This window comes from Hemiscyllium ocellatum, chromosome 45, assembly GCF_020745735.1.
Source record: "Hemiscyllium ocellatum isolate sHemOce1 chromosome 45, sHemOce1.pat.X.cur, whole genome shotgun sequence".
NCBI classification, from domain to species: domain Eukaryota; kingdom Metazoa; phylum Chordata; class Chondrichthyes; order Orectolobiformes; family Hemiscylliidae; genus Hemiscyllium; species Hemiscyllium ocellatum.
In genome coordinates, this window is record NC_083445.1 from 13,427,847 (window position 1) to 13,557,215 (window position 129,369).

The 129,369-nt window shown below is 43.0% G+C and overlaps 2 protein-coding genes across 4 annotated transcripts; both read right to left on the reverse strand.

Moving 5' to 3' along the window:
• Positions 1-13,125: 13,125 nt before the first annotated feature.
• On the reverse strand, positions 13,126-17,342 carry timm29 (translocase of inner mitochondrial membrane 29). Its single transcript, XM_060854923.1, has 2 exons — positions 17,111-17,342; positions 13,126-13,907 (listed from the first exon to the last, which is right to left on the reverse strand). The coding sequence occupies exons 1-2, from the start codon at positions 17,193-17,195 to the stop codon at positions 13,300-13,302; spliced, it is 693 nt and encodes a 230-aa protein (XP_060710906.1). The 5' UTR covers positions 17,196-17,342; the 3' UTR covers positions 13,126-13,299.
• A 5,428-nt stretch (positions 17,343-22,770) lies between these two features.
• Positions 22,771-101,512, reverse strand: carm1 (coactivator-associated arginine methyltransferase 1). Of its 3 annotated transcripts, XM_060854891.1 has the most exons (16): positions 101,301-101,512; positions 78,593-78,718; positions 76,419-76,525; positions 75,035-75,139; positions 74,075-74,185; positions 66,802-66,979; positions 54,798-54,888; positions 52,024-52,105; positions 50,993-51,078; positions 49,100-49,189; positions 47,407-47,544; positions 44,528-44,617; positions 39,331-39,443; positions 37,257-37,334; positions 32,341-32,409; positions 22,771-27,883 (listed from the first exon to the last, which is right to left on the reverse strand). In XM_060854891.1, exons 1-16 carry the CDS (start codon positions 101,440-101,442, stop codon positions 27,741-27,743), a joined length of 1,749 nt encoding a protein of 582 aa, XP_060710874.1. In that variant the 5' UTR covers positions 101,443-101,512; the 3' UTR covers positions 22,771-27,740. The 3 variants fall into 3 exon arrangements, with proteins under 3 accessions (XP_060710874.1, XP_060710875.1, XP_060710876.1); XM_060854892.1 differs by lacking the exon at positions 32,341-32,409; XM_060854893.1 differs by lacking the exons at positions 32,341-32,409; positions 37,257-37,334.
• Positions 101,513-129,369: the final 27,857 nt, after the last annotated feature.

Consider the following 129,369-nt stretch of genomic DNA (forward strand, 5'->3'; position numbering starts at 1 on the left):
GGGGGAATGAGGGGAGCGATCGGGGGGTGGGGGATACTGAGGGGAGCGATCGGGGGTGGCAGAGAATGAGGGGAGAGATCGGGAATGAGGGGAGAGATCGGGGGGTGGGGAAGAACGAGGGGAGCTATCGGGGAGTGGGGGAGAATGAGGGGGGCGATCAGGGGGTGGGAGAGAATGAGGGGAGAGAACGGGTGTGGGGGGAATGAGGGGAGAGATTGGGGGTGGGGGGAATGAGGGGAGCGTTCGGGGGTGGGAGAGAATGAGGGAAGCGATCAGGGGGTGGGAGAGAATGAGGGGAGAGATCGGGGGTGGGGGAGACTGAGGGGAGCGATCGGGTGGGAGAGAAGGAGGGGAGCGATCGGGTGAGGGAATGAGGGGAGCGATCAGGGGCGGGGCGGAATGAAGGGAGCGATCGGGGGTGGGAGAGAATGAGGGGAGAGATTGTGGGTGGGGGGAATGAGGGGAGCGTTCGGGGGTGGGAGAGAATGGGGGGAGAGATCGGGGGTTGGGGAGAATGAGTGGAGAGATCAGGGGTGGGGGAGAATGAGGGGGGCGATCAGGGGGTGGGGGAGAATGAGGGGGGCGATCAGGGGGTGGGGGAGAATGAGGGGGGCGATCAGGGGGTGGGAGAGAATGAGGGGGGCGATCAGGGGGTGGGAGAGAATGAGGGGAGAGAACGGGTGTGGGGGGAATGAGGGGAGAGATTGGGGGTGGGGGGAATGAGGGGAGCGTTCGGGGGTGGGAGAGAATGAGGGGAGAGATCGGGGGTGGGAGAGGAGGGGAGCAATCGGGGCGTGGGGGAATGAGGGGAGCGATCGGGGGTGGGGGGAATGAGGGGAGCGATCGGGGGTGGGGGGAATGAGGGGAGCGATTGGGGGTGGGGGAGAATGAGGGGAGCGATTGGGGGTGGCAGAGAATGAGGGGAGAGATCGGGAATGGGGGAATGAGGGGAGAGATCGGTGGTGGGGGAGAATGAGGGAAGCGATCAAGGGGTGGGAGAGAATGAGGGGAGAGATTGGGGGTGGGGGAGACTGAGGGGAGCGATCGGGTGGGAGAGAAGGAGGGGAGCAATCGGGGGTGGGGGAATGAGGGGAGCGATCGGGGGTGGGGGAGATTGAGTAGAGAGATCAGGTTGGGGGAGAATGAGTGGAGAGATCGGGGGTGGGGGAGAATGAGCGGAGCGATCTGGGTGGGGGGGAATAAGGTGAGCGATTGGGGCTGTGGGAATGAGTGGAAGATCGGGGGTGGGGGAGAATGAGGGTAGCGATCGGGGGCGGGGGGAATGAGGGGAGCGATCGGGGGTGGGGGGGAATGAGGGGAGCGATTGGGGGTGGCAGAGAATGAGGGGAGAGATCGGGAATGGGGGAATGAGGGGAGAGATCGGGGGTGGGGGAAAATGAGGGAAGCGATCAGGGGCTGGGAGAGAATGAGGGGAGAGATCGGGGGTGGGGGAGACTGAGGGGAGTGATCGGGTGGGAGAGAAGGAGGGGAGCGATCGGGGGGTGGGGGGAATGAGGGGAGCGATCGGGGGGTGGGGGGAATGAGGGGAGCGATCGGGGGTGGGGGAGAATGAGGGGAGAGATCGGGGGTGGGGGAGAATGAGGGGAGAGATCGGGAATGGGGGAATGAGGGGAGAGATCGGGGGTGGGGGAGAATGAGGGAAGCGATCAGGGGGTGGGAGAGAATGAGGGGAGAGATCGGGGGTGGGGGAGACTGAGGGGAGCGATCGGGGGGTGGGGGAATGAGGGGAGCGATCGGGGGGTGGGGGGAATGAGGGGAGCGATCGGGGGGGTGGGGGGAATGAGGGGAGCGATCGGGGGTGGGGGAGTATGAGGGGAGAGATCGGAGGTGGGGGAGAATGAGGGGAGCGATCAGGGGGTGGGAGAGAATGAGGGGAGAGATCGGGGGTGGGGGAGACTGAGGGGAGCGATCGGGGGGTGGGGGGAATGAGGGGAGCGATCGGGGGGTGGGGGGAATGAGGGGAGCGATCGGGGGGGTGGGGGGAATGAGGGGAGCGATCGGGGGTGGGGGAGTATGAGGGGAGAGATCGGGGGTGGGGGAGAATGAAGGGAGCGATTGGGGGGTGGGAGAGAATGAGGGGAGCGTTCGGGGGTGGGGGAATGAGGGGAGAGATCGGGGTGGGGGAATGAGGGTAGTGATCGGGGTGGTGAGGAATGAGGGGAGCGATTGGGGGTGCGGGAGAATGAGGGGAGCGATCGGGGGGTGTGGGAGAAGGAGGGGAGCGATCTGGGTGGGGGAATGAGTGGAGAGATTGGGGGTGGGGGAGAATGAGGGGAGCGATCGGGGAGGGTGGGGGAATGAGGGGAGCGATCGGGGAGGGTGGGGGAAAGGGGGGCACTCAGCAGTTGGGAATGAGGGAGGCAATGAGAGAGCAATCTGTGGTAAATGGGGCAAGCAACCATGGAGGTGGACGGGGGCAGTCGTGAGTTGGGAATGAGGGAGCAATCGGGTTGGGGAGGGGGAATGAAGAGAGCAGTCATGAGGTGGGGGAGAATGAGGGGAGTGATCAGGATGGGGGGTGATGGGAGTAATCTGGGGTTGTGAGCGGGAATGACGGATCAATCGGGAGTGGTGAGCTGGAATGATGGGTCAATTGGAGGTGGGGAGGGGGAATGATGTGTCAATCGGGATGGGTAAGGGGAATGATGGGTCAATCAGGGGGTGGGGAGGGTGAATGACAGGTCAATTGTGTGGATTGGGGAAATGAGGAGGGGAATTAGGGGGTTGGGGTGAATGAGGAAAGCAGTCATGAGATGGGGGAGAAGAGGGGAGCGATCAGGGGTGGGAAGGGGGAATGAGGGGAGTAATCTGGGGTGGGGAGAGGGAATGAGGGGGTAGGGAGGGGTAGGGAGGGGTGGGGAGGGATCGGGGTGGGGAGGGAGGAGGGGGGAATGAGGGGAGCACTCGGGCAATGGGATGGAATGAGGGGAGCAATCTGGGTGGGGTGGGGAATAGATGGAGCAATCATGGTTGGGGGAGGGAGATGGATGGAGGTGAAGTGAGGAGAATGATGGAGGAAGGGAAATGAGGAGAATGATGGAGGAAGGGAAGTGTGGAAGGGCAGGATGGTGGGGGGAAGGGTGGAGGATGAAAAGGGGTGGAGGGAGGAGGTTGGAGGGGATAGGATAGAGAGAGTGGAGGGGGAAGGTCGGGGGGGGAGGATAGAGGGAGTGGGGCAAAGGTGGGGCAAGTCTGGAAAGGTTAGGGTGAAGATTGATGGAGGGGAGGATGGGATGAGAGGGAAAGGGGATGGAGGTGGGGGAAGAGGGAAAGGATGGAGGGTGAGGAGGGGGAAGGATGGGAGGCAAGGATGGGGAAGGATGAAAGCAGGGTGCAGGTGGGGGAAGGATGGAAGGTGAAGAAGGAGGGGGAAGGGTGCAGGATGGGAAACGATGGAGGGGCGAGGAAGAATGGAAGGGGGCAAGAGGACAGAGAAATATGGAGGGTGGAGGAAGATGGAGGGAAGGGGGCACAGGGAGAAGGAGGGGGAGAGAGGGCGCGGAATGGGGAAGGGAGGAGGATGGAGAAGGGTGGAGGGGGGAATCAGAAGCATGGAGGAAAGGGAGAAGGATGGAGAAGGGAGTGATGCGGATGGAGAAAGAGGGAGGGAGGGAAATGAATAGTGAAGAATGAACAGGGAAGGGAAGAGGTTGGAGGGAGAGAGGATGCAGGGAGAATGGAAGGGGAGGGAGGAGAATGCAGTGAAGGAGGGAAAAGGATGTAGGACAAATGGAGGGGGGAGTTTGGCGGGGTGGGGGGAGGATGTGGCGAGAAGGATACTGGAGGGAGGAGGATGGATGGGAGGGAGAGAGAGAGGAGAAGTAGGGGGAGGTGGGAAGTAGGAGGATGGAGGGGAGGGGGAGAGAGGAGGGATGGAGGGGGCTGAAAGTGGGAGGATGTAGGGAAGGGTGCTGGAAGTGGGAGGATGGATGGAGGGGCTGGAAGTGGGAGGATGGAGGGGAGGGGGCTGGAAATGGGAGGATGGAGGGTAGGGGGCGAGAGGAGGATGGGTGGAGGTAGGATGGATGGTGGGAGAAGGATGTACACTGAACAAAAGGGAGGATGGTTGGAGGAGGAGGAATGGAGGGAAGACGACTGGGGATAGAGAATGATGGAAGGGGAGGGGAGAAGGACGGATGGGAAGGAGAGAGGATGGAGGGAGAATGGGAGGGAGGAAGAAGGAGAAGGATGGAATGGGAGGGAGGAAGGATGGACAGGAGGATGGAGAGAGAATGGGAGGGTGGAAGAAAGAGAGGGAGGAAGGATGGACGGGAGGATGGAGGGAGGAAGAAGAAGGATAGAAGAGGAGGGAGGAAGGATGGATGGGAGGATGGAGAGAGAATGGGAGGGTGGAAGAAGGAGAAGGATGGAAGGGGAGGGAGGGAGGATGGAGGGGGAATGGGAGGGAGGAAGAAGGAGAAGGATGGAAGGGGAGGAAGGAAGGATGGACAGGAGGGAGGAAGATGGATGGGAGGGAGGGAGGATGGAGGGAGAATGGGAGGAAGGAAGAAGGAGAAGGATGGAAGGGGAGAGGGAAGATGGAGGGAGAATGGGAGGAAGGAAGAAGGAGAAGGATGGAAGGGGAGAGGGAAGATGGAGGGAGAATGGGAGGAAGAAAGAAGGAGAAGGAAGGAAGGATTGACGGGAGGATGGAGGGAGGGTCTGGAAGTGGGAGGATTGATGGAGGGGCTGGAAGTGGGGGGATGGAGGGGAGGGGGAGAGGAGGATGGATGGAGGGAGCTGGAGGTGGGAGGATGAAGGAAAGGGGGAGAGAGGAGGATGGATGGAGGAGGCTGGAAGTGGGAGATGGAGGAAAGAGGGCAAAAGGTGGATGGATGGAGGTAGGATGGATGGTGGGAGAAGGATGGACAGGGAACAAAAGGGAGGAGGGAGGTGGATGGTTGGAGAAGGTGAGAGGAGGAGGAATGGAGGGAAGACGATTAGGGGATAGCGGAGGATGGAAGGGGAGGGGGAAGAAGGGGAAGGATAGAAGGGGAGGGAAGGAGGATGGAGGGAGAATGGGAGGGAGGAAGAAGGAGAAGGATGGAAGTGGAGGGAGAAAGGATGGAGGGAGAATGGGAGGGAGTAAGGATGGAGGGAGAATGGGAGGGAGGAAAAAGGAGAAGGATGGAAGGGGATGGAGGAAGGATGGACAGAGGGTGCTGGAAGTGGGAGGATGGAGGGGAGGGGGCGAGAGGAGGGAGGGAGGAAGAAGGAATAGGCTGGAAGGGGAGGGAGGAAGGATGGAGGGGAGGATGGAGGGAGAATGGGAGGGACGAAGAAGGAGAAGATGGAAGAGGTGGAAGAAGGATGGACGGGAGGATGGAGGGAGGTGGCTGGAATTGGGAGGATGGAGGGGAGGGGGCTGGAAGTGGGAGGGTGGAGGGGAGGGGGAGAGATGAAGATGGAATAAGGGGGCTGGAAGTGGGAGGATCGAGGGCAGGGGGAGAGATGAAGATGAATGTAGGAGGCTGGAAATGGGAGGATGGAGGGGTGGGGGAGAGAGGAGGATGTATGGAGGAGGCTGGAAGTGGGAGGATGGATGGAAGGGGGCAAGAGGAGGATGGATGATGGGAGAAGGATGGACAAGGAACAAAAGGTGGGAGGGAAGAGGATGGTTGGAGAAGGTAGGAGGAGGATGAATGGAGGGGGAGGATTAGGGGATAGAGAAAGATGGAAGGGGAGGGGGGTAGGAGGGAGGATGAAGGAGAATGATGGAAGGGGAGGGAATGGGAGGGAGGAAGGATGGACGGGAGGGAAGGAGGATGGAGGGAGAAAGAAGGATGGAATGGGATGGAGGATGGAGGGAGACTGGGAAGGAGGAAGAAGGAGAAGGATGGAAAGGGAGGGAGGAAGGATGTACGGGAGGATGGAGGGAGAATGGGAGGGAAGAAGAAACGGAAGGATGGAAGGGAAGGGAGGGAGGATGGAGGGAGAATAGGAGGGAGGAAGAAGGAGAAGGATGGAAGGGAGGGGAAGGAGGAAGGATCGACGGGAGGGAGGGAGGATGGATGGGAGGGAGGGAGGAGGGAGAATGGGAGGGAGGAAGGAGAAGGATGGAAGGGGAGGGAGGAAGGATGTACGGGAGGATGTAGGCAGAATGGGAGGGAGGAAGGAGAAGGATGGAAGGGGAGGGAGGAAGGATGTACGGGAGGATGTAGGCAGAATGGGAGGGAGGAAGGAGAAGGATGGAAGGGGAGGGAGGAAGGATGTACGGGAGGATGTAGGCAGAATGGGAGGGAGGAAGAAGGAGAAGGATAGAAGGGGATGGAGGAAGGATGGAAGGAAGATGGAGGGAGAATGGGAGGGAGGAAGAAGGAGAAGGATGGAAGGGGAGGGAGGAAAAAGGAAAAGGATGGAAGGGGAGGGAGGAAGGATGGATGGGAGAAGGAAGGATGGACGGGAGGATGGAGGGAGAATGGGAGGAAGGAAGAAGGAGAAGGATGGAAGGGGAGGGATGAAGGATGGATGGGGAATGGGAAGGAGGAAGAAGGAAATGATGGAAGGGGAGAAAGGAAGAATGGACGAGAGAGGGAAGAGTGGAGGGAGGAAGAAGGAGAAGGATGGAAGGGGAGGGAGGAAGGATGGATGAGATGGAGGGAGGATGGATGGAAAATGGGACAGAGGGAGGATGGAGGAAAAATGGGAGGGAGGAAGGAGGAGAAGGATGGAAGGGGAGGGAGGAAGGATGGAGGGGACAGAAGGATGGAGGGGGGAGAATAAAGGGGGATGGAAGAAGGGTGGAAGATGGAGGGAGGGGAAGAGATCACAGGGGGATAGAGGGGGGAGGGAGGAGGATGTAGAAGGATGGAGGTAGGGAAGGAGGTTGATGGAGGGTGAGGGAGGTGAATGGAGGAGGGGAAGATGGAGGAAGGTGGAATCGAGGGGGATGGAGAAGGATAGATGGTGAGGGAAGAAGTTGATGGTGGAGGATGGTGAAAGATGGAGTGAGAAGAGGAGAGAATGGTGAAGGATGGAGGGGAGGGCAGAGGATAGAGAAGGATGGGAGAGGGCAGAGGATGGAAAAGGATGGGGTAGAGAGGGGGATGGGGAAGGATGGAGGGAGGAAGAGGGGGAACGATGGGGAAGGATGGAGGGGGACGATGGAGGGAAGAGGGAGGAAGATGGTGAAGGATGGAGGGGAGGGCAGAAGATGGGGAAGGGAGGAGGATGGGGAAGGATGGAGGGAGGATGGATGGAGGGGGAGGATAGAGAAGAATGGAGGAAGGATGGGTGGGGAGGATGGAAGGGAGAGGGAGGAGGATGGTGAAGGATGGAGGGGAGCGCAGAGGATGTGGAAGGGAGGAGGATGTGGAAGGATGGGGGAGGGAGGAGGATGTGGAAGGATGGGGGAGGGAGGAGGATGTGGAAGGATGGGGGAGGGAGGAGGATGTGGAAGGATGGGGGAGGGAGGAGGATGTGGAAGGATGGGGGAGGGAGGAGGATGGGGAAGAATGGGGGAGGGAGGAGGATTGGGAAGAATGGGAGAGGGAGGAGGATGGGGAAGAATGGGAGAGGGAGGAGGATGAGGAAGAATGGAGGGTGAGGGAGGAGGATGGGGAAGAATGGAGGGTGAGGGAGAAGGATGGGGAGGGAGGAGGATGGGGAAGGATGGGGGAGGGAGGAGGATTGGGAAGAATGGGGAGGGAGGAGGATGAGGAAGAATGGGGGAGGGAGGAGGATTGGGAAGAATGGAGGGTGAGGGAGGAGGATGGGGAAGAATGGAGGGTGAGGGAGGAGGATGGGGAGGGAGGAGGATGGGGAAGGATGGGGGGGGGAGGAGGATGGGGAAGGATGGGAGGGAGTAGAATTGGGAAGGATGGAGGGTGAGGGAGGAGGGTGGGGAAGGATGGGGGAGGGAGGAGGATGAGGAAGAATGGGGGAGGGAGGAGGATGGGGAAGGATGGGAGGGAGTAGAATTGGGAAGGATGGGGGAGGGAGGAGGATGGGGATGGATGGGGGAGGGAGGAGGATGGGGAAGGATGGAGGGTGAGGGAGGAGGATGGGGAAGGATGGAGGGTGAGGGAGGAGGATGGGGGAGGGAGGAGGATGGGGGAGGGAGGAGGATGGGGAAGGATGGGGGAGGGAGGAGGATGGGGAAGGATGGGAGGGAGTAGGATGGGGAAGGATGGAGGGTGAGGGAGGAGGATGGGGGAGGGAGGAGGATGGGGAAGGATGGGAGAGGGAGGAGGATGGGGAAGGATGGGAGAGGGAGGAGGATGAGAAAGAATGGGGGAGGGAGGAGGATGAGAAAGAATGGGGGAGGGAGGAGGATGAGAAAGAATGGGGGAGGGAGGAGGATGAGAAAGAATGGGGGAGGGAGGAGGATGGGGAAGGATGGGGGAGGGAGGAGGATGGGGGAGGGAGGAGGATGTGGAAGGATGGGAGGGAGTAGGATGGGGAAGGATGGAGGGTGAGGGAGGAGGATGGGGGAGGGAGGAGGATGGGGAAGGATGGGAGAGGGAGGAGGATGAGGAAGAATGGGGGAGGGAGGAGGATGAGAAAGAATGGGGGAGGGAGGAGGATGAGAAAGAATGGGGGAGGGAGGAGGATGAGAAAGAATGGGGGAGGGAGGAGGATGAGGAAGAATGGGGGAGGGAGAAGGATGGGGAAGGATGTAGGAGGGAGGAGGATGAGGAAGAATGGGGGAGGACGGACGGACGGGGAGGGAGGAGGATGGGGTGGAGGGAGGAGGTTGGAGGGGTGAGGGAGGAGGAGGGGGAGGGAGGAGGATGGGGAAGGATGGAGGGGGCGGGAGGAGGCTGGGAAAGGATGGAGGGGGTGGGAGCAGGCTGGGGAAGGATGGAGAGGGAGGGAGGAGGATGGGGAAGGATGGGGGGAGGGAGGAGAATGGGGAAGTATGGGGGGGGAGGAAAGAGGATGTGAAGGATCGAGAGGGAGGTAGGAGGATGGAGTAGAATGGGTGGGTGAAAGATGGAGAGGTAGGATGGAGAAAGATGGAGGGAGGAGGAGGAGGGAGGAAAGGGAGGAAGAGAGAATGGAGAGGGTTGAGGGTGTGATGCTGGAAAAGCAGACCAGGTCAGGCAGTATCCGAGGATCAGGAGAATTTATGTTTCAGGCATGAACTCTTCATCAGGAATGAGGTTTGTGAGCCAAGGGGTAGGGATAAATGGGAGGAATAGTGCTGGGGGAAGGTAGCTGAGAGTGCGATAGATAGTGAAGGTGGGGTAATGGTGATAGGTCAGAGAGGAGGGTGGAGCAGAGAGGTGGGAAAGAAGATGGACAAGTAGAACAGGTCATGAGGATGGTGCTGAGCTGGAGGGTTGGATCTGAGATAGGGCGGGGAAGGGAAATGAGGAACTCGGTGGCGGGGAAGGTGCTGGGAGGAGAGGTTAGGTTGGTGGGGCGCATGAACCCTGACAAGAGAGTCACAGGGGGAATGGTCTTTACAGAATGCAGATAGGGGTGGGGAGGGAAATATATCTCTGGTGTTGGGGTCCATTTGTAAGTGGCAGAAATGGCAAACGATGATGCGATGTATCCTTGGTTGCTGGGGTGGAAGGTGTTAGGGGAAGGTAGTAATGAACAGAGGGAGGGGGCAAAGTGTAGGGTTTGAATTTGAAATGGAGTGAAGAGTGAAGGAGAGAAACGAGTTGGGGGAAAGGGTGAGAGGGTAAGGGAGGGTGGGGGGAGGTGGGAAAGGAAAGTCTGGAGGAGCGGTAAATCGAGAAGGGAGGGAATGGAAAGGAAAGAGAATGATTAGGAGGAGAGGAGAATGAAAGAACGAAGTTGGGAAGTGGAAGACGACTAGGAGAAGGTAAAGCGTGAATGGGAAGCTGGCCTGAGGGGGAAGGAAAAGGGAGAAATGGGTTTGGTGAAGGGATAAGATTAGATTAGATTCCCAACAATGTGGAAACAGACCCTTTGGGCCCAAGTAGTCCATACCGACCCTCTGAAGAGTAACCCACCCAGATCCATTCCCCATATTTACCCCTGACTAATGCACCTAAGACTATGGGTAATTTAGCATGACCTAATCTGCACATCTTTGGACTGTGGGAGGAAACCGGAGCACCCAGAGGAAACCCATGCAGACACAGGGAGAGGAAAGCATGAGCAGCGATAGTAGCCATTTAAGGGGGATTGTTTAAAGGGTATGGGGAGAGGGGAAGTTTAATGTGAGGCACGGGTGGAAGATGAGATGGAGGTAAGAGTTTTTAAACAGCTGACATGGGTACAAGGCTGAGGATCTCAAAGTGGCAAAAGTGAGGACTGCAGATGCTGGAAACCAGAGTTTAGATCAGAGTCGTGCTGGAAAAGCCCAGCAGGTCAGGCAGCATCCGAGGAGCAGGAAAATCCACCCGAAACGCCGATTTTCCTGTCCTCGGATGCTACCTGGCCTGCTGTGCTTTTCCAGCATCACTCTGATCTAAAAACTGAGGATCTCAAAGTGTCGAGAGAAAGGAGGGTTAAAGAATGGAGGAATTGGAGGAGGGGAGATGGAATATAAAATGTGAGGTGCTAGATGTTTAACCATTTAGGAGATATGAAGGAGGGCATAAAAGAAGCATTGGTACAGAATAAGGGGGGAAATGCGTAGAGACAAGAAAGGAAATTGCCGGAAAATCACAGCAGGTCTAACAACACCTGTGGAGAGAAATCAGTTAACATTTCAGGTCCCGTGACCCTTCAGAAATGATGGTAGCTGGGAAAAAAAAACGGTTTTATGCAGGAGAGGGGAGTAAACAATAGGTGGAGGTAGAGCCCAAAGAGAGAGAAAAACAGTTGGACAGACAAAGAAGAGGATAAAGAGTAGCCTAGGAAAATGAATAGCTGCTAATGGAGACTATTAGTACCTGGTAATGGGTTGTGAGTGATTGTGGACCATGTGATGACAAGGCCTGGTGTTTGGGGGTAGGAGAAAGTTGCTCAAGTCCTAAAATTGTTGAACTCAGTATTAAGTCCTGAAGGCTGCAAGGTTCCCAAGTGGAAAAAGGTGCTGTCTTTCACTGGAACACTGCAGCAAGCCTGAGACAGAGATATTGGCTGGAGAACACTGGTCTGTACTAATCTCAGAAGGGGATCAAAGTGCTGCAACTGGGCACTGAATGCTATCCAGTAACCTGCTTGAGGCAGAGATTGATGGGGAAGTTTAATCTCTGCTAATCACAAGAATGACACCATTAAGATACAACAATCAGAAAGATGTCAAGGCTGACTGTGAATAAATTACACAGAAATTAACAAATTATTAATTCTGAAATCTTTTATTGTGAATATTCATTTGGTGGTACAGAACTTGAATATTGCTGAATATTAATTACCATTGTGTCATTCATTATCTAACTTGTGAATTTTCCAGGCATCCCTCCACCAATCAGAGTTCATTTGCCAACCAGCATTCTCCTTTCACATAGTATAAAACTTGTTTTCCTTTTACATTGTCTTTTCTTATGGATTATCTTGATTGAATACAAGATGTAAATCTTTGGCAAATGTGCTGTCTTTCAATTAATAATCTAATATATTCCTTATCAATTAAAAAAATGTAAATACCTAAAGAAATCCCAAAAATTATAATGAATAATCTCTATAGGTTACTTAAAATTGTATTCCGCTTTAAATATAATTCTGGCTCCCTCTCTCGGTGCCTCTCTTGGTTGTCTCTGTTGTCGGTGTAACTCAGTCAGTCATCCTATGACAGTTTGTAGCTGAAGTGAAGAATTTACTATTTGGTTGAAACATTCTATTCAACTTTGAGCTCATGAGATCACCTCCTATTGTTTTGAATTTAAGCTATCAGACTCTCTACCCAACAGATATAATTTCTTTCTATTGACAAAAATTCCCTTAAAATCTTATCAGTCCAATTTTAATCCGTTCAAAATCTACCCAAATTATAAACTGTTCCCTTCTTGTAATTCCTTAAATTTAACTGTTTACCCTAGCTTTTCCCTTTTAACTGTTCAAATTCATTCTCTTCAAGTCCATTACAAATTGGAATTTAAAAGTGTAATGGAATCTTATGCTATCAGCCTTTCAGGTAATGGGTTCCTGCTGCATGAAAGGAATTTTCTTAATTTCTCCTCTAGCTAAACTGATGACCACTGGTTACTGACACATTTGCTGGAGAGAACAATTTTTCCTGACTTGCTTTATTAAGACTGAGATGGGGTTTGTCAGATAAAGAGTAGATTATCATCAAGGTATTGATAATGAAGAGTTTAGACAGATGGAGAAACTGTCTCCAATAGTTAAAGGGTTGATGACAAGTGCAAATTTTCCAAGCTCAGCAGAAGAACCAGTTGTGATGTGTTTAAGAGGCATTTAGACAGACATGTGAACAGACAGGGAATGAAGGATTATGGACCATGTGCAGGCAGATTAGATTAATTGTATTGTTCTATGTTGCATAATTTCTTTGAAGGTTTGGGATTGGAATGTACTGCTGGTCAATGTGGGGATAGAGACCCAATTTCAAAATGAAATTCCTTAAATAATGGGAGGAGAACTCATGACAGAGGTATAGGGAAAGAGCAGACGAGTGGCCCAACTCTGAAAAGGCTCGTCCAGACTCGATGGTGGTCTTAGCTGTACTGGCCTGTGATTATATAAAAGGTAGAGTCTGTTTCTATATTTCTGCCATCACTATTTGAATTCACTACTTTGTGGCATGAGACCTCCCACTGCAAATAACAACCACACATTCACTCATGCCTGATGTGCATAGAGTAATACTGCATTTCAGGTCACTCTACAGTACAGATCATGAATATAGTAAAGTGCTGCATCACCACTTCTAGAAGACAAGGTTCCTTTATCCTCAAAAGCTATGCATTTGTTGCTGAGGCTGTAAGTGCATCACTTGATAGTCAATGGTAAAACAGGCATGGTACACCATTCAATGAGATTATGGCTGATCTGTGGCCTAACTCCATATACCAGTCTGTATAAAGGAGAAAGAAAGACAAAACGGTGAAGTGGTTACATAAACCATATGGATAGCCCATTGGATAAGTATATTGAGCATATCATCTAATGTCCTGCTTGTAATTCTGTATCAATATAACTTGCCACTGGGATACTTGTCATTGACTATAGCCAGTACTATAATCTGGTACATTGAAAATCAGGACAGCATAATTCTTGGGATTGTGTTTATTTAAGTTTATTTACATTTTTATAACAACACAAAAAAGTTTTATAAGTTGTGAACCAGTCAAGGAGAAGGATAAAGCTGTGAGGTGATGAGCTTAAGTTTTTATCCTTAATTTTAAAAATGTTTTGTAACTAGAGTGGCACAGTGCACAGTATTTGTTAGCCTCCACCCCCCTCCTGTGAGTCCTCTTCTCCAAGAATGACGGGCTGGAACTTTAATTCAAACAGTCTCTCATTCTCAGTTGAATGAAGATTCTGCCATGTAACTGTTTGCAGTTCAACAGGCAGATAAGCAAACTCTTCATCATTGATGTCCCAGTCTCTCATTTTGGAACTAAGGATCCACCATTTGCCAAAAAACCCAATGTCCAAAACTCTGCCTGGAAAATCTGACCACTGTGGTTTCAAATATTCACATTGTGCATTGTATAAACTGGTCTTTGCATCATAGGGTGCTGCATACACGAGAGAGAAGAGGAGCAGGTTCTGATGCCGGAGTCGGCCCTGGTTTTTGACTGTCACTAGATTCTGGATGTGCCGGTCTGACCGACTGTTCCGGACCCAAGGTGACAAGACTAAAAGCTGGTTTGATGCTTCCAACAGAGTTGCCTGAAAGGATTTGTCACATGGGTTTTTGTATCCACAAACACATGCCCCTGTGAGGAGTGTACAGTAAAAGGCAGCTTTTCCTGGGTGATCTCTGGCGCTCACAACAATCTCTTTACAGGCCTCTTTGTAATCATTAAGAAGACTCCGTGTCCAGACACCTGCAACAGAACAAATTAGCATGTGAAATGGAAGTGTCTATTCTTGTCTCAGTTCATCCACAACTTCCCCAACTCTTAAAATTCATGAAACAATGGGTTAGACACTGACTACCTTACAGAATTGGGATGACACAAACTTTGGAATGCTGGTAGTGAGGAAGAAAGTTACAGGAATATATAGATGGGCTGGTAAGATCAGGGGCAAATGGACTGATCGAAACATACAAGATTGTGAAGGGAATAGTTGATAGGATGGATGATGAGGAGATGTTTTGCTTTGCTAGGGATTCTAAAACTAAGGGACGCTGCTTGAGAATGGGTCTGTCAGTTAAGACTGAGATAGGAGGAATTTCTTCTCAGAGGAGTGTCAATTTTTACAATTCTTTATCCAAACTGAGTGTATTCAAGGTTGAGTTAGATTAATGTTTGATATTTAAGGGGTTTGGGAGTTATGTTGTTAGGAAAGTAGAGTTGAGGCCATGATTAGATGAGTAATGGTCCTGTTCTGCCATTCATTTTGACCAAAGTGCCAACTACCCTATTTCTGCTAAAAGGCAGAAGGTAGAAGTGGTGTCCCACAATGATCAGGTCCGGGACGACTATTGCTATGAACAGTTTATATCAACGGTCCAGACGTTGGAATTAGAATTCAATTTCTCAGTTTACAACAGATGCCACATTGGGAAGGCTAGTTAATATAGGGGATATCTACAACAAATTAAAAGTAAATTTTAATATATTTGAAAAGCAAGCTTATTGTTGGTAAATGGACTTCAATCAAAATGAAACAAGAAAGAAAAATAAGGAAGTCTCATATTATTTGGACAAGAAGACCCTACATCCGAAACAAAGGAGTCAAAATATCTGGAAGTATAAATACACAAATCACTAAAGGTATAATGCGGATCAATGAGGCCTTTAAGAAAAATAAAACGAACACTGGGTTTCATATCTTGAGGATCTGAATTAAAAGTTGGAGAGATTATGCTAAATTTGAATTGAACCTTGGTTAGGTTCATAATGAGTAAGTACTGTGGATGCTGAAAATCTAAAATAAAAACAAAATGCTGGAAAAATAACAAGTTTGGCAGCATCTGTGAAGAGAGAATTAGAACTAATAAATTTCTGAAGAACATCACTGGACTCTGAAGGGAAATCAGAATTAATATTGAGTCCAGTGATGCTCGTCAGAAATTTAATTAATTCTAATTTTCTCTTCACAGATGCTGTCAGACCTGCTCAGTTTTTCCAGCAATTTCTGTTTTATTTTAGATTGCTAAAAACATTCAGGTTCTGGCAGCATCTTTGGAGAGAAATCAGAGTTAATGTTTCAGGTCCAGTGACTTTCCTCAGAACAAGTCTCAATAACACACACAATCATCCTCCAGCCAATTCATTTATTTAGCAAATTCAGATCCCCAAATGAAGCGATAGACTCAGCAAGTATGGAGGCAAACTTAACATGATGGCATAGTGGCTCAGTGGTTAGCACTGCTGCCTCACAGCACCAGAGACCCGGGTTGGATTCCCGCCTCAGGCGACTATCTGTGTGGAGTTTGCACATTCTCCCTGTGTCTGCTTGGGTTTCCTCTGGGTGCTCCAGTTTCCTCCCACAGTCCAAAGATGTGCAGGTCGGGTGAATTGACCATGCTAAATTGCCCATTGTGTTACGTTCGTTAGTCAGAGGTAAATGTCAAGAAATGGGTCTGGTTGGATTACTCTTCAGAGGGTTGGTGTGGACTTGTTGCAAATGGCCTGTTTTCTCACTTTAGGGAATCTAATCTAACAAGTTACATTGAGTTAAGTAACAAATCTGGCAGCATCTGTGAAGAGAGAAATAGAATTAATCAACTTCTGAAGAACATCACTGGACTCAAACCATTAACGCTGGTTTCTCTCCAAAGATGCTGCCAGACCTGTTCAGTTTTTCCAGCAATTTCTGTTTTTGTTTCTGATCTCCAGGATATGCAGTCTTCCAGTTTTTTTGAAACAGCATCAATGTTTGGACAAGTCATTAGCTCATAAATGTTAAATCACTCTTTTCACATTTTAACTGAACTACTCCATACTTCCAGGGTTTCTGTTTTCTCTATTCTAGATTGGACTACTCTCAAAATTACAGTTCTGGCTGTGTATTATTAAAATAAAGACTTATAATTGATGAATGTTCATTTGTTTTTATAAGTTTTACCAGATCTGTGACGCTATAACTACTAAGAAAACATGAATGGGCTTTTGAAAGAAAAGGCTGAGGTTTGAGTTAAAGATGATGGAAGGTTTTGATGGAGTGGATGATGTTTCATCCTGTGAACAGCAGAATGAGACAGTGTAAACCCTGATATCCAATAGGAAATTCAGAAGAAATTTCTAAAGAGAGGTGAGAATGTGCAACTCTACTGAGCAGGAGGACAAACAGATGAGGGACAAAGGAACAAAGAGGATTAAGGTGGTAGATTTGACTTTAGAATGCAGATCCATAATTCCTTAAAAGTAGAGTAGTAAGTAGATAGGGTAGTGAAGATGATGTTTGGGATGCTTGCCTTTATTGGTCAGTGCATTGAGTAGAGGAGTTGAAAGGCCATGTTGCCTATATTGGACATTGGTTAGTCCACTTTTGGAACATTGTGCGCAATTCTGGTCTTCCTGCTATAGGAAGGTTGTTGTGAAACTTGAAAGGGTTCAGAAAACATTTACAAGATGTCTCTAGGGTTAAAGGGGTTGAGTTATAGGGAGAAGCTGAATAGGCTGGGGCTGTATTCTCTAGAGCATCGGAGGCTGAGGATTATAAACCTTATAGAGATTTATAAAATCATGAGGGGCATGGAGAGAGTGAATAGCCAAGCTCTATTCCTGAGGGAAGGGGAGTCCAGGATCAGATGGCATAGGTTTAATGTGAGAGGGGAAATATTTAAAAGGGACCTGTGGGCCAACATTTTCACTCAGAGGGTGGTACGGGTATGGAATGAGCTGCCAGAAGAAGTGGTGGGGTCTGGTACAATTACAACATTTAAAGCATTTAGATGGGTATATGAATAAGAAGGGTTTGGAGGGATATGGGCCGGTGCTGGCAGGTGGGACTAGATTGGGTTGGGATAATGTGGTCGGCATGGACGAGTTGGACCGAATATCCTGTTCCGTTTGACAAGGGTTTTGTGGTGAATAGCGGTTATTCTCTAACCGGTCTGGACCGAGGGAGGTTTTACCTATTTTATTATTTCGGACTCGACTCCAAAGTCCCGGTGCTGCCGCAGGAGCCGAAGAGCGGAACCATCGCCACAGCGCCGCCATCTTGACTGTGTTCCTGATTCAGGGCTCTCCCGGGAACCACGGCAGGAAAGGAAGGTTCCGCCACGCAGCATCGGACCCGATCCCAAAAAGCAGAAAAAGGAAGAGAAGTCAAAGGTCAACGGCACACTGAGGACATCTCTGCGTTTTTATAAACAGTGATCATGATCAGAGGCCGACCAGTATTCAATCAATTTATCGCCAGTAAACGAATGCAACTTTAAACGGTTTTCCCGTCGGACTGAGTTCTCAGCTGCACGAACCCGTCCACGATAGTGCGCATGTGCAGACTTAGTTAAAGGGGAAGTTGCTACCGAGAACTATCGGCAGAGAATAGTGAGGTTGAAAGCGGCTTCTTTGTTACATCCTTATTCTACCGTCTCGTGGCGCAGGGGTTGTACCCACACCCCTGGACCAGGAGTCCCAAATTAAAACCCCACCTCTTCCAGAGGGTGTGGGTAATGACGTCTTTGAGCAGGTCGATTAGAAAGTTTGAGGCCAGTTCATGTTTTGAAATTTCTCTGATGTGACTGAGCAGTCATCAGCCATCAACGTGGGAAAATATACCGAAAATTAGATGGAAGAGCTTGGTTCGGCCACCGTGGCTAGGGCAGAAGTATTTAATCAAACAAAAACAAATCGCTGGAAAAAACCTCAGCAGATCTGGCAGCATCTTTGGAGAGAAATCAGAGTTCAGGTTTCAGGTCCAGTGAGCTTTCCTCAGAACAAGTCCCAATAACAGAATCAACCTCCAGGCAATTCAATTATTTAGCAGATTCAGATCCCCACTCTGAAGCGATTACCTCCATACTCACTGAGTTTAAGGTGATGAGCAACGAACAGCAGTGCTTGTGTCTCACTAAGTAGATAAGGTGTTTGTACCAAAACCCCAGCTGCACTAGGACCTGTTTATCAAGAACCATTCTCACCGTTTTGCTTGAAAGTCTGCCATCCTCAAAATGCGTTAGAGACAAAACAAAATGCAGATATAGGAAGGAGAAAGAGAGGTCTGCAGATCAGAGTTGAATGTGTAGTGCTGGAAAAGCACAGCAGGCCAGGCAGCAGCTGAGAAACAGGAGAATCGATGTTTCAGGCATTGTTTTCTGAATAACCAAGGGTAAGGTAATGAAGGCTAGATCAGTGCTATCCACAGCCAGAAAATCAAACAACTTACTTTCTCCTCAACTCTCTTTTGAATTTGCAGAACCTATCTTACGTGAATCTGTGGAATTCTCTACCCCAAAAAAGTGTGTAAAACAGTGAGTTAATTTAAGGATGAGTTAGATTTTTAACTGGAGTAGAGAGTGTGGTCTGGAAAATCTCAGGGGATCGCCCATCCACAGCTTCCAACCTCTTGGCTCGGGAACACCGCAGTGCCCGGTTCTACCTCCTATCCAAGATCCAGAAGCCTGACTACCTCAACTGATCTATTGTCTCAGCCTGCTCCTGGCCCACAGAATTTGTCTCCATGTACCTCAATACTGTCCTATCCCCCCCAGTTCAGGAATTTCCCACATACATTCAGGACACCACCAATTACCTCCACCTCCTCCAAGACTTCCGCTTCCCTGGACTCCAACGCCTCATCTTCACTCTGGACATCCAGATCCTCTACACCTTCAGCCGCCATGACCAGGACTTCCGAGTCCTCCATTTCTTCCTCTCCAGATATCCCCATCCCTTCCACAGACATGCATTCATTTCGCTGAACTTGTCCTCGCACTCAACAATTTCTCCTTTGAATCCTCCCACTTCCTCCAGACAAAAGGGCTAGCACCCGCACTGGCCCCAACTATGCCTGTCTCTGGTCAGTTACGTGGAACAATCTAACTTCCACAGTTACACTGGTACCACTCCCCACCTTTTCCTCTGCGACATTGATGACTGCATCAGCGCCACCTCATGCTCCCACAAGGCGGTTGAACAGTTCATCAACTTCTCCAACATATTCCACCCTGACCTTAAATTCACTTGGACCATCTCTGACACCTCCCTCCCCTATCTCCATCAATGGTGACTGACTCAACACTGACATTTCCCACCGACTCCCACAGCTACCTGGATTACGCCTCCTCCCACTCTGCCTCCTGCAAAAGTGCTATCCTTTATTCTAAATTTCTCCACCTCTGCACCCAGAAACAAGGACAGAACACCCTGGTCCTCACCTTCCACCCCACCAACCTCTATATACATCGCCTCATCCTCCACCATTTCCACCACCTACAAAGGGATGCCACCAGAGATAAATATCCTGCTCCACCCCAATCTGCTTTCCGTAAAGACCATTCCCTCTGTGACTACCTCATCAGGTCCACACCCTTCCCTCCCAGCATCTTCCCCCGCCACCACAGAAATTGCAAAACCTGTGCCCACATCTCTGGGACACTCAAAGGAGCCTTCCACATTCAAAGTTTCACCTGCATTTCCACATATGCCATTTACGGTATCTGTTGCTCCCGCTGTGGTCACCTCTACACTGGGGAGGCAGGATGCCTACCCGCAGAGTGCATCAGAGAACATCTCTGGGACACTCACGCCAACCAACCCCACCACCCTATGGTCAAACACTTCAACTCCACTTACAACTTGCAGGTCCTGGGCCTCCTCCATGGCCACTCCCTTACCACCATACGTCTGGAGGAAGAACGCTTCATCTTCTGCCTCAGGACATTCCAACCCCATGGCATCAATGTGGATTTCACCAGTTTCATTTCCCCTCCCCCAACCCTATCCCAGTTCCAACCTTCCAGCTCAACACTGCCCTCATGACCTGTCCATCTTCCTTCCCTCCGACCTATCACTTTTACACTCACCTCCATCCACCTATTGAACTCAGCTACTTTCCCCCAGCCCTACCATTTATCGCTCCATCCACTATGGTCCCATCTTCATTCCTGTTGAAGGACTTTTGCCAGAAATGTTGATTTTCATGCTCCTCGGATGCTGCCTGACCTGCTGTGCTTTTCCAGCACCACACACTCGACTCCAGTATGTGCAGTCCTCAATTTCACCTGCTAGATTTTTAATTGGTAACAGATTGAGGGATATGGATAGAAGGCAAGAAAATAGGGTGAGGATTGTATGTGCAGCAGATGGGTGGAATGGCTCAATTCTGCCCCAATAACATTAACTTATAGAACATTACAGCACAGTACAGGCCCTTCAGCCCTCGATGTTGCACCGACCTGTGAAACCAATCTAAAGCCCATCTATCCTATACTATTCCATGATCATCCATATGTTTATCCAATGACAATTTAAATGCCTTTAAAATTGGCAAGTCCACTACTGTTGCAGGCAGGGCATTCCACACCACACCCTTACTACTGAGTAAGGTACATACCTCTGACATCTGTCCTATACCTATTACACCTCAATTTTCAGCTATGTCCCCTCATGCTAGCCATCACCAGAGGAAAAATGCTCTCACTGTCCATCCCATCATGTATGCCTCTATTAAGTCATCTCTTAACCACCTTCTTTCTAATGAAAAGAGCCTCAAGACTCTCAAATCTTTCCTCATAAGACCTTCCCTCCATACCAGGCAACATCCTGGTAAATCTCCTTTGCACCCTTTCCAATGCTTCCACATCCTTCCTATAATATGGCAACCAGAACTGTACGTAGCACTCCAAGTGCGGCTGCACTAGAGTTTTGTACAGCTGCAACATGACCTCATGGCTCTGAAACTCAATCCGTCTACCAATAAAAGCTCACACACCATATGCCTTCTTAACAACCCTATCAACCTGGGTGGAACTTTCAGGAATCTATGCACATAGATACATATCTCTCTGCTCATCCACACTACCAAGAATCTTAACATTAGCCCAGTACTCTGTATTCCTGTTACTCCTTCCAAAGTGAATCACCTCACACTTTTCCACATGAAATTCCATTTGCCACCCCTCAGCCCAGCTCTGCAGGTTTTCAAAGTCTCTCTGTAACCTGCAGCATCCTTCCACACTGTCCACAATTCCACTAACTTTAGTGTTGTCCACAAATTTACTAACCCATCCTTCTACACCTACAGCCAGGTTATTTATAACCATGATAAATAGCACTGGCCCCAAAACAGATTCTTGTGGTACACCACCAGTAACTGAACTCCAGGATAAAACTCCATTCTAAAAGATGAGAGTTAAGCAATCCAGGTCTTTTTTCAATATATAATTACATCACACAGTAAACTTTTGCTATGATCTTATGTTCCACAACCACCTGAAGAGCACTGCTGATAGCTAGTGCTTCCAAATAAACTTGTTGGAACATAACCTGGTGTTGTGAGATTTTTAACTCCAGGATGAACATTTCCCATCAACCAACAACCTGTCTTCTTACATCTGAGACGACAATTCTCAAGCCCCAATAAACGGAATCACAACAGGAAAACATTCGTGAAATGCTGCTATACAACATCTTAGAGGTAATTTCCTGATTCCATCCTGCATACCAGTTGATGATGACTAAATATGGATACTTAGAAATTTGAAAATAAAAATCTTAAGTTTTCAAATTAATATCACAAGTTTTATTCCCACAAGTAACAAATATGGATTTCTAGAATAATGGCTACAGAATGTAACATTTTTGCTACCTTCATTGAAATGGTAATGGGTTGCTGCCTTTGCTATTTCAGGACAAATCAAGACAACACCAGAGAGCACTGAAGATCTTATACTAAATAATTCATGGGCTGTAACATTGTTAAGTGAGTTTTCACAACATGGGATTTGAACTCAAATCTCTGGGGTTGAGTTTACAATAATGTAGTGCAGTATCTGGGAACAGGGACAGCTGGTGCACTAGTTTCTCTAGCGTGGCCATGAGAAAGGGGTTGTAGAGTTGTTGAACCTGACTCGCTGAAATGAGAGTCAAACTTCAAATCAGACACAGTCAGAATAGACCAATAAAGTTCACCAAGTTGACTAAAAGGCTTCTGAAAAATCTCCGCACTTGCTGATTGACTTTTTAAATTGGACCAACTGAACTGGATTTTTACAGAGTTAATACAATTGAAGAAAGTACACAATTGCTAAGTTTACCAGGCACTAATTCATTATGTATATTTCCAAGTGGTAACAAAATGGGTGGGGCTATGTAGTGAATGTTTATGATAAGCGAGGGTTATCACAGCAAGGCATGGGTGATCTTCACCCAAGTTGCACCTTACAGCAGAAGAAAATTGGAGCAAAACATCTTTTTCTTCTGGGGCTATGGCTGAGCACTAATCTGAGCCTACAACAGTTCTCACTGTTAAGCCAAGCATTACATGGCTTACTGCATAAGTGGGCTCTCCATCAGTTGTAGATCTAAGTTTTGGGATAGTCAGTTCACAAGTTTTAAATGGCAAGTTAATGTTACATTACTAATCTCAATGGGATGATACTGTAGTACGATGCTGCACTAGAGGTTGCAAATTAGTCAACTCTTGGAAAATGCAGAGTACAAGCAATCCTGGTTTGTAGCCCATTGATCAACAACAATAGCTAGAGAAGCACATCACACAAGGAAACTGCATTCTCCCATCTGGACTTTGCAAGGAAGAAGAAAATAAATTAAAGATCACTCAAAACCATCTAATATTAGTGTTTTATTTGATAATTCATGTATTACAGGATGATTTTCTAATATGGTCTAACAATCTCATGTCGCTGTAATAAAATCTACACACAACACAGATGAATAAAGGTCTAGCCAGACTACAGAAACATTTCTAGATTATACTAAAACACTAAACTACATGTTGGTAAAACCCTCTAGCAAGGTTTGGATCAGGATAGCTGTAAATGGATTAACAAGAATAGTTCAGGGTCAATAACAAGCCTCATTTGTAAAGTAGGAGATGATTTTAAAAAGCCCAAAAGCAGAATAAAAATTCAGCCCAATGCTTTGTACAAATTGTACAGGGAAAACATTTACAAGGGCAGACCCACCAGAGTTTAATTCATCAGATGAGTGACATCTCTCCAAAATTCTTTGTTCACAACTCACTTCAACACAACTCGAGCTGCAGGGATTACAAAAATAGGTCCAATTAAAAGGGGAATCCCAAACTTTCAAATGGGATCCACATTAGTAACTCTGAACTGTTCCATTCAAGTTTTACCAGTTACTGTGCCCCCTGCCCAGCTAATCGCAGATCAATTATCCTTGCTGTCAGCCATCGCTGTGATAATTTATCACATTAAACCCTTACCCATTCTAAATTTTTTTAAAATCCTTTTTACTGTAGAAATATTCTACAAAAACAGCCTAATTGAGATGGTTGAGGCTAATGTTGAAATCATGCCTGCTTTGTAATACTCAATTAGGGATCACACTGACACAGGATTATGGCGCAAAGTTCACACACCTTGTAGAATTATAGGTGGTGCACACTGCACCAAGATTCAGCGATCATTCACTCTAATAAACCTGACAATACACTGCAAGTGTTCCTTCAGCTGTGCACAGTCAATGACTCATTCATGCCTATATAACTTAAGAGTTCCACAGTGTAAAACTCCAATACCTAACCAGCACTTAAGAAGCATTCTCTATATATTGAGCAGAGCTTTGTGGATCCTAATGGGTGCCAATGTCTTATTTATATTCTGAAAAGCCCGAAATGTTATATATCCATATTTTCTGTTCCCATTGGCATGGGTTAAAAGCTTAAAAAAGAAACAAACAATCTGATAGTGATTAATAGACTAATACTAGTTTGACCCATCACAAGAAAAAGGGGAACAATGATACTTTTTGATGTCCAGATCAAGAAAACATATAGGCAAAGCTGAGGTGTGTGGTTTCAACAGAAATATTAAGCAAGTAGCCCAAACCCTGGTTGTATGGAAGTCACTCCAGACAAGCCAAGCTAAGTTAAGCTAAATCACAGGACAAAGTCTCAACCCCAAAAATAATCCCTTGACTTTAGGACGTATCAACCAATTTCCAGAGCCACATAAACCTATTGATGTATTAAAATATTTACCAATCAATAGACTGATCTGAACATTGTGTACATGCGACTGGTCTATATATAAAAATATATATACACACACACACACACTCTATAGACCCATACAAGATCAGGTCACTGTTTACGACCGAAACAATGGGTATGGGTTTTGACAGGTTGGGCAGGGAGAAATCACGGGTGCCTTATCCACTAGTCATGGATGGATTATACTGGTGCATTAGCTGAGGCACCATTCACTTTTCTCAGACTCCTCTTGATGCCCAAATGGCTGTGCTCAGTCAGTAGTTGCCAAAAATCCCAATGCTCAGCTCTCAAAGCTATGTGGAAAGGTTCAGAGTGAAAGTGATCACTTATGAATCCAGATTTATTTCTGACTGGACAGGAAGGCAGAAGGTGTCATACAACTTGTACAAACGGGATACCTTTTGGGAGGTATGGTTCACAATTTAGTACTTTTTGGGGAATGGAGTAAAAAAAAAAGAGAGTCACTGGGACAATAGTGACTGGTGGGGAAGAGATCAGAGAACAAACAATCACTATGCTGGACTCTTTCATTTGTACTGTTTGTCAACCAATGTTAAAATCAAATTGAATTAACAGCTCTTCTGAAACAAGACACCCTTACCAGGAGATTGAGGAATAGCAGAAAACTTAAACCTTTTGCAGCTCGTGTGCCAACAGTTAAAACACATCAATAGCCAGTCTCAGGCAACCACCCCAAAGCCATTGTGAGCAAAATAGCCATGGATATGGTAGCAAGGACGGGGATTATTAAAGGGGTTCACTTCTGAGTCATAGGACCTTTCTTTAAAGTCTTTAAAATCATCGCCAGCAAAGCAGAGAGTTACTTAGGATCATGCCCATCAGCCATGTTTGAATGGCGGAGTGGACTTGATGGGCCGAATGGCTTACTTCCACTCCTATGTCTTATGGTCTTATGTCCAATGAGACAAAGATTTTTCCTCCAGGCTGGAAGCAACTAACAGTTTTCTACTCCAAAAATAAAACAAATCTAAAAAGAATATTCGCAATAAATTATGACTAGACTTTGTCCAAAACGCTTCCTTGATAGACAATTCTGCAGAATAATCACTGCCTTGGAGCTACTGCAACAGCATAAGTGACCTGTGACTAACAACACTGTAGATATTAATTTGTTAAAAGTTACCATCTAATAATTAGTTTGGGATCCAGGGTCATTGACATAATGCTGTGGGTATCCACCTCCTGATTCAATGAAAAGTTCAGTTTAAATGAGACCCATTGTCCCAGAAATTATTATGCAAATGAGAATGTAACCAGCCACCTGTGAACAATGGAACTCTCAATGCCACAACAAAGAACTGGAATTTCAATAGGCACCCACAAAGCTTTACTAAATGGGCCAAATGTGCCATCAGCTTTTGTGCACAAAGCAATAGATAATTCTATCTGGAGTACAAGTATACCCACTTGCACAACAGCACAACTAACACCTCTCCGCCACAACCCTCACCCATAGGTTTCCAAAGAGCTCGTACTAATTGCTATGCTAGACCTGTACCAGAGACGCAGGTAAAACTAACAAATGCACCATCAAACCTTATATTTAAAGCCTCAGCAATGACTCAAGACAACGATCAATTGCAGAAGGTGTCTTTCTTCTATAGGTATAGCTGACCCGTTCATTCCGAATCTACTAATCCTCAATACTTCAACTCACCATATGAAATAAAAATTTGCCTGAACCAGAAACTGTCCGCCAAATTTACAAATGCTTGAGTGCTTCAAGAAAATCAATACAACCTCTCCATCTCCTGAACAAAGCATTAGCATTAATCGACATCTGAAAAATGAAGGCAGTCAACAAACTCATCAGAGTTTGGGTCCAAGATATTGGAAAGCAAAGAATTTGGCTGATTTGAATCCTCTCTTCAAAGAAAAACATCTTGTATGACAAGACAGCTAGGTTCTACAGTCAATCCTCAGTTTAAAGAAATTCTTCCTTCTATCAGAGATTGCTGCCAGTAATAATATAACTATTTCAATAGAAATATACATTGTAACAATCAGAAAATACTGGAAAAACAGTCTGGTTCCCTCTAAGAGCTGATAGAAAAGTGGAAGTTTTCATTACCGTCAATCTATAGATTTGGAAGTTAATCATAGAAAGGTGTGGGCAAATATAACTTAGTTTATCTGGAGTGTGAAGTACAAAATCCCATACCCTAACCACAATGATCTGTTGCTAGTGAATACATCTACCACCAAATCTGCAGCACTCCTTTTTGGATATGGAGGTGATATCCAATATACACATATACTTGCACTAAGGTAGTCGGATCAGTTTTGAGAGTATGTGTACGGTGCCTGCCATTCCAAGAGCAGCAGCATGAACAGTGGTAAAGGTTGCTCAACTAACTAGCATTGCAGTTTCAACTCAAAGCTGAAATCACAACAAAAATGGCAGCATAAAGGTAGAACAGAGAAATCAAACAATTGGATACAGAAAGACAAATGATGTAGGACTGTTAATCATTCCCTCTTTAATCTAAACAGTCCTAAAGCTAAAAAGCATTAATACATTGGTTTGGATCAAGAGCTGGCTAGCGCTTGGTTGCTCTTGGCATTGTTGAGCTGTGCAACTTTCAGCTACTCCAAAAACAGCACTAGTTCAAACAGGTTCATGCTTCTGGCTTTGTGGAGATGCTGCAAAACGGTCAAAATGGAAGTAAGACACACAGAAGCAAATCAGACAGGTGCCAAGAAAGAACTCAACAATGTTCAGATACCTGCTCCTTTCCTACAGCTACTCAGTTCGTATCAGCCCTGAGAAACACTTCCTCCATGAGATGAGCCTGGAAACTTTCCAATCACTGTAGGTTTCAAAAGGAGTTGGGGAAAAACATTTTTCATGCAGTCTACCCACACTTAAAAGAAATTGCCTTATAGAAAGAAAACCTTAAATGATAAAATGTCTTAATTATCAAAAACATTTGTAATATTTATTACGTTTACAGCCGATATTTGTCACTTTTGAAACTTTCAACTAACAGTCTCCATTAACCCAAGATCTTCAAGTAACCAGATTATTTAAGTTGGGTTGGGAAGTTGGGTGAGGGGGGCTAGGGACATCAGAGAAGGAAAAGTCAGAGGTAAATCAGGTAATGGATAACTCCTATCAGCTATCTGTCCCAACATACTGGACATGTCTGTTTTAAAAGATATGTTAATTGCAGCGTTCCGACATCAAACTGATGAGAAAATTTATGAACTACGCAGTCTAATCGCAGGACCAAAACAGCATTTATTTTCCCACCCCCATTTTTGTTATATAAAACTTTACAAGTCTGGTATCAAATAATTTGTATGTTGTCATTCCCAATGGCAAAAACAAAGCTCGCACGCGCACACACACACACACACACGCACACGCACACACAAACGCACACACACCCCCACCCTCAGGCTGAACTAAATCCATGGACAATGAATTTGGACAATTCATAGAGATTGGGTTTTTTGGAGAGGGAACTGAATCTGGATTTGGTTTTTATCCTCTCGAAAGTGTCAGTTCAAAAAGTCGGAGGCGGTATCATGAATTCTTAGCTCCCATAGTGCATTGTGTTGGTGCTTATGGACATTGGAGAAGCCATGGAGATGGCAGCACCGCCAATGGTAAACTGACTGTTGATTGGATAGTGGCTGCTACTGGCAATCACTCCACCCTGTCCACCGCTTGAAGACCCTAACAAAACAGAACAGAACAAAAAGACAGTCATAAATACAATTACACATGTTAAAAAAACCTTACATTATAAATGATCACTCAAATCTTTCCTGTACTAATGCCCAAATCCAAATTTTAAATCAAATCCTCTCTCAGATGCTCCTGGGTTTCAGAAAGCTAGCTGGATGCTCAAGCAGTGGAGCTGCTGGATTTCCAAGCTAGTGTTTCTCCATGGGGCAGTCTGCTGTTTGCTACCCACTCACTTTGGTTGGGCTCTTAGATGGGTCAACAAATCACTCAACTAAATAGGTTATCCCATTCAAACCTATACACCCAGAACTGAAAGCAACCAAAGAAGCAAAGTTAGAAAATATGGCCACTCAGGGGAGTACATGGAGAAAAGGGGCCAGTGATACACATTTCTTTTCATTATCCCCTTCAGATAAATTTAAAATCTAAATCCCTGATAGGGCTGTGCTATTAGTTGATATCTGGCATATGATTTCGATCCTCCACACTGAGCACTCAAATCCCTAAGTAGCATAAAGCTAAATTTAGGAGCTAACAATATGAAGAACAGTTGGCATAAATCTAAACTTTTTTTTGAAAAATATCTTGTTGCCAATTCTCGCTTTTCTCCTGAAAATGGCCTTCTGCTTAGATTTAGTTCCACAGGAATTAGTGCCGTGCTACCTTGCTCAAGCATCATTATTGACAGACTGAGAGAGAGTGTTTACAGATTATTTAACCACAGTGCATAGAGAAAGAAGGCCTGATAGTGAGACTATTCTCATTGGCAATCATTTCCAAATAGTTTGGTGAGTGGGGAGGGGGTCCACTGAAGAGTAACTAGGAGCAGAAAACTTATTAGCCCCCTCTAACTCCAAGGTCTAGTATCTCCCTGTTGGTTTTGAACAAAAGGCTAACATTGGAGAGAAATTTATAAAATACATGCAATTTTTCTTTTAAAAAAGGTTTTTGAGCAAGTTAGTTGGTTATAGGAAATAGCAACATTTAGATCTAGGGCCAATGTAACTGGCCAATGAAAGAGCACAAGACAGACTGTGGGAATGTTCATTTAGTTTAAAAAACTGAAGTTCAAGATTTGAAATGTCGAAGGTGATTATTCAGTTTGTGATGATCTTGGCAAATTCAATCTAACTTTATGGCAGAGTTTGGCTTGTGAGACGACAGATGCAATTAGATACCAACAGATCAAACACAACACTTCCTATCCATTTGGGCATTCCTCAAATATTTACCCTCTGCAAAGTTTGAGCAAAGTTTCAGAAACCCAAAGAGACAAAAAAAAATTGCCATAAGTAAAATCTAAACTCTCAAATTTTTCACCCCAGGAGCCCTTGTAAGGAGTATTTCTGTTGCAAACAAAGGGACATGCTGTGTACTGCATTCATCAAATCAGCACGAGTATTTCACAGTAGGTTTTAGAAATCACAGATTTTCTTGATTGTGCTATACGCAAAAGTACTCGTGCAAATTTGAAACGCGATAGCATCGCTGACCAAATTCACACAATAAGGTTCTTCCATTTGGGTTAAATTAGATCCCTTTAATTCTAATTAGATGTACGAAACAGAAATTGCCCCAAAGTTTATCTTTGAGATGACTGAAGGTAAATGAAAAATGAGCTTTAGAGGACCAAAGGGCTGCTTAACTAGGTGCTTAATACAGTCAAAGAAGCTTCTTTGCTTGAAAAAGTCAAACCATGCTGGGGTCAGAGAGAGCGCGCGCTGGTGTATATTAATCACCAGGTTTCATTATCAAAATAATGCAGCCATTTATGTTAAATAAGCATCATAAGACCAATTTTAAAAAAAAAAATTCTGACAATGGCACAGGAATGCTCCTGAAATCCTTGAAAAACGCAAAAGGCTCTTATACATCAATTTATTTTGCTGGTGCATCCAGTTGCAGTGAAGTTGCACGAACACACACACACACAGATACAATGTGCCTGCATTAAATTTTGCTTGTGGTGATGGCGGAGGAGAAAATTTCAGTCCTCTGATTCATGTCATACACCCTCAGTTTCTACTTGTTCACTCCTATCAAAATGCAGATCTCAGCCGTCAAGCGGCCTACAGGATAACTGTGAGATACAGTTTAGTAGACTGTACTAACCAATTCCTATTCAGCAATGTTGTCTTGGAGAGAACTAAAAATACTGCCAAGTGCTCCCTACATTTCAACTAGGGGAGAGGAGAAGGGAAAGTACATGTCTCTTGCACACACAATCCAATGTTATTTGGCAGCTTTAAAAGACAATCTCTCAGTATTTGATTTGTATTTGGTTTCCTTTGAGGGGAGCAAACAGAAGATACCTTTGATAGTCGAGTTAGATTAGAACAGCGTGGAAACAGGCCTTCAGCCCAATCAGTCCACACCGACCTTCCGAAAGATAACCCACCCAGACCCATTTCCCTCTGACTAATGCACCTAACACGATGGGCAATTTAGCATGTCCAATTCACCTGACCCACACATCTTTGGACTGAGAGGAAACCGGAGCACCCAGAGAAAAGCACACAGACACGGGGAGAATGTGCAAACTCCACACAGACAGTTGCCCGAGGCTGGAATCGAACCTGGGACCCTGGTACTGTGAGGCAGCAGTGCTACCCACTGACCCACGGTGCTGCCCCAAAGGCTTTAGATTTTTAAAAGGAAGCTCCCAACCCAGTTTCCCATGCTTAGCAAAGAAGGTTTGGCCCCAATAATAACACAACAAGGCTAGACCTCATTTGACTTTCTGTACTGTGCTTTCTTTTCTCCACATTGAGATGAATTTTCTAAGCCAAAAACAAAAGAGTGCGCATTAAAGACCCTGTGTTATCATATTTTCAAATATTTTTTAAAAATACACCCAAAATAGACAGTTACTCAGAGGATCAGGTCTTTTGGACACATCCATTCACTATTATTTCCTGCCGCTGCTGGAAGTCCAAAGCCTTTCAATAGCGACGTACATACCTACCATAAGCTATGGGAAGACACAGGGGCTTTAATCAACACTTCATAGTTACCAGCATGCTATGAACCTTACTGACAGAAATCCGACTCCAGGCACCTGTAGCAGCCTGCTGCCAAGGGAATTCCTACAGGGAAGGGAGTCTGGAAGATGATGAACCATGCGGAGAACAAAATAATCCCATCAACATCATAAACAGCTATCCTTACAGCCTAGGTTCCAACTCAAGGACATTCTTCCCCCTCCAGGGGATCCAAAATGGAGAAAAGATTCGACGGTGTTCATTTTTATGACATGATTATTTGTTTAACAGAAATAAACAAACACACTAGGTTTACTGAATGGTAACAGAATTGGCACATCATTATTAAAGAAAGTATCAATCAATTCAGGTAAAATTCATTATAGCAGCCGCAATATTGAGGATCCCCTGGGAGAGTTGGAATGATAGCTGGAACACTGGACAACTGGTCTGATTCAAAGAAGAAAGAGATACACACTTGCACAGGGAGATCAATTCAAACTTCAGAGTCAGAAAGACAAAAGTAAAATTCTGAAACAGAGTGCCATCAACCTCAACAAAAAAAGGATGAGTTAACATTTTGGTCTGATGAATGATCTGCACCAGAAACAAAGCGTTTCATCGTTTTAGGGACCCACAAACCAGCTGTGCCTTTATGATGTATATATTTAATGATAAAATGAAATGAAACCTTCAAAGTCACCAAATGCTGAGTAAAGGGTACAATGCAACAACCCCCAAACAATTAGAACAAACTCCCATCCTTCAGTGTTGTTGCTCAAGCTCTAGGGATCTGACAGGAAAGAGGAACATTTAGGGTTCCATCAAATGGATGATCTTCCAGTGTCTGTTTCACTGTATGGTTGTACAAATTAACAGCAAGCACCAGCTTGTTACCAGACAAGCATTAATATACAACCATGCATCAGGGCATAACAAAAACAACATTGAGAACATGAAAAAATTATTTCAACATGGACACTGGCCTGGAGACCTCCCTCCCCAGCAGTGCTCAGCTGAACAAGCATTCCAGATTGCAACCTTCAATTTTCACAATTAGTATAGTTCAACCTTTGAACTATTAGAAATAGGCAGCACTGAAAAAGGAAAAAAAGAAATATAGTATAATATTTGTAACGTCCCAGTAATTCATGGGGACACCAAAACTTGAAGTTGATGGATTGCACAGTTTAACTTCATGTCATAGCTTGCACTGTGCTTGTTAATACATTTAACCATTCATTCAACAGAAAGTTCAGTTCTCCCTGTGCGAAGTGCATCTTATCAAGCAGGCCAGCCAACCCTTTATTACATTATCAGTTCCTGGGTGCAGTCTGCCAATCCTAGAAGGAACTGGATTGGCTACAGGTTGCTATGGGTGCCTGGAGCCAAGCAGTTGCGTTTCCATTGGCAAGTTTCATTCGACCGGTCAAGCCTCAGAGGGGTTCAGGGCCATGTCTTTACCCTGTATAAATCCTGTGCTCATAATGGATCCCAGTCTTGAGTGAGTGTGATTCACTATCCCAGAGTTGGCTGTGAAGAGAGGAGGAGAGAGAAACCTTCCAGTGAAATACAACAAAGGGAGGGAAAAGCACCATATAAAAGCATAAAGCTCATTCCTCATTAATGCATCACTAAAGTTCAACAATGCTTGGTGCCAGTGCTGTGCTTTCTAGAATGCCCACAGCAATCAAATAAGTATCACAGTTTGTTAACATGCCTAATTCATTAATAAGAGTTATGTTTTGACCAGGATTTCTATGTGTTGAGAGGACTGAAATCTGGAATTTGACTGGAGGTAATCTGAATATGGAATTTCAGGATTGAATTCTAGGTTGAATCTCAGATTCAGAGTGGAAGATACATCTGTATTACAATATACCCAGTCCATTTAAATCATTCCAGCATCATTGGGGAGATAAAACAAAAAAGGTGCTATGTGTTGAAAATTGAACACAATCCGAGCATGTAATAAACCACAACTTGACACTCACTCCCAAATTACAGTGCAAAACTTTCACTTCTTGTCTTGCTTAAAAAAAAAGGCAATTCTGTCTGGTTATAATTCAATAAGTCCCTGCGAGGAACAGAACTAAGTGGTCGTGATTCATCAAAGCCTAGGCAGTAAATTATTGGCCAGGGAATTGGGAGGGGTGGGTTTTTTTTTGAAAAAAAAACTTTTCTATGTCTTTTTAAGCCAAAGGATGCTCATGGTCAACTACGGTGTTGTGATTTCAACTGAACTCAACTCAAACCAGAAAAGAGTTATCCATAAAGGCAACCAATTAGTTTTTCCCTTTAGAAGGCAAATGGGACCAAAATTGTGCCTGGTCATATTTTGACTGAAGCAGTGTTCAATTTGGCTGACAACTCTGCACTTCACCACCAACAGTTATGAAGTAGACCAAGTGGTATCACAATTCTTCTCTTCATTGCACTTACAGATGAAATGCTCAGTCCACTGATCAAATGCAATCTAACTTTGCCAGACAATTCTTGGATGGAGTATGGGAGAAAAAGTGGGAGAAAGGAAACATAAACCTACACCAACTATTTATTTTTTTAAAGCAAATCAGCCTCTAGGTTAGTAGCTAGTCATCATAACAGGAAGAAACAAAAGTAAAAAAGAAGAAAAAAATAAGAAAAAAAATCAGGTTGGTTACAACACTGCATAATATTGTCACTGAAAACAGAATTTGTGAATATAGAAAATACCATGGTGGTAAATTTGCTCCTTCATTGACAACTAGAGACAGTGACATAATTATAATGTTCACAGAACATCATAGCAACTAAGCTAATAACTAAACACAACTACACGGAGGCAAGGTACTGAGAATAATGTTATTTTCAAAAAAAACAAAAAAGGGAGCCCTTTCAAAACAATAACTGCAAACTGAGGTTATAGCGAGCCAACACAGCAGACTTGCACTGACCCTATAACCAGTGGTGCTCAAAGTTGTCGCATATAGGTTCCCAGCTATTTAAGTTCAAACAAAATACAAGCTTGAGTCACGTCACATTCATTCCCAGAACAAAACTTACTCCCAAAAATGGCGTTATTATTTTTTAGTTTGATGATAAACCAGATGCCTATCAAAATGTCTGGGAGCTTTCAATAGCTTACTGGTTAAGTACTAATTTGCTGCTGATACAGAACAATGCTGTCAACTCAAAGCTATTATTGTTGTGTTCATCAGCTTGTTACAGAGTTAAGAATTTTGACCAGGTGATTTGGAAAGACTGTCCAGTCAGTGCTGGATGGAACAATAAAACAAAAAATCTTTCCCAAACTCTCATGTTGAAGGTATATGGATGGAGATCATGGCACGGAACCCAACCAAGACTACACAGTAGAAAAAGACAGACAGCAATAGCTTACATATCAAGCCAAACTATACAAAGGTTCACAGCACAAATTTGTGATCAACAACTGACTGTATGACCAAGACAGATCAGGGGAGTTCTGTCATGGGAAGTTAAGCGAATCGTTGACCAATAAACAATATGACAGGGAAAGATTTACCAAAATCTACTTACAAGATGATACCCATGCAAAGAGAATACAACTACTGAAAAAGGCTGTACATGCAGAGGCTCTTTCCTTAGAGGTCTTCAAAACTATGGAAGAGTTTGTCAGCTAGATATACAGGGAAGTTCAAACTACAAGATAGTCACTAATTAATCAAATAAGGTTTTAAAAAGGAGAAACTGCTTTGTGATGAGAATGTGGAACTTGCTACCACGTTGAATGGTCGATGACAACAAAGATGCATTTAAAGAGAAAGCTGTAAAAGAGAAAGATGTGGAAGGATATTTTGATAAGAGGAGATGAAATAAATTTACTGGGAAAAACTTGGTGTGGAGCAGAAACTGGTCAGGATGAGTGGCCTGATGAATTGTTAATTCTACATAATAAAACTGAACAACCATCCCACATCAGTGGCTGCAATTACACCATTAGAGTGGGTTATCCCTAACTGTACTCTGGTATGGAGCTAGGAGGCAATACACAAATCCAATAGACCATCTGACTGTTTCTTGTTTTGATCAGCATGGCACTCACCAAGATATTTAAACTGTGTTGCATTGGGGGTTAGTTTCCCGCTGGGTAAAACGCAAATAAAATTAAAGAACTGTACCCTGAAGGAGTGAACAGCACTTAAATTTTTGTAAATTTAAAACTATGCTGAACTAAACTAAAATACAGATCACTGTCTGGACCCAAGTCTGTGTTCTAGAAATAGCATTCGGACTGAATGTATGTTCCCTGGCTAAGAAAGCAGATTTTCAGTTTTGCTGGAAGATTGTGAAATCGCAGCTGCCAATACCACTATCACACGAAAAGTAACCAGGAAGTGGAAACAAAAAATTAAACTATTCTGCAAAGAAGGTACAGCTTACAAAATAGCCTAATCTCCTATTTTATAAACCTATATGTAGTATGCAAATGAATGAGAAACAATGCATTCAACCAAACAACAGGTGAATTGTAGACTCTAATATAATATGCAGAGTCTAAACTTTTTGTAAATGGAGCAAACCAGCATTTTGCAATGTATTGTATACTGAAAGACTTAAGTGGGTAATCCCTTTGTTTTATACTTTATTCTAATTTTAATATTAATAAACAGTTGTAAACTATGATTACTCGCTTTATTTGTATAGTCCTTAATTCGGCATGTGGGTGACTTTCCCATAAAGTAAATCACCTAAAGGATCAAGAATGCAAGAAATTATATGCATCAATGTGCTCACTGCACAAAAACAGATCATTCAAATATCAAAAATCAGTGCATGTTTATAGGCATTGATCTGAAGGATTCTATGTAGGAGGAAATCTTTATTTCCATTAAAGCCATATATTTATAAAGCCCATGCACAATAAAAAAGACTTTAACTTAGGAATATGTAAATTTGTAAATAGCATTTAAAATTAAAAGAATGTTGTTGTTATGTAGTATGTGCATGCTTTTTCAGTTTCTCACAGATACTGAAACAATGAAAATGGTGACAATAGAAAAAAGGTGTACTGTATATTATGGTTAGCAGTTTTGAAGTCCATCATAATTTTAACAGTAAAAAAGTTTTATGGAGTATATTTTAAATATGCCATTTAGTTTGCTGTCATATTATATAAATCCAAAAGTTATTAAAAACATGACTTATGGAACTTTAAAAAAAAAATCACACTGTAGATTATTCCTATCTTGTGTTCTCCCATTATGACCTGAGAGTCAAGAAGTCACTGGAGAGAGACTGGGAATTTTCCAGTAAGGAGGGAGCAACCAGGCTGGATCATGTCTGCTTAGAAAATGTAATCAGCAAACACTTGAAATGGATCTTTCAACAATCTCCTTAACATTGTTTAAATAGGATGTGGCAGAGGTGTTGTTGGGTGACTTCTTTTTAAAACAACAAAAAAAATCACAAAATAGAGTGACTTTGCCAAACTGGGTCTCCCATTTGAGGCCCAAAGCAACCTGGTCCCATGCTTGCTGAGAGTACATAAGCTCAGGAATGATGCTTTATTTGTATCACATCATTCCAAAGCTTGAGAGAAAGTACTTGAGTACTTTCAATATTTCCATACAAAAAAAATGTCAACATTCAATGGTGAGGGAACGTGGGAGCCTTAGCTGGACAACAGTCCTGAACACTCTGGACATGGGTAAATGGTGGAATTATTTCAGGTTTACAGCACAAGTAACAGAGTAATCCTTCAACAGGATATAATTCAAATTAATTATAAATATACACTGCAAAAGACTGGTGCAAATGTGAGTATGATCCACTGAAAAATCTAGAGTTTTTAATGTATTCAAATCAAAAAATATTCAAGTAATTAAAAGCCTTCTAGTAGATGATCACACAACTGAGAAAAGACAAACTCCAAACCAAAATATAACCCGCTTTACTCAGAGTAGCGAGATATTAAAATCTAGAAAGTGGAATTCTATCGTAGTGTCTGGCACAGTGGCTCTCTTCCCAGTGCAAACCAATTTAGAATTTGCACCATTGTCACACAGGACTGCGTTTGCATTTCTGTCAGTCAATCGTAAAAAGCACAGAGTTGAAAACTATGAAATGAGCTCTCACCCAGCAATGGAGATCCTGAAGACTGATTTTGTTACATTAATTTGTTAGCCATAAAAAAAATTGCCATGGACAATTACACGCTCTTAAGTCGTAACACAGATGAGTGCCATTTAAAAGCTGAAGTTCCTGTGGCTGAGAAGCCAAGATGGCAGAGGAGGGTTACATTAAAGTTAATCTGGTTTGGAGTTTGAACAACTAAAACTTGACTATTAATGTTCCCATGCAACTGTGAAAAATCCTATGACCCTCAACTGCTGAACAAGTAGTTATTCTCTACCTACCTAATGGAATCAGATTGTTGTGGCTGACTGCAGATCCACTGGCAATTACACTGCTCAGATCATAAGCCGTTGGGACTCCTTAGAAAAGTAAAAAAGCAGAGTACCATACATTATATTGTTGCCCACCAGTGTGGAATTTAGTACAAATTACAAAATTTCAGCATTATACCAGCTACAAACTCAGCATATGGAACTAGCAGCACCTTACTATTCCATGAGAATGTACTATTTCTTCAAAATGTGAGATCCAGGAGACTGAATGCTCTTTGCTAAAAGTAAAACACTAGCTAATTTTCCCTCTACTGGAATGCATCCTCCATAAAAAAAACCAATAGCTCTTTGAATGCTGACATCTAATCTAATGCAACCTCAATTGACAGTGGGCGAAATTTTGCTGTAATAAGGAATCCAATAACTGCTACTCATCCCTCAGCTCAAACAATTTACATTTTTGCAGACAATTTGGAAGTGAGTGCTGGTGTGGATGCAGTAAGATACGAATACATCTGGAATCCGAGTGAACAAGTATCTCTAAGTTTATTTCTTGATCCTTCAGTTTGATTAACTAAAAATTAAGAAAGAAGTAGACGAAAGAATTCAATATCAAATCAGGTACAAAAAGAGACAAAACTTGAAAATGTTACTGAAAAATTCACTTGTCATGCACTCCAGGACAATTTGCAAGAATACAAATGTAAAGAAGAACAACATTTTTATACTGTAAGATAAGCATGCTGCTTGGTTGACAAGTGGACTCTGATTGGTTGAGGTGTTGGTCATAGAAAATGGACCAATTAGATGTTTACTGACAGTAAACTGTGTTTAGGGCTATGAATATTAAGAAGGAATCAGAACTATTTTGCTTGGTTAATAATTCAACAAAGCTTAGCAGTTAACAGTCAGTCATCATCTAACTAATGCATGCTCAATAGCAAAATCTCCACTAGAATCAATTTGCCAACCAGCCATTTTTGTGAAACACAAGAGAAGTGTTGTTTTCCTTCACATTGATATACTTGTGAAGTATCAAAGTGCAAGATAAAGAGCTTTGACAAGAAAATGTCTTTTTCAGTAAAACTTAAAGTTCCAAACCACCAAATAACTATCCGAGAGACAGAAGGCAGATGAGAAATAGAGTGCCACTGACTCATGGTTATTTTGAGAGAAAGATCTGTTGGAAGACCAGGCAAAGATATAAGCCTAATGCCAAGGAACAAATAAAATTATTCCATTACCAGACCAGAGGAACGAAGCAAACTTTGTAATTTTTGAATTAAGGTCAAGCAATAACTTAGTGGGATTGAAAAGCAAATCCCAAAAGTCTGCCAAAAAACTACACGTACACATCGTGGACCAAAGAGACTCCTGAAGCATTATCATCAGGAAGGAGAATTAATGGAAAACTGCTAGAGTGTACAGAAGCAGACAGTCAACCTAGCACTAAGCAGAACAAGATCCCACCACATTAGACATCTATTCATAGCACTAAATGCCTTGAAAGACAAGGGTAGAAGATGCATTGGAGCAACACTATTTGGGAGTTGTCCTCCAAGTGACACACAGTCCTGAGTTCGAACCAGATCTCAGTTTCTTCATTGTCATTGGGCCAAAAGTCTTGGAGCTCCATTCCTAATAGCATGACTGGTGTATCTACACCACACAGTTCAGGAAAGTGCCTCACAGTTGCCTTCTCAAGGGTGATTAGGGATGAGCAACAAATGCTGGTCTCACTAGTGATGCCGACATTCTAAGAAACAATATGGAGGGAGGGAGGGAGGAAGGAACACAACTAAGATGCAACTGTCAGCCTGGAATTTAGGAGATTGCCAATTAGATAATACTCAGAAGATTAAAGAGATAGTTTAAGATGTAATATTTACAGCTGGACAGTATTTCAAGATACAGGCCATGTGCAACCGGTTATTCTCCAGATTTTGTGCATCCAAATGCCTTAATTTTATCATGGTGAATACAAGTTCAATTCATGAGTTACACAGAGCAAAAGTAAAATTTAGTGATCCCAATTAAAATTACCCATATTTTGTAGAACTGAGATAATAAGAGTGTACAATACCAGATACTGCTAGTCCTGAGCTGAGATTGTAAGAGCCAGATGTATTCCACATGGTCTCCGATGGCGATACATAATGCGAACCTGGAGGTGGTGAGGGAGTTGTTCCTGTGTACCTGACAGGAGAAGGGAGGGGAATAGAGACAAAATTATTCAATACTGATTTCAGATAAAGGGTATGTCTTCTAGTTTTCTTCCCCTATATGGGCATATACTTATATTTCAAGTGTTCATCTTAAAACAAAAAGATGCACAGTAGACAGACATTAAATTCTTTGATGGTGCCTGGCTTGGTGTGCAGGTTGAAGATCAGGCAGCTCCAAGGTCAGCATGGTCACAGCATTTGCTTTGTGATGAAAATGCTGCAGACACACATGAATAGTACCTGGAACTGACATTACTGAAGCTTACACACAGAGGTGATGGTGATCATAGAATTAAAAAGGAGCAAAATTTCACTGAAGTGACTGCACAGAAATAAAGACTCATGGTCTGTTTCGTCATCTTTCCTCCTGTTTCTTCACACACACAATCATCTACTGTTATTTAATTACTCTGTCTTCCACCCAATCTCAGGCCTAGCCTTGTGTTCCTTACTTGGTCTCTGTATGTTTAAAGCCGGTCAGAGCTCCATCTTTATCTAGTACTGACAACAGATAATTGACCTACATTTTAGCATACAAACTAGAAGCAGAGGCAAGCCACTCAGCCTCCAGACGACTCTGCTATTCAACTAGATCATCACTGATTAGATACCTCAATGCCATTATCCTGCAGTAACCCACATCCCATGATATGTTTAGATTTCTGGAGATTAAAATCAATCTCTTGTCTTCAACACAAAAAAGTGACCAAGCCTCCACAGCCATTGGGCTACAAAATTTCAGAGATTAATTCACACACAGAGACAAAATAACTCCTGATCTCAATATTAAGACGGCAGACTTTCTTGGCCAGGCCACACTTTCCAAACATGCTCAGCATCTCTCTCCCAGATACAGTCTAACCTGCTACTTTCAGCATTTTCTATTTTCATCTCTTTTGAACTATACAAACTTTGATTTCTGAGTTTGGAAGAGAGTGCATTAGGACTCAATACATCTATTGACCATGTAGAACTGAATGGCTCTAATGTAATAAGGGGTACATCGGCTTTCAAGAAATTGACTGTGATAGAGGATGTTCTAGACTGAGGCACAGACAGACATTTCTGCAGCCGGCAGCAACAAATCATAATGGTGCAAGGATCAAGAATATCTGATAGGGTGCAGAATGTTCTCAAAGCGGAGAGGACCAGCAGGAGCTCATTGTATACAATGGAACTAATGACATAAGAAGGGAAAAGGATGAGATTATGAAGGGAGAATATATAAAATTAGGCAGGAATTTAAAAAAAAAGGAGGTCCACAAGAGTAATAATATCTGGATTATTCCTGGTCCTAAGAGGTAGTGAGGGTAGGAATAGGAGGATAGAGCAGATAAATGTGTGGCTGAGGAGCTGGTGCAGGGGAGAAGGCTTCACATTGTTTGGATAATTGGAATCTCTTCTGAGGGTAGAAGTGACCTATACAAGAAGGATGGATTGTACCTAATATACTGGTAAGAAGGTTTGCTCGAGGATTTAAACTAGTATGGTGGGTCGTGGGACCCAGGGAAATAGGAGGAAAGAGATCAATCGGAGACTGGTATAGTGGGAAAAGGAGCAAGTTAAACAATCAGGGCAGGCAGAAACAAAGCAGAGAACAAGGTAGGACTGATAAATTAAACTGCATTTACTTAAATGCAACAGGCCTAACAGGGATGGCAGGTGAACTCAGGGCATGGTTAGGAATATTGGACTGGGACACCACAGCAATTACAGGAATGTGGCTCAGAGAGGCACAGGACTGGCAGCTTAATGTTGCACAATACCAATGCCAGAGGCAGGTTAGAAAGGGCAGGACGCGAGAAGGGAGGGAGTGTACCATTTTTGATAAGGGATAGCATTACAGCTGTACTGAGGGAGGATAGTCCTAGGAATACATCCACGGAAGTTATTTGGCTGGAAATGAGAAATAGGAAATGGATGATCACTTTGTTGAGATTGTACTTGGCAAATAAAGTTAAGGAGAAGCAAAAAGAACTTTATAAATATATTAAGGACAAAAGGGTAACTAGGGAATAGGATCCCTCAAAGATTATAAGGCAGCCTTTGTGTTGAATGACAAGAGGTGGGGGAAAAGAGACTAAACGAGTATTTTGCCTCAGTGTTTACTGCGGAGAAGGACATGGAAGATCTAGAATCTGGGGAAATAGATGCTGATATCTTGAGAAGTGTCTATATTACAAAGGTGGTGGCGTTGGATGTCGAAAAATGCATAAAAGTGGATAAATCCCCAGAATGTGATCAGGTGTACCCTAGAACTCTGTGGGAAGCATTTGCTGGGCCCCTTGATGAGATATTTATATCACCGATAGTCACATGAGAGGTGCTAGAAGACTGGAGGTTGGCTAACATGGTGCCACTATTTAAGAAAGTTGATAAGGACAAGCCAGCGAACTGCAGATCAGTGAGCCTGACACTGGTGGTGGGCAAGTTGTTGGAGGGGATCCTTAGGAGTTACATGCATTTGGAAAGGCAAGGATTGATTAGGGAGAGTCAACATGATTTTGTGAATGGGAAACCATGTTTCACAAACTTGATGGAGTTTTTCGAAGAAGTAATGAAGAGGATCGACGAGATGACCTATATGGACTGCAGCTAAGCATTCAACAAGGCTCCTTATGATAGATTGGTTAGCAAGGTTAGGTCTCATGGAATACAGGGAGAACTAACTATTTCGATACAGAACTGGCTACAAGGTAGAAGACAGAGGGTGGTGGTGGAGGGTTGCTTTTCAGACCAGAGGTCTGTGACCAGTGGCATGCCACAAGATCAGTGCTTGGTCCTTGATTTTGGCATTGACAAATAATTTGGATGTGAACATAGCAGGTATAATTAGTAAGTTTGCAGATGACACCAAGATTGGAGGTGTGGTGGACAGAGAAAAAAGTTACCTCAGATTACAACGGGATCTTGATCAGATGAGCCAATGGGCTGATGAGTGGCAGATGGAGTTTAATTTAGATAAATGTGAGGTGCAGCATTTTGGAAAGGCAAATCAGAGCAGGACTTAGACACTTAATGGTAAGGTCCTGGGAAGTGCTGCTGAACAAAGAGACCTCGGAGAGCAGGTTCTAGCTCCTTGAAAGTGGAGTCACAGGTAGATCGGATAGTGAAAGTGGTGTTTAGTATACTGTCCTTTATTGGTCAAGAGCATTGAGTACAGGAGTTGGGAGGTCATGTTGCAGCCATCCAAGACATTGATTAGGCCACTTTTGGAAAATTGTGTGCAATTCTGGTCTCCCTTCTATCGGAAGGATGTTGTGAAAGTTGTAAATCTTTTTTGAACCCTTTCAAGGATGATGCTAAAGTTGGTGGATTTAAGCTATGGAGAGAGGCTGCATAGGCTGGGGCTGTTTTCCCTGGAGTATCAGAGGCTGAAAGATGACATTATAGAGGTTTATAAAATCATGATGGGCATGGATAGGGTAAATAGACAAGGTCTTTTCCTTGGGGTGAGGGAGCCCAGAACTAGAAGGCATAGGTTGAAGGTGAGAGGGGTAAGATTTAAAAGGGACCTAAGGGGCAATGTTTTCACACAGAGAGCTGTGTGTGTGCGTGCATGGTGTGTATGGCATGAGCTGCCAGAGGAAGTGGTGGAGGCTGGTACAATTACAACATTTAAAAGGTATCTGGATGGGTATATGAATAGCAAGGTTTTAGAGGGATATGGGCCAAGAGCTGGTAAATGTGACTAGATTAATTTAGGATATCTGCTCAGCATAGATAAGTTGGGCCGAAGGGTCTGTTTCCGTGCTGTACAGCTCTCTGACTCTATGACTAGTGTTGCATTCAGAGAAAGTTCAGCTCCAGTCTCGCTCTTCTCCAGCAAAGCTATTAACTATTCAATATTTAGCATAACAAAAAACAGCATAAAAACAAAAATGGGAAGCTTTAAAATAACAACAAAACACAAATGCAAAGGTTAACCTCCATTATTTATAACCAAGACCCTAAAATCTTTGTAGCTCAAAAGAACAGCTTAACAGTTACACACAAAACATTTGTTGTAATCAAACATGGACCTAGTTTATTAATGCCATTTTCTCAATAACTGAAAATGCAGCACTAGACACTCAGAGCAGAGGAAGTGTTGACTGTTCCTTGGAACATAGATCTCCCCATCAGTACACGACTGGCAGGGTAGTCCACACCTCTGGGACTGACTGACTTTTTCTCCTACCAACTCATCATGCCAGTGTTTCTTTTCTTCCCCCCCCTCCTCCATGACGACTATTTATACCTCTTCTGGATCAAACCTTTGCTTTAATACTTCTGTTGCCTTGCAACATTACCTCTTACGTTTATTGAAGTGAATTTAATCACTTATTGTCACACCTTGTCCCAGACCCCGTCACAGAACTATCCTTTTCTTTGACTCTGTATTTGCTTACCTCAATCACTAGTTTCTAATCAGAAACTTTGACCTCTCTCGCTACAAATGCTGATAGGTTTGATACATTTCCAAATTTTATTTCCATTTTCCAAAATCTGCAGTATTTTATCTTTGTGCAGTAAAACTACATTGAGGCTTTCAGCTCATTACTGCTTCATTTCTGAGCTCATTAGCGGAGTCCAGTATCTTTTATTTTGTTTTCTCAAAGCTCCTGTCACTAACAACTTTGTAGTAAGGACTTTCCAGATAAGAGCAATTAGTTTTATGAAACAGTGCACTAGACATGTGGAAGGATTGCAAATAGCTGAGACGATTGCTCTACAAGGCAAAAATTATAATTCAGAGGAGAGATAGTCAAGAAAAAAAATTTACAGAAAGGGATTACTTGCACATATGAATAATACAAGGTGATGTTATTTCTACACTAACCTCCACTCCTCCCCCACTGAATCACACTATTTTGCTTGGTAATGGAGATTCTTAGATGCAGCCAACTGTACTACTTGGAAGAAAACATTTGGGAAATGAAGAAATTGCAATGAGGAGTCATTTGTGCTTTCTTTATTCAGAAAGGTAGGTGGGTAGAGAAAAAGGAGCTAAAACTGGGAATCTCTGCAATGTCTTGTATAATGATGAAAGGAACACCTGTCAGCTACACTTACCTGAAAAACGGGTTCTTCAGGTCCAATACATTACTAGATTTTGAACCAGTCTGATCCACCTGGGCTACAATACTAATATCATAACTTTGCCTATAGAAAGAAAAAATAGTAAGTTCTATTACACAGGCTAAAACCAGTTGACAATTCAAATGATAAAGCTGATGGACAGTGGTTTTCGATCCGTGGGAATTTAAGAGTCTACACTGGAATAAAATCAAGACTATCAAAAACCAAGGAAACTACAGATCAATAAAAATTAGTCACTTTGTGTCTCTTTTAAAAAAAAAAGGTTGCTCACTACATCTCACATTCCCATGACACTTTTTAATCTACCAGCAATATCCTTTGACTACCTTGTTAGTCAAGAATCTACCTTTGCCTTAAAAGGATATCCGAAGTCCCTGCCCCATTGTTCTATGGAAACAAGTTCCAGGGGCCCTGACAGAGACCACACAAAATCTCTTCAATCGCCATCTTCAATGGAAGACTCCTTAATTTGAAACTGTCCCCCTAGTTCTAAGCTGTCTTACAAAAGGAAATATTCTTTCAGCATTCATGCAGTCATGTTCCCTCAGAGTCTTGTACCGTTCAGTAAAACCACTTCTTTCTTCCAAACTTAAATGGATACAGGTTCAGCACATCCAGCCTTTACTCGAAATAGTGCTCTCAGCCCAGGAATTAGTTGAGTGAATTATCTTTGCATTGCTTCAACATGGTCTTACTAATGTTCTGTCCCGCTGGGCAAAACATCCCTACTTTTATATTCTATTCTTCTTGCAATAAATGACAACATTCTACTTGCCTTGAATTTGCTGTACCTGCATTCTAATTTTTGTGGTTCACATACCAGGACATGTAGATCCTCTTGTACTTATGGAATCTCCTTCCATTTAAATAAGCTGTTTTTCCTATTCTTCCTGCCAAAGTGAAGTAGTTCACACTTTCCCACATAATATTGCATCTTCCTTTTTTTAAAACTCCCTCTACCTGTCTACCATATAACAGGCAACCTTGTGTAAAAAAGTCGATTCCCTGATCAAAACAAATCATTTTCAGATATCTCATGTATATGTTAACACAAAAAATCCAAATTGCTTGCATCATCCCACTTGCCACTGAAATCAAACTTGTCCCAGTGTAAAATCACTCATTTGGCAGAATCACAGAACAGCACAAACTTGAAGACAACTGTTCAGCTCATGGCTGCACAGAATAAGTAATGTCAAGGCTTCTACCATACTATTGCCACCCTCTAATGTGGCAATGTGTTGTCAAGAAGTAATGGCAGGTACATAGCCAGTTCAAACCTGTTGTTTTTTAAAAATATATAAAAACTTCAATACTAAAGGATATTATTTGGCTCCCCTTGATATACATTTTGGGGGTGGAGTTGGCAGGAAGTGTGTCCAAAGTGGTAACTCAGTTGATGGGACAAGGCACCTTTCAATCTTTTCAAGATATTACTTGTGTACAAGTAGACCCTTACTTTTACTGCTAAAATTCTAATTTTACATAATAACATAGCATGTTCTTTGGCAGACTCATATTCCTACAATTTACTTTCCTACTTTTCGTTGCCTTCAGCAAGTTTCGCACCCATGCATTCTGTCCCTTCATCTAAACTGTTGGTACAGATTGTAAATCTAGTAGAAGCCTGAACACTGATCCTTGTGGTATGCCATTTGTTGTATCTTGCCAGCCTGAAAATGACCCATTAATGCCTATTCTTCGTTAACTAATCTTTTATTCATGCTAATATGCTACTGACCAAATCCTTAGTCGAATTTATCAATTCACTTTAGCCAATTCTGCCCTTATAAATTTTCCCTTTTAAGTTTAAAACCTTTGCTTGAAAACCACACTCTTTTCTCCTTCAAAGTGAATGCAAAATCCAATCATGTTGTAATCACTGTTTCAGAGGTGTGGCTTTTTTAATGAGGTAATCCACTTTGCACTGTAACTAGGTACAAGTGACAATATTAAATAAATCTAACTCTTCATTGATCTTGACTTGTTACACAGATTTAGAATAGTCTGCTCTGAGAGTGGCATGTTTTCAAGCCAACCACAGACTATTCCTAAGATAATTATGAACTCCAATTCCAGGCTATCTTTGTCGATCTGATTCATAAAATCTGTAAGAACATTAAAATCATTAATCATCAATGACCCTCACATGATTTCTTCCTATATAAAATCTGATTGGAGATTTGTAGCTCGGGTATCCGTTGTTGTGGTTCTGCTCGCCGAGCTGTAAGTTTTTGCTGCAAACGTTTCGTTCCCTGGCTAGGGAACATCATCAGTGCTGTTGGAGCCTCGTGTGAAGCGCTGCTTTGATGTTTCTTCCGGTATTTATTAAGAAACATCAAAGCAGCGCTTCACACGAGGCTCCAACAGCACTGATGATGTTCCCTAGCCAGGGAACGAAACGTTTGCAGCAAAAACTTCTTCCTATATACTTAGTCCGACAAATGTGGTTACTATTAGGCCTATAAACCACTCATGAGTGACTCATTACCCTCCCTATTTCTGAGCACTACCTAAACATCTCTATTTTAATTTTGTCTTCTTGCTTTCAAACTCAAACATTCTCCGCTGAAATTCCACCTCCCTACCACTTGCTTCTCAAAAACTACTTCCGCAGTAATCATTTCTTGAACAGCTCAATGTCAAAATTATGTTTTGTCATGCTCCTGCAGAGGATCTTTGCATACTTTACTAAGGTCACAGCACTAAATAAATACAAGTTGTTGTTTAATCACTTTATACCTTTCATTAAAAAACAACCAAGAAACAACGAAGTTCAAACTTTTATGATCACCATTTTCAGATTTAATGGAGTTGTTGGGACTTTTTGCAATTATAAATGCCCATCTTACCTTTTATTGGCATTCAGCATGACAGTCCCTGACAGTGTATCACCTGCCTTGGTGAAAAGTGGCGATTGAAGCAAACAGCGAACTTGGTACCAATGGGTCAAAGGTTCTGTCGGAGCAGTTGACAGCCACACCGTCATTCTGAGAGAGGGACATGAGGTTAGTACACACTACCAGAACAAAACTGAAATTAGTTCAGTACACAAAACCTTTAGAATTCGTAGAATCCCTACTCCATGGAAGCAGGCCAACTGGCCTACCTAGTCCACACCAATCGCCTGAACAGCAATCCACCCAGACCCAACTTCCTACCCTATCCCTGCATAATTCAACTGGCCTGCACATCTTTGGACACTATGGGCAATTTACCATGACTATTCCACCCTTAATTGCACATCTTTAGACCATGGGAAAACCCATGCAGAGAATGTGCAAACTCCACACAGATAGTTGCTTAAGGCTGGAATTGAACAGAGTCCTTGACGTTGTGAGGCAGCAGTGCTAACCATTTAGCCACCTCACTAACCTTTGTTCAGGTTTAGAACTCGCATTGACACATTCATCGATTCATTTTTTTCAAATTTAGTATCATTGCAGGCAAAAGAAAAAAAGCCTGTGTGAATTAGGCAAAAGCTACGCAAGCCCATTCCTTCCGCAGCCATGTACAAAGCAACTTCTACTCCAAGATTTTAAAAACAAATGTATCCATTTTCTGGGACTTGGGTATCGCTGGCTCACCAGCAGTGATGGCCCATCCCTAGTTGCCCTTTGAGAAGGTGGTGAGCTGCCTTCTTGAACTGCTGCAATCCACCTGCTGTGGGCTAACCCAATGCCATTTGGGAGGGAATTTCAGGATTTTGACCCAGCAACAGTGAACGAATGGCGATATATTTCAAGTCAGGATGGTGAGTCAGCTCTTGCCCTGGAAGTGGTCATGGGTTTGGGAGGTGCTGTCTGAGGATCTTTGGTGAATTTCTGCAGTGCATACACAACTGCCACTAAGTGTCAGTGGTGGAGGGTGTGGATGCAGTGTCAATCAAGCTGGCAGCTTTGTCCTGAATCGTGCCAAGTGTTCCGAGTGTTGTTGAAGCTGCACTCACTCAGGCAAGTGGGGAGTATTCCGTCACACTCATGACTTGTGCCTTATGGATGGTGGACAGGCTTTGGGGTGTCAGGAGGTGAGTTACCCCCTGCAGTATCCCTTGCCTCTGACCTTGCTCTTGTAGTCACTGCATTTATGCAGTGATAAGTTCCAGGATGTTGACAGTGGGGGATTCAATGATGGTAACACCATTGAATGTCAATGGGTGGCTTAGATTATGTCTTGTTGATGATGGTCATAGCCTGGCATATGTGGGATTGGTAATGTTACTTATCACTTGTCAGTCTTGCCTCTGGCCTCTAAACAGAGTTACAACTTCATCACAATTAACAGAATTTTCCTATACATGGAATTAAGGGTTATAGAATGGAGGTGGTCAGAGGCACATATCAGCCATGCCCTAAATGAATGGCAGAACAGGCTCAAGGATCCAAAATGGCCTAGCCCTGCTCCTAAGACTCAAGTTTGGTCGATTGCTTTCTACAAAGGCAAACCAAAATGGTTCCAGCAATACTTATATAACACATATTAATTTATTTGTTACGAGAAGTGGCTTTAACAGCAATTTATATAAGTTTGAACTTAAATACTCACTGGGAACCAATGAAGGCCACATCGAACCAGAATGCCAAACCATGGACTAACCCTGAATGTAACATATGGAACTTGAATGGAATTTCTATCCTGTAATAATAAATAAAGTAGTGAAGACATTTGGGAGAATAATGTCAAATTGATATTAATACTACTAAAAATAGTCACAGCTCTAGAAGTGTGCACAAGGGACATCCTGCTTCCTACATATATATCTCTCTCTCTCTCACACACACACACACACACACACACACACACACACAACCTCAGTGCTGTTACAAAACAGAAGTTAGGAACCACAAACTTTAACCACCTAAGTAACTCTAGAGAGCAGTTTCACTAACTTTGAATTAGTAAATCAACTCCAAGGTGTAAGAGTTAGCTGAAAAACCCTTCAAATCTCCTTCATTCAACACTCACTAAACCTTTCCTCCCCCTTTCCCTACTTACTGAAGCCTTGCTGCTCCTGGCAATGAAACTGCTGCAGGCGAGACTGCAGACAATACACTGCAATTGCCTAAAACTCCAGTAATTAGATATCGACATCCTGTAAAACAGGTTTTAATTAAGATGTGACATTTAGTTTTTTTTTTCAGTGCTGATTGCACAAATGGTTTTCAGAAGCATTGCAGCAGTCTGCATTCAATGTAAAAATGGTACATTAAGTGATCAGCACAAAAAGGTACCTCAGCAACAGCAGTAAGGTCCAGGCATTCTCTCATTTATGCAAGAGTGCATAGCTGGCTGTACTTCCACTAAGCGGAAGAATTACAGGTAGTAAGCAATTACAATATTCCTACATCTTGTAATGATTACAACAGAGCTGTTAGTGCAATCACTGTAATGCTAAAGAGCATGCAGGTCAGCTGTCAATGGCTACAGAGTGGCAAAAATATTTCAAAGCCATCTCATGAACGTGTAGTACAAATTAAAATTTAAAAAAAAAATCACCATAAACCAAGATTATGGGTTATCTGGGAGCAGTGAGGGAATAGTCCAGGCTCTTTGCTCACAAACTGTGCTGCAAGTATAGCCCTACTGATTATTGCCTGTGGTCACTCCCTGATATCCACCATTCTCCAATTGATACAAACAACCATCATCTCAGGTGACTGGAGAAGGAGTTCACAGCAAAACACAAAAAAAAACATGGAGTTGAGGATTCAGGGCTGCAGAGCATCTGGTTGACACTGGAAGTGAGTGTGGCCAGCATCACCATGTGCTACATTAACCAGGCATTGGATGTAGTGTGGATCTAGGCAGAAGTAGATCAGAGCAGACCTACTGTAATTTCACGAAAATCTCACCCCTCCACATGTTTTGTAAAAGAGGACAGAAAAAAGGTCACAGTATTCAATGTGCACTCCTTGACTCAACATTATTCACCCAAGCTTGCTATACAACTCATTGGTTTTGCAAAAATTATACAGCTAATAATTTGTACATTATCACAAATGCCCATTTACATACAACGATACAAGATTCAGCCATCTCCATTCTCACATCAACTTACCAGTGACTGCAGAGTAATCGAACTGGTCAGGCCTTCTGCAAACAAAAGTCGCCCAAATAACCCTCACTGCATCTATCATTTTGTTTTAAGATATACCTTCTGGGTTATTTTCGTGAAATTACAGTACTTCCGCCCTTGTAATAACCTTAATGGATTGGCTGTTGAAATAACCAGGAAATTTAGCGGTCCTGCAAGCAAATCCTGATCTTAGCCAATTGACTCCAGCCCCAATAAATACAGGAGATGTGTGGCGATTCTGTGTGACTGGTGCTCCATCAGCCCTGTTCATTGTGACTCCAGCCCCAGACACAGGAGTTGTGTGACGATTCTCTGGGACTTGTATTCCATCAGCACTGTGCACTCTGAGTTCGACATCTTACCGGTGCAAATCATTCTCTTCGGCTTCTAGAAAGTTCACTGTGTACTTCACCGACTTGGCCATTAGAATCCTGATATCAAATGTGTCCTTAAAAACACAGTAAAATAAATCACTAACCCTTGTAAAGAGAGGCAGCTTGCACCTTCACAACACCTAGGGACACAATGGAGATAAGTACAGAATTTGGAGTCAAGATACATTTAGTTGCCTCGCATTTGAGTTGTGGAAATTTCCTATACCATCGACTTTTGAAAAAAAGTATAGACGTACTTTTCAGTCAATTCCTTTCATGTTGTCTTGAATAAACCAAAACATATTGGCAAGGAGTCAAATGGCCAATCATATCGCAGCTCAGCTGCTTCTGTACATGTTTGACCATCATGAGTAACAGAGCCAAATACAATCCAATCCATACTCAAATATCCATATGCTTATTTTAGAACCCTGGTCACTGAATAAAAGCAATAAAGCCATTCTCTTCTCCAGTGCACAAGCCCAAAGTTGTTTGTCACAACCCAGGTTTTGGCCTGTTAAACATCAAATACAGATCAGGTATCCACTATCCTTAAGTCTGAAAATCAAAAATCCGAAGGTCATTTTGGAAGTTGATCCAAATGGACATGTTGATATGTTTAGATCTGGTGTTTTGGACATAAGATTTTTTTGGTTGGTTCAAATGGACCTAAAAGTGAAGTTTATTTTCCAAAGGCCCGAATTCAGTGTATCTACAGGTCCATTTGGGAACTTTGAAAAGAAAAATTTCACTTTTCGGCCTATTTGGTTTAGTGATTTTCTTTTCTCTCTCTACCAGCTATCCCTCCCTCAAAAAAGGGTGCAAACCAACTACAGTGGATCCAAAAACCAAAAGTATCCTTTTATCCAAAAACTAGGTGGTCAATTCCTGACCTGTATCTTCAGACTTAATATTCAATCCTTAAAATTCTCCCAGCAACACAGTGAACAAAAATTTATGGTGCACAATTAAATAGATTTTAAATTAGCATACATTAGTATTGCTCGCAACACACTCACCACAATAGGCTGCTTGAAGTATTCATCTACTGCTGCACCTCGGAGGGCTGATAAATCCACACCGTGGAAAGATGGCTGATACCTGGTATCAAGCACAAGATATGCTAGTTAGTCACAAGAATCAAAAGAGAAAGCAGAACTGGATTCACCTCAAAGCTAAAATAAAACAAAATCAGACAGAACGATGCCAGGTTCAAAATGGAGCTAGTAACAAGAAAAAATAGTAAATGTAATAATTGGCAAAGTTCACAAACAACAAAAAGCTTTATTACAGCCCAAACTGTAATGTCAGCAGTGCCAGAATTATTTATACAATGGAGATCAAGACAACCATAAAAATAGCATGTGGTCAGTTCAATGCTTGGACTAGTCCACGTTTATGACATTCCGTAAAGATTTGGATCTCAACAGTGCCAGAAAAGAGGATAACTTTCCCATAATCAGGGCAAACTGCAGAGAAGTGTCTCGATAAGTACTCGTGCAACTCTAAGTTCCAGTGCAGTTCTCATCGCATCTTGCTTGTGCAGACTATCCTCAGAAACATCCCATCGCAGTGCAATGGAATTAAGGGAAGTAGGTCTGTTCTTCAGTTCATTGTACTGACTGAATGGCAGCCAGCAACATTTCTAAAGAAACTGGAAAAGCACAACAGCACTAGCTGTTGACAAATTAGAACTTCAAATGGCATCACCTGCCAAAAGCATTTCATTTATTTTTAACCAAGTGACAGAATTCCAGCTCCAGCAGAATAGCGTAGACAAATATATTTCTAGAGACCCAAATATACATCTCAAATTACTGAGGGCAGTAGTGGTAGAAAGAGGGAGTTGGGAGAATAAACACTGTTGTAAAAATGGTCCCAGATTACATCAGGAATATTGTATAAAAGAAACCTGTGAACATCCCTTTGTGAACATCATTTGCTGACATGAATTTTACAAATATAAGTGGTTTCAGAATGCATCTTGTACATTTGGGTCAGGTAACAGACATTTATTTCAGCTGGTGCATGCTTAAACAGGTTTTACTATACAATGTGTTGCAACAGATGTTAAAGGGATCTGTTCCTGCACCAGGAAGACCTGGGCAGATTTGGATTGATAAACGGCAAGTAATATTGGTGTCACACAAGTGCCTGGCAATGACAACTGACAAAAGAAGGGGAGTCCAAAACTAGAGGGCGTAGGTTTTAGGTAAGAGGGGAAAGATTTAAAAGAGACCAGAAAGGTAACTTTTTCACGCAGAGGGTGGTGTGTATATGGAACAAGCTGCCAGAGGTGGTGGTGGAGGCTGCTACAATTACAACATTTAAAAGGCATCTGGATGGTACATCAATTGGAAAGTTTTAGAGTGATATGGGCCAAATGGGACTACTTCATTTTAGGGTATCTGGTTGGCACAGATGAGTTGGGCTGAAAGGTCCGTTTCCGTGCTGTATAACTCAATGACTATAACACTTTTCACCATGTACAAAAGCACAAACCAGGAGTACAATGGAATATTTTTCACTTGCCTGATTGAATGCAGCTCCAACAATACTCCAGAAGCTTGACACCATTCAGGGCAAAGAACCTGCTTGGCTGGCATCCTGTCCATCACATTAAACATTCACTCCCCCTACCACTGGTACACAGTGGCAGTAGGGTGTACCAACTATAAGTAGTGCAGCAACTCGCCAAACCTCCTTGACAGCCGTTTCTAAACTGCTGACTTTTACTGCTTAGAATGTAGAAGGGCAACAGATGCAAGAGAACACCAGCACCTACTTGCAAGTTTCATTTCAACTCTCACATCTTTCCTGATTTGGAACTGTAATCACCACTTCATTACTGTCGCTGAATTAAAAAAACTTGGAACTTCTTCCCTAGCATCATCAGGTGTACCTACACCACACGGAATACAGCAGTTCAAGGTGGTTCACTGCCACCTTAAGATTAGCAAAACTTCTATTGAAATCATGAAGAAAATATAGTGCAGACTGAAGCTTAGGAGAGAAAGAAGAAAAAAAGAAAGAAAACACTGATCCAGAGTGAAATTAAAAAGGAAGCTTTTAAAGACAAATCTAAAAAGACACATTTAAATAGATGTTATTGAAACTTGAAAGCACATGGCTGGACAGTTAGGGTATGGATGCTATACTCAGATGGAGAATTGCACGATTGATTGATGGACTGATCTAATATCATATGTACTGAGGTACAGTGAAAAGCTTAGCTTCAAGCAGATCACAGTAAGCAAGCATGTACAGATCAAAAAAGACTTACACAACCACCTGATGAAGGAGCAGTGCTCCGAAGGCTATTGCCTCTAAATAAACGTGTTGTATTATACCTGTGTTGTGAGATTTCTAACAGAGGTATACAGGTTACATTGCACAGGGAGTGCGTTAAATGAGATCAGCGTTAGCAAGATCAGAGTAATTTTTACAGATTTAGAACTGAAGTTTAAAAAACTGCAGCATAGTTATAAGAAATGCTAGATCTGCTGTAGGGAGCTTGCAAGGAGTCAGTGTTGGCTTAAATGCACAGGATTTGTTTGCTCCTAAAGAGGCTGAACATTGAATTCAGCCTGCATTGAAACAGCTCTGGTACAAAGCATTTTAAATATGTAAAGCCACTTGTTCTAACACATTTAACTCACAATATGAAACAAGTGCTTTCTGCAGAACTTTCAGTTAATAATTACTCAGATGGGGAACAGACTGTTCTGCCTCAAAAACTGTCCTCCCACACGTCTGAAGACCCCTCCCCAGCAAAGCAGAACAACCATCATACCAGAAGTTTGCTTTTGTGAACTGTTCCATGTAAAGCTGCTCATCTGTAAAGGGCGCTAGGTGAACGTCACCAAGGGTTGGAAACAGATTACCTAGAATGAAAGCAAACGCTCATTAATCATTGCAGGCATATAAAATACACCAAAGCAGGCCTGGCTATCCACCAGTACAACGTAATAGCAATACACTTTTGAAACTTGGATGCCATGATGTCAAAAGCCACATGGCTTAATTTAACCTGAAGGGTGGAGGTCAATTGACCTGGGTCTTCTCTATTGCTGAGCAACAGCAGCGAAGATCCGAGAGTTGGTCACCTATTCATCTGTCCAGCTGGACCTTAACAGGTGGTAGAACAGGGAGGGCAGACCAAATAAAAAGGGAAATTAATATGGACAGAATGAAGAAGGTAGGAAAAATTGATTGCAACACTGCAGAACTTGCACTATTCTTAATGCAGCAATAAAACAAGCCCTGGTTTTTCTTGCTAAAATCAAGTAGACAACTTTAGGGACAACTATTTTGATGAAAGCTGACATCAAGGCCATAGAACAAAGCCATGCAAGTTACCCCACTTGCTCGTAGGACATTTGAATGAGCCCAGGAAAGGACATGAAACAGATGAGGCTCCACATTACAGAGCACACACAAACTTGGCAAACATATACTTAAATTTTGAACACCAGACCATTGGGACAGTTAAGAGTTGCTGACTGCTGATCAGGAACAGTCTACAGACAAGGAGCACACTGAAATTGGTTCCAGGCCTGATCCTTTTTTTACCTGCCACACTGGTCAATACTGAAGAAGGAATATCAAAGAGGTATTTAATATATCTGTGCATTTGGAAAAAGTGGATTTGACAGTAGTAAAGATTGATTATATGATTCAACCCATGACACTCCAACTGGCTGAATGTCTCAGTAGGAGATAGTCTGTTAACTATAGTCTTGACAAACGAAGCTCATGTTTTAGTGAAACAAAATATGAACTTTAAAAACAATTCAAACTCATGCCTTTTAAGCAGCAGTCAACTAGGAGCAACAAACAAAAATAAAACTGAGCGAAGAACCAGCAGGCCAAGAGGATGTGGTGATATTATCACCAGACCAATGAGTAAAAAATGAGGTCTGCAGATGCTGGAGATCAGAGCTGAAAATGTGTTGCTGGTTAAAGCACAGCAGGTTAGGCAGCATCCAAGGAACAGGATATTTAACGTTTAGCGCCAGAGCCCTTCATCAGGAATGAAGGGCTCTGGCGCTAAACGTTGAATTTCCTGTTCCTTGGATGCTGCCTGACCTGCTGTGCTTTAACCAGCAACACATTTTCACCAGACCAATGTCCAGGCCAGATTGCTGGAAGAACATGGGTTTGCCATGGCAGATAGTAAAATCTAAACCAATGAAAATTTAGAATTAAAAGCTAGTGTTATGGACCAATTAGGGCTGGGTTATAAATGCTGGCCCAGCCATGAACAAATGAAAAGAAATACCTAAGAATGCTGGTTTGAACCCAAGTGTCAAAAAAAAAACAAAGAACAGAGAACAATACAGCTCAGGAACAGGCCCTTCAGCTCTCCAAGCCTGCACTGACACATTTTTCCCTTCCGTACTACTAAAACTATCTTTGCTTACAGGATCTGTATCCCCCCATTCCCGTCTTATTTATGTGCTCGTCCAGGTGCTTCTTGAATGCTGCTATTGTGTCTGTTTCCACCACCTCCTCTGACGATCTGTTAGAGCTTGATACCCTCTGTTTGATTAGCTAGTTTTGTATCCATCTTGCTGGTTCACCCTTTTTACCATGCGACTCCACTTTTAGTACCAGTCTGCCACAAGGGACCTTGTCAAAGGCTTCACTGAAGTCCATGTAGACAACATCACCACCTTCCCCTCAAATCATCTTCATCACCTCCTCAGAAAAGTCGATCAAGTTAGTGAGGCATGACCTCCCCACACAAAACCATGCTGTCTATTGCTAATAGGTCTGTTTACTTCTAAATGTGTATAGATTTTGTTCTTGAGAATCTTTTCCAATAATTTTCCTACCACCAACGTGAGGCTCACAGGTCTGTAATTTCCTGGATAATCCCTGCTACTCTTCTTAAACAATGGGACAATATTGGCTATTCTTCAGTCCTCTGGGACCTCACCTGCGGCCAAAGAAGATACAAAGATGTCTGTCAACACTCCAACAATTTGTTCTCTTACCTCCTTCATTATTCTGGGATGGATCTCATTAGGACCCGGAGACTTATTCCGCCAATTTCTTCTCTTTGGTGAATACTGACATGAAGTATTTGTTTGGGACTTCACCTACCTCTTCTGGTTCCACATGGAGATGGTCTCCTTTGCCTTTGTGTGGATCAACCCTTTCCCTGGCTACCCTCTCACTTTTTATATGTATAAAAAAAGACTTTGGATTCCCCATAATTATGTTTGCTCATGACTTTTCATGACTCGTTTCAGCCTTCTAATTTCTTGTACAAGTTCTTTCCTACTTTCCTTATATACTTCAAGGGTTCATCAGTTCTCACCCTTCTAGACTTTACTTTTGTTTCCTTTTTGACCAAAGTCATAACATCCCTGGTCATCCAAGGTTCATATAACTTGCCTTACCTACCCTGTGTTCCCACAGGAATGTGCCACTCTTGAACTCTTATCAACTGCCATTTGAAATATTCCCACCTGTCCCATGTAGATTTACCCTCAAACAGCTGCCTCCATCAAAATTCTCCAGTTCCTGCCTAATATTGTTGTAGTTCACCTTCCCACAATTTAACACCTTCACCAAGGACTGCTGTTTTCTCTATCCATAAGTATCTTAAAACTTATGATCTTATGGTCACTAGTCCCGAAGTGCACTCCCACTGAAGCTTCACTTCACCTGGCCGGGCTTATTTCCCAAAACAAGGCCCTGTATGACCCCTTCCCTGGTTGGACTGTTTATATTTTGTGTCAAGAATCCTTCCTGAATGGCCCTTACAAATTCTGCCCCATCCAAGCCCCTAGCTAGTGAGTCCCACTCAATATAGGGAAAGTTACAATCACCCACAACTACCCTGCTGTTTTTACATCATTCCAAGATCAGTCTACACATTCTCTCCTCTATCTCCTGCTGGCTGTTGGGAGGTTTGTAGTATACCCCCAGCATTATGATTTCACCTTCCCTATTCCAGAGTTCGACCAAAGGTCTGGTCCAGATCCAAATCCAAAAGTTGTATCAAATATGCACTAGCATGTATACAGTACACACTGCATGTACACCTAAAGGCACTGCTATAATACAATCCACGGCAGTTGATTAAAGAACTTATTAACTTATCATTGATTTCCCCAAAGACAGAAGCACCGTTAGTTCTCATCTCTGAAGATTGGATGTCAATGTTTAACATCATCCTAGACTGAAATGGGTTGGAATCATCTTCACATCTCTTTGTCAAAATAAATAACAAGCATCAAGATGAGGACACATTAAATCACATTCAGTATCCTAGAGTAAGGATCTTGAATCAAAGGAGGCAAGAATGCCACAAAAGGTCAAAACTCAAGACAGATAATTTACCAGGTGAGTTCTTAACCATATGGTTCACATGACACTCCAAGGTCACACATGATCTGTGGCTCTCAGAAGACACTATGCCTGAAATTGTCAGCATGCAAGAAAATACCTTGAGCAGCATAAACGAGCTGAGATAGCTAACTATGCTCAGAGATGACAGGAGTATTTGTACTCTTGGGTCATATAAAGCTAAAAATCACAACACCTGGTTATAGTCCAACAGGTTTAATTGGAAGCTCACTAGCTTTCAGAGCGTCGCTCCTTCATCAGGTGATAGTGGAGGGCTCAATCCTAACAGAATTTATAGCAAAAATTTACAGTGTGATGTAACTGAAATTATACATTGAAAAACTGATTGTCTGGGTCATATACAATGTGGCACGTTTAATTTTTTGGATTGTGTACAAGCAGGACAGTTCTATTTATAAATCAAAAGCCAGCAATCTAATACTATGCTGTTAAGATAAATCATTCCAAATAAAAGGATACATCCTCAAAATTTATATCTAGGGAGATACAGTTGATGAGAGTCTAGTGGGATCTAAACAGTGAGACAACTTTGACATAAAACTGCCCTTAGTCTTGCAGCCTGCAATTTAATCATGTTGTCTGGCCAGATTGAAGATTAGATTGTGCATTTTATTGCTTTGCACATCTGGAGAAGGGCGTGGGGAGCGGCGAAAAATAAATGAGTGTTAGCTCACAGCTACAATTACGTGACCTGTCAGCCAGTAAAGAGGTTAACAACACTTGGTAAAATCTGACTGAGATTACTCCAACACTCATCTGTCAGCCATCCAGAGACTGAGGTCCTCAAGAAAATTATGTGCAACTACTCTTTCTAATCCCTCACTCCCAGATGGCTAGCTCACGTTTCATATTTGAACAGACTGAACTTTTGTTTAGAAAGGAGTGGGCAAAATGAAAACATTTAAAAATGAAGACCACAAGCTGTACTTCAGCTTACTTGATACCTCTGAGAAGGTTCGACTGCTTTATAAATGTGTGAGGATACATAAATACCCAATAACAGGCAGAGCAGACCACCAAATGAGCCAGCTACATCAAATACTGAAATTATATTAAAGAACATCTCAAAGAAAACTTGAAGTGAAAGGAAGACCAGATTTTCAACGCATGACACTCAGGAAATCAGACATAAACTGGGCATTTCCACAAAAATGTCCAATATGTTTGGAACACAAAATATCAAACAAAAATATGAATTTTCTACTGATAGCTACAAGTTGTAACCCCCTCCCAAATCCTGATATTTCTCTCGAACACCAAATAAAATGTAAAGAGAGTGAGAGTTATCTGTTCAAATGGAATCTTACTTCTACAGGACTAAAAAGGAGAATAGTAACGTGATGGGTTTTGAGGCGGCTTGGGGAGAGGGGGAGAGGAGGAGAGGGGGAGAACAAAAAAGAGGAGCTGGGATAAGTTGAGGATAGGTCAAATAGGTTATCAACCTGAAATGCTTCTCGTTTCTCACCAAAGATGTTGCCAGACCTGCTGAGATTTTCCAACTTTTTGTTGCTGTTTCAGATTTCTAGCATCTGAAGTATTTCGCTTTTGTGTTGTTATGGAGGGCAGGCAAAATTAAATGACAAAGATAACTAGAGAATATGAGCAAGTGCAGGCCATTCAAACCTGCTTCACCATTCAATGTGATCACAGCTGATCATCCAACTGAGTACCCTGTTGTTGTTTTCTCCCCATACCCTTTGATCTCTTCAACCCCAAGAATTGTATCTAACTCCTTTTTCAAAGCATTCAACATTTTGGCCTCAACTGTTTTCTGTGGCAGAGAATTCCACAGGCTCATCACACTCTGGGTGAAGAAATTTCTCCTCATCTCAGCCCTCAATGGTCTACCTCATATTTTTCAATGACCCTGGTTCTGGACACCACAGTAACCAGTGACATCTTCCCTGTGTTTACCCTGTGCGGTACTACTAGAATATTCTTGGTTTCTATGAAATCCTTCCCAATTCTTCTAAACTCCAATAGATAATGTCCTTATTGATCCACTCTTTCTTCATGTGTCATTCCTGACATTCTAGGAATCAAGATAGTAAATCTTTATTATACTCTCTCTACAGCCTGAACACCCTCAGGTAATGAGATCAAAACTGCACACAATACTCCAGATGTGATTGCACCTAGGCCCTGTACAATTGCAGCATGATATCCCTGCTCCTGCATTCTAATCCTCTCGCTATGAAGGCCAACGTACCATGTGCCTTCTTCACCACTTGGTGTACCTGCACGCTTACTTTCAGTGACTGTTGTACAAAGACACCAGAGTCTCATTGGACTTCCCACTTCCCCAATTTATCACCATTCAGATAATAATATGTACTCCTGTCTTTACTACTAAAGTGAATAACTTCACATTTATCCATATTATACTTCAGCTACCATGCATTTACCACTCACTCAATTTGCCAAATCACACTGAACCACCTTTGCATCCTCATCACAGCTTTGTATTGTCTGCAAATGTAGAGATAACCCATTTAATTCTTTCACCTAAATCATTAAATACATATTGTAAATAATTGGGGTTCAAGTATTGCTCCTATGATACTTAACGAGACAGTGCCTGCTACTCAGGAAAAAGACCCCATACACTACCTCCAAACCCAAGAGCTATAACTGTAATCTTTTACATGGGATCTCACTGAAAGCTTTCTGAAAGTTCAAAAATCCTAGTCATTGCTTCCTGCTCATCAATTCTGCTAATTACATCCTTGAAAAATTTAATTGATCTGTCAAGTACAATTTCCCTTTTGTCAATGCATGCTGACTCTGTCCGATCTAGTTCACTATTTAATAGCAGAGCAGCTGGAAAAGAGTTGCTCATGGACTCCAACATTTTGCCCACTACCCATGTCAGGCTGACTGATGTATAATCCGGTTTTCCCGATACCATCTTTTTAAAATTGTGGGGTTACATTAGCTTACCTTCAATTCATAGGATCTGGTCCAGAGTCAGAGTCAGAGTCAATAGAATCTTGAAAGGTGACCAATGTTTCCACTGTTTCTAGCACCACTTCCAATTATTCTGGTAGGAAATCTAGCTCTGGGGATTTATCAGCCTTTAATACCATCAATTTCCACAACTCCATTCCATTCCACACTAATATGGAATTCCTGCAGTTCCTCCCTCTCACTAGGATATTATTTACATTCTTATTTGAGAAGACGGAACAAAACTGGTCTGCCATCTCTTTACGCCCCATTATAACTTTTTCTATTTGACATGTAACAAAGAGGCAAAAAAAAAGAAGTGGTAATGATTTTAATGAATAAACAAAGCATTTGCCCAGGTCTGAACAGTAGAATGAATGATGTCTCGGTCTGAAATTTGAAAAAAAAACAAGCTCAAGACATGGTAAAAACAAATTAAAACTAAAGGAAATTGCCGAATTCAATAGGCCCTAACTGTAAGAGGTGCTGCTTCTTGAGCTTACTTTTGACAAGATATTCTCACTTCACAAGGCTTTGACAAACCGGATGTGAATCACAAACCCCACAGGAGATCCTCTTACCAAGGAATTAACTTTCGTTTCCGGCACACAGTGAATTTCACAAATGAGCACACATCCTTAGTCCCAAAGTAAAAATCAATTTCCTTTTCTGAGCTAGAGTGTGCTTGTTTCTTCCTGTGTGTCAACCTTTGGCAGTAGGTCCTATTTTAAAAGCAGCATTCCATACGCCTTTCATGTACAATTTCCAAAAGGACAAACAGAACATATTTGATAAGAGGATGAACCAGACACAGCATTGAGAAAGGGAAATATCGACAAGATTTTAAATTGCTGCAAGTTATTTATATTACTAAATGCTTAGTGTGTGATTGCAGAGTTAGCCGCTGTGACCATGTCATGAAGGATCATGAAAGAAGTTTTGAAATCCTGTAATCAATTACATGAAAAAAAGTGTAATAGCATGTAACCTCCCAAACCTGCAGTAAAATTAGACACTGCTCTGGATTATGGTGATGACTGGAGGCAAAGTACAATGCATAGGATTGTGCTTACTGGGCTAGCCAATTAGACACAGGAGTAAGAATAGTCAATCTGCCTGTCCAAAGCAAGTTTGCTGTAAACTGGAGCAATCCTGAACTTGTGATGATCTGTCTGGCATTGCATTGCATCAGTGCCCCATGAAATCAAGAGTGCTAACAAAGCAGTTTGACACCACCAACTCAAGTTAGGAGGAGCAGATTCCCTCTCCTCAGAGATTGTTTTCCGTCTCATCATTGTGTTGCCTCATTTCTAACTATTCATCAGTGCCATTGTTATAAATTCTCTCTCCTGGTGATTGAAGTATCTTTTCCTTCCCTCCTTTTATTACCTACGAGTCCACAGGCACTAGAGTCACACAGCACAGATGAGGCTCTTCAGCTCAACAACTCTGCGCTGATCTGTTGACACTCAGCATTTCCCAGCACTTTTCCCTCGCCATCTTCTTCCGATCTCCCATATCAATCAAGTATTTGTTTAGTTGTCTTGTTAATTTCTTCATCCTATTATTAAATGTGACTTTTCCTGCTATGATTGCAGTTCTCAACACACTGGTCCATTTACCAACAGTGACATGCGTCCCAGATGTTGAAATTATTTCACTAAGTCCAACAGTTTTCTATTTATTAAAATGCTGACCCCATTTCCTGCAAAGACATGGTATGAAACTGGTCACACTTGCTAGCATATAGCAGTTCCTTTTTAGATGCACGGTTACTTCCCTGAATGATCTACCCATTGCTGAAAATGTGTTGCTGGAAAAGCGCAGCAGGTCAGACAGCATCCAAGGAACAGGAGATTCGACGTTTCAGGCATAAGCCCTTCTTCAGGAATCCTGAAGGGCGGTTTATGCCCGAAACATCGAATCTCCTGTTCCTTGGATGCTGCCTGACCTGCTGCACTTTTCCAGCAACACATTTTCAGCTCTGATCTCCAGCATCTGCAGTCCTCACTTTCTGATCTACCCATTGCCCTTCAAAGCACATAGCTATGCACAAAAAGTAAATTTGCTGCTTCCTTCCTTAGAATCTTAATACCAGTGACCATTCTGCAGCTTACTTATTGTAACAGTCAATTCACACACAAACATCAGGGTTCATACAAATCAATGATTTTCCTCCACCTTCTTTGTTTCAATAAAAACTCACTTATCATCTTTGGTAACATAGCTGTCGCATCTTTTTTTAGTTCCTCTAAGTCAGTTAATAGATACCCATCTCTATTTTTGATTGCTTGAATTCTCATCCTTTGACTAATTAAATAATTTGTTCATTCTAGACAAACACATGCAACCTTTGCAATGTGTTTCATGTGAAATGTTTCACACAAGTTTTACACAGACACCAGATACAGAACATAAACCTTGTCAATGAAAGTTCACAGATGAACAGCCAAATAATAAGTAACATTCATGATAGGCAATAATCATCGCTGACACCCCCTTGACCTTCTATAGCATTACCACCTCTGAACTACCATTGACAACAGTATTGATAAGGGTGACTAGCTCTCCTGGAGATGAAGGACCACCTCTACATTGAGAATGCCATCCATCTTTTTATTATGTCATAGCGATGTACAGGACGGATTCAGACCCTTCGGTCGAACTCCTCCATGCTGACCAGATACCCTAACCTAATCTAATCTCATTTGCCAGCACTTGGCCCATATCCCTCTAAATGCTCCCTATTCATATACCCATCCAGATGCCTTTTAAATGTTGTAATTGTACTAGTCTCCACCACTTCCTAACAGCTCATGCATGCACCACCCTCTGTGTGAAAAGATTGCCCCTTAGGTCTCTTTTAAATCTTTCCCCTCTCACTCTAAACCAACACCTTCTTGTTCTGGACCCCTCCACCCCAGGGAAGAGACCTTGTTTATTTACCCTATCCCTCATGAATTTATGAACTTCTCTAAGGTCACCCATCAGCCTTAGACATCATAAGGAAAACAGCCCCAGCCTGATATTCAGCCTCTCTCCATAGCTCAAATTTTCCACCCTATCAACATCCTTCTAAAACTTTTCTGAACCCTTTCAAGTTTCACAACATCCTTGCGATAGGAGGGAGACCACCAGAACTCCACACAATATTGCAAAAGTGGCCTAACCAATGTCCTGTACAGCTGCAACATGATCCAACTCCTACTCAATGCTTTGACCAATAAAGGAAAGCATACCAAATGCCTTCTTCACTATCCTGTCTACCTGCAATTCCACTTTCAAGGAACTATGAACCTGCACTCCAAGATCTCTTGCTTACCTCACAACCCCTGCCACCCCCATCAAAATTCTTCCAGTCCAGTTACAACATTGGTATCTACCCAATGTGGAAATTGCCCTGGTATGTCCTGCACATAAAAAGCAGGGCAAATCCAACTCGGCCAATTATTGCCCTATTAGTCTACTCTTGATCAACAGTAAAAGGTGATGGGAGGCGTCATCAACAGTGCTCTCAAGCAGCACCTGCTCAGCAGTAACCAGCTCAGTGATGTCAGTTTGGGTTCTGTCAGCACCCCAGCTTCTGACCTCATTACAACCTTGGCTTAAATATGGAAAACAAAAAACTGAAGTCCAGAGGTGAGAACAACATCAAGGCTGCATCAAGTGTGGCAAAGAGCCTGAACAAAACTGGAATTCATGAGAATCAGGAGGCAAACTCTCTGATGAGTCATAGCTGACACATAGAAAGATGGCGGTGGTTGTTGGAAGTCAGTCAGCTCAACTCCAGACATTCTGCAGGAGTTCCTCAGAGCATTGTCCTCAGCCCAACCATCACTTTCAGTTGCTTCATCAATGATCTTCCCTACATCAGGAGTTCAAAATTCACTGATGATTGCACCAGGTTCAACACCATTTGCAAGTCCTCAGATACTGAAGCAGTGCATATTCAAATGCAATAAGATCTAGACAATATCAAGGCTTGGGCTGATTAAGTGGCAGTAACAATCATGCGATACAGATGCCAGGCAACAACCATCTCCAATAAACAGACAATCTAATCACCACCTCTTAACATCCTTGGGGTTAACGCTGATCAGAAACTAGTCTTGACATATAAATACTGTGGCTACAAGAGCAGGTCAGAGGCTAGGAATACAGCAGTGAGCATTTCACCTCCTGACTCCCCAAAGTCTGTCCACCATCTACAAGGCACATGTTAAGAGTGTGATGGAATACTGCCCACTTGCCTGGATGGGTACAGCTCCAACAATACTCAAGAAGCTTGATACCAACCAGCACAAAGCAGCCCACTTGACAGGTACCACATCCACCCCTTCTACCTGACACTCAGCAGCAGCAGTACATACTACACTGCAGAACTTCACCACAGATCTTTGGCCATTACATTCCAAACCCACAACCACTTCCATCTCTAAGGATAAGGGCAGCAGATACATGGGAACACCAACAGCAAGTTTCCCTCCAAACGACTTAACATTCAGACTAAGTGAAGCAACAGTGATATATTTCGGTTGCTGGATCAGAATCCTGGAATTCCCCTCCCTAACAGCATTGTGCGGCAACCTACAACACGTTGACTCCAGTGGTTCAAGAAGGTCACTCACGCAATAAATGGATGGGCAATAAATGTAGCCCATATCACACGAATGAATTAAAACACATCCATGAAGCCCCCAAATCATATTAACACACCAGGAGATTTGGTGAAACATAGCCTTTCATAACTTCCACATATCTTGAATAAGTTTGTTTTCACCAAATTTTTAAAAAACCCTTAAGGGGATGATTGTCAGATTAAGAAGATGAAGCAGAACAAGAGATTTCTTGCTATGTTATTAGGGTAAAGTCAATCCTCAGACTGGCTTTCTAGAATGATTCAACACAAGAGGAGGACATTGTCTAGACAATCATTGAAACAGCTATCCAATTAGTCCCACTGCCCTGCAAATGCTTTCCCCTTCACCTGAACCACTATCAAAACCTGACGCCAGTCAGCTCGTATCTTGCTCAACTATTTCCATTCACCCCATAAATCAAGAATACATGAGCAAGTCTCCTCCAGGCAGATCAAGCACCAAGACAGCATCGGAAGCAAGTCACCACCTTGTACCCGTAAATAGGAGATAGAATTCTGCCATCATCACAAAAAAGAAGAATGAAGGTTCGAGAGTATACAGGTGAGGAACCAAATGTTAGTGAAATCTGCTCACTTGGAAAAGTTCAGACTTGAGTTAACTTAACACAACATACATTCATAAAATGGGCAAAGCAGCAGTGAAGAAAAATACATGCGCAAATTACATTTAAAAATTCATTACTGTATTTAGTGTGCAACCTCAGCAAGATTTGGCTTAAACAAAGCACCATTACACTGAATGCAGTCTTTGAAGGAACAAAGGCAAAATGAATCTACTTCAACCATTCTCCACACTCTGAAACAATCTTACCATTCGGTTTCAACCATTTCTTAGCATGAAGGTAACTCTCCAACATTCGTTCATTGAAGAGCATGTAGCCCATGGGTTCGGAAATAATTATATCAACCTGTTCCGGGATGTTAACCTCCTCCACCTTCCCAGGGATGATGAAGATGCGATCTGCTAGGTTGTTGCTCTTTACCAGAAGCTGCAAAGAGAATAACCATTTTCATTAGCACCTGAATGTCTCAGAAATGGCCAGATATCCTGACATGTAATTTTAAATGTTGTGTTTTACTGCCACCAGATTGTAAATAAGGAACTCAGCAGATTTTCCTTTCTGTACTTCTCAACTCTCACTACACCATGCAAGCCATACAGTGAACATAAAAAGGGACAGAAAAATGCTACCTGGTTTACTGTACCCCTTTCTCACATTGATATGTTTGAACAGGCATCCAAATGATACTTTGCTACCAATACAGCTGACACCATTTGCTATACACTACATGATTCTATTGATTTACTACCTCTATGATGATATCAGAAAATAAATCAAATTATTGATTATGTTGTCATAGACAAGAAGTGAAAAGGGAAACAAAAGAAAGTGTGTGTTAAGGGGGAAAGAGCAAAAGGTAACATAAGTAATTGTCATACAGCCCAGCTTTCAAGGATAGATGTTAGAACACCAAACTCAGCCAAGTGTAACAACTTCTTGATACTTTCATTACATTAAATTGCTCAGAACAAGTTAATGTAGGCTAATACCTGCTCCCAGGTCCTATGTTCCTAGAAGAGGGGCAGTGTGTCACATCTTGGAGAAAAAAAAATCAACATTTTTGATAGTAAATGGACAAAAATTGGTATGCCTGGTTTCTTGTAAAGGACAGAGTACAGGTTAACACAAATTCTTCCCACACATCTGAAGAATTTCCCTTGCTGAGGATAGTTCTTTTAAAAAAAGAAGTCAATTTGGGAAATACTGGAAGATTTAACTTTTTCCACATTTCGTGTAAGGTTTGAATGTTTCAAAAAAGGGAGTTAAGGAAATGGGGACAAAGTGAGGACAGGGTACTGGGTTGGATGGTCAGCCATGGCGATGGTGCAGCAGATCTGAAGGTTGAATCGTCTATCCCTGCTCCCATTTTTCATGTTTCTACATAAGGTACCACAAACCACCTACAGTTTTTACTGGAAATCAAATGACTTTGGAGACACTGCAAGCCAAAGTTCAAGGAGATTTAAAAAATAAGCATGATACTGCTTTAATTACAAAGAAAACCTTTCTTTGAGAGGATTAGAGACCCCATAGCCGAGCAACTCTCTCTAGCCTCAATTTGGTTTTGTAGAGCAAGCAGTCAGTCAGTGAGTAAAGAAGCTACCTAAGTAGCTGCAGCCTTGCAACTGAAATCCTGTTGTTTTTTTTAAAAAAAGACCCCAGGAATTTGATAGCTTATAAATGTCAGTATTTCTGGCTAACTGGTAAAACCTGAAGTAGCGTACTCTGATCAATTAGAATCATAGAGATGCACAGCATGGAAACAGACCCTTCGGTCCAACCGTCCATCCCAACCCAATCCAGTCCCACCTGCCAGCACCCGGCCCATATCCCTCCAAACCCTTCCTATTCACATACCCATCTGAATGCCTCGTAAGTGTTACAGCCTCCACCACATCCTCTGGCAGCTCATACACTAATTCAAACAGCAAAGGTGGTAACTGTGCAGGTTCTCTCTCTCTGTCTCCTGCACTATCCTCACCATGTGTTAACAACTCAAATGCAAGTCACTTGGATTAAGAGCTGGATATTAAACGATGTACAGCAGTCAGTCATTCAGTGGCAGGAAATTCAGGAGATATGAGAAGACACATTTTATCCTTTATATCCAGACCTTTGGTCCACAGGTGTGGACTGTCTAAAAAAAAATCCATCACTCTTTTGAGTGTGCCTATGTGATTAAGGGGACACAGTTATAATCCTGGACCGTAGCTTAGGTGCCAGAGTTTGCCATTTGTCCATGAAGACACTGTGCTTATAGAGAACATGAAAAATAGGTGGAGTAGGCCATTCAGCCTCTTCAACAATGCTATAAAGATCATGGCTGATCTGTCCAAGGCCACAACTGCTCAAAAGTTTTTAACAAAATCTACCTATCTCCAATGATCTAGCCGTCACAATTTTCTGGGGTAGAGAATTCCACACATTCACTATCCTCTGAGAAGACATTTCTTCCCATCTCAGTTTTTGAAGGATGCCCCTTATTCTATGCCTCCTAGTTAGAAATTTCTCCAGGAGTGGAAGCATCTTCTGTCAAGTCCCTTTGAAATCTTGTATGTTTTATGATCAATTCTCATTCTTCTAAATTCCAAAGAAGAAAGCCTGCTCAGCCATTCCTGAGAAGTCAACCCCTTCATCCTAGCAATCAAGATCAGCCGAGTGAATCTCTTTTGGACTGCCTCCAATGTCAGTATATCTGTTCTTCAACGGAGTGACCAAAACCGCACACAGATGCGACCTCAGCAAGAAAACACGACTTCCCTATTTATAGTCCATGCCCCTCGAGCCAGACTTCCACTTGCCTTCTTCATTACTTGCTGCACCTGCTAACTTTGTGTTTCATGCACAAAAATACCCAGAATCCTCTGAATTGCACATTTGTGGAGTCTCTTTCCACCCAAGTGGCCTGTCTTTTTATTTTCCCAACCAAAGTACATCACCTCTCACTTTCCTTTATTAAACTCCATCCACCAAGGGCAACCAAGCCAGCTATGCCCATCTCTAGCTACCTTTCAACTGAGTGGCTTGCTGGGCCATTTCAGTTGGCAGTTGACAGTCGACAGTCGACAGTCAACCACATTGCTGTGGGTCTGGAGTCAAACCACATGGCAGATTTCCTTCCCTGAAGTACATTAGTGAGCCAAATGGGTATTTCCAACAATCAACAACGGTTTCATGGTCATCAGTAGATACTTAATTACAGATTTTTAAAAAATGATGAATTCAAATCCCACCACCTACCATGGCAGGTTTCAAACTAGGAGTTCCCACATTCTTACCAGAGTTTCTAGATTAATAAGATAGCATTACTACCACTAAGACCATCACCTCCCCAATTTCCCAACATGTTATATCTACTTGCAGATTCCTCAGGTTCTCATCTCAACATACTCTCCCACTTGTTTTTGAATCATCACCAAATTTGGAAATAGTACACTTTGCCCCAAGTCATTTATATAGACAGTTAAAATATTGAGGCCCGAAGGTTGATCCTTGTAGCATTCCACTACTTAGGTCACTCCAATTGGAAATTTACAGAAAAAAGAGAGAGTAATACAACTCAAGTCTTTCGTATATTAGCCAATTATCAATCCATGCTAATAAATTACCCGTAATACTGGAATCTTCTGCAATGATGTGGCGCCTTATTGAGTTTCTTCTGAAAATCCAAACAGATTAAAACTGCGAGTCTTCCTTAATCAACTTTACCCTTTGTATCCTCAAAGAACTGTAGCAAGTTTATTAAACATGGTTTTTGTGAAATAGAAATCATGTTGACTTTGATTGCATAAGCTTCTCCAAATGCCCTATTTCTTCCTACTAAAAGATTATTTTGGAATTTACCATTTTTAAAAAAAAAACGGAGCCTGGTGTACATTCCCTATTGTTTTTATAGTAGCACGAAAGAGAAACAAATAGCCACTTTGGTAAAGGGGAAAGACTGGAACGGTAGTGTGGCTTGATTACCATCATATTCCTCCTGTCATTGTTGTAACACCCTTTTCACATCAAATACAACTGGTGATTCAATAGCAGAGTACTTCAACCAGTACTGGCAGGGGATGTTCTGCCTCACAAATACGCTGCTATTGAACATAGGTGCCTGTGGCTAGGTTCGAAATGCTAATGCAGGCTATGAATGGCAATCATACCTTCAATGCCTCAGGATAAGGGACTCAGCCCAGTCAACTCACGTGGCTGCTCATGATGACTGAGCATTTGCAATGCTTCGAATGCTGAAATATTGGGTAGACATAACCTCCTTAGTACTCAAACAGAACCAAATGAGCTATTGAATCCAGTTGGGAGTATTTCACATTTGCAAGAATCCAGGACAACATTAACTAAGTATTTATATCGACAAAAGAAACATCCAACACAAATGCAACAAAGCATTACAGATCTATTCAAAGGTTTAGATTTACGCTACTACAACATCTTCCTACTAAAAACCTAAAAGGTGACTGAAGTTCACATCATAAATTTCTGCAAAATACCTTTGTCTATCCCAATCTAATTTGTGCTAGTATTTCACATACAAGGTAAAGTGAAGTAGGCATTGCTGATAAATATTCCACACCGTATAGACTTCAAATTCTTTTGGACCCGACTTTAAACAGCTGTAAAATCAGTGCTACTACTTTAGAGAGATGCAGAGAACTAGTGCTAACTGTTCAATATGTCAACCTCCCCAAAAACAAAAAGTCACAATGCAGCTCTTTTCACAGCTCTAATGTTGTCCTTGATATTCCCCAGAGGGGGTGTAAATGCAGAGGCTCCGGGGTATCTAGTTTGGATGGATTTTAGGGCCAATTTGATTACAGCTAACAGATACTGCCTCAGGCAAAAAAGCTTTAAAGTTTAAACAAAACATTTCTACAATGAAAGGGAAGTACTCCCAGTTCAGCTTTTCTCTGGTTTGGTTTTTAGCAGTCTGGCGGTTCAGAGCTACTGGTCAGTTGTTAGTTGGGAATCCAAAGTAATCTAATCAAGCTACATGGAAGAAGGTGTTCCATGCTGAATCTCTTATCTCTCTGCTGCAAGATCCTGCATTTGATTTTACCAAAGGGTATTTATGGGAGTTATCGCAGGAATTTGGAATAACATCATTAGAAGTTGGGATAGTCTATTGGGTTTTCTGATCAGTTAAATTATTCTTTTCTCTTTTGTTTGTGTTTCATTAGGCACTCTGTACATAAATTCTGTTTTAGTCATAGCATCAGAGATATACAGCATGGAAACAGATCTTTCAGCCCAACTCATCCATGCCGACAAGATATACCAACCCATTGTCCCACCTGCCAGCACCTGGCCCATACCCCTCCAAACCCTTTCTATTCATATACCCATCCAGATGCCTTTTAAATGTTGCAATTGTACCAGCCTCCACCACTTCCTCTGGCAGCGCATTCCATACACGTACCGCCCTCTGTGAAAAAGCTGACCCGTTAGGTTTCTCTTATATCTTTCCCCTCTCACCCTAAACCTATACCCTTGAGTTCTGGACTCCCCTACTCCAGAGAAAATACTTTCTCTATTTATCCTATTCATGTCCCTCATGATTTTGTAAACTTCTGTACGATCAGTACAGAAATTTAGCATTCATCAGCAGAAATATTAGACAGGTAAGAAGGTGACTGAGCTTGGTGTTGGCGTTACAACACTTCAACGGTAATGTTACCAGTAATGTATCTGAGACAATCACATTCAATGATCATAACCCATTGAAGTTTGTGGAGAAATTCAAAGACAAGAAGTCCAGACTGTTTAGATACAGCTTGTTTTTACAGCCATTTAATTTTAAAATTGTGTATGTGGCAGGATGAGAAAATGTGACTGCCCATACATTGTCGAGACTTGGATGAGAAATTGAGGCATTCGATGGCAGGAATAAAACAGACTGTAATAGACTTTAGAGTGCTGTTTATAGTCAATGTAATGTATATGGGTGCTGTAGTGTACTAAGAATGTAAGATGGAGTTTTAAAATTAAGCCATCTTTGGATATTGATGGTTCTCTTATTTAAAAAAAAAAGAGAGTGTGGGGTTGGGGGTGATGGAGGTGTGACAATGCTGCTCCTTTAACAAGGTTATGTTGTCCTCTTTTTTTTCCTCCAGAATGATTGCAAATGCAGAGGTTCTGGGGTTTGGATGGATGGGTTTTAGGGCCAATCAGAATATCACCTAACAGATAATACCTCAGACAAAAAGCTTTTAAAAGTTTAAAAATTACTTATACAACGAAAGGAGAGTGGTCAGTTCTCCCAGCTCAGTTTTTCTCTGGTTTAGTCTGGTTTTTTTTTAAATAGTCTGGCTGCTGAGAGCTGCTGGCTAGTTGTTAGCTGGGAATTTAAAAGAAACAGCTACATGCAAGATGTCCCACGCTGAATCTCTCTGCCATCTATCTCTCCTTTAAGATCCGGTTTGATTTTACCTTTTTTTGCCAAGGAGCGTTTATGGAAGTTGTTGCAGGAATTTAGAACAGCATCAAGCTGGGATAGCCTGTTGGGTTTTTGGTTCAGTTAAATTATTCTGTATTCTGTTCTCTTTTGTTTGTGTTGCATTCAGTACTTTGTAAATAAATTCTGCTTTGTTTAAAACAGAGGGGTTTTGACCAGCTGCATCACTCCTGGAATATCCACTATACACCTGCTCAACACAACTAGGAAAGTTAGGGTCTGGGCTACCATGTTTTGAGGGGATTTAGTCTGGTCCATAACACAAACAAATTTGGGAACCACTTCAGCTCCAATCTTTGGGTATGGATGCTCATAGTCAACTGTCAACTTCTTCAGCTGTAGGTTTCACAATGTGGCCCCCTCCAAGTGTCTCTCCTTTCTCCATCACATCTCATTATATCCACCTTCAAGGATGACCAGAATTGTGCTATGGATTAGTGGAAGTGCATTTGGATCCATGAGTCTACTTAAGGGGTCTCAATATCTTTAGAGGAGAACAAGGAAAAAAAAGTGACAGACACAATGATTGGAGAAGGAACTTAGAGGGAGAGAAAAGGGTTAAATGATTTAAGCATTTATGGAATTGCCATTAGCTGTTACATGGTAAGAATTGTCATAAACAAATGATGTAAATGATCAATTAATCTGTTTTTATTTGGTGATATAATGGATAAATCTACACTTTTTTTTATTAAAAAAGAATGCAATGTAGTAAGGAATAATGAGTTTAACAACTCATCTGATGGACCTCTGAGACAGCATCACTCCTTCGGTACTGCATGCAAGTGGAAAAAAGATCAAGCACACCCCTTTTTACAAAAAAAAGGTATTCCTAAGGCATTTGTTGTACACAAGAAAACAGCAGAGTTTATCATGAGTCCAAGCAAATTTTAAAAGAAATACGGATGTTACTGCTCCGAGTTTTGGACAAATCATGAATACACGAACACAAACGAAGCACAGTTCAGAGAAGAATTCCAAACATTAATAGCTCTGCAGTTACACCTTACGATTTCACTTGGCTCGACACCACCAAAATGTTAGATTGGGAACAGTTGACTAACCTCAGCATGCTGAGCCATGGTGCTTGCTTCCACTGCAAACACCTTTCGTGCTCCTGCCTGCACAGCAAAAAATGATAAAATTCCAGAGCCACATCCCACATCTAGTACAACCTGTAAGAAATCAGAGTTTAATAAGGTTATCCAACAATCTCAGATCCCCAAAAGAAAAAGAAACAGCAATAGCATCTTCAAGACAAAGCAGTATTTCTTTCTCATAACTTAGCCTGCAGTTCCACCTAGCTAGCTTTATGAAAAGGAAATCACATCAAATTTATCTGAATTCCTTGAGGTGGGATCAAGCAGGTTGATAAAGGGGGAAGCAGTGGAAATAACAGATTTGCATTTTCAGAAGACATTTATTCATCTTTCACGTTATGCTATTTAAGTTACGAGCCCATGATGATGGAGGCACTCTTTGCTGTTTAGGAGAGGTGATCTCATTGAAACAAACACAATCCTGAAGGGACTAGACAGCGTAGATACTGAAAAGGTTGCTCCCTTAAATTGGGAACCTAGAACATTGAGGCACATCCAGAGAAAGTGGTCAACCATTTAGGACCAAGGTAGAGAAAGTTCTTAATTGAATATTTGGAATGATATGCCTTAGACGGTTATAGATATTTCATCATTGAATACATTCAAGGCTTTGATTGATTTATTTGACATCTCAGGGAATTCAGGGATGTGGGGAATGGGCAGGAAAACTGGACCCCAGGAGATCAGCTGCGATAGCACCAGACCATGGAGCAGCTAGAGGGCTGTACATTTCTAACGACAAAACTAATGTGGCTATTACTTCAACAAACCACATGTCAATTTGCAATGTGCCAGAACTCACCTCCGATTAGGCTCAAGAGTTGCAATGTCAATTTCAAAAGTAGAATGAAGAAGAAACAGACTCATGGTAAAAATTGTATAAAGGACGAGTTGCATATTTTAGCTCAAACTCGTTCTAGTTACCTTGTCTTTAAAGTCTGCATGGTTTTGGAGTATTGCCCTTTGGTAAGTGCCTGTCCGTATATAGTCTTGCATCATATTCTGTTGTTGCGATAAGTATCCATAGAACTGCAAAGAGAACAAGAACTTAAAAAACAGTCTGAAATAAAGACAGCTTTTTTTGAAAACAGAAAACCCTAAACAACAGTTAATAGAAGTTAGTTGTTTTGTTGAAACATTTCAGGCAAAGTGCTTCTGCTAAGAAGCATGTTCCATTACATTCTGCAGCTGTAGTTTTGGCATAACCTTGTGATAAAAGGAAAAATATGGGAAGGTCAAACAAGTATGAGGACATTGGTTAGGCCACTGTTGGAATATTGTATGCAACTCTGGCCTCCTTCCTATCAGAAAGATGTTGTGAAACTTGAAAGGGCTCAAAAAAGATTTACAAGTATGTTGCCAGGGTTGGAGGATTTGAGCTATAGAGAGAGGCTGGGGCTGTTTTCCCTGAGCCTGAGGCAGAGAGGTGACCTTATAGAAGTTTACAAAATCATGAGGGGCATGGATATAGTAAATAGGCAAAGTCTTTTCCCTGGGGTCAGGGAGTTCAGAACTAGAGGGCATAGGTTTAGGGTGAGAGGGGAAAGATATAAAAGAGACACAAGGGGCAACTTTTTCACGCAGAGGGTGGAATGTGTATGGAATGAGCTGCCAGAGGAAGTAGTGGAGGCTGGTACAATTGCAACATTTAAGAAGCATTTGGATGGGTATATGAATAGGAAGGGTTTGGAAGGATATGGGCCAGATGCTGGCAGGTGGGACTAGATTGGGTTGGGATATCTGGTCGGCATGGATGGGTTAGACCTCAGGTCTGTTTCCATGCTGTACATCTCTATGAGTTGAAAAGTGTGGTGCAGCAGGCCAGGCAGCATCCAAGGAGCAGGAGAATCGATGTTTCAGGCATAAGCCTTTCTTCAGGAATGAGGCTGGTGTGTCAAGCTGGCTGAAATAAAGGTGGGGGGGGGGGGGGGGTGAAATGAGGAAGCTGGAGAAATCTACATTCATCCTGTGTGGTTGAGGGTTCCTAGGCAGAAGGTGAGGTGCTCTTCCTCCAGGCGTCATGTGGCCAGGGTCTGGCGATGTACATCTCTATGACTCAATGAGTATGATCATCATTTCTGGTGTTTAATAGCAGCTACCTAGTCTTCAAGTAAAAACCAACAAAACACTAGATGGCACACCCCAGTCACAGTCAGCATCTTCAAGAAAGGAAAAGACACTGGGGTATAGAGAAGAGAAAAGGAATAAAAGAAAAACAAAATATTTGTAACCAGAAGAGATGGAAACAAATATGTTGTCCATATAAATCACAAAATTAAAGGACAACTGAAAGTCTACGAAACAGTACCTGGAAATACTGCACAGCAGAAGACTCCTCTGTTCGGTCACTGAAGACAGATCGTTCAATGTTGTGACCTCTGCAGTTTTTCAGAATATTGAAAAAGGAGTAGAACTCTAGAGAGACAGTACAAATGGAACTGAGCAAAGCCAGACCATTTAAATAACAATTACAACAGATACTCAGCTAATGTATATGCTGTCATTTTAGTTGAATATTTGGATGGTGGTGGGAAAAGACAGACATTTCAGGAAGAGTTTTGGCATCAGAATGAAAAAAAGCTAGCACCAACTAGTCTCTCAATTCCATTCTGGACCAAAAACAGGCTACATCTAATCTGCCCTGGCTAACAGCTATAGGCTTGCAGTAATGTAGGAGCAACCTGACTTTTATCTTCTGCGAAACTCAGAACAGAACCTCAAAGTCAGGGAGGAGAATCAGGGGGCAAACTAGATGGATTAGTCTCCAATATAGCCGAGATCAAGCAACCTCCCGAATATATACACCGCCTGCCACGGTCTGTTGTTAAGGGAGCTTCCTACTCATCTTGCAGTCTGCTGGATTTAAACCCTGAAGTTTGACATTTCAACAAAAAAGACAGGATAAGCATGTTATTGAGCTGTGTTCAAGACTATCAAAACTAGCATTACAATGAAACTCAACACTTACTAGAAGAACAGCATTTCATCACAAACTTTGAGCTGTTTACAACCTTCTGGATCCAACAAGTTCAACAATTTTGACTACAGATTCTGTACCTATTTTGGTCAGCGTTTCTTTACTGACAGTTGTTTCTTGTTTCTAGTTTCTCTTATGTCCTTGACAATGCATTAAGCCAGCATCTACATTGCCTTTCACACCACCTTTAGACATCGCGTCTTTTACTCGCCCTATTACCACTTCCTTTGACTTTGAACCATGAAACTGTCATTTAATCTAATCTACCCTCATCTCTCACCTTCCCTTTTGTTTCTCTTCTCACCTTCACCATTTACTTTCTAAAGTCTTCTAGACACTTTGATCTTTTACTTATAAGAAGCGTCCTATGCATCCTGCCCCACTAGCTACCTGTTGAAGGAGCAACACTCCAAAAACTTTCAAATAAACCTGTTGCACTATAACCTTAAAAATCACACAATACCAGGTTATAGTCCAACAGGTTTAATTGTAAGCACACTAGCTCTTGGAGTGACGCTCCTTTATCAGGTGATTGTCCAGGTGAATCATCTGATGAAGGAGCATCGCTCCGAAAGCTAGTGTGCTTCCAATTAAACCTGTTGGACTATAACCTAGTGTTGTGTGATTTTTAACTTTGTACACCTCATGTCCAACACCGGCATCTCCAAATCATGGCACTATAACCTGGTGATTTTTAAACTTAATTCTGAAGAAAAGTAATTGTCCGGAAACACAATTCTGTCTCTCTTTAGGGAATCAAATCTAATCCTTCTACAGTATACTTTCAGCACATAGTACAGCTGTTTCAAATTTCCAACCACCTATGTAGTATTTGGCTTTCACGCTGTACCAAGACGACAGCACTTATTGTACATTTGCCCGGAGGCATTAAGAGTTCACAGACAAGTCGACCAATATGATGGGGTTTGGATATTTTGGAATCAACTTGTTCAGATGTTATTTCATGCCTCTGACGCAGGTGGGACTTGATCAGAGCCTTCTGCCTCAAAAGGATGGGAAACGACTACTGCCTTCTCATGAAGGTGTTTAAACTTGGATCACTGATCAGGGTTCTGCGATACCTCTCCTGCTGGCAACAGTGTCCCACGTTGACAGCCAAACTCCAACAAATTTGGTTCCACTCATGAAGGATGAGAAACTTGCTTTAAAAAAAAACCCATCTGAAATTGCTTCTCTCAAATTTAATAAATTAACTAGTCAAATTACAACATCCTGTGACAGTGCAACACCTGTAAATGGCACCATGAGAAAGACCAAACTTGCATTGTTACCAAACCTGCAAGTTAGAAATATTATTAACCCAAAGTATGAAGGATGCTGGAAATTTAAATTTAAAAAGTTTGAAATATTCAATGGGTCATTTCTCGTTGGAACATTCATGGTAATTCTCTCTCAAGTATGACCTGCCTGGATTATGTCCAGCATTTCCTACATTGTGTCATTTCTATGCTCAACTTCAACTGCACATGAGGGATATCCCTTACCATTCTGTGATGGAAATTGTAGGAGGACACTGCTACATCCCAACGTGACAATGAAAGACTGTTTGCCGACACGACTGCATTCCGTTTCCCGACTCACTGCACACTTAAATACACAGACCGTCTCATCTGCAGAGATTAAAAAGTTTGTAAAAGATTAAGAAAAGACTATACAGTGCATCTTCATTCATTCATCTCAACCTAAGGCAGAAGTGCCCACACGCAGAAAAATACTGCAACAAGATTCTGTACGATTTAAAAGCAGCAGTTTTCACACTTTAATGAATGGACCTTTATTTTGGGAACATAATACATTCCAGTTCTTCATCCACACTACATGAGCTTTGTAGGACTAATGTTCCATCAGGCATAGGAGAGAAAGTTTGATGAGAATTACAAAGCATTAATTTATTTGATGGCCTGCACTTGTCAAGGTTTCATAATACACCAGGGAAGAAATTAGAGGGACACACAGAAGATTAAGAACATTCTTTGATAAACTTCCCTCCTTAGTCTCAGGAGCCAATAGAGAGAGGTAATAGTTCAGATGTTGCAGCTTTCTTCTAATGCTCTCAAACCTAAAACTGCATTATGCTGAAGACGCAGAGTCCCCAGTTTTTATTTTAAACACACTTTACAAATTACATCCAAAGGATGGGCTGAGGGGGTAGAATCACTGGCGGAGGACAACACTCGACTCCTACATCCTAAATGATCCGCCCACTCCTCTTGCAAATGACAGCAAACCCCAAATTATGCAAAGGTAAATTGAACTCAAATATGTTCTCCATAATCAATTCCTCCATACGGTCTTTGACCCAAGTTACAAATCTCCCCACAGTGGATTAAGTTCCACCTGTACCTAATGTCCCAAAAATAGGGGACAGTACAACTCTCTCATTTTCCACTACACAGCAGAAAACTTATCCTTTCATTACAGTACTGGCCTCTGATCAAAAGTTACAGGACACGAGGGGGGAGACTTTGTTATTCTGTATGTCTCATTTGTTATTATGTTAAGTCTCCCAACCCAGTTTCAAAGCAGCAACAGCCAGGACCTCAAACACTATCTTATGTTAACTGGGGTGAATGTGCAATCAATTAAAAAGAGAATACTTGAAAGGCAAAATAAAGGGAACATCTGCATAACATGTTAGACAAATGATTTGGAGTGCTGTTCATAAAATAAATTAATTCACTGTAGATTTTAACATAGCTGTAAAAAGGAGCATAATTAATTTCCAGATTCCTTCACATTTGAAAAAGGCCCGGAGCCTAATAATATTTCCCAACTGAGAATTTGGAACAGGGATGACATCTAAGCCAAATTTCACAAGTGAGACTGGTCCACATTACAATCAAGATTTTGCAGTGTCTTGATTTTTGGAACGGGCAGGTGGCATTCTACAGAATTAATATTATTTCAAACTGGAAATTCCTGAACAGAATTAATCCACAATTCCAGAAACATTTTCATTTAATGTTCTCCATTAGCCAAGAAAATAAATGTGCTTTTAATAATCCTGAACTGATTACAGCTGACTAATTGAGCTGGATACACCAGAGTGGTTGGGGAAGGGGGGAACATCAACATACATCACACAAGAATGAATGCAACATCAATGCATTGTACAGCAGTGCTTCCCAAAGCCTTTTCCCATTGTGACCCAATTGCAAAGCTTAAAAATTGCTATCCTGCTCAGTAAAATGTGAGAGACCATGGAGATGGAAACAGTGGGGTCGCAAGTAGAGGATAGGGTGAAGAGTTTAATCTTAAGGGATTTTTAAACCTACTTCCCTTTTTCAACACAGGCAATAGGTCTCAAAGAGCAATCTTTTTTTTTTAAAAATGTCACGACACAGCTGTTAACACTTGGTTGAAGCCTCATAGCAGCCATCACTGCCTTAAGGCCCATAACTCCAAACAAAGTTTTGGGGAAGTCCTGTCCTACAGTAAACATTATTGTGGCCACATTTAAACTTTGTTCAGCTCGTTAAAACATATAGAAGTGTGGCACAAGATCAGTCAGTGTTTCACAAACTTAAACTGAAATCAGTGATGAAAAGCCTCTCACCCCATCTTCTGCATTGATCTCACTTGTCCTGTAAAGTAATGCAGATCCTTAGAAACAACCAATTGTGTTAATCAAAGTCCCATTAACAGGTTTCAATGCAAGTTGCTAGCCTAATGCTGAATCTAAGACGTACAACTCGAGGCATGCAGCCACAGATGTTTGCAGCAAAGATGACCGCCATTTTGCCCATTGCATATACACTTGTCAACAAAGGATCTGACTACATGAATCCATTTTTCCAACTTTTACCCCTTAGCCCTGGAGGTTACGGCAACACAAGTAAACATGGAAATACTACTTCAATGTGACTAGAGTTTCAGACTCAACCAAACTTTCAGAGTGTTCCAGACTCCCACCAGCCTCTAGGTGAAAAAAATTCTTATTGCCTTGGCTCGAGACTTTTCAACTTATGAAAAAAAAAGTGTCTCAACATCCACTTCACCAATACCTCAAACTTCTCTCTTTTTAGATGGCCCCTTGTAGGGGGCCATTGCTTGAAGTAAAACAACGCAAGTTGATCAATTTCCTCAGCAACATACCCAAACAGCATCCTAGTAAATCACCTCTCAAGCTCCTCTAATAAAACTACATCCTTCCCATAAACGGAGTTCCAGAATAACACACAGTTCACTAGTTGTGGTATCGTAGAGTCATAGAGATGTACAGCACATCAACAGACCCTTTGGTCCAACCCGTCCATGCTGACCAGATATCCCAAACCAATCTAGTCCCACCTGCCAGCACCTGGCCCATATCCCTCTAAACCTTTCCTATTCATATACCCATCCAGGTGCCTTTTAAATGTTGCAATTGTACCAGCCTCCACCACTTCGTCTGGCAGCTCATTCCACACATGCATCACCGTCTGTATGAAAAAGTTGCCCCTTAGATCTCTTTTATATCTTTCCTCTCTCACCCTAAACCTATGCCCTCTAATTCTGGACTCCCCCACCCCAGGGAAAAGACCTTGTCTACTTATCCTATCCATGCTCATGATTTTATAAACCTCTATAAGGTCACCCCTCAGCCTCCGACATTCCAGCTCTATTCAACCTCTCCTTATAGCTCAAAACCTCCAACACTGGCAACATTCTTGTAAATCTTTTCTGAACCTTTTCAAGTTTCACATCTTTCCGATAGGAAGGAGACCAGAATTGCACGCAATATTCCAACAGTGGCCTAACCAATGTCTTGTACAGCCACGACATGATCTCCCAACTCCTGTACTCAATACTCTAACCAATAAAGGAAAGCATAACAAACTCATTCTTCACTATCCTATCTACCTGAAACTCTGCTTTCAAGGAGCTATGAACCTGCACTCCATAGTCTCTTTGCTCAGCAACAGTCCTAAGGACCTTACCATTAAGTGTACAAGTTCTGCTAAGATTTGCTTTCCCAAAATGCAGCACCTCACATTTATCTAAATTAAACTCCATCTGCCACTTCTCAACCCATCACTAGAATTTTAACACAGTTCTTAGTCAGTAGACTTGACAAATTCACACATATGCATAATACTTCAAGTTCTTGGAAAAATCATTCCACATTTTGGATTTAAAAGCCAACAACCCTGTTAATCCCACCCCATCCCCAATAAACAATAGTTCAAGCCACTTAAAAGCCAATGAAGCACTCAAAATAATGTTCATTTTAAATATAGAATCCCTACAGTGTTGAAACATTATTATTGTAATGTAGGAAAAGTCACAGCTAATTTGCACAAACCACAAGAAAAGTGGAGGAATTTAAGTTTCATTATTAAGTGTGGAATTAAAAACACTACTCTCAGTAAGGATGATCCCTGAAACTATTGGATTGCTCCAAAACCCAGCTGGCTCTCTGATGCCCTTCAGGGGAAGGAATCTGACATCCTTACCTAGGCTGGTCTACACAAGACATGAGACCTCTGTACAGGAACTGTTGTTGATGGGCGGAGATGTTGGCCTTTGACATTGCTGCAACTGTACCTGCTGCAGAGTCCTAGACACAAATATGCTCAGCTATTTCAATAAACTTCCCTCTGATGCAAAAGTCAGGGGTGGGGATGTTCACTGACAATTGCATGATATTTTAGGATAATTCACAACTCTTCAGATACTGAAGCAGTCAGTGTCAATATTCAGCAGTACCTGGATGACATTTAGGTTTCAAGTGATTGTAATGTTTGCAAAGATCAAGGCAGTGACCATGTCCAACAAGATCATTCAATCATATCCCCTTCACATTCAAAGATGTCACCAAAGCAGAAGACCCATCATCAACATATAGGGAGTTATTATTGATCATGAACTGAAGATATGTCTTATGAATAATGTGACTGCAAGAGCAGGTCAGAGACTGCGATCCTGTCATCCTCTCTTGACTCCTTAAAGCCTGTCCAGCCAGTACTCTGCTATATTGGAAATTAGCTTCAGCAAGACTCAAAAAGCTCAAAATCATCCAGCACAATGCAGCCCACTTAACTGGCACACCAACTATCTACATCACATGGACTGCAGTATGCAAATTCAAGATGACACTTCACCACCATCTTTTGAAGGTACTTTGGGGTGTGCAACAATGTTAGCAATACCCTTACCCTGTAAAATAACGAAAAGAATTAGGTAATCTTTCCTCTAACTAATTCCGATTCTTTCCCCTTTCCTTTTAAAAAAAAAGTTCCATGGGATGTTTTACATGTAATTGGGAATGTAGACCTTGTCTTAACTCTACACTTCATCTGAAATGGAACTCGGTCAGAGCAGTATTCTCCCAGTTCTATGCTGGGGTGCTAGCCTAGATGTTTGCAATCAGAGAGCAAGGGCATTTCATACAGAGCTAGGATCACCATTTTATATCACAATTGAGACACTTGGTTAAACTTTTGAGCCTCAGTTCTTCAAAAAGCCTTGCTTTGTGAATGATGCATGTCTCTACTCAGTACATTCAAAATGTTCCATTATGCTAATTTTGCACAAGTGAAGAACTTCAAGATCTGAGCAATAGTAAGGAGATGCCCACATACTAAATAGGCATGGAAGGCTCATGCATTGTTCACAGCTTCCACTAAAACCAAGGTGAGTTTTTTTTTAAAAACGCCATCTGCTTCATATAGAAATACATTTCCAGGTTTAGAATCAATCATTTGGAGTTTGCAAAAATTTATTCTCTGGCAATCCCCAAGTGCTTACTCATGTCAAGACTGAAATCTGTCCCCTTTAACACCCTTCCACTGCGCTGCACACAAATGTAGAAAGTTCACACGAGTACCTGCTGACTGCCAATAACCCCTAAACGGAGTTGAAATACATTTCTGCTACAATCTGATGGGAGAGGCTGAACAAATCCTCCTATTGCTTGTGGCATGTCAGGGTGGCACGGCGGCTCAGCGGTTAGAACTGCTGCCTTATAGTACCAGGGGCCTGGGTTCGATTCTACCCTCCAGCGACTGTCTGTGGAGTTTGCACATTCTCCCAGTGTCTGTATGGGTTTCCTCCGGGTGCTCTAGTTTTCTCCCACAGTCCAAAGATATGCAGGTTAGGTGGACTGGCCATGGGAAAGGAGGGCTAATGGAGATAGGGTAGGGGATCTGGGTGGGAGCCCTATAGGAGTTAGTATGGACTTGAAAGACCAAAAGGCCTCCTTCCACACTATAGGGATTCTATGAATTTGCAATCACAATAGTAACCATACCCTCCAGCAAATGTTTGAATATCAATGAGGCATTTAGCTTTGAGTTCTTGTTCTTTTCCCCTCTTGAAATATACCCTTATTAAATGCTCAAAAAGCTCTTCAGCAGTCTGATGTGTCACTCACCCCCGCTTTATCGTAAGAAACTAAGATTTCAGATGGGCCAGCATCAGCCACTGCAAACTTAACTAAAAGGAGAACAACAGTAGAATAAAAAAAAAGGAGACAGTTGCGTAGTGGTAATGTCTCTAGTGATCCAGAGACCCAAATATAATAGAGTCAGGTAAACAGCATGGAAACAGACCCTTTGGTCCAACTCCTCCATGCTGACCAGATATCTTAACCCAATCTAGTCCCATTGGCCAGCACTTGGCCCATATCTCTCTAAGCCCTTCCTATTCATAAACCCATCCAGATGCCTTTTAAATGTTGTAATTGTACCATCCTCCTCCACTTCCTCTAGCAGCTCATTCCATACACGCACCACCCTCTGCGTGAGAAAGTTGTTCCTTAGGTTTCTTTTAAATCTTTCCCCTCTCACCCCAAATCTATGCCCTCTACTTCTGGATTCCTCCACCCCAGGGAAAAGACCTTGTCTATTTACCCTATGCATGCCCCTCATCATTTTATGAACCTCTATAAAGTCACTACTTAACCTCTAACATTCCAGGGGAAAACAGCTCCGGCCTAACCAACCTCTCCCTATAGGTCAAACCCTCCAACCATGGCAACAGCCTTGTAAATCTTTTCTGAACCCTTTCAAGTTTCCAACATCCTTCCGATAGAAGGGTGACCAGAATTGCACACAATATTCCTAAAGTGGCCTAGTCAATGTCCTGTACAGCCATAACATGATCGCCCAACTTCTGTACCCAATGCTCTGACCAATAAAGGAAAGCAAACCAAACAATTTCTTCATTATCCTACCTACCTGCGACTCCACTTTCAAGAAACTATGAACCTGCACTCCAAAGTTCAGCAATACTCCCCAGGACCTTACCATTAAGTGTCTAAGTCCTGCTCTGATTGACTTTCCAAAATGCAGCACTTCACATTTATCTAAATTAAACTCCTTCTGCCACTCCTCAGCCCAATGGCCCATTTGATTAAGATCCCTCTGTACACAGAGGTAACCTTCTTCACTGTCCACTACACCTCCCATTTTGGTGTCATCTGCAAACTTACTAACTATACCTGCTCTGTACACATCCAAATCATATACTCTGTGGACATCAGAACTAATCCCACTTTGCCAAGTGATGGAATTTATATGTAAATCAATAAAATCTCTCTCAGTAGTGGCCTGAAATGACCATTTACTATCGTAAAATCTTGGATTCACTAATGTCCTTCAGGGAAGGAAATCTGCCATCCTTACTTGGTCCACCCTACATGAGAGTCCAAATCCAAAGGAAATTGAAGTGAACTTAATGGCCCTCAAATAGCTGAGCAAGCCACTCTCAATTCAGGGGCATTTAGGAAATGGATAATAAATAGTGACTTCGCCAATGACATCCCATGAAAGAACAAATTCTATAAAAGTAAGCCAAAAGTCTGAAATCACAAAACAAGTGGGCAGCACGGTGGCACAGTGGTTAGCACTGTTGCCTCACAGCGCCTGAGACCCGGGTTCAATTCCTGACTCAGGCGACTGACTGTGTGGAGTTTGCACGTTCTCCCCGTGTCTGCGTGGGTTTCCTCCCACAGTCCAAAGATGTGCGGGTCAGGTGAATTGGCCATGCTAAATTGCCCGTAGTGTTAGGTAAGGGGTAAATGTAGGGGTATGGGTGGGTTGCGCTTCGGCGGGTCGGTGTGGACTTGTTGGGCCGAAGGGCCTGTTTCCACACTAAGTGATCTAATCTAATCTAAAAAATTACAGTTATTTGTAAAATCGGAATACTGGAAAAATTGCAGTTCAAAGCACTGGATATTAGCAATTGCCCAACAGCATTATCAATTACCACACTGATCATCTACTAAAGGCTGCACATCAAGCTTTTCTACATTATCTGCTTCTTGCGAACATAAAACAAAACCCATCTCCACTGCACTGAAGTTAAATCAGGGTGCACTGCAGACTGGAATTACTCATACTAACCCCTGCTGCTAGTGATTTCCATCCTTTTCTCCACATTAGCTTCTAGCCATCAGCAAGATTTATGTGACTTAATTAAATGACATAAGTGCTGACTCAGATCATACAGATTCCTGCACCATGCAATGAGCTAGCTGGTTCAGCATATAGATTGATCAAAGAGCAACTGCACACAGAAAATATCCAATAATCTGTTGTACTGCTGGGTTCAAGTCTTGAAAGACACATCCAGGTGCACAGTATAAAACACTCGGAAATCATAACTGCATCACTGCCATGCCATACTGGCTGGGAGAGCATTTCTGCACTGCATAATTGTTCTGATTAAAACATGGGCGATTTGCCTCCTGCCAATACATTTAATGGGACTATTGTGTCTGCGATTGGAGTTTCTGCCTGTATCACTAAACCCCACACTCTCCTTTCAGCGTTTTCTTTGCAGCTCACTGCTCAGCGGGCATTAAATGCAAATTCAGGTTAAGCAGCCTGCTAGTGCAATTCTGTACTTCTCATTGGATAAAGATTAATAGATGTGGAAGGAAACTACATTTACTGAAGAACAATAAAGGAAAATAATGGAGGAGATATAGCTGCCGCATGGCAGAGACCCCAACTAACTTCAGAGGGGGTTTGTGTGTGTGCATGCGTGCATGTAAAAAGAAAACAGCCATTCATTACATTTGAGGCACTAGAAAAGCTTCTTGAACATTTTTACACCTCACTACTTATTCATTCAAATAGAGCAGGGATCTTCACTATTTCTTTTAAAATGGTCACTATCAAGACTTTGGCTTCAAATCACTCTTGTGACTGGTTCTGAAGCGAGGTTCTCAGTACACATGATTTTTCAAAAGTAATAAACGCTGCATCTTAATGAGAAGATTGTAAAATTGTAGAACTTCCCTCCTACAGTCACCATTGTTCAGTTTGAGAAACGCCAGCCTTTGAATAGAGGGGTCGCAATCACTGTGACACAATTAATGATCTCTGAAATCTGGGATCAGGAACCAAGCCTCCAGTGAACAGATGTGTGCCTGGAAAGCAGCTTGACACAAAAACAGCATATGCATATCAAAATGAGGAGAAAGTATTTTATCCTTGAACTGGAGTGAGCATACAATTTGCTTTGAGATTCAAAATGTTGGAGCAGTGAAACAGAAATTACTTACACTCACCCGTCACTTAACAGCATCTGACATTAACAGGACAGTCAAGAAAGAGGTTTTTCAGCAAGCGCCTAAGGGACTTTCTAGGCAGCATAGAACAAGCAACAATAATATGAAACTTTAGCAGAAAACAGAATGTCATAGCAGACTGGACACAGTTTTTTTTTGGACATCAAAGCAAGCAAATAACTAATTCACCAATTACCATCACAGCCAGTGCTTCATATTGTCACAAGAATTGTGCAACACATTATCCAACACTAACTTTTAGTCCTCGCTTCTTATTCAAGTGCTGCTCAACTGAAGTTGAGTGGAGAACAAAGTGTTCACTGACTCTCAGCAGAAACCATTCAAATGCCTATGCGCAGAGTGCATCGAGACAAAGCTTCTTTTAAAGACAATTTGCATTTCCACCAAGGTTGCAGATGCGGAACATATTGGCAATTTCTCAGAATCTCACAGGATGCAGGGCCCACACTTCTGCACTCTCACTTGTGATGGCTCACATGGTTGTGCTGGCTAAACTGTTCATTTCATCCACGATGTTCCAACCACTACCTGAATTTCTTTTTTTGGAAAAACACACCAGACAGAGCATAAACATACCTCAATCCTGACCCAGTTTGTGAAAGCAGCCTGCAATATTTCGATAAACAACTTGCACATGGAACTCTCAACCTTTTCACAGGGTCAATTCTAACAGCTTGGATCTTTGACTCCATTCATTCTGAAGGCTGGAATGAGCAGGAAAGCACCCTCAGGTTATGAACTCAGTTTCTCACCCCATTTGTACACTTTCACTATGCCTGCTTATTCCTATCTCCATAAACACTGCCTGCGTCTATTCTTGCCTCAGCTCATCTCTCATGCTGCACATCTTGGTTCTCTTTGGATCCAACTACTTCCATGCACTTCTAGTCAACTTCAGATGATCTATAGCTGGTGTCCGGACTTGCACCAAAGCCCCTTGCTTCTATGTGCATCATCATACACTGGCTCCCAACTAAACAATGCCCTCTTTTTCCAATCATTCCAAGGCCATTCCCCACCTTATGCCTATGAACATTATCAACCCTGCCGGCACGTGTTTGACTCTGTTCTTGTGAGCATCCCCTTTTTAAAAAATTATATAATTAATGACACCATCTTCAGCAAATCAAGACCTCAATTTCAAGAGGGAATTTCAATCTATATCTGCCCCTTAAAGATTCTCCCTGGACTCTAGCCTACTAATGCAGACTTTGGTCATTCTCCCCAATAAAGTGGTGTCAAATTCTGATCATCAAATCTGTGAAGTGCCTTGGCAGCTTATTGTTATTACTTCAAGTTTCTTGAGAGAAAATTGAATTAACAGAAACAGAGCTACTAGGTATATGAAAAAGGAACATGCATTTATATAGCACATTCATAACCATAGAAGGCCACAAAATGTTTGCTTGACATGTAGCAACAGTGATAATGCAAGAAAACTGAAGTCAACTTTCATATAGCAAGCTCAAACAGGCAAGATAGTAACATGATAAACTGTTTTGTATTAGTATGAAGAGAGAGACAGCATACTTACAATGTCAGCACAATAACAAGCAGCTGATAAAAGCCCCAGGGCATGGGTAATTAAAAAAAGAAAATAACCAGGTTCCAAATCACCAAATAAACACAGCTTTATTTTCTCTGTGTATGCAGATTTACCAAAACTCACTGTGGGAGCCACAACGCTGCATTAGAGCAGTAAGTTTGCACTCCTTTGCCTGCATGACTGTAGGCATTGGGGCCTTGGTTGTGATAACCCTGCAGTAAGAAAGGAGAAAGCAAGGACCGCAGATGCTGGCGATCAGAGTCGAGAGTGTGGTATTGGAAAAGCACGGCAAGTCAGGCAGCAACCAAGGAGCAGGAAAAGAGGTTTTGGGCATAAGCCCTTCACCAGGAATGGGACAGGGCATATGCCCGAAACAGTGATTCTCCTGCTCCTCGGATGCTGTCTGACACTGCTTTTCCAGCCCCACACACTCAAACCTGCAATAAGAAAATCTGTTGACAAACACCACCACAAGACCTACAATTAATAGCTATTTGGTAAAATAATCGAGAATGGCTGTAACCAGCGTCCAGGAAATGATAGGAGAGAAAATAGCCTAAGTACACAGCGAGAGCTGCATATACAGAAGCTACCAGTGAGTGAGAACAAGTTGTTTTGTTGTCTAATGAAAGTATTTACAGAATAGAAATAGCCAAACAGGTTTGTGCCACTGTTAAAGTCAAAAATATTTCCTATTCTCAATCAACATTGCTCCTTCTGTTTTTATTTAATTTCTCTTAAATATAATCATTCAAACAAAAAGCTAGTGAACTTGGGGTAATAAGTATTGATGTCTTGAAAAATGTCCATATTACAGAGGTGATACTGGACACCTTAAAATGCATAAGGATGGATAATTCCCTGGGACCTGATCAGATGTTAGCCAGAACTTTGTGGGAAGCTAGGAAAGAGTTTACTGGGCCCCTTGCTGAGACATTTGTATATCGATAGCCACAGGTAAGGGGCCGGAAGATGGGTGGTTGGCTAATGTGGTGCCATCATTTAAGAAATGGGCATTGGACATACATATGGATAATAATGGAACAGTGCAAGTTAGATGAGCATCAGATTATTTTCACAGCTCAGTGCAACATTGAGGGCCGAAGGGCCTGTACTGTGCTGTAACGTTCTATCAAGGCTGTAAGGAAAAGCTCAGGAACTACAGGTTGGTGAATGTTACACCAGTGGTAGGCTGTTGGAGGGGTTCTGAGATACAGGATTTCCAAGCATTTGGAAACAAGAACTGATTAGGAAGTCAACATGGCTTTGTGCATGGGAAATAGTGTCTAACTTGACTGACATTTTTGAAGAGGTGATAAAGAAGATTGATGAAAACAGAGTGATAAGACATTGTCTATATGAACGTCAGCAAAGTTTTCACATGGTACCTTGATTAGTAAGGCTAGATCACGTGATCTGGACAAAATAGGATTGAAGATAGGACAGGGCAGTTTTTCAGACTGAAGGCCTGTGACCAGCAGCGTGTCACAAAAATCACTACTGGGCCCACTGCTTTTTGTCATTTTTATTAAATGATTTGGATTTGAATACAGGAGGTACGGTTAGTAAGTTTGCAGATGACACCAAAGTTAGAGGTGTAGTGGACAGCGTAGGTCAGAGTACAACAGAATCTTGATCAGATGGGCCAATGGGCTGAGGATTGGCAGGTGGAGTTTTATGTAGAGACATGTGAGGTGTTGCATTTTGGCAAGGCAAACCAGGCAGGACTCATACAGGGCCCTAGGGAGCGTTGCCAAACAAAGAGACCTAGTGGAATCAGGGTGGTAAAGATGCTTGCCTTCATTGGTCAGAACATTGCGTATAGGAAAATGTCAAGCTGCTGGCTTTATAAGGCATTGTTGAGGCCACTTTTGGAATACTGTGCACAATTCAGGTCGCTCTTCTATAACAAGGATGTTGTTGACAGAGTACAGAAAAGATTTACAAAGACTTTGGCAGGTTGGAGGGTTTGAGCTTTCAGGACAGGCTGAATATGCTGGAGCTGTTTTCCCTGCAGCATCCAAGGCTGAGGGAGTGACCTTAGAGTTTTATAAAATCAGGAGGGGCATGGATAGGGTGAATAGCCAAAGTGTTTTTTCGGGTGGGGGTGGAAGACCTCCACAGCAGGAGGGCATAGGCTTACAGCAAGAGGGGCAAGATTTAAAAGGGACTAGAGAGGTATATTTTTCAAGCAGAGGGTGGTGTATGCCTGGAAAAAGCCATCAGTAGAAGTGTTAGGGGCTGATACATTACAACATTTAAAAGGTATTTGGATGGGTACATAAATAGGAAAGCTTTAGAGGGATATGGGCCAAATGGAACTAGGACAGATTGGGACATCTGGTCAACATGATGATTTGGACTGAAGTGTCTGTTTCCATGTTGTATCAATCACTATGACTCTATAACCTTCACAAATCACCTTAACTACTCTCAATGGTAAAAAAAACTTCACACAGTCTCAGTTTAAATAAAAGTCCTCCCAGAGTTCATGACTGATTTTAAAAAATCGTTCTCAGGAAGAGTGTCACTGGCAAGTCCAGTCCTACCATGGATCCCTAATTGGCTGGAGGCAGTGGTGGAGGAAAGCTGCGTTCTTGAAACACTGCGATCCTTGTGGTATAAAGGGAACCAACAATGCTCTTAGGAAGCGAATTCCAGGATTTGTCCATGACACCAAGGGATCTGCAATTCAGTTCCAAGTCAGGATGGTGAGCCACTTGGATGGGGAACTGCAAGTGGTGGCCCTCCTATGCACCTGCTGCTCCTGCCCTTTTAGATGGTAGAGTTTGAAGGTTTAGAATGTGTTTTTGATGGAGATTTGGTGCGTTATGCAGTGCATCTTGTAGATGGCTCATACTGCTGCACGCAGCAGGCAGTGGAAAATATTCTAACACACTCCTGACTTGTTCCTTGTAAACTGTGAACAGATTTCAGGGAGTCTGGAGTGAATTCCTCACCACAGAATTTCTTGCATCTAACTTGCTCTTGAAGCCACAATATTGGCAGATGGCTGGTCAGTTCAGTTTCTGGTATCCCCAGAGCATTGATAGTGGGGGGATTTAGTGTTTGTAATGCCACTGAATATCAAAGGAGGAGAAGCTGGGTTATCTCTTCCTTGAGATGGTCATTGTCTGACATTTGCTTGATTTGAATGTTACACGCCACCTTTCATCGCAAACCTGAAAATTGTCCAGGTCTTGCTGCATATATAGACAGACTGCTTCAGTAAGCAAGAGTTGCGAATGGTGCTGAACATTGTGTAATCATCAGCAAATATACCCATTTCTGACCTTATGGTGGAGGGAAGATCATCGATGAAACAACCAAAGATGGTTAGGGCCAGGACACTAGACCGAGGAGCAACAGCAGAGATAACCTGGAACAGAAATGATTAATCTCCAGAAACTACAACCATCTTCCTTTGTGCCAGGCATGATTCCAACCAGCAGAGATTTAACCCCTCCTCAATTCCCATAGACACCAGTTTTAGTATGGCATCAAGAGGCCCTAACAAGTCAAATGCTGCCTTGATGTCAAGGACAGTCACTCTTACCTAACCACTGAAATTCAGTTTCTTTCAATATTTTTGGATCAAAGCCACAACGAGGTTAGGAGAGGAGTGGCACTGACAGAACACAAACTCAGCAGATTATTATTGAGGAAGCGCCACTCAATAGCACCATCTACAACCTCTCGCTTTGATGATTAATGGTATTAATTGGATTTGTCTTCTTTCCATGAACAGGACACATCTGGGTAATTTTCCACTGTCAGGTAAATGACAGCGTTGTAGCTGTTGCCAGGGTGCAGATAATTCTGGTGGGCAAGTCTACAGCACTATTGTCAAAATACCACTGGGAGACATCATGTCTTTGAACACTTTGATATCATGTAGGATGACTCAAAAGTGGTATCTGAAATGGCTGGAGATCTCAGGAAAAAGCAGAGATGTAAGGTTTACCATCACTTACTTCTGGCATTTACAGCACTTGGGGTTGTTCACATCTACCCTATCAAACTGGTCTAAAACCCTATAAAACACACACACTCTAGCAAGTCCCTCTCACTGCTTCCATAGAGCTCAAGCCTGTTCAATCTCTGAAGCCGAGCACAATCAGTAAAAAACAAGTGGAAAACCATGATTCAGTTTATACAAACTAACCACCATCTATTGCTCATTGGGAAGGATGACTACAACACTGCAGTCAGTCAGTCTGAGACACAGACACAGAATGCAAGAACTCTCACATACAGGCCTGCCCACTACCCAAGGTCAGAAGAGGCCTGATCCAACCACTTACAAATTACTGAATGGTCATTTTATAAGCCAGACTATAATGTTGGTGCGGTCTAGACACACTCTACATGTCACCCAACTAAGCAATGACATTAAGACAATCTGTCGAATCCCCCTAAACCTCAGAGCGAGAGAGCACAGGTCAGAGTCACCACAATGAAATGCTCCAGCATTGTTCCCTTTTGGAGGCATCGCGGTGAGCTTAAAAGCCCTTCCAGAATTTGACTGCACAATTGGCATAGACACTGCTCTACCACAAAGATGCTAAAGCATTAATGTGGCTGTTCTAAAAGGTCCTTCCATTTCCTCAGTTTAGACAGGGACCTGCCAGCAACAATGTGGCAAAGTTAGGTAAGTTTGCAGATGATACAAAGATAGGACAACTAATGTTGAGGAGGTGGGGAGGCTGCAGAAGGAATTGGAAATGCTAGGTGAGTGGCAAAGCAGCAGCAGCAATGGAATAAAATGCAGAAAAGTGCAAGGTTACATATTTTATTGGGAAGAATAGAGAAGTAAACTATTTTCTAAACGGGGAGGCTGAAAATAAATCTGAAGCAGAAAGAGACTTGGCAGTCCTTTTTCAGGTTAAGATGCAGGTTCAGTTGGTGATTAAGAAGGTAAGTGCAATGCTGGCAATCATTTCGAGAGGGCTAGAAAACAAGAGCAGAGACGTACTGCTAAAGCTTTACAAGATTCCGGACAGAACACATTTGAAATATGGTCGGCAGTTTTGGCGCCCATACCCAAGGAAAGGTATCCTGCTGTTGGAAGAATCCTGGGGATGAAGGGCTTGTCATATGAGGAATGGTTGAGGACTCTGGGTCTGTACTTGGGAGTTTCGAAAGGCAGGGGGACCTTTAGAACAGAGAGGAGGAGGAATTTCCTCAGTCAGAGGGTGATGAGTCTGTGGAACTAATTATTGCAGAGTGTTGTGTAGGACAAGTCATCGAGTGTATTCAAGACAGATATAGATAGATTCTTGATCATTAAGGGATCAAGGGTTATACAGTCATAGAATCATAGAGATGTACAGCACGAAAGCAGATCTTTTAGTCCAACTTGTCCATGCCGACTAGATATCCCAAACTAAATCTAGCCCCATTTGCCAGCACTTGGCCCATATCCCTCCAAATCCTTCCTATTCATGTACCCACCCAGATGCTTTTTAAATGCTGCAATTGTACCAGCCTCCACCATCTCCTCTGGCAGCTAATTCCATACACACACCAGCCTCTGTGTGAAAACATTGCCCCTTGGGTCTCTTTTTATCTTTCCCCTCTCACCCTAAACTTATGCCCTCTCGTACTGAACTCCCCCACCCCAGGGAAAAGACCTTGGCTATTCACACTATCCAAGCCCCTCATGATTTTATAAACCTCTATAAGTTCACCATCAGCCTGTGACACTCCTGGAAAAACAGCCCTAGCCTATTCAACCTCCCCCTATAGCTCAAACCCTCCAACCCTGGCAACATCCTATGGTTATGGAGGGTTATGGAGAGAAGGAGAATGGAAAACATCCTCGAGGGAAACAATAGAGAAACATATCAATCATGATCAAATGGCACAGCAAACTCAATGTTTGAATGGCCTAATTATGTTCCTATATCTTATGGTCTAACATTGTTCCCCAACTGACAAGATCACAGCAACACATTTTCAAATATGTGAAGGGTTTGGGAACATCGGAGTAAATGACTTGATACAGTATGAACAGTCAACTTTCTCTTCAATTATATCTGCTCCCTACCTATTTCCCCATGGCCCTGAAGAGGTAACGTAACCACCATTGGGACACAGGGATGACAGTTTCATGATGCTTGCATCAAACAAATATCTGTCAATGAAGACGGTAGAACTGTCTCAAAATGGTTGGAGAAGGTTTATCCCAGGCCATTAACACAATCTCCCCCATTGCACGCTCAGAAAATAAACTGCACCGAGACAGGCAGCAACAAGAGTCTACAAAATCAACTACAGATAACCTCTTTGAATAGCCAATTTCTGTATCACCAGAACACACCAGAGTCCACACCAACAGACACCCATTGTTGCACTTAAGTCCAATTTATTCTAGAGTGCACAAGATCTCAGGTGAAAGATTCTCTGCTCATTACTTTTTAAGAAATGCTTTTGAAGCCAAGGGGAAGAAAAACAGAATTATCATTTCCTGTTAGTACCTAACAATCACAATGTTGCACAATATGGTTAAATACAGAGCAGAGCTCCTCTACAACAGTTCCAAGAAGGGTCGATTACACTGCTGAAAAATTAATCAGTTAGTTACTTCAAAACAATCTGGTTTGTCCTCTTGAAAACTGCAGATTTTGCGCCAACTGTTCAAAAAAACCGTTAGTCAAGAAAGAGGAACATTCGAGTGAGTAGAGGAGAATGAATGGGTTTTAGCTTGCTGGCCAATGTACAGCATTACATGCTGATCACAAAAATATATTTCTCATTTTGTACAAGTAAGAAAATACTCCCAAAAGAACTTTTAATTACATCAAGGAGAGCAATGAGGCCCATCTAATCACTACAAGCATCAACTGTGTTATTATACTACATTCCGAGACAGTTGGGTCATATCTAAGGTCATGTCACTGCAAACAACTCCCAAACCTAACTTGCTTCTAGTGGTACAGAACCATAACCAACACCTAATGCAGAGCTAAGCGTTATACAAGATCAGAAAAAAAAATGATGTGGAGGTACCAATGTTGAACTGGCGTGGACAAAGTCAAAAATCTACTTTAAAGAAAGGCTTTCTCCATAGCCCAGCTTGGTGACAGTAAATAACATGTTGCACGAGGATATGCAGAGCTGAATAATAAAGCAGGTGCTCAAATGTGCGCACACCAAGAGGTACAAATTTCAGCGCTAGCAATACAAGCTATCTCGTGGAACAAGGATTCTTGCAGCCATCCGACAAGAGTATAGTGATTGCGAATATTCTGCCAGCAAACATTTGGGTCCACGTTGAAATAATAACGTTTGGCTATTTGGTAATAACTAACACATGATGTTGAGCCCAAATCAGGAGCTAAGGGGTGTAACTGCACTTATTGCGAGAAGTTTTAGGGACTGGTCACAGCTGCTGAAGGCTAAAATAGTTAACAATCTCCCCCACAAAACTTCCAGCACCCCACTCAGTAGCAGCACACAAGTATCACCTCCAGCTCAGAAATGGACAACCCCACACTAGGTTCAAGTTGATCTCTTAGAATCTAGAATGTGCATTTCTAGATCTTGGCCTCATCAGGTTGATAGTTGCCTCAAATCTAAATCAGTAGATTGCAGCTCTGATTTACATTTGAGGAAGTTGAGCAGAAACTATAGGCTGGCACTCCCAGTAATGTTGAGAGTGTGCTTCAGTGCACAGGCTGCAGTCTTTTGGCCAAGATGTTGAACGGAGGACCCATGCATCCTGTCAGGTGGTGGTAACAGATCCTTGCTTACTATTTGGAAGGAGCATGGATGTTTTCCCCAGCCAAAAGCATGCAAAAAAAAGTAACGATCTCATTGCTATTTGTGGGAGCTTGTTGCAAGTACTACATTAGACAAATAAAAACTAAAAGGACTGCAGATGCTGTAAATCAGAAACAAGTACAAAAACCGTTCAAAAAGTTCAACAGCTCTGGCAGGTGGACGGGGGCAGTGTTGGACGGGGCTGGGGGCAGGTGGGGGTACAGAGTTGGACGGTGGTTGGGGGCATGGGCTCGCGCGCAGTGGACTACTGCTCGTCTCCTGAATGGGGAGCAGACTTAAAAAACTCCGAGCTCAAGAGGAAAGGCATTTAATAGATTAACCAAATAATCAATTATCTGAACAAAGTAGTGCCCATCCATCTCATTCGGATAATCGAGGTTCCTCTGTATATCCAGGGTTACCACGGGAAGTGAGGAATGAGATTGCTGTACCTCTGGCGATGATCTTTGCATCCTCACTCTCCACAGGAATGGTACCGAATGATTGGAGGGAGACAAATGTTCAAGAAAGGGAATAGGGAAATTCCTGGGTATTACAGAGAAGTCTGTCTTATGTTTGTGGAAAGCAAGGTACTAGAAAGGATTCTGAGAGATAGGATTTATGACTATTTGGAAAAACAATTTGATTAAAGATAGTCAGCATGGCCTTGTGAGGGGCAAGTTATGCCTCACACAGCCATACTGAGTTCTTTGAGAATGTGACAAAATAAGTTGACGATGGTTGAGCAGCGGATGTGGTGTGTACATGGATTTCAGTCAGGCATTTCATAAGGTTCCCCCCTGGAAGGCTCATTCAGAAAGTTAGGACGTACGGGATACAGGAAAATTTGGCTGTCTGGATACAGAATTTGCTGGCCAAAAGACGACAGCGAGGAGTAGTGGATGGAAAGTATTCTGCCTGGAGGTCGATGACTAGTGCTGTTCAGCGGGGATCTGCTCTTTGTAGCTTCTATAAATGACAAGGATAAAGAAGTGATTGGTATGTCTGCCGATGACACAAAGGTCAGTAGTGCTGTAGATTGTGTTGCAGGCTACAAGACATGGACAGGATGCAGAGCTGAACTGAGAAGTGGCAGATGGAGTTCAAACTGGATAAATGAAATGATTAATTTTGCAAGGTTGAGCCTGAATGCTGAATACAGGGTTAAAGACATGATTCTTGGCAGTGTAGAGGAACAGCAGGATCTTGGGGCCCACTTATATGGATCCCTCAAAGTTGCCACCTAAGTTGATACGATTGTGAAGGTGTTTTGACTTTCATTAACAGGAGGACTGAGTCGCAAGGTTTTGCTGCACCTCTATAAAACGCTGGTTGGACCACACTTGGAACACTGGGTCCAGTTCTGGTCACCTCATTGTAGGAAGGATGTAGATGCTTTAGACAGTGTGCAGAGGAGATTTACCAGGATACTGCCCAGATTGGAGGGCTTGGCTCATGAAGAGAAGTTGGGTAAGCTAGGGATTTTCAAATTGGAGAGAAAGAAGAGAAGGGACTTGATAGAGGTGAACAAGTAATGAGAGGCAATAGATAGAGCAGATAGCCAAAGAATTCTCCCTAGGGTAGAAACTGCTGTCACGGGGGGTTGTAATTTTAAGGTGATTGGAGGAAGGTATTGGGGAGATGTCAGAGGTAGATTGTTTTTGCAGAGTGTGGTGGGTGCATGGAATGCACTGCCAGCAGTGGTAGTAGAGTCAGAGATACTAGGGACATTTAAGCAACTGCTGGACAAGCACATGGACAGCAGTAAATTGAGGGACGTGTAGGTTAGCACAAGATAAATGGTCAGCACAACATCGTGGATTGAAGGGCCTGTACTATTCTATGTTAAGAGCTGTGAATCGTGGAATAATTGAAAGATACATACAAGTCTGAAGCAAAGAAAGAGGATTGCAAGAGTTAGAGATATTCAAAGGTAATTGTATTAATCTAAAAGTTTGGGTATTGAGGAACTAGGAGCCTAGGTTAACAAGGGTAGGAGTGATTAACAGTTCCCCAATTCAAAATCATACATTCAGCAAGTGAGGTGGGTGTTTATTCTACCAGTGGATTGTCTAGGCACAAGGTGTAACATTCACATGCATCTCAAATCAGCTAGCTTTGCAGAAAGAGAAAAGATTTGCTCAGCGTGTATTTGATCGCTCTGGGTAATGAACACCAACCCAAAGTCAACTTTAAAATGTAACAAATTGAGCAATCAACACCAGGCTTGCAACTGGAGTAGGATAAAAAGGTAATGGTCCAATTATTATACTGGGGAGGAAGATAACTTCAGAGATTTAAAGAATCATGTTCAGTAACTGTCACAAAGTATCACTGGAAGGGATAACATCAGGAGTCCATGAATTCTGTGAATAGTTGATACTGTAAAGACTTGACCTGAAAGCACTACCATACAGGATAAACAACAGGGTGTTTCCATAAAATGAGTAATTTTTACAAGTTATTCAAGCCTCTCACCTCCTGCTCCTGTTTAGTGTCACCAAACTGTTTAGTTGCAGCGTTTTTTTGTGCAGATAGAATATGACAATCTAATAGATGACTTAATGCTTTCAACATCCACAATTACAGACTGTAGCAACTCACTTAAATTTGGGGAAATTTCCCAAATTGACAAGTTACAGCAAACCCTGAAGATCTGAAATAAATAATAGGACCATCTGGAGATTCTGCTAAGAACTGAGACATGTTCAGGTTTTTTAAGATCTGAACAAAGATATTCACAAGATGAGAAGGACCAGAACAAGGCAAAAAGAGGAGACTCAGTCACAAAGATCACTCAGAAAATGTGCAGGAAGGGAAATGATGAATTAGTTAAATGGAAGAAAACAATCAAAGGAAACACACCGAGGCAGAGTGTGTCTGTGGGGAAGTAGGGAAATAAAAAGATAGAAAATACTGATTAGATTAGATTACCTATAGTGTGGAAACAAGGCCTCCGGACCAACCAGTCCACACCGACCCCCCGAAGAGTAACCCATCCAGACCCATTTCCCTCTGACTAATGCACCTAACACTACGGTCAATTTAGCACTGCCAATTCACCTGACCTGCACATCTTTGGACTGTGGGAGGAAACCCACGCAGAACACAGGGAGAAGGTCTGCGTGGAGCTTGCACAGTCACACAAGGCTGGAACTGAACCCGGATCCCTGGCACGGTAAGGCAGCAATGCTAACACCGTGCCACCCCAGCATTGTCCTCCATATTGAATGATCTCCAAATTCATGGTTGGTCACTGATAGATCCAAGGGCAGTACGATGGCTCAGGGTTAGACTGCTGCCTCATGGCACCAGGGTCCCAGGTTCAATTCCAACCTTGGGTGACTGTGTGGAGTTTGCACATTCTCCCCGTGTCTGTGTGGGTTCCTCCCACAGTCTAAAGATGCGCAGGTTAGGGTGAATTGGCAATGGGAAATTGTCCATCGTGTGAGGCGCATTAGTCAGAGGGAAATGGGCCTGGGTGGGTTACTCTTCAGGGGGTCGGTGTGGACTGGTTGGGCTGAAGGGCCTGTTTCCACACTGTTGGGAATCTAATCTAATCTGTGGGGCATGTGGCCACATGGAAGAGGGGAGTTCCACAATATTCTGTAACCCGATAACAAACCTGTTTAACAGCAACAAGAGCCCAGACTGGGCCTGCCTGACGGATTAATAACTCAGCAGCATTTTCCTCATGATTATTGTAAAATACCCAGACGATCAGTTTTAAACAACCCTGTAGCACGGGCCCGGGGGAAGGGGGGAGAGCAGACGCCGCAGGGACAGAGACCTCGGCCTTTCCTCAGCGACAACATGTGGGAGAGTTACCCCACAGCCTGGGCCTGGGCCCCCGGGTACCCAGTCTCTCCCGGTCCCCGGCCTCTCCCTCCCCCCTGTCCCCGGGACTGGGCCCGGGTCCCCGGCCTCTCCCTCCCCCCTGTCCCCGGGACTGGGCCCGGGTCCCCGGGTCCCCGGCCTCTCCCTCCCCCCTGTCCCCGGGACTGGGCCCGGGTCCCCGGTCTCTCCCTCCCCCCTGTCCCCGGGACTGGGCCCGGGTCCCCGGCCTCTCCCTCCCCCCTGTCCCCGGGACTGGGCCCGGGTCCCCGGTCTCTCCCTCCCCCCTGTCCCCGGGACTGGGCCCGGGTCCCCGGTCTCTCCTTCCCCCCTGTCCCCGGGACTGGGCCCGGGTCCCCGGTCTCTCCTTCCCCCCTGTCCCCGGGACTGGGCCCGGGTCCCCGGTCTCTCCTTCCCCCCTGTCCCCGGGACTGGGCCCGGGTCCCCGGTCTCTCCCTCCCCCCTGTCCCCGGGACTGGGCCCGGGTCCCCGGTCTCTCCCTCCCCCCTGTCCCCGGGCCCACACTCACTGCTGTAGAGGCTGATGAACGCGCTGTCCTGGGTGGTTTTAATCTCTAGTTTAAGCGGCTGTTGGTCTGAGCGCCGCTGGATCTCCCCGTTCTGATCCCCGATCGACACCAGCCGCACGCCCGGGAACACCGTGGTCGCCATTTTCTGTTTTAAAAAAAAGTCCCCCAGTGGAGCCCTCTCTCGCGCGCACACGCGCCCTCGCTCGCTCGCGACACCCTCCGACCGGCTCAGGGAGCGCGGGCCGGGCTCGGCCCAACCCCTCCCCCTTTTTAACAAGGCGCGGGTCCGCGGCGGCGTGCGTTCCCGCCACCACACGGGGGAGCCCGAGGGCCACGGGGAGGGAAGCTGCATTACCGGGATCTGACCACGAGAGGACGCGCGTTCCCACCACACACGGGGGAGCCCGAGAGCCACGGGGCGGGGAGCTGTAATACCCGGATCTGAGCACAAGAGGACGCTCGTTTCCAACACGACGGCGTTATGCTGTAATACTGGGTCAAACCATCGGAGGCGCTATGTTAACAAATATCACACAGCTACCTCATGGAGAAGGAGCAGCGCTCCGAGAGCTTGTGCTTCCAGTTAAACTTGTTGACGGTAACCTGGTGTTGGGTGATTTTTAACTTTGTACACTCCAGTCCAACAGGTTTATTTGGAACCACCATCTTTCGAAGCGCTGCTCCTTCATCAGGTGGTTTGTGGAGCAGGATCACAAGACGCAGAATTTATATCAAAAGGTTACAGTGTTTTGTGGTTGAAATATATTAAACAAACGTAGATTAGGTCTTTCATCTTTTAGAGTGGGTTTGCTAACATCGGTTCGTTAATATGTACTGTAAATCATAGGAGGCGCAAGAGCTTCGTGTGGAAAAAGCGATTCAGACCCTCAGGCCCGGAACACTGTTGTAATACCGCATTAGACCACAGGAGGGAGGCCGGGAACACTATGTTGTAAGCTGAAAATGTGTTGCTGGTTAAAGCACAGCAGGTTAGGCAGCATCCAAGGAATGGTGTATCCGCCATAAATTCACCTGCAATACAGCGTATCATCCGCCGTCATTTCCGCCAACTCCAAACGGACCCCACCACCAGGGATATATTTCCCTCCCCTCCCCTATCAGCGTTCCGCAAAGACCACTCCCTTCGTGACTCCCTCGTCAGGTCCACACCCCCCACCAACCCAACCTCCACTCCCGGCACCTTCCCCTGCAACCGCAGGAAATGCAAAACTTGCGCCCACGCCTCCCCCCTCATTTCTCTCCAAGGCCCCAAGGGATCCTCCCATATCAGCCACAAATTCACCTGCACCTCCACACACATCATCTATTGCATCCGCTGCACCCGATGTGGCCTCCTCTATATTGGGGAGACAGGCCACCTACTTGCAGAACGCTTCAGGGAACACCTCTGGGACGCCCGAACCAACCAACCCAACCACCCCGTGGCTCAACACTTTAACTCTCCCTCCCACTCCACTGAAGACATGCAGGTTCTTGGACTCCTCCATCGCCAGAACATAACAACACGACGGTTGGAGAAAGAGTGCCTCATCTTCCGCCTGGGAACCCTCCAGCCACAAGGGATGAACTCGGATTTCTCCAGTTTCCTCATTTCCCCTCCCCCCACCTTGTCTCAGTCGATTCCCTTGAACTCAGCACCGCCCTCCTAACCTGCAATCCTCTTCCTGACCTCTCCACCCCCCCACCCCACTCCGGCCTATCACCCTCACCTTGACCTCCTTCCACCTATCACATCTCCATCGCCCCTCCCCCAAGTCCCTCCTCCCTACCTTTTATCTTAGCCTGCCTGGCACCCTCTCCTCATTCCTGATGAAGGGCTCTGGCCCGAAACGTCGAATTTCCTGTTCCTTGGATGCTGCCTAACCTGCTGTGCTTTAACCAGCAACACATTTTCAGCTCTGATCTCCAGCATCTGCAGACCTCACTTTTTACACTATGTTGTAATACCGGAATGGACCACAGGAGGGAGGCCGGGAAACACCATGTTGTAATACCGAATCTGACCACAGGAGGGAGGCCGGGAACGCCATGTTGTAATACCGAATTGGACCACAGGAGGGAGGCCGGGAACACCCTGTTGTAATACCGAATCTGACCACGGGAGGGAGGCCGGGAACGTCATCTTGTAATACCGAATCTAACCACAGGAGGGAGGCCGGGAGTTGTAATACCGAATTGGACCACAGGAGGGAGGCCGGGAAACACCATGTTGTAATACTGAGTCTGACCACAGGAGGGAGGCCGGGAACGCCATGTTGTAATACCGAATTGGACCACAAGAAGGAGGCCAGGAACACCCTCTTGTAATACCGAATCTGACCACAGGAGGGAGGCCGGGAACGCCATCTTGTAATACCGAATTGGACCACAAGAAGGAGGCCAGGAACACCCTCTTGTAATACCGAATTGGGCCACAGGAGGGAGCACAGGGAACACCATGTAATAAAAACAGAAGTTGCTGAAAAAGTGCAGTTGATCTGACAAGGTCTGGTGACCCTTCCTCAGAATTGATGGTCGCTGGGAAAATGTCGGTTTATGTGCAGAAGATAGGGCAGAGGGAGGGAATAAGGAGTAAATGTTAGGTGGGGAAAGAGCTCAAAGACAGGGAAGAGCAGTTAGACAGACAAAGGAGTAGATAATGATCTGGCTGGGAGGGTGAATCACTGTGAATGGAGACAATGAGTGGTGAACAATGAGTTGTATGGAATGGTAGATTATGTGATAACAAGCAGTAAAATTGACGTTTCGGGCAAAAACCCTTCATCAGGACTGATGAAGGGCTTTTGCCCGAAATGTCGATTTTCCTGCTCCTCGGATGCTGCCTGAACTGCTGTGCTTTTCCAGCACCCCTAATCCACAATCTGGTCTCCAGCATCTGCAGTCATTGTTTTTACCTATGTGATAAATGGGCTTGGTATGTGGTGTAGGGGGCTAGGACATGGGAGAGTTCAGGCCCTCAAATTATTGAACTTGATGTTAAGTCTAGAGGGCTGCAGGGAGCCAAGGCAGCTTGTACTGAGTTTCGCTGGAGCACTACAGCAAGCCTGAGACAGAGACGTTGGCCAGGGAATAGGCAGGGAATATGGCAGGCAGCTGGAAGGTCAGGGTCTTTTTTTGTGGGTAGAACATAAATGTTCTGCAAAGTGGTCACCTAGCCCATGCTTTTGTTTCCCTAACTGAGATCACATTGTGAGCAGCGAATGCAGTAGACTAGATTGTGTGAAGTGCAGGTAAAGTGTTGCTTTACCTATGTTAAGAAGATGTAGGTGTACTGTACCTTTAAGAGAGTTAAAAGCTAGCAGAACTACCTGACAGCACCAAGTGTTCTGAACAAATTAACAACGTAACATGTGGTCGAAAGTTAGATTAAAAAGTGTTCGAGTAAAAAATGAGGTCTGCAGATGCTGGAGATCACAGCTGCAAATGTGTTGCTGGTCCAAGCACAGCAGGCCAGGCAGCATCTCAGGAATAGAGAATTCGACGTTTCGAGCATAAGCCCTTCCTGATGAAGGGCTTATGCTCGAAACGTCGAATTCTCTATTCCTGAGATGCTGCTTGGCCTGCTGTGCTTGGACCAGCAACACATTTGCAGTCGAAAGTTAGATTAGCTGGGTTGCCTGGAGACGACAGAAACAAATTCAAATTTGGCCAATCAATTCAAATTATGCTCCAAAGATACCAAATTCCAATCAAGTTTGAATTTAGTATATTGACAATCTTAAAAGCCAATGACACACTCTGATGCTTTGGGGGTGGAGAACAAGGGAAACCTGAACAGTTGGGAGGAGAACTGCCAAGCCTCCAGCATCTGCAGACGGCCTGGAGAATAGCTCTCTTAAAGGTATCTTTATCGATCAGTAACCTGTGAAACAGAAATCCCTAAGAAGAAGAAAAGAAGACACAGGAAGATCCAAATAGAAGATTCAACAACTGTCTGGTTTTGAAAACTTGAATTTTTGGTAAATCTTAATCAGACTAGTATTATAGAATGGAAGGTAAAAGATAGGTTATAGGAAGGAGTTGTATAGTTGTTAGTTATTTCTGTTATATTTTAAGAAATTTGTTAATTTTTACTTTAAATAGATCGTGGCCTCTCGAATTTTCACAGATTACTGCACAGGATAAATCTTTTCTATGTTGCTGGTTTAAATTAAGCAGGAGGGTTTACCCTGTGTTGTATTGGGCCCCTGGATACTGAGGAGGTAAGTAGGCAGCTTGTACACTTATTATGGTTGCTAGGGAAGGTAACATGGGGCTGTGGGGGAGGTGTTGGGAGTGAAGGAAGAGTGGACCAGTGTGTTCCTCACATGCATGCACACACACATAAGTCAATGGGATGAAAATGCATTTGCAGAATTGGAATTGCAAGATACATTCTATTTTGTTAAAAAAGCACCCAATCTACAGGCAGTCAACCCAAGCAGTTAATTCAAGTAATGTTTTATCAATTCCTACTTTGGAAATAGAACCAGTCTGGCTCAAGATTGAGATACATGCAGACTCTAACCTCACATTGCCTGAGCTGAGAGGTCACCTTTTTTTTTATAAAACCTTAAGTTAGCTCAAGAATTTGACTGGAATGATGTCCTGGGACTTACATATTAATGAACTGGAACCTGCAATCCATTCCAAAAGATGAAAGCCTGAACAGCAATCTAGGTTGTTCAATGTATAATTTCAATTGCATGACACTGAGATCTTTCGCTATAAATTCTGTGTCTTATGATCCTGCTTCACAGCTACCTGATGAAGGAGCAGTGTTCTGAAAGCTGGTACTTCCAAGTAAGCCTGGTGGACTATAATCAGGTGTTGTGAGATTTTTAACATTGTCCAACCTAGTCTAACACCGGCACCATACCTCATTAAACGATAGGAGAGAGAGCTGAAGCAGCATGCTGTAACACTGGGTTTGACCACAAGAGGGTGGCCAGGAGCACTATGCTATAATATCTAATCATAGCATCAGAGGCTGAGGAAGGACCTTATAGAAGTTTACAAAATTACGAGGGGCATGGATAGGATAAACAGATATTACAGCATGCTGCTCCCATGTTTGGGTTTAGGGTGAGAGAGGAAAGATATAAAAGAGACCTAAGGGGCAACTTTTTCACACAGAATGTGGTACGTGTATGGAATGATCTGCCAGAGGAAGTGGTGGAGACTGGTACAATTGCAACATTTAAGAGGCATTTGGATGGGTATATGAATACGAAGGGTTTGGAGGGATATGGGCCGGATGCTGGCAGGTGGGACTAGATTGGGTTAGGATATCTGGTCGGCATTGACGGGTTGGACCGTAGGGTCTGTTTCCATGCTGCACGTCTCTATGACTCTATCCAAATATACGCATGAAGGAGCTCATGAGCACCATGCCATAATATCGGAGTAGGCAAGCAGGAGGCTGGAAGAACACAGCAAGCCAGGCAGCATCAGGAGGTGGAGACGTCAATGTTTAGAGTGTAACCCTTCTTCAGGACTGGGGGCGGGTGTAAGGAGGTTAATGGAGTATTTTGGGTGGGGAGAGGGGTGGTGAGGTAGGAATAGGTGAACACAAGTAGAACGTATTACCTGGTTGGTTGATGGGTGGAATGAATCTGGTTGGTAGCTCCAATCTGCGGGCTGATTTGCTGGGGCAAAGGAGGTCATGTTGGAAAGGGCAAAGTTAAAAATCACACAACACCAGGTTATTTACAAGTAGCTACCTGAAGAAGGACCAGTGGTATGAAAGCTCGTACTTCCAAATAAACCTGTTGGACTATAACCTGATGTTGTGTGATTTTTAATTCTGTCCACCCCAGTCCAGCACCTTGACATCATGTCAGAAAGGGAGTGGAAAGGGGAATTAAAATGGGCGGTGACTGGTCGGTCATGTTGGCCCCTACGGACCCAGCTGAGATGCTTGGCAAAACTTACCCTGAGTTTATTTTGTCTCACAGATGTAGAGAAGACCACAGAGGGAGCACTGGATACAGTAAACAAGGTTGGAGGAGAGATTAGATTAGATTACAGTGTGGAAACAGGCCCTTCGGCCCAACAATTCCACACCGACCCATACCCTTACACTTACCCCTACCTAACACTAAGGGCAATTTATTGTGGCCAATTTACCTGACCTGCACATCTTTGAACTGTGGGAGGAAACCAGAGCACCCGGAGGAAACACACAGTCAGTCGCCTGAGGCGGGAATTGAACCCAGGTCTCAGGCGCTGTGAGGCAGCAGTGCTAACCACTGTGCCACCGTGCTGCAAGTGAACGTCTCAGTGAACCTAGAAGGACTGTTTGTGACCCTAGATGGAGGTGAGGGGTGTGGTGTGCAGGCAGGTTTTGCGTCTTTTTGGGTTGCAGGGGAAGGTTCTTGGGGATTTGGGAGGGCTAGTGGGGAGAGTGGTGCGAACTAAGGATTGGCAAAGGGACCAAAGGCAGAGAGGGATGGGGAAGGGAAGATGTTCTTGGCGGTGGGGTCTATGACTCTGAAGTGTTTAAGGATGATATGTTGGATGCTGGTGGGTGGCAGACGTGAGGGAGCCTGGGAGCAGCATGCTGTAATATCTGATTGGACCACATGAGGGAGCCTGGGAGCAGCATGCTGTAATATCTGATTGGACCACATGAGGGAGCCTGGGAGCAGCATGCTGTAATATCTGATTATACCACATGAGGGAGCCTGGGAACAGCAAGCTGTAATATCTGATTATACCACATGAGGGAGCCTGGGAGCAGCATGCTGTAATATCTGATTATACCACATGAGGGAGCAGCATGCTGTAATATCTGATTATACCACATGAGGGAGCCTGGGAGCAGCAAGCTGTAATATCTGATTATACCACATGAGGGAGCCTGGGAGCAGCATGCTGTAATATCTGATTATACCACATGAGGGAGCCTGGGAGCAGCATGCTGTAATATCTGATTATACCACATGAGGGAGCCTGGGAACAGCAAGCTGTAATATCTGATTATACCACATGAGGGAGCCTGGGAACAGCAAGCTGTAATATCTGATTATACCACATGAGGGAGCAGCATGCTGTAATATCTGATTATACCACATGAGGGAGCCTGGGAGCAGCATGCTGTAATATCTGATTATACCACATAAGGGAGCCTGGGAGCAGCATGCTGTAATATCTGATTATACCGCATGAGAGAGCAGCATGCTGTAATATTTGATTGTACCACTCCCTTTAATTTTGAATGTGATGGTTTAGAGTCATAGAGATGTACAGCATGGAAACAGACCCTTCAGTCCAACCCGTCCATGCCGACCAGATATTCTAACCCAATCTAGTCCCACCTGCCAGCACCCAGGCCATATCGCTCCAAACCCTTCCTATTCATATACCCATCCAAATGCCTTTTAAATGTTGCAGTTGTACTGGCTCCCACCTTGTACTAGCCTTTACCACTTCATCTGGCAGCTCATTCCATACCTGTACCATCCTCTGTGTGAAAAAGTTGCCCCTTAGGCCTCTTTTATATTTTTTCCCTCTCACCCTAAACCTATGCCCTCTAGTTCTGGAATCCCCCATCCTAGGGAAAAGACTTTGTCTATTTATCCTATCCATGTCCTTATAATTTTGTAAACCTGTATAAGGTCACCCCTCAGCCCCCGATACTCCAGGGAAAACAGCCTCAGCCTGTTCAGCCTCTCCCTATAGCTCAAATCCTCCAACCCTGGTTACATTCTTGTAAATCTTTTCTGAACCCTTTCAAGTTTCGTAACATCTTTCCGATAGGAAGGAGACCAGAATTGCACGCAATATTCCAATAGTGGTTTAACCAATATCCTGTAGAGCTGCAACATGACCTCCCAATTCATGTACTCAATACTCTGACCAATAAAAGAAAGCATACCAAACTCTTCCTTCACTATCCTATCTACCTGTGACTCCACTTTCAAGGAGCTATGAACCTGTACTCCGAGGTCTGTTTGTTCAGCAACACTCTCTAGGACCTTACCATAAAGTGTATAAGTCCTGCTAAAATTTGCTTTCCCAAAATGCAGCACATCACATTTATCTGAATTAAACTCCATCTGCCACTTCTCAGCCCATTGGCCCATCTGATCAAGATCCTGTTGTAATCTGAGGTAACCTTCTTCGCTCTCCACTACACCTCCAATTTTGGTGTCATCTGCAAACTTACTTACTAACTAACTTACTAACTGCAGAATGAGAAATCTTCATTTTAATTCAGTGTAGCAGGGAGAGCATTTAAAGTGACACTTATTTTTTAAAATAAATTCTTTTTTTAATTTTTGAGTTAAGTCAGAATGAGTACTGCAGCAATAAGAATGATATACTTGGTATTAAACAGGTGATAATCTTATTGAGTGCAACAATTTACATTTATTATGCTGAGGATATACAGTAATGAGCAAATACTGTAACTTCTGTGGGGAGCGCAGCAACAGCCCAATTGCAAAAGGGGTAAGAAAAAGAAAGAACAATAGTGGACGGATATTCAACAGGAAAGGGAACAGACAGGTATCGGTGGCTGCAGATGTGATGCAAAAGTGGGTTATCTCCAGGTGATTAGGGTTATGGATGTCACTGACTTCAGGGCTCTCTGAAAGGGAGATTGTGGTTCACATTGGGACCAGCTACATAGGCAGAAAAACGAACCAGGTTCTGCAACAAGAATTTAGGGAGCTAGGTAGCAGATTAAAAAGTAGGGACCATAAAAATCTAGATCGAGGTAGGAGGTCATGTGCAACTATACAGGACATTGGTTAGGCCACTTTTGGAATATTGTGTGCAATTCTTGTCTCCCTGCTATAGGAAAGATGTTGTGAAACTTGAAAGGGTTCAGAAAAGATTGACAAGGATGTTGCCAGGGTTGGAGGGTTTGAGCTATAGGGAGAAGCTGAACAGGCTGGGGCTGTTTTCCCTGGAGTGTTGGAGTCTGAGGGGTGACGTTATGGAGTTTTATAAAATCATGAGGGGCATGGATAGGATAAAAAGACAAGGTATTTTCCCTGGTGTTGGGGAGTCCAGAACTAGAGGGCACAGGTTTAAGGTGAAGGGGAAAGATTTAAAAGGGACCTGAGGGGCAATCTTTTCACACAGAGGGTGGTACGTGTATGGAATGAGCTGCCAGAGGAAGTGGAGGCTGGTACAATTACAAAATTAAAAGGCATCTGGATGATTAAATGAATAGGAAGGGTTTGGAGGGATATGGGCCAAGTGCTGTCAAATGGGACTAGGTTAATTTAGGATATCTGGTCAGCATGGAGGAGTCGGACCGAAGGGTCTGTTTCTGAGCTGTACATCTCTGTCTCTATATCCAGATTACTCACAATCCCACACAATGTTCCCTGTAAACTGCATGGCTGCATGTATGCACAACCATTCTGATGTTCTGTCATTGCGATTTTGACTTTCAGTTTCAGAAGTTGCTGCCACACAGATATCAGAGGTCCATATGGCCTGTAAGAAAATTAGAGGGAATGCCTGTAATTACTGGGATAGCAGCAAAATCTTCCAAAAGTATTTAAACAAACAGTGATAAAAACCTGACAAATACCTAAAAATGAAAAAAAATCTATACAAAGAGTATATAGGTGATGAATCAAAACTTAAATAAAATGGCTTTGTGCGTGGGAAATCACGTCACACGAACTTGATTGAGTTTTTTGAAAAAGTAACAAGGAGGATTGCTGAGGGCAGAGCGGTAGATGTGATCTATATGGACTTCAGTAAGGTGTTTGATAAAGTTCCTCAGGGAAGACTGGTTAGCAAGGTTAGATCTCATGGAATATAGGGAGAACTAGCCATTTGGATACAGAACTGGCTCGAAGGTAGAAGACAGAAGGTGATAGTGGAGGGTTGTTTTTCAGATTGGAGGCCTGTGACCAGTGGAGTGCCACAAGGATCGGTGCTGGGTCCACTACTTTTTGTTATTTATATAAATGATTTGGATGTGAGCATAAGAGGTATAGTTAGTAAGTTTCCAGATGGCACCAAAATTGGAGGGGTAGTGGACAGCGAAGAAGGTTACCTCAGATTACAGTGGGACCTTTGACCAGAAAGGCCAATGGGCTGAGAAGTGGCAGATGGAGTTTAATTTAGATAAATGCGAGGTGCTGCATTTTGGAAAAGCAGGACTTATACACTTAACGGTAAGGTGCTGGGGAGTGTTGCTAAACAAGGAGACCTTGGAGTGCAGGTTCATAGCTCCTTGAAAGTGGAGTCGCAGGTAGATAGGATAGTGAAGAAGGTGTTTGGTATACTTTCCTTTATTGGTCAGAATGTTGATGTTGAGGCTATACAGGACATTTTTTAGGCCACTTTTGGAATATTGTGTGCAATTCTGGCCTCCTTCCTATCGGAAGGATGTTGTGAAACTTGAAAGGGTTCAGAAAAGACTTACAAGGATGTTACCAGAGTTGGAGGATTTGTGGTATAAGGAGAGGTTGAACAGGCTGGGGCTGTTTTCCCTGGAGCGTCGGAGCTGAGAGGTGACTTATAGAGGTTCATAAAATCATGAGGGGCATGGACAGGGAAAGTAGACAAGGTCTTTTACCTGGGGTGGGGGAGTCCAGAAGTAGAGAGCATTGGTTTAGAGTGAGTGGGGAAAGATATAAAAGAGACCTAAGGGGCAACTTTTTTACACTGAGCTTGGTATGTGCATGGAATGAGCTGCCAGAGGAAGTGGTGGAAGCTGGTAGAAGGCATCTGGATGGGTATATGAATAGGAAGGGTTTGGAGGGTTTATATTGTACATGCATCGTCTGAACAAAATCACAAGTGAGCATGCACAGTTGCTATTGAATTACAATTGTTCGTATCCCCAGAAATATCAACCTAAAATGCAAAGGAGTGCCCGAAGAAACACTGATGGGGAAAGTAAAGGAAAATCTAAAGGCATTTTACAAATACACTGGAGGCAAGTGAATCCCCAAGAGTAGGCCCCATTAGGAACCAAAGTGGCTCACTGTATAGGAAGCTGGAAGAAATAAGTGAAGTTTTAAATGAATACTTTGTATCTATATTCACCATGGAGAAGGATGGTGCAGGTCTAAAAATCAGGGAGGAGGACTGTGATATACTTGAACAAATTATAATTGAGAGGGAGGAGGTCTGAACAATTTAAGTAGGGTTACAATTGGAAAAGTTCCTAGGTTAGAACATATAGAACATAGAAAAATACAGCGGAGTACAGGCCCTTCGGCCCTCGATGTTGTGCCGATCCAAGCCCACCTAACCTACACTAGCCCACTATCCTCCATATGCCTATCCAATGCCCGTTTAAATGCCCATAAAGAGGGAGAGTCCACCACTGCTACTGGCAGGGCATTCCATGAACTCACGACTCACTGAGTAAAGAATCTACCCCTAACATCAGTCCTATACCTACCACCCCTTAATTTAAAGCTATGCCCCCTCGTAATATCTGATTCCATACGTGGAGTTCAGAAGAGATGGATAACTGGTTGCTGTGGGAAGCAAGGGAGGGAATTGCAGGGGCCTGACATTAGTTTTCAAATCTTTCTGGTGACAGGAGAGGTGCCAGAGAACTAAAGGATGCTTAATGTTTTTCCTTAAGTAGGATGATAGGGATAAACCAGAGAACTATAGGCAGGCCAGTCAGGATATCATCAGTGGTAGGGAAAATTTTGAAAAAAAAATTCTGATAGACAGAATTAATCTCCACTTAATTAATCAAGCAAAGTTGGCATGGTTTTACCAGGAGAGATCATGTCTCATAATTTTGATTGTGTTTTTCAGGAAGATAACTAGGTGTGTGGATGAGTGTGGTGCAGTTGATGGACTTCAGTGAGGATTTTAACAAGGTGGAGCATGGGAGACTGGTTGTGAAGGTAAGAGACAATGGAACCACAGCCACATTTCAGAAACTATTCAGATCTAAACTTGAAACACTGTAGCACAAAAGACGAAACATGTGAGTGAATGATTTTTAAGCAGTTAGATGGTTGATGACAGGTGTGGACACGATGGGCTGAAGGGCCCCTTTCCATGTTGATGGGCTGAAGGGCCCCTTTCCATGCCAATGGGCTGAAGGGCCCCTTTCCATGCTGATGGGCTGAAGGGCCCCTTTCCATGCTGATGGGCTGAAGGGCACCTTTCCAAGATCCCTGTTCCAGGCTGATGGGCTGAAGATCCCCATACCATGCCGATGGGCCGAAGGGTCCCGTTCCATGCTGATGGGCTGAAGGACCCCTTTCCGTGGTGATGGGCTGAAGGACCCCTTTCCAAGATCCCTGTTCCAGGCTGATGGGCTGAAGGGCCCCTTTCTTTGCTGATGGGCTGAAGGGCCCCTTACCATGGTGATGGGCTGAAGGACCCCTTTTGATGCTGATGGGCTGAAGGGCCCCTTACCATGGTGATGGGCTGAAGGACTCCTTTTGATGCTGATGGGCTGAAGGGCCCCTTACCATGGTGATGGGCTGAAGATCCCTTTTCCAGGCTGATGCTCTGAAGATACCCTTTCCATGCTGATGGGCTGAGGATCCCCTTGATATGTGGATGGGCTGAAGGGCCCCTTTCCATGCTGTTGGGATGAAGGGCCCCTTTCCACACCGATGGGTTGAATCCTAGGTTTTCTTTCAGGTATGTCTAACACGTGTTGAGTGTTCTTGGAAGGCTTCTTGCCAGTGAGTTTTCTTACCTGATCTTACAAGTCTTGCCACATTGACTATCTATCATACTGCTGAAGGATCTCTTGCATCCAATTTCCACCCCATCTTATGATATACCATTCCTAGAATAACCTCTCACTCAGAATATAACTGGATGTGCCCATGTTACGTTTGAAAAACCAGTGTGTGGCAGGCCATTGTTGGCAATCCATTGCCCCTCCCATTGGAAATGTCTTGGCACAGCAACCACAAAGCCACTCTGCCCGTTGCACATGGTTAATGCTCTCTCACTCTTACAATCTCCATTCTCTCAGTCTAGTCACTGTTTAACCACCAGGTCTCAAACTTTGCCTGTCCATAACTGTGTCTTGTTTAACCACTCTCTAAGTCAGTCCCCTACAGAACCTCGTCTTGTTGTTGTCTCGTTGGGGACCATCACTATCAAACAAACAGTCGGACTATGCCAAACATGAGCTTTTGTTTACGAAAAGCAACAGGGAACACAAACAAAACCAACAGAGGCTGAAGTTCACCCCCACAAGGCAAGTAAGATTTCTGTATCATCAGCGAAGATTAAATGACGGTCCACGATTGTCTCCATCTTGGGGAACCGAATGTCAGTTAAGTACTGTCCAGCTAACGACCAATGCAGTGAGCTTTATCATGAACAAGGAGAATCTCCTCCTGTCCAATGTCCTCTTCCCTGGAAGCTTGCTCCTGGCTCCTCTGCATCTAGCGCATCACCCTATCACCTGATCCAACTGTGCAGAGCTCAGCATGCCAAGACAATGGGGTATACTCTTGTACAGACTATACTGGAGACCCCCAGAGCTCTGCACCTACTCCACCCTGGCCCTAGTCGAAGCATAGGGAACAGTTTACCTGCAATCTGCAACATGCAGGGGACTTCTGCAATGGTGTGGTGAGCCATAGTTGTAGTGGGTATCCATTGTTTCTAGGTAGCCAGCTTTGTAAGGCATCTGAACACCCAAATACAAGATGTAGGAGTCAGGGCAACTGGCATGCACCTCCAGGAAGTGGCCACAGTGATCACATGAACATCAATGGGGTGGAGCCCCTTCATGTTGATGAATTCGACAGTAGGATTCGACAGTCTTTCTCAGAGCAATGAGAGTGCTGGACCCTGCACCTGGAGGTGCTGGCTTTGTTTCTGAATCCTACTGCCTGACCTGCAGCACTGACCTTGTCAATGGGGAAACAAAATGAACTTACAGAGACGACGTTACTCACTGTCCTGATACACTTGTGGGAGATCCCACATAGGTCACCTGTCGCTCCCTGGGACAAGACACAGATTCACAGTGAAGGTTCACCTTATCCATCGCAGGGAGAGAATGGCCTCCCATTCTTACAGCCGTTGGGTCCAGCAGCAGTGTCCCAGGGCATTTGAAGCCTGCATTGGCTCTGTCCCTTGATCATCCCCAGGAAATGGAGTCAGGTTCCAAAAACTCTGATCCTCCTGTGGGACCCCAGTCATCCCAGAGGTGCGCTGCAGCAGCGACCACTCCCTGAACTGTTTGTTCCTTGGCTGTCTGACCATTGTCCCTGATCCTCCTGCACCCACCTTCTTTAGGAAGGCAGCTCCAGCCACCAACATCCCACCAGTATCAGAGCCCAGGACTCTCAGTGAGAATGACTTACAATAGAAACAGGAGTGATAGAGTTCCTTTGTTCCCAGAAAAGTCATTGGTGCCATACTGTGCAGATGAGGGCTGAGCACGTTTCTCCACATGGTGAGACAATCTACACCCCAATAACAAGGGACATATCTACCTCATCTATCCACATTCAGGTTCAGTGTGTACAGCAACTTGGTGAAAGGGGCCACAGCTGCTGAGGTCTATTGAGAAGGGGGAGTCTGCAGCAATCTGGCAGCATTCCTACTCCAGACCCACATCAAACATTCAACACCTCACTGTATTTGGTACAGATCATTGTTACATGAAGTGACATTGTGTAGCTCACAAAGCTCCCTCAATTGTGGTTCCTCCTCAAATAGCAGTGACCTTTTATAATGTCAGTGCTGCTAACTTCCAAGTTCAAACTACAAGCAGGAAAGACGTGTTGCAAATTGTCTTTGACCAGTACTTTCATTCCCATGGAGAATAAATGGGCGATGGAATGACTACAATGTAAATATAGCTGGTGTTTGCAAACAGCTCCATCATGTACCTCTGTGTCCGAATGTGCAGCAGACATGGATTCTGTGCTTTCACCCATCAAACTGACACTGACACTACCCACATTGCACATCTAGAAAACAGCGAATGATAGCAGGGAACACTATTCACAGTGGACATTGTCAGCTCTGGCCCACCTGATCACCCACAAAACCCCCATGTCCCCTTTTATAACACTGACAGCTCATTTCAATCCATTGCACCAACATGGAGACCCCCAGCACAGTGAACATCACCTCCAACCTGTGGCTGGAACCCTGACATTGCATCTTCATGATCATCACTGCTCCTCTACTTTCCCCCTGAGGAGGTCATAGAGTCATAGAGATGTACAGCACGGAAACAGACCCTTCGGTCCAACCCGTCCATGCTGACCAGATATCCCAACTCAATCTAGTCCCATCTGCCAGCACCCAGCCCATATCCCTCCAAACCCTTCCTATTCATATACCCATCCAAATGCCTCTTAAATGTTGCAATTGTACCAGCCTCCACCACTTCCTCTGGCAGCTCATTCCAAATACGTACACCCTCTGTGTGAAAAAGTTGCCCCTTAGGTCTCTCACCCTAAACCTATGCTCTCTAGCTCTGGACTCCCCCACCCCAGGGAAAGGATTTTGTCTATTTATCTAATCCATGCCCCTCATAATTTTATAAATCTCTATAAGGTCACCCCTCAGCCTCCGTCGCTCCAGGGAAAACACGCACAGCCTGTTCAGCCTCTCCCGAATAGCTCAAATCCTCCAACCCTGGCAACATCCTTGTACATCTTTTCTGAACCCTTTCAAGTTTCACAACATCTTTCCTATAGGAAGGAGACCAGAATTACACGCAATATTCCAACAGTGGCCTCACCAGTGCTGGCCATTGCCAATAACATTGCCTTTATAGCTTGCGATATTGTTCCACACAGCCTCCCTTGCCCCTGCAATTCACCTTGAGTTTCCCTTATCAAGTCCTTATCCAAAACCCTATTAATCCCTTCATTATTCCCTTCCCTCAAGCTTGACATCCAACCGTTTTTGGCAGCTTTCTGACTGATGATACACAATTCTCATGATTGCTTATGCTGACCCTGAATATACTATGGACTGTATTGTGATAGGTTGCCTGACCATGAGCATCTCAAATGAGTGATTAACCATGTTGAAACTCCCTGTTTCCCAGCCAGTACCAGGGTTCTTTGACCAACAGTGGCTACCCCCTTAACTGAACTGCGGATGAGCCCTTACCCAGTCCAACATGATTGAATGAACTTGCATTGTTAGATTAGATTAGATTACTTACAGTGTGGAAACAGGCCCTTCGGCCCAACAAGTCTACACCGACCCGTCGAAGCGCAACCCACCCAGACCCATTCCCCTACATTTACCCCTTCACTTAACACTGCGGGCAATTTAGCATGGCCAATTCACCTAACCTGCACATTTTTGGATTATGGGAGGAAACCCACGCAGACACGGGGAGAATGTGCAAACTCCACACAGTCAGTCACCTGAGGTCGGAATTGAACCCTGGTCTCTGGTGCTGTGAGGCAGTAGTGCTAACCATTATGTCACCGTGTGTTGGCAGGCAGCTGGCAGGTGTTAGATTGACATCATGACATGCCCTCCATCAAGCTGTATTGGCACGGTTGTAGGCAACACTGAACCTGGCCCAGAGGCTGGTATACTACCACTATCCCATGAAAGCCTTCAGGTTCCTCAGGATAGTGTCCTAAGCTCAACCATTTTCAACTGCTTTGTCAATAATCTTCCCTCCATCTTGAGGACAGACGTGGGACTATTTGCTGATGATGCATAATATTCAGAGCCATTAACAATTCCTCTGATGTTAAAGCAGTCCATATCTAAATGCTGCAAGCTCCAGCCAACATTCACACTTGAGCTCTTATATGGCACATGAATACCAGGCATTGACTATCTCCAACAAAGGAGAATTGAACCATCGCCCCTTGACATTACCATCTCCCATCATCCACATTCTGGCATTATCATTGACAAGAAACTGAACTGGAACAACCATATACAGTGGCCATGGAGTAGTAGCAATGTAGTATACCATTTACAACATGCCTTCCAAACCTGCAATAGTTCACTAAATTGAAATAAAGGGGCAGAAACAAAGGGACATTACCATCTGCAAGTCCTCTCCAAGCCACCCACCATCCTGATTTGGAAATACTCCAGTCTTTAATTGGCTATTTAAAACCAATTTTGCCCATTTATTCGATAGAATCAAACATGACCTTCGAAGATGGGAGGCATTTCTGATCTCTTGGCTAGGTCGAATAGCCCTCATTAACATGAACATTCTCCCCTGTCTGCTGTATCCTATGCGAATGATTCCTCTACGTTTTACTAAGCAAACGTTTAGAAGACTGAACGGCTGGTTCAGTTCCTTTATCTGGTATCGCAAGCGACCCCTTATTAAACTGACCAAACTACAGCTACCCCACAGACTGGGAATGGACCTCCCAGATATCAAAAACTATTTAATAAGCTCGTTGCTATCTTACGTGAATGGTGTGCCTGGGGGGACCCTCACTCACTATAGTTGGACATCGAAGCATCTCAGGCAAGATGCCCCCTTGTTAGCCTGCTGTTCTTGGACAAAATGACAACAGTTAAGGAATATTACCACAGCCAAGTAGTTATTAATACTGGTAAAGCATGAGGGCTATGCGTCAGAGTGAGGGCAATATTACTAAAACTTCATTTTTACACCCATAGTTGGTATGCTGGGTTTTCAGCTGGAGAAGATGATGGACTCGGGGTTTAACTCTGGGCAGCTAGGGGCAGGTCTTGCCTGAGTGAATTATTCAAGGAGGATATACTGATGTCTTTTGACCAGTTGGCTCAGAAATACGAATTGCCCAGCAGGGACGTCTTCCAGTTTTTTCAAATTAGAAATTTCGTAAAAAAAAAGACCACACTTGTGATTCTTACAGATCTGACACAGAGAAGAGGGTGCTGGGTGCTGGGAACACACTTTCTGTCAGCAATGTCTATCACCTATTGGGAAAGGGCAACTCCGACGAGTCTGAACGGCTCTGTAAGATATGGGAGAGGGAGCTGGACGTTGACATCTCTTCTGAAATATGGTAGGAAATCTGAGAAAATGCAAGAAGGATATCGATTTGCAACAGGACCCATGCCATGCAATTGAAAATTCTCCATAGGGTCCACTTGGCTCCATAGAGCCTTTTAAAAGGTAAAACTCCAATGTGTTTGAAATGTAAAGTGAGCATGGGCATGCACACTCATTGTCTCTGGTCCTGCCACAGTCTGTGGGATACTGGAGCACTATTATAGGCAAAATAGAGAGGGTCTTGGACACAGAGGTGGAGATGGACCCAGTATCTCTTCTTCTTGGCCTAGTTAATCCACTTCCATTAGGTGAACACAAAAAAAAGCTTTTCAGCATCCTCAAATTTGTGAATAACAGAGCTGAGTATCTGGGGAAACTATGCTGGGGACCTGGCACCATCAACACTGGAGTCAGAGTAACAACTGTGCTGGGGACCTGGGCAACATCAACACTGGAGTCAGTGTAAAAACTGTGCTGGGGACCTGCGCACCATCAACACTGGAGTCAGAGTAAAAACTGTGCTGGGGACCTGGGCACCATCAATACTGGGGTCAGACAAAAAACTGTGCTGGGGACCTGGGCACCATCAATCCTGGAGTCAGAGTAAAAACTGTGCTGGGGACCTGGACACCATCAGTACTGGGGTCAGATAAAAAACTGCGGGGGTCCTGGGCAACATCAATACTGGGGTCAGAGTAAAAACTGTGCTGGGGACCTGGGCACCATCAAAACTGGGGTCAGAGGCTAGCATGGAACACATCTCTTTGGACTTTCTTACAAGTATGGTGCACCATAAAACTGAGAATTTTGATAAGACGTAGCGGCCCTTTCTGGACTACTTGGATACAGATTTGTCTGCTAGACTAATAAAGGACTTTATATTGTTATTTAGTTAGTTGTTAGTTATTATTTATTTATGTAATTAGTGGGTTTCTTTGTATTGTTTCGTTTTGTATTTGTTGTAATATCCAAAAAATTGTTATTTTAATAAAAATTAAAATATATTTTAAAAAACTCACATTATAAATATTGATTTGGAAATGTTGCCTATTATGTTATTGTCCTGTTTCAGGAGAAGAGCTATTTTATAAGTGTACATAATCATTTTAAAATGTTTTTTAAAATTTCAAATACATACTTTATTTGTAAAAAAAATTATATACATTCAGAGTCACTAAAGCAGCTCAGTTCTATTCAGTCTGAGCATATGGAGAACAAACCAACATTGAAGTTTCACTCTCCTGACAGTTCCAAGGCATTTCTCCCTTTTGCAAGATACTATTTACATATATTTGAGGCACTGGGGGGTATCCCATTACTGAAAAGACCTTAGATGTTGGTCTTTCCCATTCCACCTTGGCAGCAGCTGCCCCAGGCTTTTGCGCATCCTTCAGTATGCAGTCCTGACCCTTGGAATGTGCCAGTCTGCAACACTCTGTCAAAGTCAACTCCTTGCTTTGGAAGACCAGTATGTTTCAGGCAGACCAAAGGCTGGCTTGAAATATTTACATGTGGTCATGAATTGACTAAAGAATATTGACTGCAATATCTGAAATTTCCTTCAGGAAGTCATAGAAGTGCTTCACAGTCATTGCAGAATAGTCACCTATCACATCAAAATGGTTTAACTGCTTATGATTTCCATTTGAAGGTATTGTTGTTTCATTGTTTTACAAAAAACCCGATTTGAGTTTTTATGAAATGATCAGGAAACAGAATCAAAGCCAGAGATTGAAATAAAAACCCTGAAATAATTTAACAATGTGTAATTGGGGAACTATGATGTACTTCAAGATGGATGATGTTGATTGGTCTGGATGAGATAATGATTAATGAAAGATGAATGACTTTCCATGTCCATCTCATATTCTTGAAATCTCTACTTTGATTCATACCATCAGTGGCTTCTGCAAACTTCTCTTCTCGTCTTCTCTGCTGTGAAGTGCTTGAGGATATTTTGATTTATTGTAACATTGGCTCAGGCTCAATTTGCGTGATAGTAAATTTTGCCTCAGTACCTGTGAACGTACCACTGAGTAGAATTAGATATTTCAATTTCAACTCCCTGTTAACTGTGTACACAATGTCCAGGATACACTGCTGTAACTCATTGAGGCTCCTCTGACAGCATCTGCAAACCTACAACCTTGAAGGGCACAAGGGCTACAGATGCATGGAACACCACCACCATCTGGATGTTCGCTTTCAAGTCACTCACCATCCTGAATGAGAAACATATCATAGTCCCCTCACTGTTGTCAACTCAAAAACCTGGAACCTTCTTCCTAACAGTATTTGTGGGTGCTCCTACAATTAAAGTTAAAAATCACACAACACCAGGTTATAGTCCAACAGGTCTAATTGGAAGCACTAGCTTTCGGAGCGACGCTCCGTCATCAGGTGATAGTGGAGGGGGTCTCGAGCCCTCCACAATAGTGTGCTTCCAATTAAACCTGTTGGACTATAACCTAGTGTTGTGTGATTTTTAACTTTGTACACCCCAGTCCAACACCGGCATCTCCAAATAATGCCTACAATTAAAGGACTACAATGGTTCAAGATGACAGCTCCCTACAGTTGTGGGGAAAATCACCAGAAACGGGATCCAACGGCAGAGTTTATTGTACAAAGAAACCGGAGCTCCGGGGAGAGAGAGAGATGTTCGTCAGCGTGGCTGTCAGCGACGAGCCTCCTCTCACTCTTGGAGCACGTCATGATATTTCATATATGTTGTGGTACAATAGTTCAAGTATCGAGTCTTGGTTTGTACAGCATGGTTTGTTTACAGAAAACATTACAAAATCATTGTCAGTTTCAGTGATCGTGACTGTTCTTCCTGAGAAGGAAGATTGTTTTCCATTACTGAAGATCTGAAGTATTAACATATTATACAAACTGTCTCAGGTAGTTCACATTTCTATTAAAGGTGGTGGCTGGACTCAGACACTTCAGCGGGCAGGAGACGTTACTGATGTGCATTCTCTCCCCCACCTGCTTTAAACTAATCATCTATGCTCTGTGTCTATTGTGCTGGTATGCTGTTAGCCTCAGGCAGTGTGTGTATACTTTGCTGTATTTTTCCATGTAATGGCTCAGTGGCCATTGTGTGGCCCGTGTCAGCATGTCCAGTATCAACTCCCACTTCGCTACCTTCTCAAGAGCTATTAAGGATGGGCAGTAAATGTTGATCAAGCCGGTGACACCCATCTCCTATGGACAAATAAAAGCAACAAATTCAGGTGTTTTATATCTGCTCTTTTATTTAAAAGAAACACTACAAAAAAGTAGAAAACAGCTTTTGCACCAGGACTAAACACTCTTACAAATGCTTACATATCACCCCAAGCTGAATTACAACATTAAACAGCGCAGTACCAAATACTGCTTCCTTCTCTTAAGGTCCATAGTTCAGCAAAAGCTGATCAAAGCACCCAGTTTACAACAAAACTAAGCATTTTTTTGTTTATACAAAATACAATATTTACTTTCCCGATACAGAACAGCATACAACTATATATCACAGATGTTTATCAAGACAAAAGTTTCAACAAATAAGGCCATAATGGTTCAGAAACAAATATATCAAATAATCATTTTCTTTTCACAACTCACCCAATATTAATACAACGTTTAATAAAGATTATAATTACATACAAAAGCACAGGAGATTTTAGTTTTGTTTTTCAAAACTATATGTAATTTTGAGTTACAAACTGGTACAACAAATATATTACAAGTGCCTCAATTAACTGCAAAATACGTTAAACACATCACACACACTATCTGGAAAAGGAGAAAGAAAAATCCTACAAATGACTTTAATGTCATGGATTAACAAAAGGCAACAAACTGCTCTGCCATTGGGCTGTTTATGTTAGCCAGAAATCTGTGAAGGAAACTTAATTCACTATATTGGCATCATACAAATGGTGAAAGGAAGTGGGTCCTGTTTACACCATCCCTGTACATCACCTTTCCATGAACATACCTTCAGATGGTTTAACAGAGGCACTTAGCTTGAGGCTGTATCCTTTAGATATTATCTAACATACTAGAACTATGAGACATCTGTTAAGTTCTGTATTGAAGAAGGAAGTTGAGAGAAGACAAGAGGTAAGGTTCTTCTTAACCATAATACAGCTTCCTAAAATCTGCTGTTACTGGTGAGAAAGAAAGATAAACGCAGTGATGTCAATTTTTAAAAATATTTACTCCTAATTTTTTTCAGATGATGCAGAATATTCCTCTAGTTATGAGTGGGTTGCTACAAGACAATCAAATTTACCTCAATATAGAGCTTGCTGACATTTAGTGGTTTTCTATTGGAGTTAACGATATGGATAATGACATTTTAAAACATGAATACCGAACTGAGAATCTATGGGAGGTGGTCCCATTTCACTCCTATAACTTTGCTGGTAATGCATTAGAGATTCTGTTTGTTTTTCCAGCAAAGTTACATTGACAGATCAAGAACAGCACCATGGAAATTCCTGGCTCTGATCTCTTAACAGCCCCATGGTTACAGACATACATCCTGAAAACGTTTATATCTGCCAATCTTATACGGTGGAGAGAACACAAGATGATCAAGCTTACGAGATGGCCATATAGCATATTAGTTGTTCTCACAGTGAAACTCAAGGGATTGACTCAGATCCTGCCTTTTTGATTGAAAAAGGATGTGGAAAGGTGTTAATACAATTGTGTTGAGAGCTAAGGAATATCAAAGTAATATGGCAATAGATATGAAAAAAATGATTAGTAATTGCCTACAAAACAGAAGCTTCTAGCTAATGTATTTTCCTATACAGTAATTCACAAAATTACTTTTTAGCTTAAATAAAAATGTATTCATGAATTAATTGCAATAGACTACATTATCTAGGGCATTGCATTGACTCAGAGCTGTAATCCTTTGATAAAAGCAGGATGTTACCTCAGCATTGTATCCTTTGTGTATGTACCACAGTGTTTACATCTCAGAGGTCACTGAAATGCAACTCTTGGTATAATCTAAAAGCCTAACTAGGAAATCAGAAAATAAAACGTGAACACAACTTTAATACAGAAATTACTAGAAATGCTCAATAGCATCTATAGACAGAGGGGGAAAAAAGTTAATAAACCTGATTTTAACTCACTTAAAAGAGAGTTAAAATAAAGCCCAACAATGTTTCAGGTTAATGGACATTGACCTGGTGAACATTTCCAGCAAATTCTACCACATTTAATATTTTACAGCATCCACTCTATGCTATGTTGTTTTTGTTCAGTATAGTACTGTTTAAAGGTGCTATGGGAGAGAGAGTTCCAATTATTGTCCAAGATGGTTCTCACACATGCTCGAATATTACAGTCACAAATGGAACGTTCCACTTACCAACTGAGCCAAGTGTAAACTGAGTGAGCTGCAAGACTGTTTTCTTATGTAACATTCAGAATGGACAGTTGGTATTTGTACTATTGCACTTGGATCTCAGGACCAACATTGACAACTTGAAAGAAGTTCACTAGCAATTTTTTGAGAGATGCCACATCCATTCGATTCAGTTTAAGTTATAAAATACTTAATAACAATAACTACTTCTTTCTGAGGCTTTCACATGTTAACATCCAAAATGTTTCTCCCACTAGAGTTTCGGTTCTCAAACTTTACCTGAAGTCTGGACACAAGGCCTCTCCGTCAACTGTGACAGTGATCATCAATATACTGACACTCAGAATGTCGTCACAAATATATGAACCAACTATAACCAAGACCAACCAAAGAGGTCATTCATAAAGGGTTACTGATTTAAAATTTAGAAGAAAAGTCAAAGAATAACTTTTATTTTATCACAGTGAAGGTTTTTTTTTCTATTCATCTGAGCTTCCTGTACCATCAATGTTCATTCTTCATTGACCACAGGAACCTGTAATTTCATTTCCTCTCTCTTCCCTTAGGAATAGCTAGCTCAAACTGGAGAAGTGTGTACTTTAGGGAGCAATAAAATGTGAATTCAAGGTCTTGAACTTGCTCTTGCTAGGGGACAGCTGTCACTGGATTAAATGATAAATATGATAAGCTAGTGACGTCGAACACATATGGTAACTATATGCTAGTATTCTGCAAAGCATGTAATTTAAAGGCACAATCAGTACGTTCTCTTTCCCACAGAACAGGCAAGACCTCCAGATATTCTATCTAGCATTAAAAAGTTAAAAGTTAAATATTTACTATCCTTATAAATTAAGTATCTTTTACATAATCACAAATGAAACGTCCATTCACATTCCAACCTGACAAGTTAATGGTTTTCTTTTTATGTTCAAACAACTCAAACAGACATTTCAATTTTGGGTGGACACTGACATAGTGAGTTTTGAGAAGATTTGTAGCTCAGGTTGAGGTTCTGGATGTTGATTTGCTCACTGAGCTGGAAGATTCATATTGAGATGTTTTGTCACCATACTAGGTAACATCTTCAGTGAGCCTCTGGAAAGCATTGCAGATGATTCCTGCTTTCTATTTATAAGTTTGGGTTTCTTTGGGTTGGTGACGTCATTTCCTGTGGTGATGTCATTTCCGGTCCTTTTTCTTAGGGGTGGTAATTCAGGTCCAAGCCAAACACATTGACTTGGACCTGATTCACCACCCCTCAGAAAAAACAGGAAATGACATCACCATATGAAATGACATCACCACAAGAAATGACATCACAAACCCAAAGAAACCCAAACATATAAATAGAAATCAGGAATTATCAGCAATGCTTTGTCTGGAGGATCACTGAAGATGTTACCTAGTATAGTGACGAAACATCTGAACGTGAACCTTCCAGCTCAGTGAGCAAACTTACATCCAGGACACCGAGATGTTGAACTACTCAATACCAGAATCAGATATTCACATATTGATTAAGTTAAGAGTGAAAAGTTATTGAAAATTCCATGGTTAGTTTGTACTGAGTATACAAAAAAACCCCAAAAAATGGATGTCAATTCCCGATGAAGGTCTTATGCCCAAAACATCAATCCTCCTGCTCCTTGGATGCTGCCTGACCTGCTGTGCTTTTCCAGCACCACACTCTCATCAATGCAACTCAAGTTACAAGTTATGGTTATTCACAGGAGGAATGGAACTGCTGCACTCCATATATTTTGTATTTGAATTTTATCACCCTCTAAAGATTAACAAATCATTGCAGACTTTAAACTATTTAGCTTCAAATAGTTTTGACTTCCGTCTTGTATTTGTTGTGGCAGACCAGTACCCACACTCCAATATCAGAAGAGAGGAAACTTGAGCTCTGCTTGATTCCCTCCTGCAATCAAGACTTGCACATGAATAATGCCTACCCCAAAGGTATATTGGACCTTGTGATATACTGGCAATTTAGGGTGAGTTTCCCAACTAGTTAGAATTAATATGCAGAAAATTCAGCCTCATCCTCAAGTCAACACATCTAGAGAAGGGTGAAAGAACTGGTGAGAAACTAAACAAATTAAATGCTGTGGGCAGTGATGGTGCAGAAGGATTTTTAGCAACTTACTTTCAGATATTTTAAGTGGTTCTCTTCAATTTAGTTTAATTGACATTTAATTAGAAAATGAACAGCAGCAATTATACTTTACGAAAACTATATAGTCACTTTACTTGGGTAGCATTTAGATAATTATGATGGAGGTGAAATAGTTACTTGGGTACATTGTCAAAAGCTTTGATCTAAGGAAAACTGATTCTACTTTTCTATTTAATCTTGGATATGATCTAACAGGCTCAGGACAGTGTCTTGGCTCATGGTGAGATGGAAAGGATCTTTATACTAAACTTTCCACATTGAAATTATATTAATTTGAGTGAATTTTCTTACCATCAAAACAGATAAATATAACATTTTAATTCCTCTCCAGTAGAAATAATTTTTGACTGGTTGAGGGTGGGGGCTTACAGAAAGAAAAAATTGCAACGCGATACTACAATCCCATTTTCAAAGGGGATGGTCATTCATTAATTAGCTTCACAGAAGAAACTTGGACCTGATCTTGGTTGAGTGGTGATTAAGACTGACATCAATTGGTGAAGAAAGTGAAATCACTGCTAGATCAGGAGGATTACTGAGTTTGTCTCAGTACTTTGCAACTAGGTGAAGAATCACACAACACCAGGTTAACCTGGTGATTTTTAACTTTGTCCACCCCAGTCCAACACCAGCACCACCACATCTGAGATACCTGAAGTGTTCGTAGTAGGAAAATATCTGATTACAAAAGAGGGACAGTTTTCTCTGACCGATTTCTGAGGCCAATGGGAATTGAAGATTTATGAAGAAAACTACATAAATTAGTATGAACAGTAGAAGATCTAACACCCTGTATTTAAACCTACGTTGACACATTTTGGTTTGTGCTTTAGTTTAGGAGTGGCTATAATGCCTTACTCATGTCTCTATCTGACCTAGAATGATTATGTTCTTGACTTTTGAGTTCAAACTGCTTTCTTGTATTGTGCTATTGTGTGGTGGACCAAGTGAAAACAGCATTTCTTTTTCCAATCTGTTTTTGATATTTTAATAATGAGTCATCATCAACTAACTATGAAGAGACAAGTCTAGCACTAATACAATCTACTAGCAAAGCTAGGTGCAAAAATGTATGCATGTTAAGTGACTGAAGGTAAGGTAAATTCAAGTGCAGCAGCAAAAAAAAAGGTTTGTATTTTCTCCAAGAACATAACCTGACCAAACTCACTGTCCCAACACCAGGGCTTCAAAACAGAAACAACTATAAGACTCACAGGAAGTATTTAAAAAGTTGCAGGAACAAGTAACTAATTGATGATTAACTATCGAAAATACTCAACTTAATAGTGAAATGAATAGTTTTTACCTGAGTGTTGAAAATGAACTGTAATGTGTTATGTTATATGCAGGAGTTGTGGATGATCACATCACTTGCATGACTTCAAGATGAAAAAGGTTTAATGCAGGAGGAGTGTTCAGATGAGAAGCAGCCTTTTTGGTGTGTACATGCAATTTACATGAGAAGATCGTAAATATGGCTCTCACATTCATCTTTTCAATCCAGCATAACATGTGCTAGGTTTTATAATACGTTTCAAGTGAATACATGTTCTCCAGGACTGACAATCTGAATACAAACATTGTCTCTCCCAGACCCCACGTATATTTAAGAGAAAATCAGGTTGTCTGATTATGAAGGAAAAAGAGGAAATGGCAGATGAGGAGGCGACATTGCATTTGAAATTGGAAATATAATTGCGTCAACAGATAGGTTAAAGATAGATGTAAACAGAGGCACATCAGGCCAATGTTAGTTATAGTGTGTACAAATGGATGAGTGTGCCTAAAAGCTCCTGCTCTTGTCAATCCAAAAATTGGAGCCTTCAAAGGTCTCGGCAGGCCTGTTTAATTGTTGCCATCTGGCCCACAGTACTCAATTATAATTCAATTTGTACATCTGTGAACAAAAGCTTCCCATTAAATATACAACCAGTAACAGTGTCCCTAGGTTTTGAACAAAGGTATAACATAATGCAAATTGCTACCACTTTTTGGTTTTATAACAAAGTATCTAATTTTCTCTCTCTCTTTTGAGGCTGGCCACAATTCTCAGATCTTGTATCAAATCAGTACTAAATGGATATATTAATGAAACAGAGAATAAACCTGTTCAATTGTACTTGGAAAAGAAGAAAACAAACACAGACAAAATAGACTATCAGTCACAAGAGGTTTAAGGGAACTCAGCTTTTGTTTGAGAGTCTGGCTATGGGCCCACACTGGCTTCTTCAGGCATGACAAGACCATGGAAAAGTCTAGTCAAATAACCTTGTACTTACAAGGGAGCTTTCCATATAAATTTCATCATCATATTGAAAGAAGCCAGTTAGATTCATCTTTAAGCTTTGGAAAGAACACTAATCTAGACTGGAGAAGTAAACCATAGCACTAAATAGTTTTTCAGATCATCACACAGGTGAACTAGAACCAAGATTACTTGGACTTAATTGTTTTCTTAAAATAACTGTGATCTAAAATAAAATCTAATTAAACTCTATCAAAGATAACATTTTAAGAAGATTTAAAAGATATATATTGGTCACCTTTTTCTGTTACCAAAAACATTTTATTACACCATTAAGTTACC

Coding starts and splice junctions, on each gene's coding strand:
- carm1 (XM_060854891.1), bottom strand. CDS start 101,442: ATGGCGACCACGGTGTTCCCGGGCGTGCGGCTGGTGTCGATCGGGGAT. Junction 76,526..78,592: donor ACAATTTCCATCACAGAATG/GTAAGGGATATC, acceptor CTGTCTCTCTAG/AGTTCTACTCCTTTTTCAAT. Junction 47,545..49,099: donor GTGGCCTTCATTGGTTCCCA/GTGAGTATTTAA, acceptor TCCCTCTCTCAG/AATGACGGTGTGGCTGTCAA.
- timm29 (XM_060854923.1), bottom strand. CDS start 17,195: ATGGCGGCGCTGTGGCGATGGTTCCGCTCTTCGGCTCCTGCGGCAGCA. Junction 13,908..17,110: donor AGTCCGAAATAATAAAATAG/GTAAAACCTCCC, acceptor GTTCTGTTGCAG/GTGTCTGGACACGGAGTCTT.